The sequence below is a fragment of the Mytilus trossulus genome, chromosome 3, assembly GCF_036588685.1.
Source record: "Mytilus trossulus isolate FHL-02 chromosome 3, PNRI_Mtr1.1.1.hap1, whole genome shotgun sequence".
In the NCBI taxonomy this organism is placed as follows: domain Eukaryota; kingdom Metazoa; phylum Mollusca; class Bivalvia; order Mytilida; family Mytilidae; genus Mytilus; species Mytilus trossulus.
Window position 1 is genome coordinate 59,379,550 of NC_086375.1, and position 144,179 is coordinate 59,523,728.

A 144,179-nucleotide genomic window follows, 5' to 3' on the forward strand; every position below is an offset into this window, starting at 1 on the left:
AGTTTATGTACAGATTATTTGAAAACAATAATAAAAAATATAGGTCACCGATGAGTTGAAAAAGATATTTCAAATTGAAGGCCAAAAAATGGCATTTTTGCACCAAAGGGAGATAATTTGGAGCTTTTTCAATTTTTAAAGTCATCTGGGGCCAAACCAAATCAATTTTTTGGGGTTTTTTTTTGTACCATATCATAAAGTAACAACTAGTAGTGTAATAAATAGAATTTGTAATGAAAAAAATAAGGTTTAATTTTTTGCTAAAATTTTTGTACCCACGAGCCACCTTATAATAATGTTTTACCGTATAATATTATAAATACGTCAATACAGAATAAAGGTTTGGAGTTGTTATCTTAAAACTCAAAATCGTTGCATTTTATCCAAAATATTACATTTTGAAGTCTTAAGAATTGCAGTAAAAAAATAACTGTTTATTGTCTCAATATATAAATTCAATCTTTACTCTGCTCGATTCAAAATAGAAATGCCTGGCAAAGCCTCGCAATCTATTTTGTTTTTAAGACTAGTACAAATACAGTTTATAATTCAACCATGATTTTTTTTTTATTATACGATATGTTTTTCTTTGAAAAATATCAGATAGTTCACTTTGAGTAAATATAGTACGATAAATAGAAAAGGAGAAATGAAAATACACATCTTTATTAAAGGGAAGATTTTATATATAACCTAAGTTGTTTTGTTTCTTTTAAAAAAAAAATCGGTAAAAGAGAAGCAAACGATACCAAAATGAAATTCAAACTCAAATTCGAAAATAAACTTGAAACATCAGGCAAGAAACTAGAGGCTCTCAAGAGCCTGTATCGCTCACCTGACTCTATTTGGGTTTTTGAATTCATATAAAAAAAAAAAAATTTGGCTACAAAGTAACAACACTTGATCAGCACCAGATAAGAATCATTCATGCTATGTTTGGTTTCATTCCATTCAGTGGTTCTCTAAAAGAAGACATTTGTATGTATTTCCCATAGGGTCCAATGTTAAACTAAGTCCCTCGCTGGCGGCCATCTTGGATAATGGATCAGCTACAAAGTAACAACACTTGGTCAGCACCTCATAAGGAACATTCATGCCATGTTTAATTACATTCCATTCAGTGGTTCTCTAAAAGAAGTCATTTGTTTGCATTTCCCATAGGGTCCTATGTTAAACTAAGTCCCTGCTGGCGTCCATCTTGGATGATGGATCGGCTCCAAAGTAACAACACTTGGTCAGCACCTCATAAGGAACATTCCTGCCATGTTTGGTTTCATTCCGTTCAGTGGTTTTCTAAAAGAAGTCATTTGTATGCATTTCCCATAGGGTCCTATGTTAAACTAAGTCCCCCACTGGCGGCCATCTTGGATTATGGATTGGCTACAAAGTAACAACACTTAGTCAGCACCTCATAAGGAACATTCATGCTATGTTTGGTTTCATTCCATTTAGTGGTTCTCTAGAAGAAGTTCAAAATGTAAAATGTTGACGACGACGACGACGGACGACGACGGACGACGGACGCCAAGTGATGAGAAAAGCTCACTTGGCCCTTCGGGCCAGGTGAGCTAAAAAAGGAGAGACCAATTATCAATCAACATTACACACTTCAAAACCTAGAAAACTAGACTGAGCAAAATGTATCCCACTGTAAACTGGGGGTGGTCGCATGTGCTCTGGAAGGGTAAGCAGATGCATATGGTCTATCGTACTCACTGTTTACTACATCTAAAGAGTAAGTACTAGGTTATTTAAAGTAAGACTTAGAACAACGAAAGCCGACATGACGTAAAATCAAATAAAAATAATTTGATATAAAATGCTTGTTAAGAGCTGTAATCATTTACGATTACTAAGTATAAATTTGAAAACTACAAAACATTTTGAGATAACTGGTCCATCCATTGCTTAAATAAACGAGAGAGAAAAAAGATATCTGCCACTTTTAATCTTTGGTAACATGTCAAAATCTGTGAACTTGAATTAGATTTCAGCAAAAACACATCTTTTTCTTAATTCACCAGTCTGAACTGTCAGATTTTAGAATGTATTATCGCGCTAGCAACATATTAGAACATCTAGACAAATACAGAACACTAAACAAAATGACGGCACGTTTTTAGGACAAGAAGGATATGTGAAACAACTAATCACGATATGTCACGAACTTGCATAAACTAAATTGATTGTTGGTTGCTTTACGTCCTGTGGTAAATAGCTCATGCATATTCAGGACGCAATGCAGTAGGTAAGGCCATCCGGAATGAAGATCTTGAAAATTTCGACTGTCACTTGAAAATGAAGATATATTGGATATCGACATAAATGTGGCCTTGTAACGGACCACCCACATACCCCTTAAAGAGTAGTTTAGTCGTACCAAACAGGCCTATAGTGTAGATGTGGTTAACTGTAGGTTGGCGAGTCGGAACAGCCAATTCACAAGCGTATAAACTGCCATCGTAGAGACTATAAATGTAAGCTTCCTCTGAGTCGACATTTGAGGTCCCCTGACCACAGAAAGCCTGATCTCAATCGACTGACTATCACATTGCCTTGTGGTTTAGGGAGGAGAAAACTCACTCGGGAAATATTTTGGATAGGAAAATCAAAACAGTTGACACCGGCTGAAAGTAATGAAAAGGTGTAATTCAAATCACGCGTGCAGTTCTTGCCACTGCAGCAAGATTTGTTAATTTCATTTGGGTTACATAATTTCGCAGTTTCTTTTGTAAATAATAAATTTGCGTGGACGTCGAATTTTTTAATATTTGTATTACGTAAACGAATATTTGAGTAATACATTGTATCACAAAAAATGTTAAAATTCATTTAACATCATAATTATGAAGGATATCTAAAGTTTTTATTGATATTTGTATTTATTAAAATTGAGAATGGAAATTGGGAATGTGTCAAAGCGACACCAACCGACCATAGAGCAGACAACAACCGAAGGTCAACAATGGGTAAATACTGTTTAGCTTTAGCTTTGTAGCTTACTGGGGCCCGAATGGCCTAATGTGAGATTATGTCATCACTATGCGTCTGTCGTCTGTCGTCTTATACTATTTCAAAAATCATCTCCACTGAAACTACATGGCCAAATACCTTTAAACTTCAAATAAATGTTTCTTATGGTGTCTAGTTTATAAAATCTAAAGTTTTGATGCATCGACACACATGGGGTTAAATTGTTCAATTAAACAAGATCTGTCAATCCTGAAATTTTTCAGAGAATATAAAACCCCATTGTTGGGTTGCTGCCACTAAATTGGTAGTGTTAAGAAATTTTGCAGGTTTTTATTATTATCTTGACTATTATTATAGATAGATTTAAACACTAAACAGCAATAATGTTCAGCAACGTAAGATCTACAACAAATTTTTGCATTACCAAGATTGTCAATTGACCCCTTTATGGGTCATTGCCCTTTAAAACAATTTTACACAATTTGTTCATCAAGTTTGCTAATCTTCTCTGAAACTACTGCTCCAAATACCTTCAAACTTAAACCAAATGTTCTTTAGGGCATCTAGTTAATGAATTGTATCCGACGCGTTGATCCATCGACAAACATGGCGGCCATGGCTTAAAAAACAACAACTAAAGAACAAAATGCCGTTTTTGGTTTAAATCTCAGAACTAAAGTATTGAGAGCAAATCTGACATGAAATAAAAAATGTTTACGGGGATAAGATTTGTCAGCCCTGTAATTTTCGACATACCGAACAACCCATGGTTGGGTTGTTGCCACTAAATTTGTTATTTTAAGGACATTTTGCAGTTTTTGGCGATTATCTTGATTATTATTGAAGATAAAGATACACTGTAAACAGCAAAAATGTTCAGCATCTACAAAAAGTTAATATGACAAAAATTGTCAATTGACCCTTTAGGAGTTATTATCCTTTTAGAACAATTTAACACACATTGTTTATTTTTTTCACTTTAAAAATCTTTTCAAATGAATTTAGTATAATTTTTGTATTTATTTCCTTGTACGTCAAGAAGCATACACACTTTGACTAAAATAAAACATATTTGAAAAATGCATTTATTTGCTTTTTAAGAAAATATGACCGATACCAAGAACATATAAATGGCATGTTTAAGCCACTCATTAATATATATTGAAAAGTAAAAGTAATCATTGATGAAAGATTTAAGCCAAAAAATAACAGATGAGCGATTCAGGCTCTTGGGAGCCTCTTGTTTAATATTGGTATTGATTTGTACACCTTTTAGGCGTACATATGTATCCTCTAAACCGGTCTCTTGAAAGGGTTGTAATAACAAACGATGTGTTAATGTTTATTGCAACATTATCTTCTTCAGTGTAAATGTGACTAAAAGTAAAATCACAAGAATACTGAATTCAGAGGAAACTTCAAAACGGACAGTCCCTTATCAAATGGCGAAATCAAAAGCCCAAACGAATGGATAGCAACTGTCAAATTCCTGACTTGGTACAGGCATTTTCATGTGCAGAAAATAGGCCTGATTTATAGCCAGCTAGATTAGAATACACAAACTTACCATAGTACATTGACACAATGACGGGATGTGTAAATACAGAGCCACGTCATATATGTTACGCAGAGACATACACAGATTTATAGACAAAGCACATAGGAAAATGAAAGACTAGCAACGAACAAGTTTTAGAAGTATTCTAAATGGCATATAGACAATGCACATTGTCAAAACGAAAAACAAGGATACGAGAATATAATAAGAAACAATAATGACAGAATGTACAAGTACCACAAGTTTCTTTAAAATACCATTAAAACAAACATATATTTGACCAAGATGCACAAAAAGGCATATATAAAATGGAACAACCTCCTTCATTGGTTTCTCATTTTTGAATTTTATTTCTATAATGTAAGATCTACTGATATATAACGTCAGAATGTAAACGTCACACAGGTAGAGATATAAAACAATTCCGTTCAAAGTATGAAAATAATATAATTTATAGTTTTTAGGCGTATCCTCTGCAGAATGTAAATTAAAAGTTTAAATTTCCTTCTTGTCGCTTATCTATAGGTTAATTGTGTGTTCTTCTTAAAAGGAGAAAAGAGCCACAACATAGGGCATATAGGCAAAACATTAATGGCAATATGAAAGACCAGAATACAAAAATACAATAGTATACTAGCGAGTCAGAAAAACTATTTCACAAACGTATGTATGGTCACTGAGTAGTATCAACAAGGGCTAAAAAGCTATACTTCACTTTTGTCGACATTATTTATACTCTAAAGCAGATCTGAATCGACTAACCATTAATATCATTGACAACAGCATTTTATGGTCCAGGGAAAAGAGTCACACATATTTATAGTCTTTTTCCCTCCTGTGTATACTACTGTCATCCTTGTCAGTTTATTATCTCAATACTGTATGCCATATCCATTTAATGTAAATGTGTTTGTGCTAATAAATATTGTATATTGTTTAAAACGTGTGCATCCAATGGGATCAACAAAAAGATGTTGTTTAAATTAAGATGTGTTGCTTCATTTTTATATGCATACTACACACCCCAGTTGTAAACATGTAGTATGTATCTAGTTGAAAAGATTTCAATCTTGCGTTTTAACTTATTTGTATGAAATTCAGATTTCCATCTTACGTTTTAACTAATTTGTATGATTTCCATCTTACGTTTTAACTAATTTGTATAAAATTCAAGATTATTGAACTATTACTTAAAAGTAATGTTCGGTAAGTAATATGTATACAATAACTTCTCAGGATTGTTTTTACAAAGCATAGCTGGTGACGTCATTTTTAGCCAAGCTGCTGGTAGTGACGAATAAACTCATCATAGATACCAGGACTAAATTAATGATGTATGCTTTCTGAGGTGATTATTTTTTTTTTTTTTGAACTTATTATCTGTGAACAGTATCGCGCTCCCTAACGGACATTTTTTTCACTTGGGTTTACTATTGTTTAATACACGATGATCACTGCTGTACCTATAGTTGACTATACATAGTCATCAAAGGTAACAGGATTATAATTAAGTACGCCAGACGTGCGTTTCGTCTACATAAGACTCATCAGTGACGCTCATATCAAAATGTTTATAAAGCCAAACAAGTCCAAAGTTAAAGAGCATTGAGGGTCCAAAATTTTCAACAAAACTATATTATTTATTATGTCTGTTTAGTTCACGCATCATTGTAAATATAACGGAATTTGACGAAAATGTCAACAAAATTAGAGGTTTAGCGCTATAAAACCAGGTTTAATCCACCAGTTTCTACATTTGAAAATGCCTGTACCAAGTCAGGAATATGACAGTTCTTGTCACAGTCGTTTGAATTTCAGTGATAAATAAACAAAAAATAGAAAAAAAGTCGCTACACAGTCGTTTGAATTTTAGTGATAAATAAACAAAAAAATAGAAACGTTTGTGGTTCTTGTCCATTCGTTTTTGATGTGTTGTGTCATTTGAATTTGCCATGTGATTTTGGATTTTCCTCTGAGTTCAGGATTTTTGTGATTTACCCTGCCACGTCCACTCTGTGTTTTTTGTTAGATGTATTTCTGTTTTGAGTAACAATCTGACTATGCGATATGGGCTTTGCTCATTGTTGAAGGTCGTACGTTGATCTATAGTTGTTAATGTTTGTGTCATTTTGGTCTTTTGTGGATAGTTGTCTCATTGGCAACCATACCGCATCTTCTTTTTTGTATGATTAGTTAAGCCCTTTTCAACAAAATTTTCTAGCTTGTTCTCATGCTGTACTGTTAAACACGAGGTTATTGTCTTTTGTTTCTGATTTTTGTTTTTGTTAATAATTTTGTACTTAAATCAGGTCGCGATTATTTTTTTTCTCGTTTAAAATGTTTACATTATTCATTTCGGGGCCTTTTGATATAGCTTACTCTGTGGTATTGGTTTTACTTATTGTTGTATGGCATTACTCACGTAAATTGTTATCCCAAGGTTTTTTTAAGACGTCTTTACTTTAAATCCGTTGGCTATGTTCTGATTGTTACTTTTGTCTAGGAAAATGATTTTTTTAGTAGTTTCTTGTGGCTTTGAACAAGCTTTAAGAAACTGCTGACTCTTTGTTTCGAAGGTTGTGTCGTTAATTTTCTTTTTGATTTTTTTTATATGGTTCGATTTTATGAGTAGCAATTTACAACTGATTTTTACAGTTTGTTTTTATGCTCTTATGTTGTGCATTTGCACCATGGTCCGAGGTTTGGGTAGTGTTGAGCGCTCTCAAATGGTTTAAGCCGTTCACATTCTAAATGTATCTGTCCTTAGCCAGTATCCTGTAATATAGTGGTTGTCCTTTGCTGTTTGCTATTTTTTTTGTTTTTTTTTCTATTATTGCTTTGTCTTTAGGCTGATGGTTTTTCATTTTAAACTGTTTCATAATTGTTTTACTCATAATTGAAAGGCGTACGGTAATCTACAGTTGGTTTTTATTCAGTGCCATTCCTGTTCTAGTTTTTATGCACCTTTTGTTTGTCCATATGAAATTTTTAAAATACCACTGTTTAAAGACCTCCTATAAAACTGATTTAATCCTTCGGTAACTTGTGTCGTTGGGTTGCAGCTATCTCATTGGTTTATACAAACAAAACAAAAATATTCGTATGCATAAGTACTAAATCTGCCATTTATCTTGATTAATGAAAGAGATACCTTTTTTCTTTTCTTTTTTTTCTGATGGAAAACGCATAACCAATTACCAAAAACATAAGACAATACCAAAGCCTAACGAAACTTTAAACAATTAAAAAAAAGTCAGAAGCGACTCACTTCAAAAGAAAACCAACAATTAATACCACTTGATCTAGAAACTTCAAGCATGTCTTGGTACAAATATTTCCTTACAAGGACATTAATTGCATTCAACAACTTTTTTTTTAATTTTTTCCAACGTGATAATACTATTGGTTTCAATTGTCAGTCACAACAGCATTGTCTAGCCGAAGTTTCTGTATATAAAATAACAGTCTGGAATATTTTGTCTTGAAACTGTTTTATTTTCCTTGTTATTCCATATTTAATAAACAAATACATTTACAATATGCATGACATTTGTGTGAATGCAGATTTAAGAACATTTCTGACAATGACGAGTTCAAAAATACAAATTATATTATATTAATTATATGATAGATTTTACAAAACACAATAGAACTTAAACGTGTTCCAAGAATTCACAGAATTCAGTGTCTAAACTGATGCTTTCAGTTTCATTGTCGTATTGTTTACAATGTATCTGATCTTTCAAGTATTTTCATTGGTTGCTCCAGAACTTTTATAACTTTTGTAAAAAAAAATCCATTAAAGTTGCAAAATAAAAGGGAAAAAAAGACGACTCTGAAAACTTTATCAAAATAAATGCAACATATTTCAGGCATTTCAATACAGCCATTTGAGATGGTCGTCATGTTTATCTTCTAATGATCCTATGATCGACTTGTAAAAGTAGTGTTATTCCTGATACCCTTTGAAATACAGGATTTGCTACTTATCTTTTTTGAACATTCAAGATATATTTTGACATAAGTGACAGATACAGAAGAGAAAAGAAAAATGCTGTTTAGGTGGTCATTGCTTAATTAGACTTGAGTATGCTTTTTAATAAGTGGGTTGTATTTCGTATGTGTATGACATGCAAAGCATTAAATTGAGAAAATGCAAAGTTTGAAAAGAAACATAAGTGAAATGGATACAAGCTCGGTATCTAATAGTATTCGTATCGATAATGAAAGAATGTATGCAAAATATAATAAAATATGAACAGAACGAAACAAAAGTATAAATCAAAAGCCTCACATAGCTGCTAAATATTCCAGGCACATATAGCATTGAAAATAGTGTCCGGTCATTTGCTACTCAAATATATTCTACACAAAATACATACAGGTATTTTATTCTTACTTTGATTATTATCATAATTATTTCATTTTTAGCATATTTTGTCATGAATCATTATTTAATGTTTAAAAGATTTCACTTGCATATTCCGATTAAACTTATCTTGGCTAATAATTGTCTCATATTTTTTTTACAAATTTTATTGTTTTGAGATGTTCCTTCATATGTTTCATATATGTAGTTTTGTTTTTCTCCTTTTTACTGAAATTCAAAGGATACGATAGAAAATAAATACTGATAGTCGACGACTATAATGATTACACAAAAGCAGAAAATGGTCAACACCACAGCAATCATATGTCTTGTTTTAAATTTGCGTTTTTTTATTATTTGGTTCGCAGAATTCAAAATATGAAGGCCACAATTTGGGATAGTTTATTCTGAAACTGTTTTATTTGCTTTGATACTCCATATTCAAAAAACAATCCAAAATGTGTAACTCTCATATCAATAAAAGTAAACATAAACAGCATTAAAACAACTATTTTAACAATTCTGTAAAAGCTTACGAGGGCGATGAATTGAATTGTAAAATTAAGGACAAAGAGTACTTTTAGTACATATCACTTTATACTTTAGATGTAATATAAGCAATGCTTCTTTTAGTTTAAGGTTTGTAAATAATAGAATGGTCAAGCGTAATCTACTTATGTCTCCAAAATTAAACCAATAATACAAATACTAGTAATAATTAGTTACTTTAACACAAGATTAATGCTTGCACCTTATTGTATATCATACACGTCAGAATAGAAAATTTACAACACCAATGTGTTTAGGTCTTAGTTATTGTTTTTTGCAGTTTTTATCTCATTGACGTCCAATCTAAAATTCATATTAACTTAAACTTGGCTGTGAATTTTAAATTTGCGTAGCATCCATCTTTTTTATACTTATAATTTGACATACATATAGCCACTTACCATATTCTTGTTAATTTCATTTAATATTGTTTGTGGGTGGTTTGGGTGTTTCGTTTCGTAAATCATTAATAAAGATTAATGTTGACAATAATGATAGAACAATCTAGTATCCGTTGTATTAGTCTCCTTTTAGTAAAACAAATTGAAAATAAAACAGTCTCCATACATTAGTTTTGACTGCTTAACATATCTTATAAAACTTCTGAAATACAATACTTAACATAACAAAGGACACAGAATTAAATACACAAAAAATAGAACACATTTTTCAATTTTGATTAGTTATCACACCGATGAAATTGGATGATGCAGTCTATGCGGATGATCTAGAGGTGGTCCGCACAGAAAATGAGGCGGTACCATTGGTTCATTTTTTACTGGCGCCAATGTCATGTTGTGTCGGAAGTCATCTAGCATTTTCATTTCCATATTATGGTCATTTCTGTAATCGTTCATCATAATGTCCTGATGGTTGGTCCACATTGGTTGAGGGAGATGCTGATGGGGGTTAAAGTTCATTGGAATTTTGTGTGCCCTGCAGTCCTCCAATCCATCACTGCTGAAAGAAAACGAAAAGTGATTAAACAAAAACACTACAACAAACAGATATATTAACTAAAAATTTAAATTATGACAGACGACTTGTCAAAATTCAATAAAAGTAATTAGTAGTGTATATGGTACCCGAAAGATTATCTTTCTAATTATGTAATTTTATAACAGATTTAAAATGTACTTTCTTCCTTGAATGAACACATTGAATACTTTCAAAATATGAAATATACTGCAGACCGAAGGTCACCAAAAAAATTACTTAAGATTTTCTTAGGCAATGTATTACGATTTACTATTTCTGTATCCTACTTAGGGACGACATCAAAAGATCGATGTAGGATAAAAAAACTTAAATCAAATAGTTTGGGGGTGTGTGGGGGGGGGGGGGGGTCAACATTGCTGCAAGTTTTGTCAATTTAAAATCGATTTTACATATATCCCTATTGGTCATCAATTTTTTTCCAAATTAAGTTAAGAGGGGGGTGTGGGGGTCAGTGAAAAAACTATGTGAATTAAGTTTTTTATCCTTCATTGAACTTTTGATGTCGTCCCTTATGTCATTGACAATAGAAATACATATGTCGAGTATTGAATATGTTTCTTTTCGATGTCTTACAGTGGGAAATATTTATCTTCTATGTCTAGTTGGGTTAAACTATATTTGACATATACTTTTTATATCCTTTGGAATAATAAAAGGTGCAATTACAAATTTACAGTAAAACCTAATATATATGAAATGCTCTTGACTGGACAGATAATATTGATGTTACACCAATGTCATAAACAGTGCAGAACATTACTAGTTTATGTAACTCCGATAATAAAAAAAATAAAGGAAAACTTCGATCGTTCATTTTTAAAACTATAAATATAGGGAGTCAATATTCGTCGAAAATTTCTACTCGAAAAATAAATGATGATATATATATGTAACTATATTTAACTATGAAGACAATATACATGTATAGAAAGATGTCAAGGGCGATATTAAAGTTGCTTGCTTTTGAATGGCATAACGATTAAAAAGCTGTATTTGAGAACCATTTATAATGAAATTCAAGAAGTAAAATAATATTCCAAAATGTATTCGGCCCTAATTTGGTGCTAGAATTTAGAGGAAGTTTTAACCAATTTATGATATCTCATATATCCTTCTTCAAACTTTTTTGGTAATTGAATACGTGTATTACGTTCATTGAAATTAGAGACATCACTGCACACACACTTACATTGAACCAACTGATAAATAAAAAAATACATGTTGGGGTTTCGCATTAAGAGTACATACATTACAAATGTCGACATATATTACTGAAAATATAGCACCATGTATCAGACTTCGAAAATCTCAACACAATAATCCAGAACTTTATAAACATTATTTTGTCGCAAATATTTGAGATGAGTTCATTAACACGTGAGAGCACCATGCTAACAGTTTCATATCTAGATGAATATTCGTTGCACGAAGCTATCAAATCAAAACCAACGTAAAGAATCCAACACATTGTTCGAGTTGCAGTGTTAGCTTCAGTCTTTATTCAGATGTTCTCTTTCCCTTATTGTTTTGTAGAAAATATAAAAGTACAACAATCTCAGGTTTTCTTGGAACGGTGACTGTTTTGTTCGCTGCTTTGTCAGTCGATTCAGCATCAACATGTAACTAGTTTGCTTATAATATAATTCGTTTTATATCCTGTTTTGTCGTGGTTTTTAGATATTTAGGTATACTATTTTGTAGATTTCTAAATGTTAGATACTTTATATATAATAGACCAGATTCATTTTCGTAAGGAGGAATCCGTTGAGAGTCAAAGTCTTGTTCTAGTCGTTAGAAGTTTATACGAATCTAGTTTTGATTTGTGTAAACTTAAATGTTTGATTTGACATTTAACGTGAACCATTATTACTCATTCTATTAGTGTTTTTACTCCGTATTTGGTGTACAGGAATTGATTTGTAGGCGTTGCAAAACACTTGTTGTTGCGAAGCTATTTAGTTTATTGTTGCGTACGAATAAGTGTCGGGAAATGCGAAAATAGAAGCAGGTGAACTAGCTTAGATTCATTAGTGGCCTTGAATTGTGTTCTGCATTTTGGTTTGGTTGTTGTCTCTGTCTCTTTGACAGATCCCCTTTTTCAATTCTCTATTCTAGTTTACAAATGTCTAAGCTTAGAAAATTCTAGAACTGACTCGTCAAGGACGGGGAAGCCTTATATGTGTTTATCGTAATATATCAACAAAGCAAAATATACTCATTGTGGAATCAAATGCGATAGAAAAAAGCTGTTTGGTAAATGCCAATGAGGCAGCAACCCAACAACGCATATAAACTTTATAGACATATACTGATAAACGTGTGGTATGTTGTTATTATTTTATTACAATACAATATACATTATTAGAAATAGAGACAAAAGAAATCTACTTTAAAAACTATTCGCCTTTGTTGGTTTATTTTCAAAGTTTGTGATATGAATTACGGACAATTTGATACACTGATTGTGTTTGACTTTTTATAAAGAAAGGATGTGAAACATATAGTCTGATATTAAATTGATAAAGTCGGTATCGAACATATCTGATTACATTTAATCATGAACAATTTAGAAACAAGTTTGGATTACCATATGAAATTCACAGTGTAATTTGTTATGCGATCTACTCGACTCGTGTCATCCTTTGCGGCTGTTAATCCTTAATGTCCACGGAGAAGACATTTATTGCACATCCAGAATGCAATACATTGTATTTATTTGATGACAGATGTTCAACGCCAATACAATATTTAAGAAATGAATTAAATAGATATAGATTAAATCAAAACATATATATAATATGTTACTTATTTTTTTACAGTGCCAATGATATTAATTTCATTATATTCGTTAAAAAAAGACATGATAGTAGAATATCGGATACAAACTCAAAAATAAAAACAGTTGTAGAATAGACGAATACTTTGTTTTCTTTCCGAGGGTGCATGTATTTCAATCTAATTCAAATTCAAATGTTATAAAAGTATCATCAAATAACACGAATGATGAGTCTTCCTTCCATGAGCAACTCTTCAAAAGAGCTATTTTTTCGTATATCATCTTTAGAGATTCTAGTTTGAATGTTGTCTCACCCCACAATTACACAGTATGATTAACGTTTGTCCCGTTTGCTTGGTATGCTTTATTCCATTCCAAAAAAGCCTCAGTAAGGGTAAATTATCAGACATTATTAATACTGAAGAAAATCTACAGAAGGGCAGTTAGCAAACTGGGAACTTATATGCATTGTCTATCTTTAAGGATTGCGGTTACGTATTGACTTCCAACACCACACACTAGTCATGGCCACTACTGTTTCAAAAATATTAAAAATGTCGAACAAAGTCAAGTTGTTTTATAATTATGACCTTTACAGTCATTGAACTAGGATTGTTTTATAAGTTTTGAGAGATCATAAGTTTATTTAGTGCCAGATGATCTACATGTGACCTTACTGTGGACAGTATGTCCTTCTTTCATCTGCACACCTTTTCTTTGATATATAATTGAATAAGAAAGTGCTCTTCAACTTCGTAATTTATTTGGCCTTTTTAACTTTTTTGGATTGGAGCGTCACTGATGAGTCTTCTGTAGACGAAATGCGCGTCTGGCGTATATACTAAATTAAGTCCTGGTATCTATGATGAGCTAATTTACAGGGAATGTATAAATCTAGTTTCATTATAAAATAAGACTGTGGTTCTATTTTGAGTATAGTATTTTAAAAAAATAATTAATTCTATAACAGGAATATTAGGAACAATCATGGTGGGACTAAAACATAGGTAGTCTATGTTAACAGAATCCAGTTGTCGGCGACAATACAAATTTTCGAAAAAAGGTGAACGCATGCCTGTATGATGGACATACAAATTGCTACATGATTGTATGATAACACCAGACATTTCAGAGACCAAATGACATAGAAATAAACAACTGCAATGTATATGTCATCGTTAGGCCTTACACAATGAGCAAAACCCATACTGCATAGTCAGCTATAAAAGGCCCCGTAATGACAAATGCAAAACACTAGTACGACTTATTATTAATAATTTTAGTATCTACTACCGCAATTGTGACTTAAATAATGTACTTTGAAGTAAACCGGAGATCATACCTTAATTCTACTCAACAATATACTTATATCACGAGAAAATAGTGTCAATGGAATGTATATACTTCTCGTGACTGTTGTGAAAAATTACATAAGTTACAATTATAGAAGTGCAAGGACCATTAGGATGATATTCAATTTGACGTTTGTCAGTAGTTCATACTTATAATTAAAATCTTTTACAATAAAAATACGGAAGTGCATGTCAGCCAATAGCTGCCGACTTTTTTTTGGAATTCATCCTCGTTCACCAGTTTTTGCTTCAACCAAAAGAAAAATTAAATTCCCATGTCGAAATGTTTTGGATTCGAATCACAGGATGTTGCGGTCTATGTCAATTTGTATCGGAAATGGCTTTAAGAGGTTTCACAAGTCAGATCTCGAGACAATTGCTTCTTCCTTCTTCTTAAGACAGCGACTATTACTCGTACTTACATTAATTTGATAATACACGCCTACAATATTGAAAAAGACAAGGAGAAAATTGTACAAAAACAGGAAAACCTTCGCCAGAATTCAGGATGTCTTTTACATTAATTAGCCCTATTATTATAATCAAACGACTAGTACTAAATCATTATACAAATTGACAAAAACTCTTTTAACTTTGTCAAGCTGTCCTTAATGGCTTTAAGATAAAAACAAATTTTGTCTAATTCGAAGTAGCTATACTTGCAGTTATGATCAACATTTAAAATGTCATAATGATCCATTTATGAGACAATAATTTTATAATGATTACAGAAACAAACCGACCAGCGAAAACATAGTATCATTTAACGTTCATGTACCTCGCTGTAAAACGTATATGCTACAAATGATACCCCTAGATCGTTTTGTTTTTGAAAACTCAAATTATCCTCAAATTAAACGTGACTTAACTTTTGAATGTCAAAATATCAAATCCTTTTTTTTTTTATTTGATCTGAAAAATATTTTCCGTTATCAAGGTTTTGTTGATCATGTTATTTTTAGGTTACTCGCAATGTTATGAAAATGTTATACTTATGATCTTATTTTTTATATAAAAAAAAAGAGATGTGGTATGAATACCAATGAGACAACTCTCCACAAGAGACCAAATGACACAGACATTTTAAAACAACTAAAATAGGTCACCGTACGGCCTTCAACAACGAGCAAAGCCCATGCCGAATGTATTAAAGGCCCCGAAATGTAAGCAGACAAGTTGTATACTAGTAAACAAATTAATTCGATTTTGCTTTATAGACTTTTTGATAAGATATGATCACATTATTTAAACTTATGACTTTGAGTTTTACGAACTCTATCCTAAATATTGGATATTGGATATAAAAGAGGGACGAAAAATACCAGAAGGACAGTCAAACTCATAGATTAAAAATAAATTACATAATTAACAGCAAAAAAAACTTCTCATGTTCCAGTTACCCGATATAGAAAGTTTCAAAGAATACTTTCTTGCAAATTATAATACTGTCATGTTAACGTTTCTATCGTTCGGGTTGTTTTTTTTTGTTGCACAAACACAATGATCGCAGAACCTGATGACTTAGAACAGCAACAACAAAGGTGCTGTGTTTGAGCTGAGCCGACATCTGTTGCCATATGCTATTAGAGATTTTAGGGAAACAAATACGTAACAATACAAATAAAATATTATCAATTATAGCATTTTATCTTGGTCCTAAACCATTGAAAACTATCTGCATTAACGTAAAGTCCAACTCCGGGAGGGAAGTATATTTACCCGTTTAACAAATATATTAGAAAAAAATTCTCGATGCCTATTGTCAAAGCATGTTTGTATTTTTCTATCTATAATAAATAAAATTGAATAGCAATCTCTACATCTTAATAGATGGAAATTAATAAACGTTAATAGACAGAAATGATTACCATAAACTCATTTTTTCTAACCCACATTCCGTTTTGACATGTATTGTGTACTTTACTCCATTATGACAGCAAACCTGTGTGAGATAGACATTTATCAGCAAAACAATACCGCCTGTCATAACTGATGCAGAGATAGCAAAACCTAGAATGGAATCGTCAACATCTGACTTAACCATCACCAATCATAATCCCGGTCAGGACCATTACTGTTTACTTACTACTGTGAACTTATATTCTACCCATTCAAATCTATTATATTCTAATGTGTGGAAGATAAACAAATTATTTTTATGGCGGTTTTCATGACTGCAAGATTGATGAAACCTTTTATCTTATAAAAAATCTATTTTATGCTTCCTCTTTAATCGTTAATATATCATGACTCGCTTGGGTAGCTTTAAATGAGGCGAAACATACAAAATTCAACGTGCACAAGTTGGGGTTCGATCCTTCAGTTGTTGGATCGAAGTTACATGACTACGTTAACGACCAAAGGGAATTCTGTGAATTGATGTTTCTGCTGTTTTTACCTGTACAAGCAGTTATTTTTTTTTTCTATTTTCGTTTCGTAATTTAGGTAAAAAACTTGGACAATGAATATTAATCATTTTTCTAATTGAATAGAAAGTCGGTTTTTGGCATTTGTCAGATTGACTTGATTCCTGATTTTTATCGGATGAAATGTATACCGAGGGTAGATAGAATTTATTGCTAATATCTCTGAAAGAGTAACATCCGACATTTAAAATAATAAATGGCTCGTATCATTTTTCATCGCAATGTCAATAAAATGACTTGCAAATTCACATCCTTTATTCAGATCATGCATATTTTAACTATATATTTAATTTGTGTATGTATCAAATTATTTAATTTCTAAAGAAGAATAAATTGCAATTTCTTAAATCCGCATTCGATTTCTCCCCCCAAAATTCCAACAACAAAAGAATGAATTTTTCGTATAATTTCATGGTTAATGCATTATCAAAAGAATTAAGACTGAATATTTAAAGAGTATATGTAGCATAGAGAAATAAGAATAAAAATCACATACATGAAATATAATTACTTTAAACATTTGGATATTATTATTATTTTGAAAATATAATTAGCTTAAAGCATATCCTTTTGGAGAAAAGGTTGAAATTAATGTCAAGTGCGGTTTTAAAGCTTGATATAAAACTACACGTTCTATACGAATTATAAAATAATATTTAAACAGTATTACAAGAAATAGACTTATGAAAGTATAACATCAAGAAAAACCAAGCACTTCCTCCAGTGGACCTGTGATGCTGACTCTATGGATGAAAAATGTGTACTCAAACTGGAGGGTGCATTGCAGGAAACAAATTTAAACATCCTTTGATTTGCCCAATCGTATATGTGTCTAATGATCCGATAGTTTGCAATATTCACCGTTTTTACTTTTCACCGTTAAGAAGTAGGTATGAGGTCCCCTTTTGACACCTTGCATTAGAAGTAAAAGCCATTTTGAAACAATCAAATAACTCTTAGTTAGATAATAGTCTGTCCGACGTCAATAATTATTTGAATTGTTGTTCTGCATACTGCTTAAGACCTCGACCTTCAATATGAGATGGAAGTACAAGAACGACTCCAAATTTTCTGACTTTGATACCCACATGAGGAACAGCTTTGTCCAAAAAAAATGTATCATACACCGCAATATGTCGTATAACAATGTATAGAGAATATGTTGGTTTTTTTTAAATATATCGTGTAAGTTAAATATAAAAAAAACTTTGGAATTTCTAAGCAATTTACTAAACGGTACAAATATGTCCTTAGTTTTTAGTGGTACAAAATATGACAACATCAAAGTGTGATGATTGAAAAGATAAAAACTAATTACACAAATGTGAACTTTTAGTGCTAAAATTATACCGCAAAACACAACTTTAAATGCATGTCTGTGGTCTGTTGTTTAAGCAACGAGATTGTACTAAGACATTTTCCGAATGCTCAATCTATACAAATGATCGTGTGGATAAGACATTTATCATTCCATTATTCTTCCTTAAATTGCATGATCCCCGATATTTGGCCAGTGTTTTCCAGTAGGATTTTGAGAAAAAAAAACTTTCTTAAACATTTTTTTTACCATTACAAGTAAGGCTCTCGTGCAAACAACCGACATTGAATTTTCGAAATACTTTTAACTTTGACATTGATTGTTATATAAATGATAAAAACTATATAAATTTTACATAATCCGGTGTCCATTAATGTTGACACTAAAGCAAAAGTTGTCAGACTCTGACTTCTTCAAAATGTTCATCAATTTATATCCCTTGACTTCCGACGATTTGTTGTTAAGTTACCCGTGACTGAGCTGCAGACATATCATAAAATACTCTGAATTCACAACCTGTTACATTGCTTTCTTTTTTTAATCCAAAACTGTATATATTAATAGTGGATAATGTTCTTTCTGTTGGGAAGGGGTGGCTAGGGCTCGTACATAAAGTGTTCATCCTATTTAAGCATAGATGAATCGTCAGACTAGACAACAATAGCACGAACGTAAAGTACAAACACTATAAAGACTGTCATCCAGTCGCAGGATTACACGAATTTTTATAAGAACTGTTTTTCCTGCAGTTTCAAATTTGGTTTGTTTCTTCTTGACGAAGGCTGATTTGAAAAGTGCTTCTGACGCAAGAAATTCATGGTGTTGTTTGATACTGTTATTATGTACAAATGTAGCTCCCGACTTTCAAAATTTAGTGGTACAATGAATAAATGAATTCATTGTTTCACTAAATGTCCAAGCTTTTTTATAGAGAGCATGGGAATAAGTGTTGTTTTCTTCCATTAATTCTACATTTGATTTATAGTAAAATATCTACTTCTATAGCTATAAAACTGAAAACTAATGAATGTTCACTTTATTTTGAGATGATATACTGATTTGAATCATTTGTAAAAATTATCGGTACTAAATGGTAATGTGGTCTATTTTTATCATTTATAACCGTTTCACTAAAAGTATTAAATATTTATAAAATATTTGACGGGTATTTTGGGTCTATGTCCTGTACTGAAAATATTCATATATTTTAAATGATCCACTTTGCATTTTATCTTATATCCTATAAGGATGAAAATTTATATGGTTTTTCTCGCTTTCCTAGAGATGACGTCCTTGACGTTAAATCCGCCGTTTCCAGAAAATTGCCATCGGATAAGATTTTCCTATTTCTAAGTTCAAACTTATTGCCCACTTTCGTTCAAGTTTCAATTGGAAAACAAGTCATTACCTTTATTATATATTTTAGGACATATAGGTCATGCACAATCAACAGATTATAATATCATTTGTATCAGTATCATTTAATGAATACATAATGAATATAAGTGGCGGATCCAGGATGGCGAGGGGTTCCGGGAATTGAACTCCCCTATTTTAAAAATGTCTGTATCCGTTTCTGGATGTGGCGATAATCTATTATAGATTATATGTACATACTACTGTTGTACAGCAGATTATTCATATATCAAAGCAAAATTGAAATGTAAGTTTTCAATATGGTTTCTTACCATATCTAAAATATACGAATTTGTACATCCCTGATTATCTAATATTTGGGTTGGATCCATTCCTAGATTAGTGAGTTCAAAAATTGTTACTTCGGACGTACGCAATTTATAAAGTGTTTTATTTTTAACTCAAATCTTTTAAATGATTAAAAATATATCTTTAATACGTAAAACATCGATAAAACATGAAACTACAAGCATGCATGAAAAAGCAGCTATAAGATAAACACAAAATTGCACAAACAATATGACTTTTCTGATTATTATTTGTGTCAAATTTCATTGGACTTGAATCGTTTTACGTTTGTGTTTTATGGTCAAGTTCAAATTTCTGCGACATAAAACCAAGCAATGAAACAGTCTTAATCCCTGTTGCTTATAAAAAAAATATTCATTTATTTATTTGTTTTTAAAGAGGCTTTTAATAAACGACTTTGATTCATTAGCCGTTTTGCCATCTTAAAGCAGACACGTTATAAAATCCGTTAATTTAAATAAAATCTGACAACATTAGAATCGAATTGAAAATGGATACGTTCTATCCTTCACAAAAACAAGTATCCACTGGCGTAAGAAAATATCCAAGGTCTGTGGAGTTACAGAACAATAATGTATCATTACTTAAAATGTACAACCTTTAGCTATCTCACTAAAGAATTATGCAGCGTACATAATTAGAATTTCATATAAAACTTCTGATATATATGAATCGTTATATAATACACACTTTTTTCTATGCCTTTTTGTAATCTTATATTTATAGACGTGTGTGTTGTATTATAAAGACTGATATATAGAATACTCTAGAACAATGAGTATGAAGATAAAGTGTTGACAACATTACTCAGCATCTTTTTGCCTATTTCCCAATGAGAAATGTAAGCTCATTAAATAAATTGAAAAAAAGATATCTTACTGTACATAATTTATATATTACCATAAATTAGATTTCTTTGACAAAAGGAGACAATAACATTTGTTTTGGTATGCTAAACAAAAGACTCAATAAATAAAATTAGGAATGGAAATAGAGACAACCCGAAAAAAAGAACCACACATTCATAAAATTAGTATAAATATTTACGTTTTGTCAGATTTTTTTCGTCATTTCGTTTTCATTTTCTCTAAACCGATCTAAATAAAGACACTATAACTCTGGCTTTTTATTTCATTAAATGATGTTATTAAAACTGTTTCATTCATTGTCTATTAATAATCATGTAAATTTAAATACAAATACAGGGTGGCCTTCTGCATTTCCCCCGGTATTGTTATGAACAAAAGACACAGAACAGTCGAACTTTAACCTGACGATTACATTCCAAACAAACTTTAAATCGATTTTTTTCAGTCCAATTGTAGACAATATTTTGACGTGTGATATTAAAAATTCCAAAAGGAGTTGTCATCTTTAATGAGATCCACAAATTTTAATTTTTTTATTCTTTAAATACACCATAAATATTTTCAGAGCAGGACACTTGTAAATCCAAAATTTGTTTATTATAATATTCCGACATCATTTTGTTCGACGGTGAAAGGTACAATAAATTTAGAGGGCGGGAAGCCAAATAGATTAACAATTCCGAATATAAAAGATTTAAAAGGAAAGTAAAATGACAGTATATTATTTTAAATGACTAGTTAAGTGTCAATGCCTTTCTATAAACAGAAATATGAAAGAAATGTATAGGATTGTTCATAATAAAATTAATGTTTTGTGTACAATAATAAAAAAATTTCAACCATTTGACAGAATTATTTAATGCCATTTTATTTTTGAAAAAAAAACTTGTAGTATCCGGGACTAATACATGATTTATTGGTCCAAGTTTGAATAAAAGAACATTTTTAACTTGAAGAAAAAATATGAAACGATAAAAAAAAGTATTCGAATCACAAGTAACTACAGTGTTGGGAAATCTAGATTGTCTGTTCAAATATATGAAGAATTCGGCTTCTAGATTTACGTATTACGAGATATATACGAAAAATCTAATTTGTCAGGGTTTTGTCTGTTCAAATATATGAAGAATTCGGCTTCTAGATGTACGTATTACGAGAGATATACGGAAAGTCTAATTTCTCAGGGTTTTGTCAGTTCAAATATATTATAAAGAATTCGGCTTTTAGATGTACGTATTATGTGAGATATATTGACAATCTTAATGCTAGTGCTTAGGAATCTTGGGTTCAATAATGATAGTAGCAGGGATATATATATATATGTTAACAGTGCACAAAAAGGTTATCATTGGTTGACCTTGCGAGGGCTTTATAGCCATTGAAGGTCGTTAAAAACTCCGCTTATTAAGATCATTTGTCTAAATTGTATATTTACAATGAAACACACAAGTACATTTGTACTGCACATTTTCTACACAGTATAAAATGTCGTTTAGTTTCCGTAATAAAAACCTTAAAGTATATCATAGTGGAGATGTGTAAAGTCCAAGGAAAACATAAGTGTTAATATTGCTGACATTTCTATAGCAAGGTGAAAAGTTAAGTGAATTTAGACTTATAGAAGGGATGTCTTTGATTTGTTAGTGTTGGGTTGCTGTCTCAATGACACCCACGTCTTATTTTTTATCATTTATCAACAGTAAATGAATCCCAATGAAAATCAGTTGCTTATCTGGTTATTGTATATAGTATATACGCAATAGGTTTGCCTCTTAGTTGTGATGGCTAGTCTCACATTTTAGATCCCAGTTTAAACCTCGGACCACACATTTTCTTATGTATGTTTATAAAATTTTCAAAAATTCATTCAGATAGGAATTAATTCATCCGACTGGTACTAATCACACAAGACAACTACGAAAACAAACAACATGATATATAAGAAGATGTGATATGAGTGCCAATGAGACAACTATCCATCCAAGTCACAATTTGTAAAAAGTTACCCATTATGGGTCAAAGTACGACCTTTAACACAGAGCCTTGACTCTCACCGAAGAGTAAGCTATAACAGGGCCCCAAAAATTACTAGCGTAAAACCATTCAAACGGGAAAATCAACGGACTAATCTATATAAAAACGAGAAACACGTATGAAGTACATACATAGACGACAACTACTGTACATCAGATTTCTGAGTTGAGAGTTTGAATGTCCTCTGGTATCTTTCGCCTATCTTTTTTTTTTGACATACGAAGTAAAAATGGGGGGGGGAGCTGTATAGAGCCATGTTTAATCCCGCCACATTATTTATGTACATGTGCATGTGCCTGTCCCAAGTCAGGAGCCTGTAATTCAGTGGTTGTCGTTTGTTTATGTGTAACATATTTGTTGTTCGTTCATTTCTTTACATAAATAAGGCCCCTAGTTTTCTCGTTTGAATTGTTTTACCTTGTCTTATCGGGGCCTTTTATAGCTGACTATGCGGTATGGGCTTTGCTCATTGTTGAAGGCCGTACGGTGACCTGTAGTTGTTAACGTTTTTGTCATTTTGGTCTTTTGTGGATAGTTGTCTCATTGGCAATCATACCACATCTTCTTTTTTATAAGTTCTCAAAATAATGGAGAGAAAAAAACAACACACGATAACATGGAATACTATACAATTACTTTCATGGGCAAATCTCCATTAACGAATATCAATTATAGTCCAAACTTTCAAGAGTATTTTGGTTCGTCAATATTTATGGTATCGACAGAGAAAATAATAAATGGAGAACATATAACCCGCTATATAACACCGTCATTTACATATCCATCATGTATTGAAATACAATATTTCGTATGACAAAATAATTTGGCTTTGCAGAAAAATGCAAAAATGTGTGAGTACGCGAAATGTACGTAACGCAAAAAAAAAGAAAATTAATGGTAATTCGCATCAGCATATACTAATATTTTTAGTTGTTTTTATCATCGGTATATTCAAATATTGTTGGAAAGACGATTTGCATTCACGGAACATTTTATTTTAACTATTTGTTGCTATGAATGAAAAGAAAAGTTTGCGACTGGCATACTATCGGATTTATACAGTATTTATGTTAATATTGAGAGCCACAACAAAAATTGCTCTCGGGGTGGACAGTATCGTTGAAAATGTAGATAAAATTAATCATTTCTGATAATAACCAAGTTATTCGCTTGTTGATGTTAAAACAATGCATAGGATATATTGTCCAGATATAAAAAGTTATCTTAGGTTTCTCGGATTTATCTGGAATGCTATATTGTGAAATTACACCTATGCGGTGATCAGGTTTTGTGGTCTCTTATCTTGGCATGAAGGCGCCACCGTTAAATTTATAGCATCTTTAACTTAAATTATATTTTTATTCATTAACAGAAAAAAAATGTAGCTCTTTTCAATATTTTATGATAAATTCCTTTTTTCTCTAAATGTTTTCTCTCTATAGAATTTATTTCCTGTCGGATGGAAAAATACCATCAAATGTTGAGCACAAATATTGTAAAATACCCAAATTAAGGAAATAAAACGATGAACAATAACAAAAGATATTTTAATTAAGAATTCGATATATCTTTTGTAGTTTTAACAAACAAACACGAAATCGATTTTATTCTTCATATACATATTTCGATAATTCATTTCTCTGAGCAGTGGTGCTCGAAGTCAACTATTGGAAATTATCAAACAGAGGGTACTTTTGTTAGTGCGATGACAGTACCACATTTTGTTTTGTGTTTGATACTATAATGTGCAGCAGTCAACGCTTTAAAACAATACAAAATTGCAAGAAAAATGAATGGTATATTCTATGCTTTTATCAATTTTCATTAATAATTTGTTTTGAGAATATGCATGTGCATTGGATGTTAAAACCTATTTGAATCCGGTTTCAAAGTTTCGTTTAGACTATTGACTGAAGTAATTTTTACCATAAGCTTATTTTTTGTCTTCTTTTCTAATGGAGGTATTAATTCAAAATCTTAATGAACTAGTATCTTTATGTTCTTCTTTCGGTTAACATTTCGATTTCCAGACCCCCTTTTGGCTCCTGTATTTTTTATTCTCTCACCACGAAGAAACTTGAATACATGCTATTTAGCGATGAAGATGAATACAAAGATAGTTAAAATGATTTATTGCTGAGCACAAATTATTCAAAAGCCTAGAAAAACAGTTACTTAAAGGCTATATAAAAATGGAAATTTTTAAAAATGCTGATTTTTTTGTAACTGGTTTAATTATTATGATTTTTGTATGACACAAAATTAAGAAGTAAATTATTAATGTAAATTTTCGAAACTGAATATAAAGCAATCGGTTGTCACACATAGTTTTGAAATTGATTCGACGCGAAATCTGTCCATATTTGATGTCGAGCAAAATTGAATTGAAGTGCACTTTTCATGGAATCATGCAATTAAACGTTGAATGATGTCAATATTTGAAATGTTAAATTTTAACAAGTTTCTTGTCGGTAAATTAAAAAGACATTTCCCGTGGGAGGGAATGTTGTCAAATAAAATGATGATATTTTAAAAACAACGGGTGTCCTTTAGAATTATAAATAAAGAATATCAAGAAAAGGTAAATATTGTGTTAATTGTTATAGCTGGTGTAAATGGTTCGGTTCTTTATTACAATTGATAGGAAAACTAAAATGTATCATCTATGTTGCTAATGTTTCATGTTGAGTGTATTTCGTTACAATTATTCATTTTTTTTCATTACTGATTCCAAATCTTTTTTAAAGCTTAGAAGCGTTCGTTTTTTAAATATTAATCGTCGAATTAAAACAACGAAACATTAACACAGCACACTTAAGTCTCCATAAAATAACAAATTCCAACGATGCGGTCATTTCAAAATCATAATATAATTGTTAAAAGCCAAGCAATAATTAACATATTACATTGCAATGTCCTATTAAAGTTAAACCAATTCATGTAAGTGTTTGTAAAAATAGATATGTTGTTGATAGCACGATATAATATCTTGTATTTGTAACTGTTATGAGTATACTAAAGCTTGAACTAGAAGCGACAAAAATTAATTGATGGAGATTTATCTTCAAACAATATAACAAGTTCAGTAGTTTTTCGCACCCAGTATGCCTCAACAACCTCTTAGCCAGATGTTTTGTTAGGATAACATGTTAACTGCAATTATTAATTTTTCTAAATCAATCCTAGTGTCCAGACATTCTATAGAATCTACCTGATTAAATAAAATGGGCGTGTCCACACAGGTAACAGGTCTTTATGTTAATTGGTTGTATTGATTTTTGATATAAAGCAAAAATATTATATTGTTTGCTACCAACTACGTAGAGTCAGAAAATGAAGGCATTCTAAAAAAAATAATAATGATAAAACGCAGTCAATTAGTACAATAAGCCCATAAACGAACTTCAATAATATCAATAATTAATAAGTTACAGATTTTTAATAAAATTTAGGATAGTGCCCAAGACAAAAAAAGAGTAAAAGCGATTTTGAAGTTATTATCGACTATTGATTTCTGAAGATGTTCCATTTACATAATAAATAATTGAAAGTTTTTTTCTATCAAATGTATACCGTTTCAATTTTATCCATAAATTCCATGCAAGTCAATCAGCTAAAATGTTCAGTGCTAAACTGAGCAATTAAGAATTGAAAGCTTAAGTGACAACATTATAACCAAAGGCCGTCGGTAATGTAAATATATACATATACCGTATGACCCTTTACAACTGGTCAGTTAGGCACAGGGTTATCATAATATAAGATATTTACAATAAAACCAACAGAATTATTTCAGTCAATAACGTAAAAAAAAGCGAAACACAAAGACAAGGACAACGACACAATCATGTTGAACCACAAATACCAAAACGTTTTACAGGTTTTAGACTGGACACATTCACGAATCAGAGTCAAGTTTAGTTTGACAGAGAAATTTTTTCTTAAATCATCCAGAAAGCACTTGGTTCAAATTATAAAAAAGATGATAAATCTAAAACACATGTAGAATAAATAAAATTCAAAACAGCTATTTACAAAAGAGCTAAAATGAAAAACCCTAGCATATTTTTTTTTTTTTTTTGTTATTTTTTTTTTTTACCACACACAATTGCCGTGACCATTTGGTTATTAGAAGAGAGTGAGATTGTAAATAGTGGCGTACTTGACTAAGCGCTGGAGAAGGTATAATGCTAGAAACAGACTTTAATATTTCGTCGATCCCAATAGCTACTGCATCTAAACAAATGTTCTGGTTGTTTTTTTATAGGAGTCCATTCCTTTTATCTTCATTTGCGTAATATTACATTGAATTACAAGGATGAGATGATTCAGAGTAAAACTAATTTTATATATATAGAACTGACTACCATTTTATTTCACAAACCGACATGTAAGAGCTGGATTGTATACATTTGATTGAGTGAAAATTATGAGTAGGAATGTGATTGGAAAAAGGAATTTTCAAAACTCTTGGTATTTATTGGTGTTTCTATATTTGAAAAATCTGAAACATCCATACAGAAAAAAAATAGAAACAATTTCAACAATTAATATGCACCGTATTCCCACATGAAATGGAAATATTGCTTTAGCCTTCAGAACTTATAAATTATATATTTATATTTATTTGTGCCTTAGACTATCGAGTCTTCTTAATTCCAGAATTTAAAAGAGCCATAAAAAATTGGTCTATGAAGAAAATTTGAAGAAAAAACCCGAATACATTAAATATATCCATGTGTATAACGTAAAGCTCTGAAATGGTTTAAGTAAAGTCTCTATTGGAGTATCAATCGTCTTAGAGTGGCTCAGATTATTACTAGAAAATTAAAGAATTATCAGTTACTATATCAAAAACTACGATTTCTTACCGGCGACGACGACAACACTAGGACTTAAGTTATCAATTCTCTTGTACAACAGAGGGAAAAAAACATTGCTATCGCTTAAAAAAAACATTTTTACAATTATCCAGTTAATACAAATGCAGCTGTTGACCATAAGATATTGTTCCAATTTGTGAAAGTTCTATAGTCTTTGAATTATTCAGTTTTCGTTCAGATAGCCTAAGACGTTTTCGTTCAGATAGCCTAAGACGTTTTCGTTCAGATAGCCTAAGACGTTTTCGTTCTGATAGCCTAAGAAGTTTTCGTTCAGATAGCCTAAGACGTTTTCGAACTACAATAACATTAAAAATCGCATATCTCATATTCACGTTCATTTGTCACAAATTAAAAAAAAAAGTAAAATATCAAAGATGTTAAATATATGTGGTGCATACTTTTTGGTGGACTGTATATGTTCAAAACAACGTTAAAAGTGTTCTAATTTGGTTTAAGTTTGTGCAATAACTTCTATCTTGGACGGATAAAGATTTATATTTGGAAAATAAACAAAACTTCTGTATAGTTTTACATATATTCATTTTACATATACATGTATCATATATTGCTCGGTTTGTGGAATGATTGACAATCGTTTATACATTTTTGTAAAAGCAATTGGTTTTGGTTTCAAACAGAACAAAGTTGAATATTAGAATCCGACTTGAAGGATCAATATACACAAAAAAAATAAATACTGCATAACTAACTGGTTTACTGTAAAGTCTTACAAACATATCTTGATTAAATTTTCAATTAATACATTTACGCTCTACATAGCCTATTTGACATCTCGAGTTTTGACCCTGGTTGCCCTGTACTCCCATGTCCTTCGAGGAGTGCTATTATAACCGTTTTGTACGTTTGATGGTGATCATTTCCTGCATTTGTGAATTACCTCTTATTATTTCTCTCATAATAAACATCGTTACTACCACAGAGCTAATCACATGGTTTGTAGTTTGTGGAAGTATTGTTCCGCTGTATAATTAGGGAAAACTGACAAGTACAATTAAGTTTGTGTCCTCAAATGATCTGAGTGTCATTATCCCCATTTTAAGGTCAAGACACCACAACGAAAAGGTTCTGCTTAAGGCACCAACCCTTTCTAAGAAGTTTTGGCATTCTTCTATTTTTCCATACCTGCATTTATTATTTAGCCCTTTCGGCTTATGGCAGTTCATCGCTAAAGTTTTAATCATTTATACGGGTCAACTGCTCAGAAAAGGCTGAAAACGGGAGGTTTTACAGGTGCACTGGAGCGAATTCAATTATACGCAACAAGTTTGTGAATTAGAATTGATAATTAACTTACTGTGAACAATTTTAGATAAAGTTTGAAAAATCGTTTTTTTGTCGATTAAATGAGAACATTTCTAAGTTATTTTGTCGTCTTTAATATGATGCCTCATTATCATAACACATTCAGATGTGTTCAAACTTTTAAACCTTTAATCATAACCTGCGATGAATATGACAGCAAGCAGCTTCTACCTAAACACTGCTACTAGATTGAATATTTTCACAAGATGGAGACGATAATTTTTATGACAGTTCAAAATTTAACAATAGCTCATTCATATGTGTTAGCGTCAAAATTCTGCATATGCACTTTGTATTTGAAAAATGATGAAAATTGTCTGTTTAACGATGTATAGTAAAAATACTTAAACCATGCACAGATTTTCTATTTAATTTTAGATGAAACTTTACATATTAATAAATAAAAAATAGAAAAAGACCTTGAATGTTGAATATGAACAACTATTAAGTAGCTAAAACTAGTCATTAATTTTATTTCCTGATGGAAAATTGTCTTTTTGGCTGTCATTCCACATTTTAGTTTTTTCAACTATTATAATACGATTCCATCTTTCAATTCTATGATTTCAAAATAACAAAGAAGGAAGTTTTTGTTTATAGAATATGTATATTAAAATAGTTACATATAATAAATAAAACTGAAATGTTCCCAAAAATAGTTTTGAATCACATTATGTCATACATAATCACAATTCAGACACGTTTAAATACAACCGTGAAAATATTCCTGTATGATTTTTTTTTGCATAATTTAACTTTTGATATCGTTTATATTATTCATGATAAATGTGTTTTATGACACGAACGCAGAATGGATTTACTATCAGCGTTGATCAGTTTTAATATCAGCTATAAAAATTGCATAACTAATACTTTTCGTAAATTTTTCAGATGCTGTTAAATGACAGAAAATTGACTTATAATGAAAGAAGTGATACCCGGAACTGGGAAAGTAGCTGATGTACAATCTCTTGGAAAGTTAGGAAAGCTTTAAACTGGTAAATCAGAAAAAGGAGGATATCTACCAATGTACATCCCCATTATTTTTTAAACATTTTTTCAGTTATTTACACAGTGTTAATATTGTGAACATTTTATTAACACCAAAATTATTTCAATTTTATATATATTTTTAAATATAGATTTATTATGCCGATGCAACTCCATAAACAGGACCGCATAAACAAGTTTAAAAACAACGGTTGCCGTAGAAGTGCAAAAAGTGAAAGTCCCAGCCACGACCGGGGTCATATCTACGTAAACATTATAAATTTAATCTTTTCGACCAACATAAAATTAAGAATGGAAATGGGGAATGTGTCAAAGAGATAACAACCTGACCAAGAGCAGAAAACAGTGGAAGGACACCACTGGGTCTTCAAAAAAGCGAGAAAATCACGCACCCGGAGGCGTGCTTCAGTTGTATGGAACTGGTATAGGCTTATTCTGAACTTTCCATAATTTATTCATATTAAATATATATATATAATTAAAGTAGTAAAAAAACTTAATTTACCGAGTAATCTTTATGCTTAACGTAAGCTGTGGTAATTAATTGTACTGCTTTTGTTTCTTCATTTTTTCCACATAAATTTTTCGAAAATATATTTTCAAATACATGTAGTTACATTTTATATGTATATGCTATGAATATTTCTTAGTAAGGGACTAATGTGGCCGCAATATAAATCAATTGAAAAATGTAACTAATTATTTTTTTCTTCTAAATAATAGCAAATATTTTTCACGTAACTTATATTTTAAAACTTATTCATGATGTTGAACTCAATCTTTTGTTCATTTAGGACAATGCTATTTTTAGTTTAACAAATTGCAACCTCTTTTGACCTGTTCAACGTTTTTATACTGTCTGAATTGAAGTGGTTAAAAGTGGATGTACTTGTTGATTTTCAATTTTGTAGCTTTTCATGAGCAAATATTTCATACAATTTATTTACCCTCTGAGATTGACAATCGCATGTATACAATGTCTTTAAAAAATGACACATGAAAACAAGTTATTACCTCCAAATGTGCAGCTAGTAATTTACTCATCAATTTAAATATTTCTTAATTAAGCTAAATGGGTTGAATAGGGGTTTGAAAATTATTCCTAAAGCAAATAAAAATGTGTTTACAAAACTTCTTACATTACGAACATTTTTAAAATATAATAGTTGAAAAGAGGATCTTCGGATTGTATAGAGAAAAACACAAAGAATTATCTGTAAAGAGGAAGCATGTCGTTTACAATATAATGTTGATTCAAGTTAAGCAAATACAGAATTTTAAAAAATCAGAACATTTTCTATGGTTGATATGCTATAGTCGTGGATATTCATTGCAATCGTGTGCATATCTCCTAATTAATCGCTTTTTTCTAAATAATATTTCATAAGTTTTCTTTATCTAAAATAAAATTGAATTTGTAAAATGTATTGTTAAAATGCATATCAAATTTCTAAGCAATTTATTTCATTTTTTAAACAAGTATCTTTTTATCATCAGCTGTTATATTGACGCCAGTATTTTAGATTATGAAATTCAGATGTGGGGTGAAATGGAAAACGGGTAACATTAATGTGATTTTTATAGACATTTAAGTTTATCAAGTGATATCTTTTTGTCACATTTAAGATGGAGTATATTGTGTTGCTATATTATTTGAATACTAACCCGTGCATCGTCTGCTGGCTAGGTGTTCTGTCACGCTGCCGTCTGTTCTTGAACCAGTTACTCACTTGTGTTAATGTTAAACCGGTTTTTTTGGCTAAATTTCGTTTTTCGTCTGGTGTTGGGTATCTGTTATTTTTGTAACAATCCTTCAAAGCTTGCCTCGATTTTTCCTTGAAACAATACACTGTCTCTTCTCCATCCCAGATAGTTTTCGGTAGAGGATGTTTTCGTCTGAGTCTGTATTTGTCAACGGCACCAAGAGGTCTTCCACGGATTTTCTGTGCCTCCATATAGTGCGATTTGTACCACAAATCTTGCAGAAAACTGTGATTGCTTTCGTCAAATTTGTGACTTTCCACAATGACGTATAGTTCTCTGTAACTCCCTCTGTGAAATGCAACAAGAGCCCTAGCTTTAAGCACTGCCTCACTACCTCTCAATAACTCACTAGGTGGTAAGGACCACAGAAAACGGGCTAGTCTCTCAACGTCTCCTTTTTGTTGTAAAGCCTCGCAAACACATGCCACTTGTTCTGGAGAAAAGGTCAGTCTCTTGTCTGTTCCCTGTTCTGGTGATAAAGACAAACGTTTTTCTGGATCAAAATCACTTCCAGGCGTTGAATTTTCTCTGCTATCCTCTGAATCTTTATCCTCTGTTTTGGTGGTATCTGTTAAAGTTTGTACTGTACCATTCGTAGGCCCTACTGATACCGGTGTATTGACACAGTCCATAGGATCGGGTTCGTAAGTTGGATCTAAGTTAGCTGCTACAGTATCCATCATGCTAGATTTATTAAATTTAAGTGTGTTTTGATATTGAAGTTATATTAACACCATCTATATTTTTTAATTGAGAATAATCGAGAGACGATTGGACGATTACAATCAAGAGGACGTTCTAATGAATACGCGAGGGGCGTGTCACTTTACTTGATATCAGATGATGGGTTCGCACTATGCACAATAGTCTATTCAACGTTTGTGAATTTGTTGACATCTTTTATTCAAATGTAATGAGGTGGGTTTATATGATAACTTTTATGTGAAAATAAAATAGTCTTGACACATTATTTTTCTGGTATATTTAACGCGTCATTTCGCACTCTCGTATTGTATTTCCCAGTAATATTATTAAAAATTTTGTGGCCACATTCACTGTAGTGTTTCGATTAAATACAGAGATAAAAATACTAAATTATGTCTTATGATTATGTATTAATGCAAACCATGTCAATTGAGGAAAGATAATTATTAAATTCCTTTTCCGAAATTTTAAATATTGAAACATTAAATCGTTAAACTTTAATTATTGTGACATGAAGTATTTAATAAAACCAGATTTATCAAAGAAAATAGCGTTTCTAAATGTCCATACTTGGAGGTTAACCAAAAACCACAACTTCCGATTAACTCGAACCAGCCACAATTGACCAAATGCATTTTAAACCCGTTCATATACCAAGGATATGTAACACAGTAAAAACATTATATTTTTTTTCAAATTTATAACACTGATTATAGGTGATTATAAATATTGTCTTCATACCATCAATTGTTATTAGTTAAATAATTTATTTATTTGTGAAGCATTATGTTTCAAACTTAAACATGAAACATTTTTCTTCGAAAATATGAATAAACCACTAATTAAATAAAAAGATCAGGCCATGGCCAATAAAAACCATAAATCTTTTTTTTTTCTCAAAAAGTTCATGGATTTTCACCAACATTCAATGTATCGAAGCTATGTATGGGCTATCCAAAAATATATCATACCATTTTTTGGAACATTTGTTGCGTTGACGTACCAGGATCAGTTATTCTACTGATAGTATAAAGCTTGTCTTTCAAAAACTAAATAATTCATTTCTTTAAGAGTAAATTTCATTTTTTTTAATTTGTGTAACTGTAATAAAAGTTATATTCCTTATCCGGGATTGACTATCTATATAGGTTTTTCCCCTTTTCGGTTATTTTAACAAGCCAAAGTTTCAACTTTGCATTGGTTATATTTCATGAGGGAAAAAAATAGTCCTTCTGCCTGAACCAACTGTCCGTGGTAAAATGGCAGCTAACTGTTAAAAATCCTGAACATTATACACATTGAACGTTATACAGACGAAAGTCAATCTTTTCCAAAGGCATGCTTAACCTTAGTAAATTTAATATGATTTTTTTCTTTCGAATGCATGAGATATTGACGGTAATAGAAGACTAATGATATGACTATAGATATTGCACAAGTATTAAAGCTGAAGTAAAGGCAACAGTAGTTAACCGCTGTCCAAATCTCAAATCAAAGTAACAAACACAAACTTATGGAATCGGATAAACTCCAATAGGAGCAATGCCAGGAGCATCGACATGATAAGCGATTCCTGCTTTATAATTCAAACCGGCGTGTGAATATACTCGAAGTCTAAATCTCCATTCGGTAACAGGGCACAATCGGTAACAGGACAAATTCGGTAATAGGGCACAGTCGGTAACAGGACACAATGATTGATAACAGTACACATTCGGTAACAGGGCACAATCGGTAACAGTACACATTCGGTAACAGGGCACATTAGGTAACAGGACACATTCGGTAACGGGACACAATCGTTAACAGGACACAATCGGTAACAGGTTCAGTTTCTTGTATAGTCCTTCATTAATTGTGGAGCACTACCCAAAGGGTATAGGTTGAGCAACTATGTACACCTTAAAACATAAGGAAACAATTAGTTATATACAGATAAACAGGACACACTCGGTAACAGGACACATTCGGTTACAGGACACATTCGGTAACAGGACACATTCGGTAACAAGACACATTCAGTAACAGGGCACAATCGGTATCAGGGCACATTCGATAACAGGACACAATCGGTAACAGGACACAATCGGTTACTGGAAAAACTCGGTAACAGGTCACAATCGGCAACAGGACACAATCTCTAACAGAACACAATCGATAACAGGACACAATCGATATCAGACACATTCGGTAACAGGGCACAATCGGTAACAGGGCACATTCGATAACAGGACACATTCGGTAACAGAACACAATCGGTAACAGGACACATTCGGTAACAGGACACATTCGGTAACAGGACACACATTCGGTAACAGGACACAATCGGAAACAGGAAACTCTCGGTAACGGGACACAATCGGTAACAGGATACAATCGGTAACAGAACACATTCGGTAACAGGACACATTCGGTAACAGGACACATTCGGTAACAAGGAACAATCTGTAACAGGGCACATTCGGTAACAGGACACATTCGGTAACAGGACACATTCGGTAACAGGACACATTCCGTTACAGGACACATTCGGTAACATGATACATTCGATAACAGGACACATTCGGTAACAGGGTACAATCGGTAACAGGACACATTCGGTAACAGGGCACAATCGGTAACAGGACACATTCGGTAACAGGACACACTCGGTAGCAGGGCACAATCGGTAACAGGACACAATCGGTAACAGGACACAATCGATAACAGGGCACATTCGGTAACAGGACACAATCGGTAACAGGACACATTCGGTAACAGGACACATTCGGTAACAGGACACATTCGGTAACAGGGCACATTCGGTTACAGGACACATTCGGTAGCAGGACACATTCGGTAACAGGGCTCAATCGGTAACAGGACACATTCGGTAACAGGACACATTCGGTAGCAGTACACATTCGGTAACAGGACACAATCGGTAGCAGGGCACAATCGGAAGCAGGGCACAATCGATAACAGGACACATTTGGTAACAAGACACAATCGGAAACAGGACACAATCGATAACAGAACACATTCGGTCACAGAACACATTCGGTAACGTTCACATTCGATAACAAGACACATTCGGTAACAGGACACATTCGGTAACAGGACACAATCGGTAAACAGGACACATTCGGTAACAGGACACAATCGGTAAAAGGACACACTCGGTTACAGGGAACAATTTTGATTATTTGTCTTATTATTTGAATAAGTTATAAGATGTTTCCTAAACCGTGACTTGAAATGTATATCTACATTTTTTTCAGAGAAAAGGCACTGAGATGGTATCATATATCTTTCTATTTAGCAGGGGGAAACGTTAGTGTAGAAAGTAGAACTAGGGTCCCAATAAACCTGTGTCTCTCACCTGATATTTTTGTTTACAATTGATACATGAAAAAATGTAACCGTTAATTTTTTGCTTTAGTTTCAGAGATAAAAGTGCGTTTTACCCATATGCTCTATTTTCAGCCATGTCAGTTGGCAGGTGGGGTCATCGGACACATTTTTTTAAAAAGCTACCGTATAATGATCGTGGTCAAGTCTGGTTCAAATTTGCCTTTTTAATTTCAGAGGAGAAGATTTTTGTACAAGATTACAAAAATTTAGGAAAAAAATAAAGGGCAATAACTCCTAAAGGGGTAACATTTTCCTAACTAGTTTGGTTAAATTTGGCATATTTAAAAATAGTTTCAGAGGAGAAGATTTTTGTAAAAGTTAATGGATGACGACAACGGCCGACGGACGTCGGACGATGGACGACGGAAGATAGACGACGGACACCAAGTGGTGAGAAAAGCTCATTTGACCCTGAAGGGCCAGGTGAGCTAAAAAGCAAACTTAAATGCAGACCGATGTTTGGTTGTTATAACCACTAATACTTTTGAAAATAATCACGATTTGATACAAAAAAAGAAAACGATACAATGAGGAATTCAAAAACTAAATATGTAGAAGACAGCGGCAAGACGTTAGAACAAACACAAGTCCTAAAAAAAACCTCAAGATTGAGCATCGCCGACCAATAAAAAACAGGAGCGAACTCATGCCCTACTCCGGATGGGACAGTAAATCCCACTTTACCAGTGTAAACCACCATGTTGCTCATTGGAAGAAATAAAGACGTCACATTTCATCATTGTTAGAATTTGGGATTGTATGGCACGAATATAAATCTAGCCTAAAACTCCCCCTCCCCCCCCCCCCCCCCCCCCCCCCCCCCCCCAAAGAAAAAAAGTAATACCCAAACAAACAACAAAAAAAAGGTTAGTTTTTCTGTAGTTTTGTAGTTGGTTGCTGTTTTTCATTCTTGAATAGGTTTTTCGTTAATTGTTTCGTACTTTGTCATGTATGGTCCCTCTAAAGCATTCTATTGGATTGACATATACCGTACATTTATACTTTTATCATATAAATGGAAAATAAGTTGACAGTTTCTAAAAAAATACTAATAATTTTGGTTACCTCGTATATTATAACATCTCTTCTATAATAAAAAAAAAAAAAGCTGTTTTATCATAAATGCATAAATTTATAGGAGCTTAAACAGGCACTGACTGGTATTTCCTGACTCCTAAAATTTAAAAACTCATGATGAAAACTTCCCCGTTTAATCCACTTAATAATGCGACGAAGGGACGACAATATTTGAGTACGCTTCAATATAATCAAACGTACTAAAATTATTGACGAAATAGATAGAAAAATGGGGAAAAATCTTCTTCTTAATTATCTGGATATAATTTTATGTTAAATGTATTGATATATGAACTAAACTAGATATAAAAAGACCTCTGAAGTTCTTAATTGTACGTCATGCATGTATGTATATATATTTTAACGACTTTAGAAACGCAACACTCGATCATTTTGTTCATTCTTTTTACCAAATCTTGTTTGATTCTCTTACAACTACTTTTCATGCTTATCAGACTTCTTTCTCCTTACAAAAAAAAAATCTGACTTACCTGTGGTTATTGAACATAGCGAATTTTTAAAGTCGCACGAATTTCTTAAAGCGAAATTTTGGAATCATGAAAGATTGTTTCAGTATTTTCTGCTTTGCTAAACAGTTCTTTCAATCCTTTGCCTCAAGTTTAGTTAAAAAATGTTGCATCTTCATTTTGCCAAGACTGAGAAATAAAAAAAACTGAATTAGCCCTAAGAATACTGCAAACATGAAAATATAAACGTGCTGCAACCATACTGTATGACTTCAGAAACTCGTCTTACTGTCTTTCCGACAACGATACAAGTAGACAAGATTTGTTGCTGACCATCCAATGAACAGATCAACGTGTAGTGACAATGAAACGTCAACAGAATTTGATTACGCAGCGTTATGTTCCAGACATGTTTACGGCTGCAATGTCAACTGCTTATCAAATTGCCGAGTGCCATTGAGTTCAGATGTATGCCATAAATGTTTCCCATCAACTGAATTGCCAAAGAATCGACTGAAGGAAAACCTTTAAAGCTCTCAAGTTCCAATCGCATAATTGTCAAAACCAATTAATGGGCTGAACAAATGCAAAATCAGAAGGTGTAAAACAGGAACCATAACATGTTAGACAGAAATTCTTGACATTTCAGACAATCATTTTGGCGTTTGTAACAGTCAGTCATCGCTTTTGACGGCGACACATTCATTCAAAAATAACACAAAAATATTCTAGTGTTGCGTTTCTAAAGTCGTTCAGTATATATGGTGTGAAGTCATAAACATGTTATACCTGACGTGATTTTACCATTTAACTTACAACAAACTCAACTCAATACGGTTATTTGACTAGCACCAACTTCATAATTCGCTGAAAACATCTCGAGGAAGATGTCTATCTCTGAAAAGCCCTTGGTTAAATTTTGATTGTTGATGAAAATAATCATATTAAAAGAAAGAAGAGACTTTAAAAAATCACATTTGATATAATTTCTAGCATCCTAGATCTTTTAGCTACTATTGCAGACAAATTTAGAATAAAAAACATTCCTAATATCAGACAAGACTAATAAATGCCTTTCTGTAATCTGAAAGATGTTACATGTACTTGAAAGATTTGTTTGACAACTCCACTTTCCCTTTAGTGAAATAAATTTGGAGTGACTTAACAAAAAAGCACATGACCTTTTTTTATACCTATTATGCTACGTTGAATATCATTGATAAATGCCTGTAAATTCTACAAATTGGGGAACGATATAATGAATTACCTTTCAGACCTTTAAGCAATGAATTGGTTTGTTCTGATAACTTCCATGGGAAAAGGGACTATACTATAAATAGGTATGCAACCAATCGCTGAAAGTTGGATATAACTTGTTGAGCATGAACTTCAACCCTTTTCGGAGCAACTGCGTTCGACTGTAGATTTTGTCAAACGTCGTGGTGCTCATTCCTTTATAATCTCGCGAGCGACGAAAGTAGTAGAATTCGTAACACAGGCATTACAATCCGACGATTGTGTAAACTATTCGCATGAAGCCTGATATCATAAACATGTTATACCTGACGTGATTTTACCATTTAACTTACAACAAACTCAACTCAATACGGTTATTTGACTAGCACCAACTTCATAATTCGCTGAAAACATCTCGAGGAAGATGTCTATCTCTGAAAAGCCCTTGGTTAAATTTTGATTGTTGATGAAAATAATCATATTAAAAGAAAGAAGAGACTTTAAAAAATCACATTTGATATAATTTCTAGCATCCTAGATCTTTTAGCTACTATTGCAGACAAATTTAGAATAAAAAACATTCCTAATATCAGACAAGACTAATAAATGCCTTTCTGTAATCTGAAAGATGTTACATGTACTTGAAAGATTTGTTTGACAACTCCACTTTCCCTTTAGTGAAATAAATTTGGAGTGACTTAACAAAAAAGCACATGACCTTTTTTTATACCTATTATGCTACGTTGAATATCATTGATAAATGCCTGTAAATTCTACAAATTGGGGAACGATATAATGAATTACCTTTCAGACCTTTAAGCAATGAATTGGTTTGTTCTGATAACTTCCATGGGAAAAGGGACTATACTATAAATAGGTATGCAACCAATCGCTGAAAGTTGGATATAACTTGTTGAGCATGAACTTCAACCCTTTTCGGAGCAACTGCGTTCGACTGTAGATTTTGTCAAACGTCGTGGTGCTCATTCCTTTATAATCTCGCGAGCGACGAAAGTAGTAGAATTCGTAACACAGGCATTACAATCCGACGATTGTGTAAACTATTCGCATGAAGCCTGATATGTTTCACGGCATATATAGAAGACCTGCAGGGGTGGTGTTCTCGAAGCTATCTTAGGATTAGGCCGTGTCCTAAGTCTATCTTATGACAAGTCTTTGTCCTAAGTCGTGTTCTCGAAGCTCTCTTAACTTATGATATATCTCATTTTTCGTCCTAACTTTAGGACACCCAATAAGGTGTCTTAAGAGCATCATATCTTCATCCTAGTGTAATAAAGTTTGAATTTCGCTTTTTGCTCATTATTTTACGTGAAAATGAACATGAAATGAAACACACCATCGGTTATTAACTCGTATAGAAAGAAATTGTGCATGATTTAAAACTTTGAACTTCGTGTTTCACGATACGATTACACTACAAATTTAATTCTCATTTCAAAACAAATTATTTTTCAGTTTAAATAACAATCATTTTTGAAATAATTTCATTGGTATTATACATTTAATTCTGTAGATGTTATTATAAAATTCGTAAACAATTTTATCAAATAATTTCGTCATTAATAAATGTTTTATCAAAACGATTTAAAATTTCGACTTAGGATATGTTTAGGACGTCCTAACATAAGATTCGTCTGAGATAGCTTCGAGAAACAACTTAAGAGTGTCCTAAGTGGATCCGTAGTCCATCCTAAAATTGGTCTAAGATGTGTCTTAGGACGAATCTTAGGATACTTTCGAGAACACCACCCCATTATGCATATCGTTAATATAGATGAGTTGTGTTAAGACATATATGTCCGTATTTGGTCGCATATCAATTTTTTTACTTGTTATAACGACGGTTAAAAAAAATAGTAAAGTGGGTTTTTTTCTGTCATGTAAATTGTTCACTTATCATGAATATATATCTGTTCGTGAAATGGGATCCGTATAAGATCTACATACCCTGTATGTTTTTCAGTTTAAAATAAGTTGAAATCTCGACCCTTCTGATCCTAAATGAGCAAAATAAAACAATACATGCCACAAAGTTCCAATCTAACATGTAATAGTTACTTCTATTTAAATCAAAGTCTGTTTTACATATTAAAAAATTGTGTAACTACATAAAATCTGCGTGGTCAATCAGATCACATATTGTTACTTAATGTTATTTGCTTTCTTGTAATGATTTATATAGATATAGGAAGATGTGGTGTGAGTGCCAATGAGACAACTCTCCATCCAAATAACAATTTAAAAATTAAACCATTATAGGTTAAAGTAAAATAAATAAATAAATAAATAATCTTTATTTTAAGAGGATGATCCCATTAGTTAAAACTAATCTTCCTGAGAGTCCTCAAAATAATAATAACATAGTTATAAATACAAACAGTATAATAAAGTTATATTATACACAATATACAATTGTATTGAAATAATAATGAAAATGCATATTAATTTGCACAATTGATGAAAAATTTGTAACATTTTGTTTTAAAAGATACAAGTGTATCACTCATTTTGATTTCATTTGGTAAACTGTTCCATATTTGAGAACCTGAATATGTAAATGTTTTCTTTAAAAAATTTGTTTTTGGTTTTGGAAGATTTAATAGTTTTTCATCAGCTGAACGTAAGTTATAGTTTTGATTATTGGTAAAATGAAAATTTTCTTCTAAATAGTTAGGAACCATGCCATTAACTGATTTAAATACAAGTATTGCTTTTTGGTATTGAATTCGTTTTTCCACATTTAACCAGTGTAAACTTTTAAACAATAAACTGGATGATGTCATTATGTCAGCTTCTACTATAACCCTAGCAGATTTCTTTAATAATTTATTAAGTTTATTTATTTTACTTTCACAACAACTTCCCCATATATTGCAACAATAATCAAATAATGGCAGAATATAAGCATTAAAATAGATAATACGTATATGCATAGGTAAATATTTTCTTATCTTTTGTAATAAGTTGATTCTATTTGATATAGTAATTGACATTTTATCTATTTGCTGATTCCAATTTAAGTTTTTGTCAATATATAAACCAAGTAGTTTTTCACAATCTACATTTTCTATTTGTTCATTTGAAATATTTATATCTAAACTGTTTCCAGTTAAACAAAGCCTTTGTTTTGAACCAATAATCATTGATTTACACTTTTTGGCATTTAATTTCATACAATTTTGCAAACACCAGTTTTCAATAACATGAATATCATTTTGAAGGTTAGAAGCTATCTGAATTACATCATTACCTCTACAATGTAATGTAGAATCATCTGCATATAAATCTATTAATGAATGTTCTATATTAAGTGGTAAATCATTGATATATAAAATAAATAACAGAGGGCCCAGGATAGAACCTTGTGGTACACCAGTTTTTATGCATTTAGTATTAGACATGACGTTATTGACCTTAACTTGTTGGCTTCGGTCAGACAAGTATGACTTAAACCAGTCTAGTGTACTATTTGAAACATTATAATATTCAAGTTTTTTCAATAAAATTATATGATTAACCAGATCAAAAGCTTTCTTTAAATCTAAAAATATAACTCCGTTTCTCTCTCCATTATCTATATTTGCTAACCATTCATCTACTAATTTAGTAAGTGCAGTAGTACACGAATGCTTAGGTCTGAAACCTGACTGTGTAGTATTAAGAAGGTCATTGCTATTCAAAAATATATACAAACTATTAGCTATATGTCGTTCTATGATTTTAGAGAGACAAGGCAAAACTGCTATTGGTCTATAATTATCAGGATTACAGGCATCGCCACTTTTAAAAATTGGGCATACTCTTGCAGTTTTAAAAATACTTGGAAATTTACCACATTTGATACTTAGATTAAATATATATGTCAAAGCTGGTGCTATGACATCGCTGCACATACTCAAAATATTTGGTCCGACATCATCTAAACCAGTTGCTTTCGACTTGTCAAGTTTTTTTAAATACATATTTACATCTAAAATACTCATTTCTGGTATAATGAATTTTTCACTACCCCTTTGTAACTTTGATTTTACAAATTTATTGAGTGCATCAAAATTGGCACTATCATCACTATTACATAATTTGTTATCAACTAAATCTTCAGCAATACTTGTGAAATGCAAATTAAATGTATTTGCTATATCAACATCATTTTGAATTACATTATTTTTATATTCTAAATGCGTGATATTATTATGTATTTTTTTAGGATTAAGACTTTTGACATACTTCCAAATAGTTTTACTATCTTTACAATTTGAAATAGCATTTTGAAAATACTTTTTCTTTGCCTGTTCTACTAAAAATGTAACCTTATTACGCCAAATCTTATAATTACATATATCATTAATTCTGTGAAAATGATCTCTTTGGTGTCTAGCGCTATTTATATCAGAAGTCCACCACTCTGGTTGTTGGCCTTCAACACGGAGCCTTGGCTCACACCGAACAACAAGCTATAAAGGGCCCCAAAATTACTAGTGTAAAACCATTCAAACGGGAAAACCAACGGTCTAATCTATATAAACAAAACGAGAAACGAGAAACACGTATATATTACATAAACAAACGACAACTACTGTACATCAGATTCCTATATGTATTGTTCTCTGTTGTTTATCATTTGTCATGTTGTAAATATGTTTTTCGTTGCTATAGCATATATATGCTTTTTGCAATAAAGTATTCATACTTTAATATAACAAGTTTGAAGCCTTTTTACTTATTGAAGAAAACCTACCATTTATAGTAAGGCCCTATCAATTTTGCTAAAAAGTGACAATTCTGCATGTATGCTCGAGGTTAAAATAGAGAGTTCGTGAAAACTTAAATAAATTAAACACATTTCAAATTGGCAAAGGAGTGTTTTTCCAAAGTTTAGATATATATAGTTAAAATAAATTCAGTAACCGTAAATGCACTTTAATCGGGACATGATAATATAATTTAAAAATTAATGGGTGTGGCGCAGTTTCTTTGATTTGTATATTTTCAGATAAAAAATTATGAAAATAATAAATAAGCATGACATTAAGACTCTTAAAAAAATCGAATAGGTTTCAGCTGCTAATCATTTGTGATCCTTGAAATGCAACCCAAGTCCTATCTGATTTTGAATGTAGGAGTCCCATCATTTATTTAATTAAAGGAAAATGCACTAAACTCTCCTGCTAGTAATATAAATGATATAGTCGTTTTGTATTGATTATTTGATCACAATCATTTGGTCAGAGTAACTGGAGATTTTGAAACATTTTCAATTTTCCTAATCATGATATATTAAAATATCAAATTTTACGATACAGTTATTTTTCATTTGTCTATTATTTCAATATATTTCCTCTATGATATCAATATTTGTAAAGGGATAATTTATAACAATTTGATGCACCTATATAACCATTTTAATATATTGAATCTGGAAATGATATCCCTTTCAGTCATACTTTAGCAACCAAGCCAAGTTCCTCTAAAATTTATCTTTTCTTTTTTGTAACAGTAGAAATCTTTAGTTTTTATATCATGAAATATTGTTAATTTATTAATCAATACATGTATGCATATACATATATAAATTTATCATTTAGTTTTTTAATTTCAGTTTGAAGATTCCATCATAGGACTGATTTAACAGATTTGGTTTTAAACGTCTAGAACTTTTATGTAAAGTGATTCGGTTTTAGAATCTTAGGCTTAAATTACTAGAGGCTCTACAAATAGTCTTTGTCGCTCATTTAGAGCATATTGATTATTCATCTTCAGCAATGAACTCTCTTTAACATTGTAGACTATAGAATAAAATTCCTGAATCAGTTTTTTATTTTTACATTTTCAAGTTAGCTTACAGTTTTTGTATTTGGCCTTCAATTGGTATCATTCATTTATACATCAGGAACATGAATATGTTGTTCTATCAGAGACATATTCAAATTTCTGATATGTCTCTGGTTATAGGGACAACATGTGTTAAAGCAGTTTTTTTTTTAATATTTCCAATTTATCAATATTCAATTTAAGTCGTATCAAGGATTTTCCAGTCTATGAAATAATTTTGGAAAGACGTTATAATTTACCAAAAACGAATACAAGTGCTTGGATCTGGATGGTATTTATATTCGCGACTTTATTATTATTGCCTTTCAGTTAATCAGTTAAAAGATTTGATTTAGATTCGTGTGTATTTATTTCGCGATAATAAACCAACCGTGAAATTCATGAAAATAAATACAAAGCGAAAATAATTAAAGAATATAATTTTAAATTAGCAAATAATTAGGAAATATGATTGTGAACATTTGTAAACATTTAAAATAAAAACTTCGCAATGTTGAATGTAAGAAACTATTTCCCAATGCAAACCACCAATAGTTTATAGGTCGTGTAGGTAAAGTAGACATTGCAACTTAAAAGAAATACTGACGGTGACCAAACCTATAATAGAAAACTATGAAGGACCCCAGCTGAGAAGCACCAACCTGCATTTAAGCCACATTACACAGTGTTACATCATAAAGTTTGTCCTATTCTGAAATGCAGAACCACAATGTCCAGGATAATAGGTGTGCATGGCTCATGCTGTAAGGTACTTTCTGACATTCAACATTAGCATTTGCATAAATTATATCCATGTATTTGGCACCATCCTCAGACATGGTTCATTGAATTTCAAATATTTGCATATTTTATTTAAATGCTTATGTTTGCGTAAAAGAGTTCAAAGAGGCATTAATTAAGAAGTAAACAACAAATTACAATATGATTTTTTTGTTTCAAATATTAATAAAAGATTTACAAATGTGTGTAAACATAGGCGGATCCAGGGGGGGGGGGGCAGGCCCCCCCTTTCATGGGAAAAATTTGGTTGATTATATAGGGAATCATTGAAGCATGACTGGAGCGGGCCCCCTCTTAGGTCAGTCAGGGCCCCCCCCCCCCCTTATTCAATTTAAGTCGTATCAAGGATTTTCCAGTCTATGAAATAATTTTGGAAAGACGTTATAATTTACCAAAAACGAATACAAGTGCTTGGATCTGGGAACAGTATATTATCTAACGTTAATATATATATGTTCCTGCTTAGATGTAAACCATTGTTTCCATGTAATCCTGCATCTAGGAAGGCTATGTCATCGCATTTTCTTCTTGCTTTTGTGCCATTTTCATTAACTTGGTATTGTATAAATTTACTTCAAAATCATTTGATTGAATGATTCGATTCACAAAACCTCATTGGTTACATAGCACGTACATATAAAATCGAGTATTAAAATATGTTTTTAGGCTACGTATCATAAATCAAATCAAATATTTTATCGGGTGTAAATTTCTATACAGATATGATACCAGCCGACCTTTACAAAAACCCAAACAAACATATTTTCTCAATGATTATATGAAATAAAACGGACTTTTACAATCCAATTGTACGAGTTTGGTATCTATTTATATCTATATTTATGTTGATATGACTATCGGCAGTATTCGGGGTTAACTCGATAGTTAAGATTACTAAATTAGATGTCGTCTTGACTAAAATACACATGAAACGATGATGAGGCATATTGACGCCGGAGCCCATGCCTTAATTGTAAATTGTTTATTTTAGCAAATGTTTAATATGTTATATATTAAATATCAGAATTCCAGTCAAGTCGGTGAACATGAATTTGAGTTTGTGTCGTCACAATGTCCCTTTATGATCTTATTTGAATGATTGCCAAGTAGAGAAATTATCCGGAATTTTATTGTGTGTCGTCACCGGAATTGTATCTATATTTTTTGCGAATTTTTTTAAATCGAAGTTGTCTCCCTTACCAGCCATTGCGCGGCATATGAGCTGTCAAAGTTTTTAAAGAACAAACCATGGCATCATTCGTAACAGAAGTTCTATCATCAGCTGGTAATTCAGATAATCAAAAATAACAACATTTCCCATTTTATATTATCTTTAGCTTTGTTGAATTTTGAATGTCAGAAAGTATATTATAACAGCCACGTACGCCTACGATATTTTTCAGCTGGTTATGGGAATGTCGTCTTTCCATATATTCCTATGGATAGAAACAATTGCCTGTGCTTGGGGAGTACCCTTATAAATAGGAATTCAAGACACATCGCCTCCGTCTTCGAGACAAATCGGTGAAAGACCTAGTCCAAATAATTATGACGTCTGGCAAGGCTATTTTATTTTTTTCTGGGATTCAAAGGAAGGCGTCCCAGAAAAAAATAAAATAGCCTTGCCAGACGTCATAATTTTTTGGACTATGAAAGACCTAGCAACACCCAATATTGGCTATTGGTGTGTTGCCTTAGAAAGACTGAACATTTGATATAGACGATACATGTACACTATTCACTAAATACAGACAGCAAATTTGTTTACATTCCATTTGAATAAAAAATTGGGCGTGAATATGAAGGCCTACATGTAGAGCATGAATGTGTGAGATACAAAATTGTATTGGGCATGAATGGACCTTATACCGGTAGAACCAGACATCCCACTGGCAGAAACAGAAACAAATCCAAATGTTTTGGTTTTTTTCTTTTCCCTTTTTCACTGTAGCAGATCTACAGTTAAGAACAAATTGCAGATTTGTCCACCATTGAAATAGCATGAACAGTGTTCTCCCTAGGACGAAATGACATTCAGTGCCTTCATAATATTTTCGTAGATCCCACAGCATCTTAATTAAGACATATATTGTAACTGTAAATCTGCTCTCAAAATCAAACTATCTGATGAGTTTATCTGCTTTTGAACAAGAATCTGACCAGTCTATCCACTAGTATCTGTAACTGAATATCACTTTTCCTTATACTGTACTTGTATTTTTTTCTCAGGTACTTATTTTTCGTGAATTGTGTATTTCAAGCAAGTTTGATGGTATTTATATTCGCGACTTTATTATTATTGCCTTTCAGTTAATCAGTTAAAAGATTTGATTTAGATTCGTGTGTATTTATTTCGCGATAATAAACCAACCGTGAAATTCATGAAAATAAATACAAAGCGAAAATAATTAAAGAATATAATTTTAAATTAGCAAATAATTAGGAAATATGATTGTGAACATTTGTAAACATTTAAAATAAAAACTTCGCAATGTTGAATGTAAGAAACTATTTCCCAATGCAAACCACCAATAGTTTATAGGTCGTGTAGGTAAAGTAGATATTGCAACTTAAAAGAAATACTGACGGTGACCAAACCTATAATAGAAAACTATGAAGGACCCCAGCTGAGAAGCACCAACCTGCATTTAAGCCACATTACACAGTGTTACATCATAAAGTTTGTCCTATTCTGAAATGCAGAACCACAATGTCCAGGATAATAGGTGTGCATGGCTCATGCTGTAAGGTACTTTCTGACATTCAACATTAGCATTTGCATAAATTATATCCATGTATTTGGCACCATCCTCAGACATGGTTCATTGAATTTCAAATATTTGCATATTTTATTTAAATGCTTATGTTTGCGTAAAAGAGTTCAAAGAGGCATTAATTAAGAAGTAAACAACAAATTACAATATGATTTTTTTGTTTCAAATATTAATAAAAGATTTACAAATGTATGTAAACATAGGCGGATCCAGGGGGGGGGGGGGGGGCAGGCCCCCCCTTTCATGGGAAAAATTTGGTTGATTATATAGGGAATCATTGAAGCATGACTGGAGCGGGCCCCCTCTTAGGTCAGTCAGGGGGCCCCCCCTTAGGAAAAGTTCTGGATCTGCCACTGGTAAACATGGGGCAATAGGAAATCAGTTTATCTACACATCTTATGGCAGATCACTCGAAAAAAAGGAAAAATCTTGCCTGCTTTTTATTTAAAAATTATTAAAGAAACACCAAATCTTCGTATAATACAACATTTATCCACTATCGACAATTAATTTTTTAGATATATATTTAAAACTCCTACATGTCTTAGCAAGCCTCGCGTTTTAAATTTAAAAATGAAACTGTCTCGAGTGGATAAATATTGTATCACACTTGATGCAGTGGTAGAATCAAATATGTATATTTACATAATAATATTTAGTTCCCATCAGGTCATACATTGTCAAATGACCATCAAAACTATTATTGAAGATCTTATGATGATTGTGTCTGGTATAAAATACACACAAAATGCTGATACAATATAGCATTATGATGAGGCTATGTATTCTTTATTTATTTGAATTTATGTTTTAGTATGTTAGCAGTTATATCAAAATTAAATATGATTATTGGTCAAATCCATGAAATAAAATTGACAGCTATAAATGCTCTTTTATCATGTTTATAGGGAACTAAAGATAAATTATTATGAATAATATTTTAAATGTTGTTGTATTTGTATTTGCATTGGCATTTTTCATTTCCTCAGAGATGATAAATTGATTTGACCCATTACTTTTGGTCATGGTACATTGACTATGGACATGTTGGATGCATGTTATGCACAGTATGTTTCAAAGTCATGAAATGTTTTAATTTTCATCATTTGCATTATACTATCAAAATTACAGACAGACTCAACATACATTTTACATGTACAACAATGTACCTCTGTGTTAGCCATGTTAACAGTTTTGCTGTTTGTTTTTCTCTTTTTCTTGTAATATATAATAGATAGAGAATTGTGAACAGAGAAAGAATCTGCTGCATTTTACAAGATCTACATGATTTTTCCTGACTATATTTACCCGGTACATTGTGTATATGGTTTTAGTCCAGTCAATCTAGCATAAATTTGACCCTAACCCGAAAGTAATTGCAACAGAAGATTTTAAAGTTGTAATCTTTAGCATTATACCCCAAATGTACACAGAAAAAAGTCCCATAAAATCTAACTTGAGGAAAACTAAAAAAATCACCATTTAAAATTCCTATGGAGATTTGCATTGAAAAGGGAGATAACTCTTGCAAAAAAGGCAGAAATATCAATTAAAATTGATACAAAATTATATTTTTACCACTTCTGTTCATCAGAATGTATGTATTCTTGATTTTTTAGCGGTCTTTAGAGTATAACAAAAAACTCTAAAGGTGTTTTCATATCTTTTATCAAGCTATAATCTCGATTTCGTAATTCATTAGTTCACCATTTATTGAATTTTTCAACATGTCAAGGTAAAGAATCGCAAATTTAATCAAAATAAATAAGCATGTATTCTTCTTTTTGTGGGTTAAAGTTTCTTAAGATAGGTAAGTTGCTGAAAAAATATAATATGCAGGTATAAACAATACCAATTTTTCACATTTTTTTTCTCGAAATGGTCACAAAGCTTCAAATTTGCAATTTCTTGAATGAAAAATGCACGAAAAAAATAAAACTACCCATAACATTTCGGTTTTGTACATTTCATGAGTAGAAGATTATATAATTTAGTCAAATACAAACTTACAACCCCATCAAAGTATCATACTATACCTAAATTTCAAGAAAAACAACCAAAAACTTACCGAAAATGACTCATTTTTGTAAGAGTTATCTCCCCTTCCAATGTTAATTTCCATAGGAAATTAAAAATGTTGATTTTGATTTTTCCTCAAGTTAGATTTTATGGGACTTTTTTCTGTGTATATAAAGGGCATAATGCTATAGATTAGAACTAAAACATTTTCTGTTGCAATTAGTTTGAGGTAAAATCTTAGTTTGACTGGACTATTTGGAGCCTCTTTATATTTACATCTTTTTATCTTTATTTCTAAAGGTAAGCTGGAAACTCAGGAGATCCAGGGAAAAATAGAGGTGTTGAATAAAAAGTTGACAGACATGAAGATGCAAGTCCATGATTCTATCCATCAACAGTATGTCAACTTTCTACCACGTCTTAAAACAGCACAGACCCTATCTGATAATGTGGGTAGTTTATCAAAGGAGATGACAGAAGTGGCTGATAAGATTGAGAATGAGGTAAAGGGATTTATTTGAAGATATGTATTATGACTAAAAAGTTGTAGATAATCGATCTGGAGATATGAACTTCTTAAATTTGAAGATCCAAAGGCTTTAAGAATTTCATTGGCTTTGCAATAGTTCTTTTTTTTAAAGTAAATATAATTTAATGAAAAATTGACAACAGCATGACAAAAAAAACCCCAGACCAATAGACATATAAAATTACAAAAACAACATAAAAACTTGATCAAAAACTGAGCAAAAACTTAATACTACCATAAACCATGGCCAGGGTAAGCAGATTCTGCTCCACACTATGCACTCATCATGTTTAAATTATACTCATGTCAGACTAAGTTCAAACTAGGTCTTGATTATATTAATTAAACAGAACACAAAAATGAACAATGTTTGTAAATAAATCTAAAATCCAGGCAAATCACTTTAATGTCATAAATGTGATTGTGGACAAAAATTACATTTCACCTGTTTTAGAAGTATAGATTGTATAATCAAGACGATTGATATTTTATTTGCAGATTAAAAGTCAGCTGAATATGTCAACTGGAGTATTTCAGACATTGAACACACAGTATCAGGAAGCATCTGAAGTCCTTGTTGTTTTAGATAAAATTGTTCAGATCCAGAATACACTGGAAACTGCTACCTTAGCCAACAAGTCCAAAGATTTCGCAAAGGCTGCTGATGCTTTGCTTGAAATTCAGGTTTCTCTTAACAAGCCAATCACTGAAGATGATAGTGAAATTAAAATTTTATCAGCTCTTCATGAAGAAAGTTGTGTTCAGAAGGAAAAGTTTTTATTTGATTTAGGTGATCAGTGGAAAGAATTGATAGTTTGGGATGTTACAAAAGTTAGTGAAAAGACTGGGGAGATAATTTGTAAATTAAAATTAGAAAAAAATGCTGACAGCTTAGAAAGCCTCCGTGGAATTGTTATTGCCATGCATAAATTTGGAATTCTTGAATCCAAAATACAGCATTTTGGAAACCAGCTTTTGACCTATATTTTGAACCCTTTGATAACAGATTCAGATTGTCAGGTTGCTATAAGTCCTAATAGTAGTACTGTACAAGTACGGTACATTTCAGGAAACAAGCAAAGTACTTACCAGAACCCCAAAGAAGTATTCTCAAATTTTGGAAATATTTTACACCTATTAAATGATTGCTTTTTGAAATTGTTCAATGTAGAAAAAGATGGAGGCAAACAACGATATCCAAATCTTATGGAATTGTTAGGGAGAGCCATATCAAGTAAGGTGCTAGAACTTATCAAGGAATGTTTAAAGGCAGCCATTCCCACCAATAATAGTGAATTAGAGAGCTTCAAAGATATTGTCTTAATGACTGACACAGTGCACTGCAAATGGGTGGAAATACATTTCATACCACCTTCCAACAATGTTCTTGTTGATTTTATTCAAAATATTAATGTTTTATTTGCTAACAAGAAATGTCAGGCAATTTTAGAAAGAGCAAGAAAACTGATGACAACAGAAATTCATAATACTGTTAAAGTGTCCAGTGATAAACCCTTGGGAGAATTACCTCCGCTAGGTCCTGATGGTGGAGGGGGAAAGAAGAAAAGAAAACTGGACTTAGCTAATGAAGTACATCTGAGTTCTAACACTTTCCGTTTACCAGAATGCCATATTAGGTAAGCCATTGGTATATATATACATGTATCTTTTTAAGGTATTGTTTCTGCTAGGTCATGTTCACAGGGTGACTGCACTTTATCTACTGCCCAGCTATATAAAGGGCCCCAAAATGACCAGTTTTACAGGTCATTTTGGAGCCCTTTATAGCTTGCTGTTCAGTGAGAGCTGAGGCTTTGTGGCTATACATGTATGTATAATTAATAACTTTTTATACATATTGAGTTTGACTACATGTATGTTGGATTGAGAGTTGTCTCGTTTGCACTCATTCCACATCTTCTTGTTTATAAAGTAAATGTACTTAAAAAAGAATTGCAGTTTTAATTCATCAAAATAATTCTTTTCTTTATTAATACAGCCATGAGTTGGCAGTCAACTCAGTGAAATGATAAAATTACACTAACTTGCATGTACATTTTTGCATTTATCTTTGACAGACAAGAAATATATGTATTCTAATCTAATCTTTAATAAAAACCATGCCAAGATTTTGCTTTTTAAGATATAAAATATTCACCTCTCGGCTTTACTGTTATGATAATTACATGTATTGTGTCATTTTGCATGATTTGTGATAATTTTACTATTTTTATTTTTTTGTTATTTAGTGTATGTGTGCAGGAGTTGATGAATGTAGCCTACGATACCTTGACTGAAGCCACAGAAAGTTCTGAACAATGTGCCATACAACTCTTCTTTGCTGTCAGAAATATGTTTGAGCTATTTTGCAGTGTGATCCCAACATTTCACAGAGACAGTCTTTTGAAATTTCCTCAACTAAGTGGTAAAATTTTTTTTTTTTTTTTTTATCATTAAAACTAAGTTTTATTAACATATTTACATTTGTTAATATATACATCAAATACCGATACCTTATCCCGGCCTCGTTAACATTAGTATAATACATCTAAAATTATGGTTAATTATGTTAGTACACAAATTTTCTTAAATCCGGATATAATTCATGTCTTTGCCTGAATTATTTTCTAAACTAGTATCTTTGTTTACAAAGAAGGTAGATAACACGTGCAGTGCATATATATATGGAATATAAACTAATAAGTGCTTTTTATTCAAGGAAATGTTTCCAAAATATTTGTTTTGAAAGGATTATTGATATGCCGTTATCTTTTTCTGTTGTGAATATTCGATTGATATGCAAATTTATTTAATATAATATATACATCTTTATTCTCTAGTACATGTAACTGCTCCTTGTTTCAATACTAAATTTATGATGCCCTTTTGCAGTTGCTAATTTTCATAAGTTTAAATATTATATAAAGTTAACTAAATACAAATACATCAAACACAAGAAGAACAGGGAAAATATACCAAAACACATTGAAGAAGAAAAAACAAACACAGCAATTTATTTTTGATGTCATAAACCTATGTCAATGACATTGCCATGGATTATTGATATTTAGTTACATGGACACTGTTTCATATCTTATATTAACCCCTCCTGATTTTTGCTGCGACAAATTTAACATTTTATCAAAGAGGATTTCCTATGCTTTTAGCAAATGAGAAAACAGAAAATTTATAGTCATGTAATAAATACATATAAATGTAAGACTCTGAACTAAGAACCATCACACCATTCAGCGTCTCCATAACACTATTTAAGTTTGTGCTGTCTTATAAGGATATAAACCACAAGTTACAGTCAGTCCTACAACAATGGGCAAAACTAATAGCATAAAATATGCTACATAATCTTGCATATCTTAATACGTATAAATTGTTATTTTCAGCTATTTTTCATAACAACTGTATGTTTATTGCCCATCACCTGATGACATTAGGGCACCAGTTCAGTAAAAATCTACCAACCAACATAAGTTCAACCTTTGTTGATCTGGTTCCCAAAGTAAGAAAACTGGGTGCTGAACATTTTCTGCAGCAGCTAGCTCAACAGAAGAAGATAATGACTGTATATCTGGAAGGTGCTAAAGGTTAGTTTAAAAAAACATGACAAAAAGACCTGCTATTTGTTATTATAATGTTTATTTTGTGCAACATTTTTGTAGCTATATACATCAGTCAGGGGTACTACTTGTGCAAGTTATTTTTATTTACTTGAAGAAGTAAAAAAAAATATACTTATAAAAGTTAATTAAAGTGTTTGAATAATCTACCCTTAATTTTCTCAAAAATTTACTTATACAAGTAAAAAAAATAATATAATCTCACCAAAATTTTCAAGTTTTGAGATGTGAAATCATGCCTTTAATAATTTTTCTTAGGTTAGCTCATAATTTTTTTTATTAAAGTTCATTGTTTCATTTCATTAATTCAACAAAGAAACTGATTGCGTAAAGATCTTAAGTATTTGCACAAAGCCTTCAAAAATTGCTCCTTTGGGGCTTGTAAATGACCTGTGTTCTGAAGATAACAGACAAATGGGATTTTCATTGTATATGAAATTACACACAAATGATTAGTAAAGACATCTGCAATTGGCATACAAATTAAAATTCTATTAAAGCCAAGAAATTCTTGAAATTTAAGAAATGAAGATAAGATGACTTTTCACTTCTATAAGTAAAAAAATCTAAATGTCTAAGGGACATAACTAAGTCAATTTTTTACCTTTAAAAGTAAATAAAATTAACTTGTATAGGTATCCTACAAATTAACTTATGTAAATATGATTTTTTTTTACATCTTCAAGTAAATGAAAATTACTTGTACAAGTAGTGCCCCTGACTGTACATGTAGGACAATAAGGAAAAGTTAACCAAAGCAAGATTTATTATGAATATTGAATTAAACTTTGTAATAATAATGGAACGATTCATTGATTGATTTGTTTTATTTCCTTTCAATAGGTGTGCATGCTATTAAAATGATATATTTCATAATGATCAGTCAACAATTTAATTTTAACAACTTACTTTAATGTAGCTGTACATGTATCTTTAATCATTTATTTGTGCAGAATTGATTAAATCTGAGAAATTTATTTCATTTTGATTGATCATAATTTGATTAGATCTCAAATTTTGTCATGATTGTAAACTTAACATACTTATATTTTGAGAAAGGAGATCATTTTCAAAATATTTATAGTAACTTAACAAGGAATTGAAATTCAACACATTGTTTTCAAACATTGGAAAGAAATTACACAAAGGACAAGGTCATAAATACTTGATTGCTAAAAACCAATACAAGCAAGATGAATGATCTGATACAAAATCATTAGAGAATCATAACAAATGCAATTCCAGAAGTTCTTACTCCTGGATTTTGGGAACCCAGTTAAATCTATAAAAGAAATTAGTTCCAGGAAGTCAGAAATCATTTCATATTTTATGTTAGTTCATAAAAGGATTGCAGTACATGTATTTCAAACACTAAACCACAGTTTATTTACTTATTCGAAATAGCTTTATAAACACCACATTTTTTAGGAAACTTTTTGAACATGCATTTGAATGTCAAAAACAATTGTGGTGTTTGTACATGTTGTATGGTGTTTTTATACCCCTACTACGATAGTAAAGGGGCATTATGTTTTCTGGTCTGTGCCTCCGTTGGTTCGTTTGTCCGTGCGTCCATTCGCCCCATTTCAGGTTTAAGTTTTTGGTCAAGGTAGTTTTTGATGAAGCTGAAGTCCAATCAACTTGAAACTTAGTACGCTTGTTGCTTATGATATGATCTTTCTGATTTTAAAGCCAAATAAGTTTTTTACTTAATTTCACGGTCCATTAAACATGGAAAATGATAGTGCAAGTGGGGCATCCGTGTACTTAGGACACATTCTTGTTGTTTCTACTTTCTTTATAAGCTCATGACAGATTTAATTCCCCCTTCTTCTGATTTTACTGACATTCATTCTACTGTTTGTTACATGTACATGTATGCACAGAAACTGACCATTTATATTTTATAATAATTAACATGATTAAGTATATTTTACTTCCTGAGTTCCGTAAGGATTCCTGTCTAATTTTGGAAAGAGAAGAAGTGTTCTCTTTAAAATACAGAGTAAAGATCAATTTTGCTTGTATTTCTGATAAAATTATGTGAAATATTAAAGATAAAATATCACCTTTTATATTAAAATGTTTCAGGTTTTGTAAATGTTTCTGATGAGCAGGTTTACTTTGATGCAGAGAAGTCAATAAAACAGACATTATTCCAGTTCCAGCATCTTCAGAAAGTGTGGCAGGAAGTTCTTCCTGGGTCTATTTATAGAAAAGCTGTTGGTAAGATTGTTGACAATTGCAAGCACAAAAAGTTTGTCAATAGAAAAAATACATTGATATGCAAATAAAATTATGTTATCATATGACATGAATGAAAACATATTAGTGCCTAAGCTGGGACCACTCATCCTTGATGAAATAATGCTTTTAGTGAACTTACAGATGGGAAAATAGAAAAGTGTTAGTTTTACAAGTCAAGTTGTATTTACATGATTTATTAGTTTTTGACAGGTAGTTTTTACCACCAAAGTCTTTTTTGCCTCCCTGAGAAAAAATTTGTTTGATGTTTATACAGCAGCATTGGTGGCAATAACAAATTTTATAAGACTGTATATTTCTGATATATACTTGATAATTCTAATCTCATATATACCAAAAATGTACCAACGCATTTTGTGCAATTGTCTGTCTTCATGGTCTAGAATGTAACCATTGTCCCTGATCTCAACTTGACAAATTTCCTATTGTTCCTGTGGTTGTGCATCCATCTCTATCATGTTTTAATTAAGTATAAGGCAGTTTACCCATGATGTTGTAGTCACATGAACTCTTACCTTAAGCTTAGAACAGAGCCATTTTAATACCCTTTTTAGTTAAATGGTAAACATAGTGAAATAGAGTTTTAACCCAAATTTAAGGAGTCACTTAAATTGGAAATTTGAAAGTTTAAACTAAGAACTGAAGTTCTTGTTGCAAGGAGTAATTGGACAGCTATAATTGGTTCACCTCACTTTTCATGGTTGAATGATCAACATTAAGTATTTGGTGCATCGCCGCATGTCTTGGATACTTGAAGCAATAGGTCATCACAATGAGCTGTAGTGAAAGGTGTGCATGTCTGTCTGTCTCACATTTCACCAACCTATTCATCATTTTCATATTTTATTGATCAATTCTAAGTTTTTGTAATTTAGGGGATTTCACTGATGCTGTAAGCTTTTTGTGTGTGTTTACTGTACCCCTACCTAATTAAAAAATGTCAACCAGGAATCGCAAGAATACATCACAGTTATACAGATCAACCACCATGCCTAACTCATTTGTATTATTTGAATTTATGAAAAGAATATCTTAAAAATAGAAAAAAAGATACTGGTATGTAAAACATCTTTTGTAAATCCAATAATGAAGAAAATAATATAAATATATATATTATCATGTTATCATTTTTGTATAATTCCTACTTTATACAGTATATTATCAATATTTTAGGAACTCTAATGAATGGAGTGATATCAGACATTGTAGCAAGTATTGTGATATTGGAGGATATATCATCAGATGATGCTAAACATCTAGGTAGCCTCCTGACCTTGATACAGGATAAAGCTGGAGGTCTGTTCGAAGCATCAGATGAAGAAGGAATTAATGTGAAAGTAGAACTACAAAGAAACGTTCCAAAATGGCTAAGATTTGGTGAACTCATTTCAATACTCAATGCTAGCTTGTTAGAAATAGCAGATAGATGGGCTGATGGTAAAGGTCCTCTTGCCAATGAATTTTCAGCAACAGAAGTTAAGCAGATGATTAGAGCATTGTTTCAGAACACTGAAAGGAGAGCTAACATTCTAACTAAAATAAAATAAAGAATATATATTATATTTGGGAATTATTTTATTTTGTCTCATCTTCAGTGATGTCAGTGAAAGTCATACAATGCAAGACATTAGAATCCTTATGATATCTCAGTGTTTTCCCCATATGCTTTTTAGCAGCATGGTGCTGTGATGCTATATATATATTGCTTGTGTATGATGTAATCTTTTCTGAAATGATTTTCTTTCTGTGAAAATGTATAGATTGTATTAATATTAATGTGATGCTTTGATTTTTCAAACAAAGTTGTCATTTCGAAACTTGTTTTTTATCGAGCCTGCTACTTTTGTCGCAGAAAGCTGGACATAAGGATAGTAATCTGGGGGCGGAGTTAGCTAACTTCTTAAAAGCTTTATATTTTAGAAGGTAGAAGACCTGGATTCTTCAAACTTGGTATATAGATGCCTCATGTTGCAAAGTTTCTATCTGCTACATGTCCATTGTCCATTGTCCTTGACCTCATTTTCATTGTTCAGTGACTACTTGCCAAAATTTTTTTTTTAATTATTAATTTCTCTCCCATTATAAGTAAAAGGATAACTATATTTAGCATGTGCATACCTAGAGATGTCCTCATGCCAATCAGACCGTGTTCACTTGACCTCAACCTCATTTCATTGATCAGTGAACAAGGTTAAGTATTGGTGGTCAAGTCCATATCTAAGATATCATAAGCAATAGGTCTATTATTAGCTCACCTGGCCTAAAAGACCATGTGAGCTTTTCTCATCACTTGGCGTCCGTCGTCGTCGTTGTCTGTCGTCGTTAACAATTTTTCAAACATCTTCTCCTCTGAAACTACTGAATGGATTTTGATGAAACTTAGCATGATTGTTCCTTAGAGTATCCCGCACAAAGTGTGCTAGATTTTTGATCCGTCAAAAAACATGGCCGCCGTTACTTAAAATAGAACATAGGGGTCAAATGCAGTTTTTGGCTTATATCTCAAAAACGAAAGCATTTAGAGCAAATCTGACATGGGTAAAAATGTTCATTAGCTCAAGATCTATCAGCCCTGAAATTTTCAGATGAATCAAACAAACCATTGTTGGGTTGCTGCCACTTAATTGGTAATTTTAAGGAAATTTTGCAGTTTTTGGTCATTATCTTGAATATTATTAAAGATACAGATAAACTGTTAATAGCAAAAATGTTAAGCTAAGTAAGATCTACAAATAAGTTAATATGACCAAAATTGTCAATTGACCCCTTAAGGGGTTTAAATATTGTCCTTTAATGACAATTTTTCACAATTTGTTCCATCAGATTTGCTAACTTTAAAAAATCTTCTCCTCTGAAACTACTGAATGGATTTGGATGAAACTTAGCATGATTGTTCCTTAGATTATCCTGCACAAAGTGTGTGCTTCGCTTTTTGATCCGTCAAAAAACATGGCCGCCGTTACTTAAAATAGAACATAGGGGTCAAATGCAGTTTTTGGCTTATATCTCAAAAATGAAAGCATTTAGAGCAAATCTGACAAGGGGTAAAATGTTCATTAGGTCAAGATCTATAAGCCCTGAAATTTTCAGATGAATCAAACAACCCATTGTTGGGTTGCTGCCACTTAATTGGTAATTTTAAGGAAATTTTGCAGTTTTTGGTCATTATCTTGAATATTATTATAGATACAGATAAACTGTTATAGCAAAAATGTTAAGCAAAGTAAGATCTACAAATAAGTCAATTTGACCAAAATTGTCAATTGACCTCTTAAGGAGTTATTGCTCTTTAAAGACTTGTTTCACAATTTGTTCATCATGTTGACTTACTTTAAAAAATCTTCTCTTTTGAAACTGCTGTATCAATTTCAGCCAAACTTAGGCTAAATGAGTTTCAGAGTATCTAGTATAAATTTTATATTTCATTTCCTTGTATGTCAAGAAACATAGCTCCAATGGCTAAAATAGAACATAGGAGAAAATGATTTTTTTTTGCTTTTGAAGAAAATAGGACGATTCAAAGAACATTTAAATAAATTGAAAAGCCAAAATAATCATTGATGAGAGATTAAACCAAAAAAATTCAGGTGAGCGATTCAGGCTCTTGAGAGCCGCTTGTATTCTTTATGGGAGGACTGTAAGGTGTACATGTCTAACTGGCAGGTGTCATCTGACCTTGACCTCATTTTCATAGTTCAGTGGTTATAATTAATTTTCTGAGTTTTGGTATTATTTCTACACTACATGTATATGCAATAGGTCAATGATAGGTCAACTATATTTGGTGTATGGAAATATTTAAAGATGTACATGTCAGTCTCACCTGTTTTATTTGAACTTGACCTCATTTTCACGGTTCATTTCTCAGTGTTAAAATTTTGTGTTTTGATCTTGTTTTTCTTAATATATAAACAATAGGTCATTTATATTTATTGTATGGAAGATTTTTAAGCTGTACTATTTGCATGGCAAAGTTCACCAGGCCTTGACATCATTTTCCTTGGTCAATGGTTAGTTTTCTTTGTTAAGTCTGTTTCTTAGAATTTAGACATCTATATGTAGTGTATTGAATGATTGTATGGTGAACAGGTATTTCTTGTTTGGTTCATATGATGATGACTACCTTTCTTGGGTCTCATAATATGTGAATATGTGAAAGTTGAAGTAAAGATTTATATTTAGGACTATCAACATAATATAAATGATTAGTAAAGAAGGCGAGACATTTCAGCATGTGCACTCTTGTTGGGATTTTATATTATGTTTATTTGGAGAAAAATTTTATTTGGCAGAATGGTGTTAACTATTTAGTATTTTGGATGATTGTTGAGCTGAATAATACATATCCTTTTACGTATTATTAATGATCTGATTTATCTATCTTGAATTAAACCTTTGACCTAATTTCAACCCCTTCTCCCCCAATCCCGCCTGTAGGCGTGATGGTGACAACTATTCTTACCATTATTGATGGCCCGTATGACCCTCCAAACTTTGTTTGAACTGCCCCAGCTGAACTGTCATGATAGCAGGGACTGCAGCCCAGCAGTTCATGGTCCATGAACTCTTCTCAGATGTATGTTTATGAAAATATGGCAAGATGAAAACCGTTTAAGAGTTCAAAATCGGAAAAAAGTGAAAAGTAGCCAAAATCAGGTGGTGGTGGGCATTTTTTGATGGCCACAGCGTAACTGGTATGGATTGTAGGTATAAACTTTTATCACAAATGCATGCATAAGTGGAACGGGAACACAACGAGATGTAATATGGCCAATAGGAATCTAATCTAAAATCTAGGTCACCGTTTTGTAAAAAAATCCCTAAAAACGGACATTTAGGGAGACCTGACTTGACAATATTAATTCCACAGCAAGACACTTAAGTCCCATTTACTGATAGTAAGCACGAAAGGACTGCTGTAACTATAGGGTAATACATGAATGACAAAGAAACACAGTATGGTCAATGTCGTATTTAAATCGAAAAAAAAAACCAGGAAATTACAATTTTTCCGTAGAGGTGGTTGTTTGTATGTGTTTGCTCTTAACATTTCCTTGGAGTTTGATTTAATCTGAAATGAATTTTTGCATAGTAGACAGTACATAATTGCTACATAATCTTTCTGAAAACCACAAAACTCCTTCTTTATCTGTTGGATTTAAGCTTTTTTTTTTTAAACATTTCAAAGCTTCGTAACGAGCTATCATACGATACGGGTTTTTTCTTCTTCAGAAAACCCAATTTTCAAGAAGATCTTGAGTTGAATTTCTGTGAATATCTGTCCTTTTGGATTTTTCTACCAATAGGAATATATATCGTGAAACTATGTAACTATGATTGAACGAACTCTCATCCGTCGCTATCAACCTAATTGGTAATAAATATTTCGACATTTTGGATTGTTTTATGATTTTTTTGATAAGGAAATAATTTCTTTATAGTTTTTCTTGATCTTAAGGTGCTATTAGAATGTTTGTTTGCAAATTTTTGGTCCTCATTGTTCTTCTACAGTCGGACTGTATTTGACCTTTTAACATTTTTGATTCGATCGTCACTTACAATTCTGATATAGGCCTAATATTATGATGGTTTAACTTGTTATAGACTCTTTTAAATATATCACATTAATGTAATATTGTTACTTCATGATCGCATTTGTCGATTGAAAAAAAAACCTACAAGATGCACGTAGTATACGTCGGTGAAACGAAAGGAAGACTTAACAAACGTATGTGCTGTCATAGATCAGACATTTTAATCAGCCCGATCATTCCATTGTTTCTATGACAGTTCGCATTATCGGATAAAATATACCATAACAATCCTAATCTTGCAACGCCTCATCGCAGACAAAACGAGGACTACTGGATTAGACAATTGGGAACTGCGACAACATATGGTTGCAATGACAAAATTGATGGTATAGGTATTCTATCTAGTCCTTCGTGTAGCTCGGTGAATGTGACGAATATTTGCTCTTCAACTTTTTAATTGTTTGGCTTTATAAATATTTTGATATGAGCGTCACTGATGAGTCTTATGTAGACGAAACGCGCGTCTGGCGTACTAAATTATAATCCTAGTACCTTTGATAACTATTTACACCACTGGGTCGATGCCACTGCTGGTGGACGTTTCGTCCCCGAGGGTATCACCAGCCCAGTAGTCAACACTTCGGTGTTGACATGAATATCAATAATGTGGTCATTATAATAAATTTCCTGTTACAAAACTATGATTTTTTTCCAAAAACTAAGGATTTTCTTATCCCCTCATAGATTACCTTAGCCGTATTTGGCACAACTTTTCGGAAATTTTGATCTTCAATGCTCTTCAACTTTTTAATTGTTTGGCTTTATAAATTTTTTGATATGAGCGTCACTGATGAGTCTTATGTAGACGAAACGCGCGTCTGGCGTACTAAATTATAATCCTGGTACCTTTGATAACTATTTACACCACTGGGTCGATGCCACTGCTGGTGGACGTTTTGTCCCCGAGGGTATCACCAGCCCAGTAGTCAACACTTCGGTGTTGACATGAATATCAATAATGTGGTCATTTTAATAAATTTCCTGTTACAAAACTATGATTTTTTTCCAAAAACTAAGGATTTTCTTATCCAAGGCATAGATTACCTTAGCCGTATTTGGCACAACTTTTCGGAATTTTTGATCCTCAATGCTCTTCAACTTTTTAATTGTTTGGCTTTATAATTTTTTTATATGAGCGTCACTGATGAGTCTTATGTAGACGAAACGCGCGTCTGGCGTACTAAATTATAATCCTGGTACCTTTGATAACTATTTACACCACTGGGTCGATGCCACTGCTGGTGGACGTTTCGTCCCCGAGGGTATCACCAGCCCAGTAGTCAACACTTCGGTGTTGACATGAATATCAATAATGTGGTCATTTTAATAAATTTCCTGTTACAAAACTATGATTTTTTTCCAAAAACTAAGGATTTTCTTATCCCAATCATAGATTACCTTAGCCGTATTTGGCACAACTTTTCGGAATTTTTGAACCTCAATGCTCTTCAACTTTTTAATTGTTTGGCTTTATAAATTTTTTGATATGAGCGTCACTGATGAGTCTTATGTAGACGAAACGCGCGTCTGGCGTACTAAATTACAATCCTGGTACCTTTTATAACTATTTACACCACTGGGTCGATGCCACTGCTGGTGGACGTTTTGTCGCCGAGGGTATCACCAGCCCAGTAGTCAACACTTCGGTGTTGACATGAATATCAATAATGTGGTCATTTTAATAAATTTCCTGTTACAAAACTATGATTTTTTTCCAAAAACTAAGGATTTTCTTATCCAAGGCATAGATTACCTTAGTCGTATTTGGCACAACTTTTTGGAATTTTTGATCCTCAATGTTCTTCAACTTTTTAATTGTTTGGCTTTATAAATATTTTGATATAAGCGTCACTGATGAGTCTTATGTAGACGAAACGCGCGTCTGACGTACTAAATTATAATCCTGGTACCTTTGATAACTATTTACACCACTGGGTCGATGCCACTGCTGGTGGACGTTTCGTCCCCGAGGGTATCACCAGCCCAGTAGTCAACACTTCGGTGTTGACCTGAATTATCAATAATGTGGTCATTTTAATAAATTTCCTGTTACAAAACTATGATTTTTTTCCAAAAACTAAGGATTTTCTTATCCAAGGCATAGATTACTGTTTTGGACGTATCGATAATAGTAAACACAAAAGCGTCTTCAATGTTCGTAAGCTTTACTAGTCTAATATATACAAGAGAGACGTCGGCAAGTGACGACGTTGCGGGCCTATTGTTACGTAAAATGGCGGTAAAACGTTAAACAAATAAAAGAGTATAAAGTAACTATAACTAATTCACAACATTCTGGGGGCCGCAAAATGCAATTACTGTTCATGTATGATATTTTGTTCATAAAAAGGGTATTGAAAAAACACTTCTAACAATTAAAGTTCATATTTCCAGTGGCACCAGTTTCACAATTGGTCTCGTGTTAATCAGTCCATTTGGTGTACGTAGTTTGACTGCTCTTACGACTGCATCCTTCCCGGTGATCAAATCTTCTATAACAGCTAGTTTCCACATCATTCTCGGTGAATTGTCCATGATTTGTACGACGGAACCGATTTTCACATGTGCGCTTTGGTCTCCGGCGACGCGATGAAACTCTCGTAATCCGGTGAGGTATTCCATTCTCCATCGTTTTGTAAAGTGTTCAATCAAAGTTACTTTATGATTAAAACGTTTGTTTGCCTCTGGGAAATCTAAGTTAAAAATATTGTCCTCTGAATCAGAATTGTTGTCTTGCGATAATCTTCTTCCCTGCAGTAGATGTGACGGCGTTAGCGGCTCTGGATCTCGGATGTCGGACGACACATATGTAATCGGACGATCGTTGATTACACGTTCAATTTCTATCAAAGTTGTTCGTAATACGTCAGAATTTACTTGTGATTTTCCGAGCACTTTTTTCAATGTTGTTTTCGTAATTCCAACTAGTCTCTCCCACCATCCACCGTACCACGGTGCTGCTTTCGGGATAAATTTCCAATTAATTTGAATGTTCATTTCCTTCGGAATGTCATGTGAGGCGGAAACAAAGGTTGGTGCATTATCGGAATACACAGTACTTGGAATTCCTCTCCTACTAACGAATCGTCTAAACGCTAATTTGAATGATTCGATTGTCATATCTGTAACAAGTTCTAGGTGTACGGCACGAATACAAGCACATGTGAATAGGCAAATATATGATTTTGTAACAAGTCCATTATCTTTAACGAACAGTGGTCCAGCGAAATCAAGACCAGTTGTCGTAAACGGAATCATATCGGTAACTCTATCTATTGGTAGCGGAGGCGAAATTTGCTGTGGAAATGCTTTTCCGGTCACTTTTCGGCACTTCACACATTTCTGTACGATGTGGTTAACGCATTGTCTAATGGAAGGTATCCAATATGAATGGCGGATTTGCGTAATTGTCTGTCCAGCACCAGAATGTAACATCTGCAGGTGCGAGTTCAATATAACTAAGTCCGTAAATTGATTTTTCTTCGGTAGTAACACTGGAAACTTCGCGGAGTCGTCTAACTGTGAATTGTGTATGCGCCCGGCGCATCGAATGACACCTTCTATATCTATGAATAAGCGCAATTGTCTTACTAACGGTAGATTCTTGTCACGTGACGGGTTTACGAGTTGCTCCTTTTCACTACTGAATTTTACATTTTGAATATCTGTAATCCATGTACTAGTTGCGCGGTCGATTTCATCTTTCGTAATATCTTTTCCGTGTCTAGCATATTTCCTCAAGTTATACGGTCGCTTACTTTTACATATATTCACGAATTTAAACACGTAGCATGTAACTCGTAGTAACTTCTTTAATGACGAGAATCTCGATAGATAAATTATTTTCGAAATTCCATTTAATTCACACGGTTTTGTCTTTTCGCTGTCATCTGTTGTCGTTAACAAAAGAGTCTCTTGTTTAACTTGTGGGGTCCATGTGGGCCAACTGTTCTCATCTGATATCCACGACGGTCCTTGCATCCACAAAGTCGATTCTTTGAATTGCGTTGATGATATTCCTCTAGTTTGAAGGTCGGCTGGATTTGAGTCTGTTGGTACGTATTTCCAGTCGTAATTTTGTGTCGATTCTTTAATTTCTATCACACAATTCTGAACAAATCTTCCAAATGATTTAAAAGACGAAATCCAGTGCAGAACGATCTGACTGTCACTCCATAGTACTGTGCGTTGTGGTTTTAGGGTTTTCGTGAGGTTTTAGCCATTCGAGCTCCTATTACTGCAGCCATCAATTCTAGCTTTGGTAATGTCATTTTGGCGAGCGGAGCGATCCGTTTTTTTGCAATTACGAGAGAAGAAGTGTTTCCTTTACACAAGTAGGCACTGGCTCCATAAGCGCGTTGGCTGGCATCAACAAAGACATGTAATGTGATTTTCTCGTTGCTTTCGTTCTCATTTTGATCGTTGAAATAATGTCGTGCGATTTTCGTATTAACTGTTACATCTCGGATGTCATCTAAAATTTCATACCATGATTAAACTATGTTGCTAGGCAACACCTGGTCCCAATCGTATCCTTCTTTCCATAATGTTTGTACCAGTAGCTTAGCTCTTACGGTCACTGGTCCAAGAATTCCGAGTGGGTCGTAAATTGACAATGATTTACTCAATAGTTCTCTCTTTGTCGCTTGTGAATTATCAATATCTATACGATCTTCATTTAATTTCGCAAATGTCAATATGTCTGACTTCGCATCCCAACGCATCCCAAGACTTTTCGTCTCGCTATCCGTATCAAGTACGTTTGCCTTTGTAGCTTCGTTGCTAAGTTGCTTGCTATTTGATTTCCATGTTCTCAAATTAAATCCTGCATTTGTCATGAGTTCTCTAGATTCTTCAAAGAAATTTAAGGCGGCTTCTTCCGTATTAACACTTGTAAGTACGTTGTCTACATACAAATCTCGCTTGAGTATCTCAGCTGTAGCACTTGTAACCGTTGACAAATGTTTCAATAATGTAGCGTTTAGAATAAATGGCGAACATGTCGCTCCGAATAAAATTACCTTGAATCTGTAAGTCTAAAGCTCACTCTTGGGGTTGCTTGGATCTCTAAGCCAGAAAAATCGGGTGGAATCGCGGTCTTCTTCGTCTAGTCCAATTTGGAGGAATGCTTTCTCAATATCAGTTGTTAAGGCGTATTTCCCGTAGCGGAATCTTGTAAGAATATCTGTTAGCTTATTAAGCTGCGGCGGTGTAGAAGAAAGGCAATCATTTAAGCTGGGTGATTCTGAATCTTGACGACAACTGCAATCATATACTATACGTATCGGTGTAGTCGATGAATCTTTTTTCACTGGGTGGTGCGGAATATAATGTATTCGATTAGTAGTCACATCCGGGGTCTCAACCTTCTCTATAAAACCTCGAATTTCTTGGTCGTTGATTATGTTACCGTATATCTTAAGCATCTCTGGTTCTTTAGCAAGTCGGTTTATCACGTTATATGCTCTCTTTCTGGCTATCATCTCGTTGCTCGGCAACTCCGGATGTTCCTGTTTCCATGGGAACTTGGCGATGTACCTATTGTCTTTTAAATGAATGTTATTCTCTTGGTAAGTGGTCATTTCTTGTTAGTCTGTTTTCGCTTTCACTTCGCTGTCTGTTTCTGTTCCTATGGATTCGATTTCCCAAAATTTATGTATTTCACATTCTTCTAGTCTGTGTGGGGTCAAAATGTTCATAATAGATGACGTTGATTGATTATTACTGTTAGTGTTCAATTGAATAGGTCCTGATAGCAAGTATCCAACTTTGGACTGTACAGCGGTTGGTCCGAAACCTGTAATTACTCTGTCTCCAACTATATCCCAATAATAATCGGCGCCAACTAAGACTGATATATCAAAATCCTCGTCCTGTAAAGCTGGGTGGGCTAACTTCAATCCATTTAAATGCTGAAAACTCGACTGGTTCCTTGCGTAAGTATGTATCGGATAAGCAATCTGTGGTACTATAAGAACTTCAATAGGGATAAGTGTATTCGTTAGACCTTTTATACAGATAGTAGCAATTTGTAAATTTCTAACCTTCTTGTTGGATTCACCGAAACCGGATATCGTTATCGCTTCTTTCCTAGGCCTGTGTGGTCTCAGGTTCAATAAATCGGCCATCTCTTGAGTGATAAAGCTTCGCTGGGCTCCTTCGTCGAATAGTATATTGGCGGTGTTAAAATGTGTCTTGTCATACGTGATAGGCGCTATCGCGGTTTTCAACAATACCTGCGATCTAACTGATGATGTGGATGAATGCATACTTGCGACTGCGGCATCGGTATCTGGTTTTGATGTACTGCTATCTTTAGACTTGGTATACAGGTGTGATTCATTCTTTGAACAAATACTGGTATGGTGTCGTTTATTACAATTTTTACAAGTTTTATCGGATTTGCAATCGGCAACTCTGTGATTTCCTAAGCAATTGAAACATGCCTGTTTCTCCTTAACAATGCGTTTTCGAGCTTCAATTTCCGTAACAGTTTTACAAGCTTATAGGGCGTGAACTCCTTGACAAAAGATGCACGGCTTCTTTGTTATGTCTCTTTTCCCTTTCTGATTTACGTAGTTGCGATTTGTACCCGTAAAGAATGCTGATGTGGGTGTGTAATTTGGCTCTATATCATCACCGTTTACCGACTGACCCGCTTCCTTAATCGTTATCTCATGTTGAATAGCTTGCCGTAACGACGGCAAATTCCAGTGGTCGCCTCCGTGGGCACGTACCATGTTTTCTCGTATATTCCCAGGTAATTTATTTAATATTATGGGCACTAAAAGGCTTCCGAACGACTCGTGAGACTCCCCTATACTTTCAAGGCCACGGATGTAGTTTTCCATACTGTCGTAGAATTTTTTCAAATGTGTAATATTTGACGTTGGACTAGGAAGGCTGATTAAACTCTGCATGTATGTCTGTACTATCTTATGTGGTTGACCGAATCTTTGTTTCAGTACATGTAATGCTTGTAGGTAATTTGTGTTAGTTATTTGTAGACCTGCTATGCATTGGGTGGCTTCTCCGAACAGTTGAGATTTCAAGTAATTAAATTTCTGTACATCGTTTAAAGACAGGTTATCGTGTACGGCAGCACTAAACGAATCCCAAAAGGGTTGCCATTCTAACATATTCCCACCGAACGTTGGTAAATTTAATTTGGGAAGTTTGTGGTACATGCTGGAGTTTGAAAAAACGGACGCTGATGTATTTGCGTGCATGAAACTGGGCTGTGGCTGTCTTTCTTGATGATTTGTGTAATTAATAAACTCGTGTGCATTTGGGTTAAGCAATGACTTACTTGACTGTTTGACTGTGATTTCCGATTCCGTCATGATTTTGGATAGTTTAGTTACACTCATTTCTATGTCATATGTGTATCTGTCGGCTTCTTCTATTTCTTCGCTCACTTCCTCTTCCGATAGTTCCTCCACAATCTTCTCGTTCAGTTGATCGATCGTTTCCTGCTTCTTCACACCAAGTCCTCGAATGGTTGAAAGTTCACTAACGTCATATTCCTGTAAAAGTTCCTCGGAACTCGGTTCCACTTTCTTCAGTAACTTTGTAAGAACTCCCCGATGTCCAGCTCGTCTGGTCTTCATCTTCGCGGTACTAATCTTTCGTATTCTTCTGTTTTTGTCACGGCACCAATGTTTTGGACGTATCGATAATAGTAAACACAAAAGCGTCTTCAATGTTCGTAAGCTTTACTAGTCTAATATATACAAGAGAGACGTCGGCAATACAATTAACGGTACCAATTTTCTTGCACCAGATGCGCATTTCGACAATTCATGTCTCTTCAGTGATGCTCGAGGCCAAAATATTTGAAATCCAAACCTTATATAAAAGATGAAGAGCTATAATCCAAAAGGTCCAAAAAGTATAGCCAAATCCGTGAAAGGAATCAGAGCTTTGCATGAGGGAGATACATTCCTTAATTTATAATAATTTATAATATTTTGTAACAGCAAATTTTAATAACACAAAAAATCCGTATTTTCATGCCAGTACCGAAGTACTGGCTACTGGGCTGGTGATACCCTCGGGGACTAATAGTCCACCAGCAGAGGCATCGACCCAGTGGTAGTAATACAATTAACGGTACCAATTTTCTTGCACCAGATGCGCATTTCGACAATTCATGTCTCTTCAGTGATGCTCGAGGCCAAAATATTTGAAATCCAAACCTTATATAAAAGATGAAGAGCTATAATCCAAAAGGTCCAAAAAGTATAGCCAAATCCGTGAAAGGAATCAGAGCTTTGCATGAGGGAGATACATTCCTTAATTTATAATAATTTATAATATTTTGTAACAGCAAATTTTAATAACACAAAAAATCCGTATTTTCATGCCAGTACCGAAGTACTGGCTACTGGGCTGGTGATACCCTCGGGGACTAATAGTCCACCAGCAGAGGCATCGACCCAGTGGTAGTAATACAATTAACGGTACCAATTTTCTTGCACCAGATGCGCATTTCGACAATTCATGTCTCTTCAGTGATGCTCGAGGCCAAAATATTTGAAATCCAAACCTTATATAAAAGATGAAGAGCTATAATCCAAAAGGTCCAAAAAGTATAGCCAAATCCGTGAAAGGAATCAAAGCTTTGCATGAGGGAGATACATTCCTTAATTTATAATAATTTATAATATTTTGTAACAGCAAATTTTAATAACACAAAAAAATCCGTATTTTCATGCCAGTACCGAAGTACTGGCTACTGGGCTGGTGATACCCTCGGGGACTAATAGTCCACCAGCAGAGGCATCGACCCAGTGGTAGTAATACAATTAACGGTACCAATTTTCTTGCACCAGATGCGCATTTCGACAATTCATGTCTCTTCAGTGATGCTCGAGGCCAAAATATTTGAAATCCAAACCTTATATAAAAGATGAAGAGCTATAATCCAAAAGGTCCAAAAAGTATAGCCAAATCCGTGAAAGGAATCAGAGCTTTGCATGAGGGAGATACATTCCTTAATTTATAATAATTTATAATATTTTGTAACAGCAAATTTTAATAACACAAAAAATCCGTATTTTCATGCCAGTACCGAAGTACTGGCTACTGGGCTGGTGATACCCTCGGGGACTAATAGTCCACCAGCAGAGGCATCGACCCAGTGGTAGTAATACAATTAACGGTACCAATTTTCTTGCACCAGATGCGCATTTCGACAATTCATGTCTCTTCAGTGATGCTCGAGGCCAAAATATTTGAAATCCAAACCTTATATAAAAGATGAAGAGCTATAATCCAAAAGGTCCAAAAAGTATAGCCAAATCCGTGAAAGGAATCAGAGCTTTGCATGAGGGAGATACATTCCTTAATTTATAATAATTTATAATATTTTGTAACAGCAAATTTTAATAACACAAAAAATCCGTATTTTCATGCCAGTACCGAAGTACTGGCTACTGGGCTGGTGATACCCTCGGGGACTAATAGTCCACCAGCAGAGGCATCGACCCAGTGGTAGTAATACAATTAACGGTACCAATTTTCTTGCACCAGATGCGCATTTCGACAATTCATGTCTCTTCAGTGATGCTCGAGGCCAAAATATTTGAAATCCAAACCTTATATAAAAGATGAAGAGCTATAATCCAAAAGGTCCAAAAAGTATAGCCAAATCCGTGAAAGGAATCAGAGCTTTGCATGAGGGAGATACATTCCTTAATTTATAATAATTTATAATATTTTGTAACAGCAAATTTTAATAACACAAAAAATCCGTATTTTCATGCCAGTACCGAAGTACTGGCTACTGGGCTGGTGATACCCTCGGGGACTAATAGTCCACCAGCAGAGGCATCGACCCAGTGGTAGTAATACAATTAACGGTACCAATTTTCTTGCACCAGATGCGCATTTCGACAATTCATGTCTCTTCAGTGATGCTCGAGGCCAAAATATTTGAAATCCAAACCTTATATAAAAGATGAAGAGCTATAATCCAAAAGGTCCAAAAAGTATAGCCAAATCCGTGAAAGGAATCAGAGCTTTGCATGAGGGAGATACATTCCTTAATTTATAATAATTTATAATATTTTGTAACCGCAAATTTTAATAACACAAAAAATCCGTATTTTCATGCCAGTACCGAAGTACTGGCTACTGGGCTGGTGATACCCTCGGGGACTAATAGTCCACCAGCAGAGGCATCGACCCAGTGGTAGTAATACAATTAACGGTACCAATTTTCTTGCACCAGATGCGCATTTCGACAATTCATGTCTCTTCAGTGATGCTCGAGGCCAAAATATTTGAAATCCAAACCTTATATAAAAGATGAAGAGCTATAATCCAAAAGGTCCAAAAAGTATAGCCAAATCCGTGAAAGGAATCAGAGCTTTGCATGAGGGAGATACATTCCTTAATTTATAATAATTTATAATATTTTGTAACAGCAAATTTTAATAACACAAAAAATCCGTATTTTCATGCCAGTACCGAAGTACTGGCTACTGGGCTGGTGATACCCTCGGGGACTAATAGTCCACCAGCAGAGGCATCGACCCAGTGGTAGTAATACAATTAACGGTACCAATTTTCTTGCACCAGATGCGCATTTCGACAATTCATGTCTCTTCAGTGATGCTCGAGGCCAAAATATTTGAAATCCAAACCTTATATAAAAGATGAAGAGCTATAATCCAAAAGGTCCAAAAAGTGACGACGTTGCGGGCCTATTGTTACGTAAAATGGCGGTAAAACGTTAAACAAATAAAAGAGTATAAAGTAACTATAACTAATTCACAACAATTACCTTAGCCGTATTTGGCACAACTTTTCGGAAATTTGATCCTCAAAGCTCTTCAACTTTTTAATTGTTTGGCTTTATAATTTTTTCTATATGAGCGTCACTGATGAGTCTTATGTAGACGAAACGCGCGTCTGGCGTACTAAATTATAATCCTGGTACCTTTGATAACTATTTACACCACTGGGTCGATGCCACTGCTGGTGGACGTTTCGTCCCCGAGGGTATCACCAGCCCAGTAGTCAACACTTCGGTGTTGACATGAATATCAATAATGTGGTCATTTTAATAAATTTCCTGTTACAAAACTATGATTTTTTTCCAAAAACTAAGGATTTTCTTATCCCAGGCATAGATTACCTTAGCCGTATTTGGCACAACTTTTCGGAATTTTTGATCCTCAATGCTCTTCAACTTTTTAATTGTTTGGCTTTTTATTTTTTTTTATATGAGCGTCACTGATGAGTCTTATGTAGACGAAACGCGCGTCTGGCGAACTAAATTATAATCCTGGTACCTTTGATAACTATTTACACCACTGGGTCGATGCCACTGATGGTGGACGTTTCGTCCCCGAGGGTATCACCAGCCCAGTAGTCAACACTTCGGTGTTGACATGAATATCAATAATGTGGTCATTTTAATAAATTTCCTGTTACAAAACTATGATTTTTTTTCCAAAAACTACGGATTTTCTTATCCCAGGCATAGATTACCTTAGCCGTATTTGGCACAACTTTTCGGAATTTTTGATCCTCAATGCTCTTCAACTTTTTAATTGTTTGGCTTTATAATTTTTTTGATATGAGCGTCACTGATGAGTCTTATGTAGACGAAACGCGCGTCTGGCGTACTAAATTATAATCCTGGTACCTTTGATAACTATTTACACCACTGGGTCGATGCCACTGCTGGTGGACGTTTCGTCCCCGAGGGTATCACCAGCCCAGTAGTCAACACTTCGGTGTTGAAATGAATATCAATAATGTGGTCATTTTAATAAATTTCCTGTTACAAAACTATGATTTTTTTCCAAAAACTAAGGATTTTCTTATCCCAGGCATAGATTACCTTAGCCGTATTTGGCACAACTTTTCGGAATTTTTGATCCTCAATGCTCTTCAACTTTTTAATTGTTTGGCTTTATAAATATTTTGATATGAGCGTCACTGATGAGTCTTATGTAGACGAAACGCGCGTCTGGCGTACTAAATTATAATCCTGGTACCTTTGATAACTATATTCAACTCTACTCCTCAAAGCAGACGCAGTCATGGTCATCGTCATTATATATCACTTACTCTGCATGATGTCTCTATTAATGACTTGCTGCCATTTATATAAAAAGCCGTTAGATATTCATCACATTCGCACGAAATTTTATTCATTACCACTTTCTAAACTTCATTCTCTGTTCAATTTATGTTTGGAAACCACTTGCAAACCCCCATTCAAACCAATACAAACATGCATCTATAATTTCGGATATTGCAAGTCACAGACTTTTCAATCCAGTCCGCATTGGAAAAGATGAAAAAGAGAAAAGATCTTTCCTTAATCTTTCATTTGCAAACCGAGGTCCCGATGGAGTCAACTTGTGCAATATCCTTCAATGAATGACCTTCATCATAAATTAGTTCAATCGAAAATACCTCCTTATTTAAAAGATCAGTCTGTACCAATCATTTCGTATACCTATAGCAACTAAAATTTTCAATTACAAACAGGTTTTACAGGATCTCAATATTGACGACTTCAAGTCTACACCTCCCAGTTGCAAGTGTGCTAGTTCCCAATTCACATATAATCCGGCTGGCCACGTTATTACCGGTGACCTCAACATTGTTAATAACACTTCCTTACGAAATGTGTTATCAAAAGGTCCGAGGTTTCTGTATTGTTATGAGGCTGACATCATACAGAAATTTCTTAAGAAGTAAGCAATATACTTTAACTCTACTTTCCGCTATAAAGATGATGATATTTCACTAAACAATTCAAAATTTGGTGAAAATGTCGAGCGCATCTATCCCATCGAACTAGAGATGAAGGATACTACAGATACAGTTAAGTCGGCCTCATATCTTGACTAACATGTAGAAATTGACAATGAGGGTGGTTTGAAAACAAAATTTTACGACAAAATAGATGATTTCAGCTTTCCAATTGTTTAATTCCCATTTCTAAGTAGCAACATTCCAGCTTCACCTGCACACGGGGTATATATCTCCCAATTGATTCGATATTCCCATATTCCAGTGCTTGCATTGCCTATCATGATTTTTTTTTATAGAAGGTTGCTGCGCACAAGGAAGCTTTAAACAAAGAGTTCTAAATGCTGAAGTTGAAATCATCCCTTCGTAAGTTTTACGGACGCCATCACGAGTTGGTTAACCGTTATGGAATAACCGTTTCACAAATGATATCGGATATGTTCCTTACGTCACAACTACAATCCCCTTCCCTTTCATGAATGTGACCTCCTAAATTATACTATTACCTGATGTGTTATCACATAAACAACACGACGGGTGCCACATATGAAGCAGAATCTTCTTAACCTTCCGGAGCACCCGAGATCACCCCTAGTTTTTGGTGGGGTTCGTGTTGCTTATTCGTTAGTTTTCTATGTTGTGTCATGTGTACTATTGTTTGTCTGGTTGTATTTTTCATTTTTAGCCATGGCGTTGTCAGTTTTTTTGTCTATTTATGAGTTTGACTGTCCCTCTGGTATCTTTCGTCCTTCTTTTGTTGATCGTGTTCATCCTAATAATATCATTGACCTTTTTCCCATTGTTATGGAGCTAAGCGATTAATATAAAATTTCTGCAGTGCTTGAAGTAACACTTCAGTCGTTCAACATAAAAACTAACAAAGCAGGTGAATTTTTTCATGGTTTTCACTTCTGTTTTGTTTTGATTTGTGATGTTTTATACGACATGAAACAACTGAAAGTGACATGGACAATATATTTTATTCATATACCTTTGTTGAAAATACAATGTAAAAGTTCATTCTAAAAAGTTAATTGAAGATACTTTATTAGCTTTCTGGTTCATCATTGATGATATCTTCGTCTTCGCCCCATGGTCTAAAGTTTACATTTGACGTTTTGGCCACCAGTTCCGACTCTTCTCGCATTTTCTTGAAAAGCTTAACTCTATTTTCCCATCCGTACTTTCTTTCATTTTTCTCACTTTCTATGAGCAAGTCTATGTAATCAATGTCACTCAGTGGATTAGGTCTAAGTGCAATTTCGTTCAGTTTGTTGAGATAGCCACGTACATCATGTACCATTTTCATTACCTTGCTACCTAGAGAAGTAAATGCATTCTTAACTTTCCCCAAAACAGACCGGTGCTTCTGTTCCTCTTGTTGTGCTATTTCATATTTTCGTTTGAGTTCTTCATATGTTTTCTTGACTTTGATATTATAGGTTTCAATCCGAAAAGAGTTATTTTTATGGACGCTCCAGTGACATTCTTTGGGACATACTGTACACAAGCCTCTATGCATAGCACGACAGTTTCTTTTATTGTCATCATCTGGAATACGACAAGGGTAATGACATGTTCTGTTGCAATTTAGGCAATTGGTTACATAACGTCCTGGTTGCAAATCTATTTTTCTCATATGAATTTCATCGACTTCATAAATAAAATTTCTATTAGCTTCAATGTCTGTTTTGTGTCTCTTTAAAACTGCTCGTTCCTGTCGGATCGTATTTAGCTTGTTCATGCCTTCGGAAATCTGAGGCTGCAATCCTTGAACAGTAGCTTCTAAGTTTTTCCGCAGTTCCAGAACCTCAGTAGTCAGCTGTAAACTTTTGGACTCCACCAACTTAAGTTCGTCAAAAAATATTTTGAAACTCTGTTGACCCATTTTCCAAAACAGAGATCCAAATTTGGCCTCATCTGAGTTTTGACTAGAAGCAAAGAGTGCAGAATTATTAAATTTAAAAGAACCTTGAAAGGGGACACATGCAGCATTCAGCGCATCTCTTACTGGTGGTGCATTTCCATCTGCAAACGTAATTAATACATATATATTATTAGCTATGTCTTGACCAAATACAGACAAAATAGCATCAAAGATATAACGCTGTGGAGGTGTGAGTCTAGCGAGAGGCGCTTGTGTAACAAAACAGACTGCATCCAAAAATCTGATTCCCTGATCCCCTGGAGATGTAAAGAATTCTCGAATTTGGTCGACGATAGCTTTATCCCGGACGATACCACGAGTATCTCCAAATCCAGGTGTGTCAATTATGTTAAGATTGTAATCAATTTTACTGCCGTCCATTGTATGCACTGCATAGCATGTTATCCATTCGGTTTGGGAATCAGCCTGCAAAATTAAGTAAATAATCAAAAATTGAAATGAATAAGAGTGAATACAACTCTTTTTTTCTTCCATTTGATCTCACATTTCTACGAACAGCAAAAAAAAAGATTTTGTCTGATTGAAGCCCTTAATTTCAAATAAAAGTAATGGCGTTCTGATTATTCCACTTATATATCAGTAACATATGTCATGCATATTCACGAAGAAGAAGAAAATAATATTTGACAATTTCAAATTGAAATTAAAGCAAGAGGCTTTAAAAAAAAACAAATTGAACGACATTTAGTCGGAAAGAAAAGGATTAGTATTTAAGATACACTAAGAGGTAAATGACTTGTTAATCTGAGACTTTAATAAAGGTTTTTAGACCAGAAATCTTTATAACGTTTACCATGTTGCTTGATTTTTAAGCAAAAAAAGTCATGTAATTACGGAGGAGATACATGTTGTAATAAGAAAGAAACATTTTAGAACCAATTCTGAACATATTCCTTCTTCAACAATAAATAAAATGTCTATAGACTAAATTCAATTGGTTATTGATTGTGTAAAGTTCATGCAATAATGATTTAAGCCTGGTCAATTCACATAAGAAAAAAATGTAAATTGGACGGAATTTCATTCCTAAATTCATATTTGTATTTCGTTCATGTTTTTTTTTACAGAAACCAGGCAGTTCGTTTGAATATGTTTTACACATGTCATTTAGGGACTATTTATAATTAACTATGCGGTATGTGTTTTGCGCATTCTTGTAGGGCAAAGGTATTGTTGTCAACTTCTATATAGTTTGGAGAGTTGTCTCATTTACAAATATACCACATCTTAATATGTTTATATCTATGATGTTTTATACTTGTGGTTTACCTGATTTTTAAGTCTTTTCTTCTCTTCATCGGTTAAATCAACTAAAGTAAAACGGAAATCGTCATCCCACGATACGTCAGTAATATAGTTTATCATGCCATCTATCAATGTGCTCTTCCCAGATCCGGTGGCACCCACTAACATTATCGTTTTTTCAACACTTCTAACCCTTTTTCGTCCTACAAGACAAAATCATCTCAAGCTTAAACCACATAGAAAGTATACGTTGTTCGCAATAGCACGTCTAAATGAAAAACTGAAAAAGTATATGAAAGTTCATATATAGTGCGTTATATTTACATTGTGCATATGATTATAGACACCAATGCTACTGTATTATCATCAACAATTTGGGACACTTTATTTTGAACCACGTAAATGTATTAGTTTTTTTTTTAGAGAGTTTGAAAATAACGTCAGAAGTCTTATCAATAAAACACTATATTTTAAATCAGCAATTGAACGAATTCGGCGGTTCCTTTCGTAAAACTTCCAATTACTCGAGTACTTTATTCTAATAAAACTTCTTGTGAATCTCTCATGCAAAAGTGACCTCTTATTCAATATTGACTTCTTATCCAATATGTTGACCTTATAAAAAGGAGATGTGGTAACATTGCCAGTGAGACATTTATCCAACAAAGACCAAAGCATAAGGATATAAACAACTTTTTAAAAAATAAATCAAACAAGGGGATTTTCGGTATATGAACAACTTTATGTTACCATACGGTATAAAACAATACACAAAAACCAATACCGTTTAGTAAGCTAAATAAGGCCCGGCTTAAAAAAATGTATAACGATTTAAAAGGAGAAGACCAACATCATAATTTATGCCTAAACAATTAAGTCAATAATTATTGATATCAAGGGAAATCCTATTTTCACTCTTTTTTTAAAGAATAATTCTAAGATCAATATAGAACATGTATGAAAATCAAAATTCACTTGAATTACAATGATACTTACCAAATGTACATTTTCGTGTTTTGGCAGCGTGATTGGTTGAACTTTTTGGTTGATGAAGTGGAAGTTTGAAAATTGTTGGATTTCCATCTTTAATCTTTTTAGCGCAAGTCTGAATAGATTTGCCTAACGATATATTGGTAGAGAATTTGACCGGTTTACTAAATGGACCCTCTTCACCATCCTGATTCACCGCTCGTATCTTAAAATCATATTCCGTTCCACATTTTAAGTCTGGAACTGTAGTTGTTCGCCTTTTTGTTTCTGTGACTACTGGTATCCATCTAGCAGTTTCTGTGTTGCGTTCCTTGTATTTGATTTCATAATTATCGATGCTATTTGAACCATTTAGTGGTTCACTCCAAGCTAAAGTAATGCTACTCGAAGTGGATTCAACTTCAATTGGTTCACCTGGTTCACTTGGTATCTCAGAATAGTCGGATCCAGTTTCTTTCTCTTCGTCCGCACCAGAAGCTGCATAAACATATAAAGTAATATGATTAAGCACAAATGACCAAATGAAAAGTCAGTAGGAAATATTCACATAGCGTTTTATGATGAATTATCAGTATTTATTCATATTTTAATCCTGCTAACTCTGAGTACTTTTGGTGACGATTTAAACAAAAAAAGTAGCTCCACCAATTCGACTTTAATACACATCAATTGTTCATTTTGAACGCCAAACAAGGAGAATTTTTGACTGTCATTGAACAATGAGGGTAAATTTGACAGGACAACATATGTTGCTCTTAGAACTAAGCTTTAAATAGTCCAGGTTGCATCATTTTTTCAAATTAAGTCTAAATTTCTTAAAATTTCTAAAGATGACAACTGAACATCTTAGAAATACACCTTGAAGTGCTATGCAATAATAACAAATAAAAGAAGGTTGCCTATAATTGCTTACATGTACTTCATGTGGGGCTAACTCAATTCGGTTTAGCAAATTGGTTTTCAAACCCTAGAGTTATATATAATTCTTATCTTTATAAGCCTAAGTTTCTCAAATTTGTTTTTAAACAAACATAAAATTATCAAATACAGCAGGATTTATATTAATTACATTAGACATGTTAGATGCGCTTTATTTATAGATAAGACTCAGTGGTGGCGTTTCAATCAAAATAGTTTGAAGGCAAATTATATCACAAGGTTAAACAGCATCGAAAACATTATATTGCCATACCTTGTTCAAAGTTTGGCTGATGCCATCGAAACATAGGCATTGGAAAAGAATGCCCTCAATATTTTGAATGAATCTTTTCATCACCGGGAATTGTTATAAACAGTTAGTTTATAGAAAATGACGAACTCAATGAAAGTTCAAATTAGAACATTTAATCTTTTTATACTGACCTTCTTAGCAACTTGCCATAGCAGACTTGCCGTAGCAGACTTGCTTGATATCTTTGCTGATAAACATTATTCCTTAAGTATGTGACACTTTTTATACTAGTTTAAACTCCCCGGACAAAGATGACATTTATTTCTTTTGGTCTGTTATGTTCGTGCTATCCATCGCTTTATATATTTTGATAACCAATTATTTGGTCTCGAACGTGCGTATATTTATATGCTATTTAAAGTCAGTTCATTAGTGTAAATTTCATCCGTATATTTAGATAACTTTTATTATTTAACGAAAAGACATTATCAAGGTGTAGGCGCGATTGCATCTTTTATTTTTATGTAATTCAGAATGAACTTTACTTAGTTTGGGCACATAACAAAACTGAAAAGAAAGGGTTGTTTTAAAAGAGGTGCAATTAAAATACCTCCAACATGTCGATACACTTTATTGCAGAAACTATATAAATATTGTCTCGTCACACTTCTAGTAAGTATATCCAGCTAATTGACCCTATTGAAATAAAATGTATTCATGTTTGAAAATATTTACTTACTGCCTTCATTTTCGTCTTTTTTACCATAAGCAACATAATATAAGTCTTTCCCTCCACTTGTGTCATTGTTCACTGCTGACTCTATATTTTCATTTGATGTAACATGACCCTGGACGTCATCTGTTATCAGCGGGGTTTTAAGAAGTTTTGTGATGTCATCGAGGCTTTCAAAAGACTGACAGACTGGAAAAGAAAATGAATGGTGTGTATATGTCGTGTACAAAAATAGTGTACACTTTATAACCTGTACAAAATATTGCATAAATGGTTTTAACTTTTACAAATTTGAAAAATAAAGATATGTTTCTTTTATTGCAACCTGGGACTATTACACTAATAGTTAATATAATAGTCCAAGTGGCAACAGATGTTATTAGCCTAAATAATATGTTCACCCTTTTTTATAATTCATTCATGTTGGTGTGTTTTGTTCTTCTTTGGTACAGTTCATGCCCAGGGGTCGGTATTACGAAGCATCCATAAGACCTGTCATAAGATTAAGCTGAGGACATGTCTTATGATCCTCTTATAACTACCCATGGGCATATCTCATACGTCGTCTCAAATCTGTCTTTAGATGATCTTAGCCAAGATATACTAAAAGTTGTCACTGTATCGGTTATGGTAAGGTTCTAAGATAAAATGGTGCATCCTTGCTTACAATCAATACATTGAAGGTTGATTGTTGGCAACCCATAATAATCTTTCAACCTACAAAGATTTAGCAGGAAAATTAAAATTGATGATAAGATAAGAAAAGATAATAAATAAGTGTAATCTATATAAATAAATTTATGACTATCTTAAGACAGCTCTCGTGTAGTCCTAACTTTATGATCAACTTTAAGAGATATTCTAAATAAGGAGTACTTTGCGAAACCCACTTATGACCATCTTAAGACATGTCTAAGTCCTTCGACAGCTTTGTGAAACTAGCCCCAGATGCGTAGTTTTTATAATTTCATTATACCTTTTAAAAACACATGTAGTCAAGAGCTCTCTCTTGCTTTTAAAGAGTAAGCATATGAGACATTGCTTTAGTTTTTGCATGCTATAAAACGAGGGGAAGAGTGTTGTGCAAAAATTTAAGGCATTGTTCTGAAATATATCAGATGAATTTAGTTACTAGTATCTAATGCATTGTCTTTACGGAGATTTATACAGAGTCACACTGATGTAAGCTATGATTGACTGCATAAAACATACAATTACATGCAAATAGTTATCAAAGTTACCAGGATTATAATTAAGTACGCCGACGCGCGTTTCGTCTACATAAGACTCATCAATGACGCTCATATCAAAATATTCATAAAACCAAAAAAGTTCAAAGTTATATTTTATGCGTTTCCCTCGGTTTTAGTTTGTTACCCCGATTTTTTTTTGTCAATGGATTTATGAGTCTTGAACAGCGGTATACGACTGTTGCCTTTATTTATTGATGTCATTTGTTATACATTTAAAATTACATAATCATGTTTATTTTTCGTATGTCCTGTTAAATATCAAAGCCTCATATACTGTATAGTAAGCCAAGTATGTCATCTTATTATTTTAGTTCATTTTGTTTCGGTGTATATTAATTCGATGTTACTCGCTACACGAAATATAAATTTTTGTAGCTGCTATTGTATGGAAATATGCTGTTATTGCTACAAATTCATAATTTGAAGAGTTATTTGTCAAAATGTGAACAACAAGTAAAAAATATGTTTCTTTTCGATTGTTTGCGATGGATACGACAACAAAATAAATGCGCCAGGAAAACTGTTTTGATGTTATAATAAATCAAATGGCTTACGTTTTAAAAAAGTTTCTTTTTATTTCATATTCCTGACTTTTTACAAGACATTTTAAGACAAAATAGTGGTTGAACCTGGTGTTATGGCTAGCCACACATCCCGCTTTTATGACATTCGCAAAGATGACAACACTACATGACAAAACTACAACACAAACACACGCAAGAACATTCATCACAGAGAAACGCACAAACAAATAATATAAAAGTCGACAGAACATGTAAACCGCAGAACGGCAACAAACATATTCCATCAACGACAGACACCATAGAATGTTACAAATAGTAACGCACGTACGTAACTAACATGCAATCTCGAACTATAGATAAAAAAATATACTAATAAAATATTCAAAGAACAAAGACAATAAGTATGCATTTTATTAATCAAGACATGCTTGAACTATGTGAGCAACTCGGACTTAAGATGGTGCGAAAATTCAATAATGAATTTAAAAACCATTTTAATTACCTACTGCATACCTTGGCATATCACTTGAACTTGTATTAAAAAAAAGGTCAACAGCTGATTTAAGATATGCATACAGTTCCTTTGTAATTCAAAATCTATAGTAGACTACTATTGATCATTTAAATCGAAAAATATATTACATGTATACCAAGTTAAAGTAGAGCTGTATTATAAGCTGTGTAAGTATTTGAATGAAATCTAAAATGAGATGTGTATTGAAATTACAGTTGATTGCAACACTTTTTTCAAATGCTTTCAAAAGACGGATAATTGTACTGATTGATACAATGCCAGTATGGTTGACAATTGTGATGATTTACATCAATTACACTAAAAGTTTTCATTGGAATTAACTCCACTTCAACGCAATCTTAAATGAATATGTTTAATATAATAGACCACTTTCGAGTTCACCCGTCACCGGAAAAAACTCGTCAATTATACGCGCCTTTATGACGTCATTTACCAGATAAAGGGGTTCGCCTGTATCCCTGCACTATTTACGTTCAGCAAGCGTCTTAGTGATCGTCATTGTGCAGGATAAACTAGAAATAATGGTTGTTCTGTAGGTACTTAATGACAATTCCCTTATGACAGAAATGGTGATTGTCAATTTTGAGAATTCAATTTGTCGAATAATTCGTACAATATAGAAAATTAGTTTTCCAACCACTCGCTTAACATTTGAATGGAAGTGACGACGCCCCTAAACTCACAAAGACGTTAACTAAAACCAGAGGTTTTGACGGAAATGCATCGAACTCGAAAATTGTCTATTCAATAGACATTATATTTCACTGCTTACTTAGTACACAAGTTTCGATCTCAATAGTGAACTCATAATTGTTTTGATTTATATTACATAACATTCTTTTGTAAATTATTATGTGATTTATAAGGATTAATTAAACAGTTATTGAAAGAAAAGAAAACAATAAGAGATGTATAAAATCACATGTTAAATCCGTGTCACAATCATTTGATTTAGTATAAGTCAATACTTGTGGTAAATTAAATTCAAACGGTTATACTAAGTCAGGAATATGACATTTGTTTTCCACTCGTTCGATGTGCATGGGCTTTGATTTTACCATTTAAAAAAGGATTTTTCGTTTTGAATTTTATGTATTATCATTTTTTTCTTTTCAAGTGCCAATTATACTTAATTTACTCATTTAATTGCTTGAGCTAATGTGAGCAATTTCTGCAATTAAAATGTATTTACTAATTCTGAATTAAACAAATTTTCAATGGTATTTGTGCATGTACATATGAATATTTGCTAGTACGAAATGCATTTATTACTCATTGAAGAATGAACATACGTTCTTATTATTATAAGGCATTTAATTTCTGTTTTTGTTAAGAAATATCCGGTAAAGATTTTCCTTATCATTCTTCTCAAAATCATACCTTTGAAATTCTAATATATCAGTCGGTCCTTCTAAAATTCAAATATTTGAACAGAGGGGAAATGTAATAAGGGGACATTCAAACTCATAAGTAAAATTTAAGCTGATAACGCACCAAAACAACAAACGAAAAAGACCAAAAGACAAACAATAGTTAACATAACACAGCATTCAAAACTGAAGACTGAGCAACAAATAAAATATAATTCATTCAATTTTGAAAAATCAAATAAAAATAATCGAAAAAAATATATAGCTACATTTTTTACTGGATAACGGCAATGACGATGCTTTGAATACTATGGAGTTGCAATAGGTGTAACACACACCTTTTAAGTTTTAACCAATATTCTTGAGTCGTGTTGAAATTGACAAACATCGAAAACGACGCTTAATTAGTTTTCGCTTATATTCAATTCGTGTAGGATGCATAACTTCTGGGAAAATAATTGTGTCGCATTACCATTTCAACTACAAGCCATTGGTATAATTCGTTCACGTTCCAGTGAAGATAACGAAGAATTGATGGACAACTGATGGCATATGGTGGCCATTGCCCTGTTGCCAAGATAAGCAAATTTGAGGTGAATATTCAAAATTAGTTATCGGATGATTTAGTCTTTAATATCATCAAAAGTGTATTTTGACCCTATTTTTGTGAGTTTATAGAACAAAGTATGTATGTTGTCATGATAAGCATGCAAGTTTTTATTGAAACTCGGTTTATAAAACACTTTTCTTCACAGACAACACAAGTGTTATGTTGCCTACGTTTGGCTATCATTTTAATACCATTTTATGGTAAAAAAAGTCTGATTTTCTAAGGCGGCTGTTTAAAATTTTTGATGTCACATTTAAGATTATGCATGCACCAACTTCTGTAAAGAAATATATTGAATTCGTATATCATTGCTTCTTGGCCCTTTTGCATGGTTTTCTTTCAGATTACCCCTTAAAAATCTAATAATTTCTAAGCTGAAGTTATTTTTTTTTATGGTTTATGATAAACTTTAGTATAGTGTACCCGTTTCCTTAGAGCTGACCATTAATATTGTACCAACAGGATTTCCAACAGCTTCTTCCAAGACTGATATTTCTTCAATCATTTTCTGGTCATTAGGTAGAGGTTCAATTTCTGTTGGTAAGGCGATCATTGTTTGGCAGATCTCAGAATGCCCTATACCATCATCGCTTATTTCATCAAGATACTCTATCTGATTTTCTTTTATATCTTGTTCTAAATTATATTATAAAGCAGACTCTATAAAATTTTGAATATGTATTTGAACAATAGTCCTTTCACGTATCGTGCAAAATCCATATTTTGTGAAACTCTTCATTAAAGGCTATACATATTTAATTTTGTTACATCAGTTACAAAGGGTGCAGATTAAAGAATAATGTTAATTAAACACAACACGTCGAAGGAAATAGGACAACACTATTACCATAAGATTAAAGGACCAATAACACCCCACAAAATGCCCCACAAAATGCCCCAAAGCAATATAAAGACAGAGCAAAAAAAACAACTCCAAAATCCGTGGTTCTGAACGGAAAGGCAGTTTCTCTAGCTTGTGGTGGAGGAAATATACATGAACAGTTAGTGATAAGGGCAGGAGAATCTAACTGGAAATGACAGTGTCAGATTTAAATACAATGTACCCTTTTTTTTTAAACCTATTTAAAGGGAGATATCAGAATAAAATGTGTGTCTTGTCAAGAAAGTCTTACAATTCTATACTAAAACTTGACAATTAATACTTTCCTTTAAAGGAAATACAATCATCATAAAAAAGTGTTATTTCTGAGTTAAATTCAGCATTTTTAAGGTTTAAAGTTTTACTTGTACAATACACTTTTAAATTAATGTGACCTTTAAAGTACAATTTACAAGTTTCATGAGAGTTTGATATTAATATACCAATATGATTTTCAACAGCTTCTTCCAGGACTGAAATTGCATCAATCATATTCTGGTCAATTGGTATAGGTTCACTTTCTGCAGGTAAGGCGACCATTGTTTGAATCTCTGAATGTTCTATGCCATCATCGCTTATTTCATCCAGATACTCTGTCTTGTTTTCTTCTTTATCTTTTACTAAATTATAAATGAAATCAGATTATACATTATTAAGGATATCATTAAAGAAACAGTTCATACACATTTAATGCAAAATCAATATTTTGTGATACACGTAACGAAAGGGAACAACTTATACTTTTTGTCAATTTGTTACAATGGGTGTAGATGAAAGAAATGAGTTATGTTTTGTATTTACTACCTAACCATAACAGATAATTGACGTACATTTTACATTCCATAATTAAGTCTCCCTAACAAAGTTATAGACTAATTGTTTTTGCTCAGTTCTTATTATTTTTCTTCTTCGTCTTTTCTTTTTCTTCCGCCACTTTAAAAATGAACCTGTCCGCAGCGGTTCTCCAAAACTGCTTGTCAGATTTACTTAGGATTTCATAAAATGTTAGACTAATATGTCTAAGGGAGCTATCAATCTTTCGTTTGTGCATTTCGGTCTATTAAGGTGTATTATTGGGGGGGGGGGGGATAAAGAGAGGAGGGGTTTACTGTAGAACCTATGGGACTTTATTTATTAAATTTTTCAAATGACTATAACTTGAAAACTGTAAGTGATAGACACACCCAGTTTTCAGAAATGAGCACCGGACAATAGAGCAAATAATCTGAAATATATGGTGAGTCCCCCTCTTCAAGTTAATAATATACTATTATCTTGTAAACGGTCAAGATCCCCACCCAAATACCATATATATCCTTGCACGGGACAAGTAAACAAATTAAATGAAATAAAGGGGAAGTTCTTTGGGGTCATCCTACCACTTTCAATTTGAGAATGTGCTATTTTCTTGTAAACGGTCGAGATCCCCACCCCTAAACCATATATATTCTTGTATGGGACAATAAAACAAATCAAATGAATCAAAAGGGTAGGCCATTAGGGGTCACCCCACCCCTTTTGTTTGAAAACTTTCAAACGGTCAAGATCCCCACCATAAACCATATAAATTTTTGAATGGAACAATAAAACACATTAAATGAAATATATGGAGATTTTATGGGGTCATCCCTATCCCCTCATGCTCGATAAAATATAAACGGTCAAGATACCCACCCCTAAACCATATACGTTCTTGTATGCGACAAGTAAACACATCTAATGAAATATAGGAGAAGTCCCTGGGGGTCACATCCACCCCGTTTAATTTAAGAATATGCTATTATCTTGTAAACAGTCGAGTTCCCCAACCCTAAACCATATATATTCTTGAATGGGAAAATAAAACAAATCAAATGAGATATAGGTAAAGTCCATGGGGTCACGCCCGCCCCCTCAAATTTTCTAAATTGTATAAATTGTATACGGTCAAGATCCCCACCCCTAAACCATATGTATTATTGTATGGAACAATTAAACAAATCAAACGAATAATGGACAATGGGAGCTTTGTTTGGGAGACTTTGTTGGCATCCTGTTACAATTATTTCTTATAACATTTATCTCTTAAATATAAATTGTATAATGCATTCTATACTGTCCGTTTGTTTACATGTTTGTTGAGCTAGAAATATAGGAGAGGGTGTTGTGATCTCACAAAATACGCTAAAGAACGCCGCATTTTTTTGCGTCTGTCCCAATCCAGTACCATGTGGTCTTTGTAAGTCTTGTATGTTTTTTCTTTCTTTGTCTTGATTAATTTATATGTTTTGGAGTGTAGTGTCATGTCCATTTTTACCCCCCAAAACGAGATATTTAAAATTCTCGGTTAGGGTAAGCAGATTCTGTTGCACTTTTGACACATGTCGTTCACATTCCATGATAATTTTCATTCGACGTGGTCAAATGTGCAAATTGGGCAACAAAAATAAAACAAATTTGTAATTAACATGATGATTTTTTTCTCTCTAATTGTCAACATTTGGAAAGAATGTGTCAATTTTACAACTGGGGTTCCTCGGTTCAAAAGTTTTTCGTAAAAGTATAAACAAACTAGAGGCTATACAAAGCATGTGTCGCTCACCTTGGTCTATGTGTGCACATTAAATAAAGGACACCGATAGATGCATGACAAAATTGTGTGTTTGGTGATGCTGATGTGTTTATAGATCTTACTTGACTGAACATTCCTCCTACCTACAATTATCTCTATCTATAATGAATTTGGCCCAGTAGTTGCAGTGTAAAATATTTTGTAAAAATTTACATCTATGATAATTGTTAAACATTGTTAAAAACTGACTATATAGGGCAAAAACTCCTGAAGGGGTCAACTGACTATTTTGGTCATGTTTACCATTATTTGTAGATCTTACTTCACTGAACAGTATTGCAGTTTCCAGTTTATCTCTATCTATAAAAATATATCAGTTAACAAAATTGTTAAAACCTTTAGTTATTTACTGGAAAGTAGAATACTTCTGCTACATAAATATGGGCTGTTTTTGACAATACAGTACACATATATCGGGTACTATCATCACTAAGTCATATTAAATTACTAAAATCTTCACAATTTTATCAATTTAGTTAAATTTAAGACGGTTTACGTCTTAAATGAAAGTGGCCGCATTTGTGTTCATTTTTAATATTGCAATGTAAGTTGTATTTAATGATAATACATAATATATAAACAAGTTGAGGATGAATACGGATGCAACCACTTTCATTTTTGACAAAAAACATATGAAAAATAACATTTTTTTGCATATTTGATAGATTTTTTATATTTAAGCTTGAGCGTTTTTAATGAGTTGAAACCTTTCGCATAAACCATTTCAATCAAATTAAATAGACACCTGAGTGTTTAAAAAGTGTTTTTCGTCAGATGGATCTCAATAGTTTCAGAGGAGAAGATATTGTAAGAGATTACAAAAAATTGTTAAAAATCTACTATAAAGGGTAATTACCCATTAAGGGATCAAATGGTAATTATGACTTAGACCCGCAAGCCCCCTTAAATGGATGAATAGTTTCACCGTTGTCAGATTTTGGTCTAGATGCTTTTGGTTTAGAGATATAAGCCAAAATCTGCATTTTATCCCTATGTTCTCATTTAAGCCATGTTAGACATGTTTGTTGGCAGGCGGGATCATCGAACATATTCTTTAAACTTACTATCCTAATTATGATTGTGGTCAAGTTTGGTTAAACTTGGTTATATAGTTTCAGTGGAGAAACTTGTCTAAACGTTAAGGGACGACGGACGCCAAGTGATGAAAAAAGCTCACTTGGCAAATTTGGCCAGGTGATCGAAAAAGTGAGTACCTTGGTCTTCCTCCTCAATTAAAACATCAGGACACAAGCCTGTGATTTCAATAGCATGTTCACCACCGCTGATGTTAGCAGTTGAAAGGAAGTTTGTAGTCATTTCTGTGCTAAGCATAGATAAATGCTCATTGCTGTTTACATTTTCATTTTCCACATCTGGCTTGTCACATGCAGTGTCCATTATATTTTAGCTATCTACAAAATTATTATTAGGCAATTGAATACAATGAAGTGCTTATAAATGGAATTAATTCACTAATTAATACTAAACAAAAGGCTTACTGTAATTCGGGTTTGTTTTATAAATATGTTTCCCTCATGAATGTCCATTAATTTTTTTCCAAATATTATCGTTAGAAAATATATTTTCTGGCATACTGGTCATGCCATTTATATTTTTAGACGCCAACGTAATGTGGAAGTCAATATGCTAACCTGCCGGTTTCTTTGAATGAACAAATCGCTAAATTGCTTTGTACAGAAATATACAGAATCTGGTAGGGTTAATCATGTAATGGGGCACCACAACCCTCCATAACCTGGAACAGTTGTGCAACAGCACAACACTAAAACAAACGTTAAGAAAGAATAAACAAAAATCTACAATAAAGGTCAATAAGCTAAATACAGGCTCCGAACATGCGACGACCACATACATAATGTTGCAGGTTTACAAATATTGTCGAGCACCCAAACCACCTTACGCTAACTTTGGGACAGCTGAATGACAGTGCAACATAAGAACTAACTATAAAAGTAAGCTGAAAAGGGTTAGACAAATCAGATCGGAACAAGGCATACAAAAACAACTAGGTAAAAAACTTACGAGACATAAAGAACAGATTCGAATGTAATTGCAATTACTAAACGCTAGTTCAAAGCCAATTACAACTGAAACAGTCATGTATCTAAAACAGCATCTAGATCTGTTATATTTATAGTACACAGTTCAGATGTCATCTGTTGCTAACGTCATATACAGTCAGAGAAAAACAGGATTTTCTGCAGTGCTCAAATATTGAAAGAATGTAGAACCGTATATAATCATACCTTCTTAGCAATAGTATTCATTTTCAAATATGCAATGCATTGATTACTTACAACATTATTATTCAAAGATCCTTTTATAATGTTAAGGTTCATCACAACTTTTTGGCTAATATGGCTGTATTTACACTACAAAATTTACTCACGAGTACAAACAAACATAATGTACCTGCAAAAGTTTTAAAGAATAACATGAACTAGACAATTAGATTTTAAATGCATTTTCACAAAATTATAAATTTTACTAGATTTTGCTGTTCATCGAGTTTGTTCCGTTCCTTTAGAAGGTGCCAAAATAAACAAAGTTGCGAAAGAGGTTTGAGAATCTCCCCTCATATAACACATGTTGTGAGTAGTATTGATTTAAAAGAAACGACACATCTGCAAACCAAGGGTCAACTGTGTAACATAGTGGACCGTATCAAATGAAACTCGGGTGTTTGTTTGTTTTTCTATCTTCTGCACACTGGAAAAACTGCACATCAAAATCCAAATAAGTTTTTACTACATGTCGTTATTTTCTAAAACGTAGACTACATATAACTTTTATGTCTAGTTCTTTTCATGCCTTAAAACTTTCCTAGATATATCAGGTTGTCTGTAATCATAGTAAATTGTGAGGTGTAAACACGGCTATATGTTAATTCCTTATGATGAACCTTAAAATGACCTCTATGAAAAACTTTATTTATATAAATGTACCAAGTTGTTATAAGTATTACCACCAATAGAATATGCACAATGATTATACAGATATGACAGATAATACGACGACACATTATAATTATCTTAATTACATCTCATCGTGAAACATAAAAGAATTAAATCTAACAATCATATTTCTGTATGACTAAATATGCTTACGCTTTCTGTATTAAATATTCCCTTCTCAATCTGACTATCCACATGTTCCAACCGGTTTTTTTATTAGCGGCCAGTCAACGAAACTCAAGGTCTATTGATTTGTCGTAGCCTAACAACTGGAAATTACCGAAGAGTTACTCCAGTCTGCTGAATGGAAATTTTCAATGTACGCTTATAAATAGCAAATGGAAGTTTTCAAGACTTAAAGATTGATTATAGACTATTTCATAATTTCCTGAAAGTTCTCTTGTTTACAGAGCGACAAAGCAACCAAGAAAATAGTACGTGTCTTGTTTGATAAAATATATTTGTGACAGATGAGATGACATCTAGTATTAGGTTAAGAAACATATGATGAGCACTAATTTGATTTCCAAACCAATGTTCTAATCAGAAAGCATCAGGTAAAATATATTTTGATAGCGATAATTTGTTTTCAAAATAATTCTTATTTTCACTTTCATTCGTGATTTTCAGAAAATAATTGTCATGTACAAAAAACTGATAGTCAAAATTTATAAATATATTATCATTAGGCCACAGCAATATACCGTTCAATTGTCTATCTTGTATCTTTATTCATGCAGATTTCAATGGTATTTTAAAGTAGAAGCTAGTATTAGTATTCGTATAGAACTATATTTAGTGTGAGTTATATTGATAAATACCTTTGACAGCTGTTCCATTCTATCTTTGGTTTCCAGAAATCAATTTCCATATGATAGTTTATTTTAGGCATGAAATTTTCCAAGTGATATTTTAAACCTTCTTTCAATATTTCTTTACATGGATTGTTACCAGTGACTACTTTTGATATAAGAATACCTGTGACATACCCCATACTACGCATGATGTTGAAATAAAAGGAAAAGCAAATGTGTTCTGAATAAGTGGTAAGTCATACTTACAAACGTGATTGTTTTAAAATAATTCAGCATAATGATATTTGAATTATTGATGAATATTAAAGAATGAAATTTTCGTATCCGCACGAAATCATAATGCAGATGAGAAAAGTATTTTTAGACTGCAGTGACAAACTGTATGATTTTAAATGAGTAATGCTAATCTACATAGTAAAATTGGTAAATTAAGAAACAAATTTCGACATCATGATATCAAAGTTATAACAAGACACTTATCGTGTTTATCTAATAGTAAAGGGTATCATTACGAATTGCAAAGAATTTTACCAATCAAATCTAGTAGTCGCATTTGATTTGGTACAAACAGGGTGAAACAACAGGTGACCATCATAAATATTAAGTACGACAGATTGAAGAAGCACTACAACACTATAAAACTTTATCTTATATATGTGTGGATAGGAACTTTTGACCTACCGATTCTTATCGTAAAAATCGACATATCAGTCTACGTGCATATGACTCTTCCTCGATAAATAAAAAAGTGAATATTTTCAGGCAAATTTATGCACTTGTCGCTTCTTCTAAAACAGTTGAATTGGTTTTTTTTTTTAGAAATACCTGTTGTTTTCATAGTACAAGAAGGTTTTTTCAAACTTGCTTAATGAGCGATAAGTTCTCTCTCAAGTTGGGACATTGGTGTAGCAGCACAACATAAGAACAAACTATAAACATCAGTTTTAAAAGTTTTAACTCATCAGGTCGATTCAAAGCAGATTTAAATCAACCATTAACACATACCGGACGTGGCAAGTATTTATCCATCCCTTGTCCCTTACAACAAAAATGACAATAAGTACATATGATAGAACAAAACAGTTACTTACGGCTGGTTCGACGGCAACAACAACTTATCAAATCAATCTTATTTCTAAGACGAAAGTATTAATCAACAAACATCCAACATCCAAGAGAAAAACATGACCTCGTACAATGCAAAAATAAAGGTATTGACAGATTGTAGTGTAAAGGTGACTGTATAACAAAACTATTCAGTCTGATTTTAATGTATTACTACCTAGTATATAAATATTTATATCCCAAAACTATATTCAAAGATCTAATTATAGTGTTGAATAAGTAACCTTTTAGCATAGGTTTATTTAAAGGATTGATATACTAGTCAACAAAAGAAACGATACAAGACTTTTTTCAAATTAAAGATACAGTTTTCATTTCATTGGACCAATATTGAAGGTAGAGTAATACTTAATCACTATGAAAATAAAAATCCATCCGATTAAACAAATATTTTTTTTTTGCTTTCGTGACGTTTTTTTGCGTTTTTTTTTTTTTTTTACAAAATTTACATTAAACGACAATTTTAAAAACAGAAGTTCCAACTAATAATGTCAACCTCTCATTTGAAGGTCGAGACAGTGTTTACCATCAATTTGTTTTTTTTTTAAATCATACAGTTTCTTCGTTTATTTTTCATGCAAAGTTCGGTTCCACGAGAAATCGTTAAAATGTATACATTATCAACTGGTTTACCGTAGACAGTATGTGTAAAGTAATATTCGAAAAGCGGAAACAATTTAAAAACTAATCCGAAAGGTTCCAAATTTTGTACTGTGTGTTATTTTCACATCTAAACCATTGATTTGAGAAGAAAATAAAATTATTTTTTTTAGCATTTTTTGAGATTTCCTTTTTATTCCCTTTTATACCAAAAAATTGAAAAAACAATCTGAACATAACTTGATAAGCTTATTAAATATTTTTTATCAATTTTGAATTTTTTTCAGTACTTAGAAAATTATTTGTCGATTTTTTATCTAACTTTCCGCAAAACTAATTTGCACCCTATGATCGTTTACACGGAATTTAGATTCTTTCCGACAAGTTTTGATTTTCATAATCACATGTGTATACATTGCAAATGAAAGCCTATCAAAATAATGTATCTCATTTTGTTTTATATTGAATACTTTTTGATAAATTTTATTTCAAAGTCGTATATCGTTTCTTTTGTTGACTAGTACATGTTAACATTGTTTACACGGATTGGGCTTTGAAAAAAACCATCACTGAAATATTTAAGACGAACGATTCCGTCTGAAATTATGGTTTCACTGGTACATCCAAACTTGCAAACCAAATCTTTGTATTAGGAAGGATTTAGTAAAGCTATCAAGTAATTTGAGGTAACGAAATCCATGACTTAATCATTTACCCGTAATACATATATTACGCTCATTGAAATCCAAAACGCCACTACACAAACGAGCATAACATCCGAGTTTGGGATGACATACACAAGATAAGATGGTACAAGAGGAAAAACAACTTCCAAAAAAATAAATTAACAAGAGTGAAAGACAAACCATCCCTTTTGTCATAAATCAATGTTAAGAGTTTCTGGTGTGAAAAATGACACTTACTGCTGTTAATATTTGATTATATTTAAAATAAGTTGCGGTAGGTAATTAAGATGAGTCTTTACTGAGCTTGACATAAACGATGATTCATTTTGTTTGGGGATTGTATCAGTCAACGGAATGGTTCACCCTTGTTTCACTGTCAATGTTGACATTGTTTCCTTTTAATGACTGAATACGCATAAAACACGCGTAATCAATCTCTAACTAAGAAATTAAATAAAATACTACATGGAACGGATTCAATGATGTCTAACTATTCCCTTGCAAGTGAATACATCGTAAACGACGTTTCATAGGGTATTCAGACAAAATTGAACCACATTGGCTGTTTTAAAGCCAATGTGGCTATTATTATTTTCATAATATCACTTTCATAAATGATCAAAGAAATCAATCATATCTTTTTTTTTATATATATATATCTCGTAGCTAATGCTTCTTGACTATTATACCTGTTTTAAATGTCACAGGTCGTTCTCAAATTGAAACATCAGATCACAAGGACTACTAAAAAACAAATCGGATTAATTCTAGAAGCACTGGTAAAAAGTATACAACTAGAAATACAGTATACTATATCGCTTGTACTAAATGATCTATTTGCGCTTAAGTTATATTTAGTATTGTTTACATGCTGTTTTCTTTTATGCTGTTTTCTTTTATGCTGTTTTCTTTTATGCATACAGATTATTTTATGGACAAAAAAATACCATGCTAAAAGGGTAGTTTTAAGAATAGAGAACATATTTTATATATATTGGTAGAGTCTACAGAGAATAGATAGTGCATAATTGACAAGATGGCAGATGGCAGGTAACACTTAAATTTGGAAAAGTATCATATATATACCTGTATGTTATCGACCCAGATCATTACATCTAAAATCCTTCTTAAGGTAAAACACATATGACAAGCCTACACATACTTTTTTTTTTACATTTCTTTTAAAATGCAAAAGGGTGGCGAAGGATATCAAAGGGACATTCAAACTCACAAATCGAATATAAACTGAAATGGCTAAAAAGAAAACAATCAGTTCACAAAATCAAATAGAAACCCAAAGACTGAGTGGCACGAACCTAACAAAAAATTCGAGATGATCTCTGGTGTTCTCGTCGTGTTGTTCGTGTAAGTACAAAACCGGTGATATGTCTAATTAGGTTGAAGGGGACGATATTGAAATAATATCGATAATTCATATCCGTCGTCATCTTTAAACAGACTTTCCAACAATATACTAGTATGGCAAGAAAAAATACATTAAGCTGCCTGATTGTTTTTACCCAGCATCGTCAACGGCAAAAGTATGTTTCCTCTCAGTTTCTATCGATCCTTCAATTATTGAAGATTAATCGCCGTTAACCGTGCACTTACCCACGTCCGTACGCCGTCAACACTTTGGACACGATCTTCAAAACACTTTCACTAATTTTTATTAAACGTTAGTGACCGGTTTATATCTATCGACGTAAGATCCCTATAGATTTTCATCAAATCTAGATTTTATGTCTCCGAGTTCAGGGATTTTATTTATTAAAAGGGTACGAAAAATTTCTCTGTATACAAGAAATAGATAATAGGGCAAACTCATATGATAATAAATGTTACAAAACTCACAGTACGAGGAAAATGTGCGTCATTTTTTGTTTGGATTCCACGAAAGGTAATTATTTTATTTTCCTCTGTAGCTTAATAATTTTGATTTGTGAGCAATTTTTACATTTACCCTCTGGTCACTTTCTCTTTATCGAAAGTTTATTTAAATACATAAAAATTATTAGATTTCCTGCTCTTATTTCAGCATTAAAACTTATTTCTCTGATTCTCAATATAGATACATTATAAACCACTGAATACGACTGTGTTTCATCACTAATGTTTTGTTCATTATCTAAAAAAAATTACATTACTGTACATGTACCAATATGAAGGTACAAAGGAAGAATTATATGCTGGTGTTTGTACAGTAATGTAGTTTTTGTAGACAATGAACAAGAGAACTAGGCCAAGGTATCTATATCCGGTGGTGACGACTTGAAACTATACGATGTAAATGTATTGACTGGTTTTAATGAAATAATTATGTAAATTCCTGTAGGTATTTTTATTACGAAAGAGGGAACGAAATAGATGATCGACAAAATCATAACAGACACACCAGGGAAAATACGTATTCCCGTGAAGACAGATATCACGAAAGAGAATATAGAAATCAGCGTGTACGACCAAGATATGATAGAGGAGAATGGGATGAATATGTATATCCCCGACATCCAAGAGGGAGAGGAGATTATTATCTACAGGATGTATATAGAAATGATTTCAACTACGGAGATCGTAGAAATCAACGGGGATATTATCATAATCGGAATCCAAATTATACAAATTGTGACAGGCGTTATTCATCAGGAAACTCTCGGGAAAACCAGAATAGACAAGATAGAGGACATACTACTACTAGAAACTCTCGGAAAAACCAGCATAGACAAGATAGAGGACATGCCACTACCGGGAACTGGGGAGGTTATCCTGATGAATTAGGCTGGGGAAACTACCCGAAAGAATATTCATGGGAAAAGAAGCCTTTTGGCCGTAAAAGAAATACCAATTCCTCACATGACCTGGCTGGGCCAGCTGATGGATGTACGCAATTAATTGGATGCAAAGGTATAACTGAATTTGGTGTTTGGAATAATTCAATATTTTATAAATAGTTGAAGTAAACTGTTTTTCATACCAATGCAGGAGCACTAACTATTGGGATGGTGATATTTTCGATCGGCCTCCCTTCATCAATGTCATTGACGAAGTGGTCGTAAAAACTAGTGAAAAATTGTTATGTCTCGCTCGCATTAAAATATCATTGCCAGTTTAATTTATTTTCGTTCATATCTGAACCAGTAGAATTTAAAAATTAACTTGTTTACGTTTAGAAATTATATATCAATTTAACAGTCTTTTGAAGTGTACATTGAATTTGTGCATTGAATGTGTACATTGAATTTTTACTAGATAACTTTTTTGTTCGCTTTGAGGATTTCCTATATCGTCAGATTATCGGAATTCCAATGGGGACTACCTGTGCACCACTTATTGGGGGTATATATCTGCATACGGGGTATATATCTCCCAACTGATACGATATTCCCGTGCTGTCATTTCCTATCATGATTTTCTTGATATAGGGTTACTGCTCACAAGGAAGCTATTAAACCAAGAGTTCCAAATGGTGAAGTTGAAATCATCCCTTCGTAAATTTTACGGATGTTCATATGATAAAATCATAATCTTTCATTTAGTTTAATTGAAGTCTGGAGCTGGCATGTCAGTTAACTGCTAGTAGTCTGTTATTATTTATGTATTATTGTCATTTTGTTTATTTTCTTTGGTTACATCTTCTGACATCAGACTCGGACTTCTCTTGAACTGAATTTTAATGTGCTTATTGTTATGCGTTTACTTTTCTACATTGGTTAGATGTATAGACGGAGGGTTGAGATCTCACAAACATGTTTAACCCCGCCGCATTTTTGCGCCTGTCCCAAGTCAGGAGCCTCTAGCCTTTATTAGTCTTGTATTATTTTAATTTTAGTTTCTTGTGTACAATTTGGAAATTAGTATGGCGTTCATTATCACTGTACTAGTATATATTTGTTTAGGGGCCAGCTGAAGGACGCCTCCGGGTGCGCGAATTTCTCGCTACATTGAAGACCTGTTGGTGAACTTCTGTTGTTGTTTTTTTCATTTGGTCGGGTTGTTGTCTCTTTGACACATTCCACATTTCCATTCTCAATTTTATTTATTTTTTATATATTTCTCATTCTAAAAGTAGTTAAAAACAATTAAAAGCAAACGTTGCTGTACATAATCAAAATACTCTACAACTTTAGGTGCTCTTGTTTAATTTTAATTACTTGAGAAAAACACAAGAAAAGAAAGCGAAAATGAGGTTATCTAAAAAAGGTATCTTTTATGTTATTTGTTTAGATTTTTGCTTGTTTGTTTTTTTGTGTTTTTTTGACAATCAATAGTAGTTGTATTCAATTAAAATATAAAGCTAATGATACACTGCTTCACTTGACCAGAAGGAACTAATATCAAACATAAAACATTGCAGTTGACAGTCAAGAAGAAAGCAAAGACAAATACAAAGACACCATACCAGGCAACATTGATACTAAAACCGATACCATAGGTGAAGCGTCTGCACAAGTTTGTAAAACAATCCAAGCAACTGAGTGTGACAATTCCCATTCTGCTGCTGCTACCAAAACATGTTATATTGATGATAGTGTTCCAGAGACCGGTAGGTTGATTATTCATCTACTTCTTTAGAAAAGAAAATGGTGTTATAATGTGTCTTTTTGGTAGTTTCAATTCGAAAATTAGAAGGTGTTGTAGGTTTTTTTTTCAAATCATGTCCTTCATCCCCATCGTCTTATGTTCACAATACATCAGTCTTGTCAGATATAAGTATTATATTTTTTAACTTTGTCTCCTATATTTGCCTAAGGGCAGAAAGGTTCATGCTGCAAAATCGATCAAAACGGTCTCTTTTTATAGTTTCTAGTTTTGAATACACAAAGATTTTACACAAAAAGATATTTTGCTTAAAAAAATGTCATGTACAAACATGAATCTGTTGGTGAAACATCGTTTGTCTGTTGTCTACTATTTGGTCTGGTTGTTGTCTCTTTGACACATCCCCATTTCCATTCTCAACTGTACAAGGTCTGGACGCATAACTTATCGTTCCAAAACATGTATAAATGAAAACAAATACTTCAGTTTTGACATGTTTATGGTGTTGAAGTGACGCAACAAACGACTATTCTGAACCTAAGAGTCAAAATCAATTGATTTTTTTTTATATTGCAGGGTTCAATTGTTGGCTCCTATCGTTCTTCCTAAAATAAACAAAAAAAAAACAAAAAACAAAAAACTGTGTAACACGATTCATAACCTGATGAATAGAGTTAAGTGATGTTTTGCTAATACTTTTTATGTTCAAAGTCTTACCTTTTGTACGAATCCTTTCTTCGTAAGGTTTTGGCTTACAGCTAATCATTCGAAAACATATAAATATATGTTAATTGATAAAAAAAATCGGTAAAATGTTTTTCACGGTATTAGTTAGAAAATTTACTTGTACCCATGTTTTGTTCTTATACCGGTATAATAGAATGTAGAATAATTATATAGTTATGTTTATTTGTTTTTTTAAGATATATGTGATTGTAACTTTATAATGTAAATGGTTTCAACTAACTGATCGAATTGAAAGTTTTTTAAGTACGAAACACATTCATTTCTTTAGTCAAAGGAAAATAGGAAGACTTAATTAGATTAATTTTTCTTAAGCTAGGCGATTATTAAATGTTTTATTTAACACCTAATGCTTTCTTGATTTCCTGAAAAAAGAGTCTTCAGTTACCAATAATTTCTTAAAATTAAATCGCAAGTTACGTTGTACGAGGTAAATACAATGGTCTGAGGATAATATGGTGTTATGTATTAGCACTATTTACATGCAGTGAAAAAAACATGAACTGTTACATGCCTAGTTGTGCAATAGAGTGAAATTAAAAGTGCACATATCATACTTGTTTAACCATTTCCCTTAAGCGTTTGATTATTTCTGTATTTTAGAAGTAATAGAGGGGCTGATGAGTACACTTGAAGTGTTTTCAAATTCTTCGGATGAACTATCAAAATCTGATACAGCAGTGGAAGTAGATGTTGGAGTGCTGATTAAGTTAGGTTCAACGTCATCTTCTATTTCCTTAGCATGGAGTTTTCAAAAACAAAACATAGCAGATTTGAGTTCATATGAAATAAAATACAGAGAATGCAACACTAAAAATTTAAAATGGATTTCTGCAATCACAAACGATGATACCTGTAAGTGGACCATACAAGATTTACTTGGAGGTACTGATTATGAATTAAAGATCCGACCTCTGAATGAAAACGGTGACGAAGGTCCATTCAGCCGCCCACCTGTGAAAATGTCAACATCGTTATCACTTGCAAGCCAAATGATTCTAGATGCTGAAAAGATATCTGACGGATCACCTATGGTATACAAACTGCCACTGACTATACCACAAAAAGCAGAAAACTTTGCAGTTAAAACAAGAAAATGCATCCTTGGTATGTAATTTAGCACACATACACAGACATACACTAATATATTTTTTTATTTTGTTATGTGTCTGCTAAATCTTACCTTCCAGTTAGCTCTATTGAAAATGTCTAACGATGCGACTGTTGACAAGGTTTCTTGTTATATATTGCACTGATTTTAGATACAAATTTATCAACAGTTCAAATTTAACAAGATGTTTTAATCATTGCACTAATGTTACTTAATTCTGAATATGTATGAATGCAAAGAAACCTTTAATTTGTTCTCTCATCTTCTATATCATGACCATTTATGATATATTATATATATTTACTAAATGATGATCACAAAATGAAATCCTAAGGTAATGGTTTATTTTGTTCGTACTAGTACTAAGTATGAGGTTTTTAAAATTAAATGTCATCAGTGATTTTCAGATTTTCAGCAGTTTGCGCGTTTATTAATACATATTTTGTATACCCTAAATTCATATCTGTGTCCGTCTATTACAGGCAAATAATTTTTGTATTAAGTCATTTCGAATAAACGCCTACACATTTTAAGTCAACACAGTCTCTACTTTAAAGACGTTGGTATACTTTCCAAAACATTCAATAATGGTTATCAGCATATTATCAATAAATGTAATGATTCCTTAAAGATCATAATATTTGATAATATTTCGTATCTTACCTTCTGTCGTAATTCGTAATCAAAAATAGAACATGTTAACGTTTTACATCTATCAACAGAACGGACTACAGGCGATATGAAACTCCGAAGTCTTATAGTATAGGACTACAGGCGATCATATACTAATTAAGTCAGTTTTGATTCTTTTCCGATGCACACAATTGCTGTTCACTCACAAATACTACTATTTTCAATTTGATTTATGTGGATATTTCTTGAAACCTGATAGTGTTAGTACCTATTATCACAAAACCACAAAACACAAATCAAGTTTGAAAATGGATGGCGTCACTTTTATCGTTTTTGAGTTATGTCCCTGTATTATAAATTATAGATGATAAAAATGCTAATATGTCGTTTCCGTTTGCATCAACCAAAAGTAATTAACCTTATATATAATGCTTATAATTACAAAACAGTCTACGTGAATCCTACATCTGAATGTGGAAGTTGAATGAGAGATAATCACCAGTGGGGCATATATTGCCTAGCTATAGACACAGTCTTTATTTATATATGAATTATTTTCATTGTAATCATTTCAAAAGATATTTTTTCATATCTGTATTTTTTTTACTGTAAATGTTACCCCCCCCCCCCCCAAAAAAAAAAAAAAAATATCACACAGATTTAATTTAGTCATTTTGAATAAATTTCGAACACCAAATTTTAACTGTGACATATTAAAAACCTTTTCATCAAAGGAGGATTTTTGATAAGATAGAATCGCATCTTTTAAAATCCGAATGTTCTGTATGACAGCTTTTGGTTAAATGTGTTGTTCAATCACGCTTAATGTCATAAATTACTACGGTCGTACCCTTTTCCGATTTATATATATAAAAAAAGGTTTTGTGTGCGATTCTTGATGAAAAAAAGTATATATTACATAGACTTTATTTTGCATATTTAAGGACAAAGAACAGCCAGTTTCAGTCAAGAGAAAACCATATTACTTGTCGGGGCTACAGGATCTGGTAAAACGACTCTTGTCAATGCTATGGTGAACTACATCACAAATGTCGCATGGGATGATACATTTAGATTCACTGTTATAGATTTGACAGACGATGAAAAATTGAAAGAAGACAAACAGGTAAGTAGTTGGGAGAGCTGCCATTCTAAGCTTAAAAAAGATAAAAATATCAAGCTATGGCAATACAAACTATAATTCGAAGACAACCTACATCTTAATATTTATATTAATTTAATGTCATTCACTATGAGTGTTTTAACAACCGTAGTCGTTGTAAAAATACTCTATTCATTATAATATTCATCTGCTAATGGACGTTTCATCAAATAAAGTAACAACATTATTGAACTTTCTAGTGTTAACGCGAAATATCAATAGTGTGAGTATTTTTCTGTAGATGTTCTGTTCCTAATATGATTATCATAATGATATCAAAGATAGCTTCAAGCTTCATGCAGGTTTTACTAAACTTTTAAGAATATTTCGTTTACCATGCCCTTCAACCTCTCATCAGATTAAGCTTTCCAACTGTTCTCATTCGAGAGTCACTATTGGATCTTACGTAAACAAACGTCACGGCTGGTGCGACAATTTATGAGCCTGATATAAAAACCCATCATAGAATACAGGCTAAAATTTTGTACACCAGTACGAGTTGATAAGACTCATCAGTGACGTTCTACTGAAAATAAATATGAAACAAATTTTAAAGCATGATAACACATGTAATTAATATGAAACCAATTAAAAAGCTACTTCGTTCAGGTTTTGAAGGTTCTTCTTATGTCTTTTTTATGTTTATGCTCAAAATTTGATATTTTTGCTATTTAAATATTTGATTTCGTGCATACCTGGTGAACATTTATTTACTTGTATTAACACGTGTTGTGCGTATATAAATTATATCATTAAATTTAGCACAGCGCATGTTTAAATATCGAAATGTTTCAGAAAAAGTAGTTTATGTTTCAATTAGAGACAACGCCCAGTCTTTCATACCAGTTTAATTGTTTTGCTAACTATCTTCATCTTTCACAGGACCAGTCTCAAACAGAATGGATTTCATGCTATACTGTTCATCAAATGAATGGCAGCAATATCAACTACAGTATCAATATTATTGACACCCCTGGATTTGGCGATACTCGTGGAATTACAAGAGATAAAGCAATCGTCGATCAAATGCGAACTTTTTTCACCACCCCAGGAGAATTGGGAATATCTGTCATTGACGCAGTGTGCTTTGTCACCCAAGCACCACTGGCACGATTAACGCCTCCACAAAAATATATATTTCACTCCATTCTTTCGATTTTTGGTCAAGATATTGCGAGTAATATTTTTGTTCTTGTAACATTCGCTGATGGCAAAGCACCCCCAGTTCTTGCTGCGTTAGAAGCTGCTAATGTACCATATAATAAATACTTCATGTTTAACAACTCTGCTTTGTTTTCGAATCCTCAAAATGACAAAGAAGCTGTCTTTGGAAAACTTTTTTGGAAAATGGGACAAGAGAACTTGCGTGTTTTTTTCGAGGAATTACTTACGGTTGATCCAAGAAGTTTGCAACTCACAGCGGAAGTTTTAGATACTAGACAAAGACTTCAAGCAACCGTACAAGGTTTGCAAGTACGACTTGACGAAGGAATGAATAAACTTAACACTATTCGTCAAGAAGAAGAAATATTGGAAAAACACAAAACGGATATTGAAAATAATAGAAATTTCACCTACACTGTGGATGAGATCCGAATGAAGAAAGAATATTTGCCTCCGAGGCAATATGTAACTAACTGTTTAACATGCAATAGTACATGTCATTTTCCATGTCATGTCCGTGATGATGAAAAGAAATATAAATGCAGCGTTATGTTTGACAACTACTGTACTGTGTGTTCTAACCGGTGCCATTGGAAAATGCATGTAAATAATGATTTTCGCATCATTTCATATAGTGTTCAAGTTGAAAAAACGTATGAAAATCTAAAGGAAAAGTATGAACTTGCAAAAGAACAAGAAAAAAAGCAGAGGTCAACATTAGATACAGTTAAATGCGCATTCTCATTTCTCAGAAAATTGGTTATGGACATGATCAATGACGTTCGTATTCATTACAATAAACTAAGCAAGATCGCGTTGCGACAGGATCCTTTAAGCGACGTTGAGTATATTGATATACTGATCGAGAATGAAAAAATTGAGAGGAAGAATGGTTGGCAAAATAGATGTAAACTGTTTTGTAAACTTCGAGATGAAGCTGAACTTATGGCCAAAACCTCAGATAAAAATTTCATGCCATTTGGAGAAAACCTAAATCCTTGATCGTAACATGACGAGCCTTTTAAGGACGATTTGTGCGTCTGGCGTACAACATTTATTTCGGTTCATATGATGAGTTAACTTCACATAGATGATATACCTATAATAAATTGTAATCTACATGTACCCTGCATAGAATAATTCAGTAAATATTGTGTCAAATATGATTGATGTTTCTATAAGGACAAGGTTATGGTTCATGGTTGAGACTGGCCCATACATATATTGTCACTGGGTTGAAATTTTGTTTTGAGATCTCGACCCTCCACCCTTTTCTAGCTTGCCTAAGCTTAAAGGCCACGTGAAATTTTTCATCACTTGGTGTCCGTTACTGTTGTTTGTCGTCACTGTAAACTTTTAAATAAACTTCTTCTCTGAAACGTCTGAGAAAATTATACAAAATTTAGCCACAAACATCAAATGGTATATAGATTAAGAAATGTGTTCAAGATTGTCGACATGGCTACAAAAAGTACAGCAGGATAAAATGCAAAAACCGCTATAAACTCATAACGACAATCTTACAGGGACACAACGGAGTAATTGTTCTTAAATGATGACGTTTGTTTCCATTTTATGCCTATTATCTTAAAGAATATAATATAAAGACAGAAAGTTTGAATAACATAAATGATCAACAAAAACATATCTTTAAATCAGTAAACATGGCCGAAACCTTATACGAGTTATTGCATTTTAATTACAATTTTTATCATTCTGCATTAATTCCTTACATTTAAAAAATAGTATTAGGTAGAAAGAAACTTTTAACCGACAACAGGATCAGCTAGACATGATCTAAAAAAAATCAACATGACCGAAATTGCTAGTCTACTACTTTTTGAAGAAACTGACTTTTAACTTTAATGAAAATTTGAATGAACTTTTTTTGACAATATTTGCCTTTTGAAAACTTTAACAGATGAATAGAAAATGCAAAAGGAAAAAAAATATCAGATGTATAAGATCTACAAATATGTCAACAGGAATAAAAAAATGGTTTAGAATAGTATCATGTATGCACTGTTTTACCAGAAACGGTTTTTATGTCAACTTACACCTAAACATATCGGTTCGTATAACTTTTCAAACAAGCAATGTCATAACAACACTTCCACTCTGCAATTTCAGTAGAGGAAAACAAAGACAAATGTTTCTATTGCTTTCAAACTATATATTTAGTGAATTGAGTTCATCTCAAAAATACCAGAATTAAACTATGACATAATCTTTAAAAACATATTGTATTGAAATTACTGATTTTCTGAAATAACTTTTTCTACATGTACTACTGCTATAGTGTTTTGCTGGATATTTTATCAATCTGCCAAAAATTCGAGTTCTTTAACTTTCTGTCAAGTTATTTGCATGATCCAAATGCATCTTTTGGTTGTTTGATTTTATTTATATTGATTCCATTTTACGATAGAATTCGGACACTGATTGGTTTCATTGACCGTATTTATAAGTATAACTAGTCTACTAATGCCTTTTTGGTATCACATTGAAACATTTTTTTAAATACACGGATGTAGCACATATTGCCAAAAAATAGCAGGTCATGTGAACATTGCAGTAAGGTGTGAGCTTTTTCTACGTTTTGAAGGTCTCATTTTTACATTCGTATGAAGAATTATAAATACATCGTTGTCCTTTTGTTTTGGTTTTGTATGAGACATATTTATATTGTATCCGGAGTCGGTCCCGGTGTTGGCATCGTCAACAATGTTTTAGTCTGTGATTTGTTGAGTTCATGGAGAACTAATGGGGATATGTCATTGATAGTTGGTATGCTATTAAATTAGCATTTGAATCTATCTCATTTCCATGTTGATTTTTTTATAACACCCCTCAGTCATCGTCTTTTGATTCTGAAACTTTTGCCTGTTTTTTTTTATTTGTTTGTGATGATGTCAATCTTTGAGGAACAAATAGTGGTATTAACATTGGCATAACTCATTTCAATGGAGATCATTTGACAACCCCCCCCCCCCCCCCAGTCATGGACGGGTTTCTGGTAACGACCAAACTGTTGCATTTGGGGAGATTCTTTGGTAGAAAAACACTCTGATAATGCTGCCATCGTCAATATTCGCAAACACAAAGTACAAATGCAAAGTGTTTTGCAAAATGTTATAATGTCCCGATTATTACTGATATGTTGCTGAGTATAAGCATCACTATCATACGACTTAATGGGCACTTAAGCAAACTCAAAATTCATTAAAATGGCGAGAACAATTTCATATGTAAGTTATATATACATTTGCGGTAATTTGAGATATAGAAATGGCCGAATATGTAAGACATTTCATTCTTAGACATATTGGACTTTCAACTACAACCTCCAAATTGCATCATATTTTGCATAGACGTTAAGTCATTATACCATAAGTGTATCCCAAAACAAAAGAAGCACGAACATCGGTATAATATGCTCTTTAAAACATTAGAACATCTCAATATTAAAAGCCGAACAAATATAACAGGTTTGTTTATAAAATTTATGTCAAGTTATAAAGATCTTAGCTAATAACACAAATTGGTACAATCTTTTGAATCTGTGCCTGACAAAAGATCACTAGTTTCGAAAGTCAGGGAAATATTCCAAAAAATTCAAACATTTTAGTAGGTGCATATTTGCAATATGTGTGCAATTTTTCTTCGATGTACATACATTTTGGGAGACAACAGTACAAATGGTACTGTATTTTTTTGGCATTTGGTTAGAGACTTTCCGTTTAGGCCTTTTCGAGGCGTTCGGTATTTTTGTAATTTTAACTTTATGAAAAGACAGATAACATGACATTTAAAGGAAGAAAATATCTTTATCTGTGTGTTTTGACATTGTGATATGGAACAATTTTATAGATAGAAAATAAGGAAGTGGACTAGTTTAAATCTCGGTCTATTTCTGTAATTTGTTCTTACATACTTTTGAATTTTTAACTCTGTATGCTTACATTGCCTATGTAAATTTTAAAACTGTTTGTATGCACATTGAACGACATATTTATGTGACGTATACAAATTTCAGACGTCAGACACTCAAGTCAATCCATGTGTTCGGAGATAGATGTTTTTTGTGTTCTGTTAAATTGTCCCTTTTAAAATTGTTATGCGATGATGACTGATGTACCCATATTTTGACTATTTTATTAATTGTGACTGTTTATTTAACCAATCGTGTAAATATAACGGAATTTGATGAGACTGTTATTAAAGAGAGAGGGATTAGCGCTATAGAACCAGGTTTAATCCACCATTTTCTACATTTGAAAATGCTTGTACCAAGTCAGAAATATGACAGTTCTTGTCTATACGTTTTTGATGCGTTTTGTTGTTTGATTTTTGCCATGTGATTATGGACTTTCCGTATTGATTTTCCTCTGAGTTCAGTATTTTTGTGATTTGACTTTTTCTCTTACTGATAGCGACATCAAGTAAGCTAAGACTCTAACATGTCTAATTACCTGTTGTTGTTTCACTATTGAATGTCTATATTTACAATTAGATATTGTGTATTTTTGTTTCTGTCTAAAAATACACGTTACGAAACAGGATATTGCTGGTACGCTATGTCGAAAAGGACATCTAAGGAAATCAAAATCAAAATAAAACCTTTCTTTCTAATAATTACTTTAACCCCAAATGTTGTAACTATTTGTTTAATTAATGCATGGGTTTATCCAATGGACTTAAAAACGAAAAAGGAGCTATGACCCTTTGTATCTAAACCAATTTTACATTTTATCAATCGGAGTGACAGTAGTAAAAATTAAAAAAAAGCATTAACAATCATATAATCATAAATAGATTGTTCTGTAAACAGTTCTCATTGGTTTTCTACAGGCGAAATAAGCAAAGAGATGGAGTAACAAAATGACAATATAATTAAAAAAAGAGTAGAATATGTATCAAGAGCGCAATCAAAATTCATAAGTTGACTATAAACAGAGACCTCAACGGACAAAAAGAAAGAAAACAAAAATAGACCGCACAGAAAACACTACATAGCCGATTTCAACAAAACAGCTCCCACTAAAAATCCGTGAATGAAATCATATGCCCTGATAGGGTAGACATGCCCTGTGTAACCAGTGGCACCGGTCAACGTAAGGGGAAAGGATAACTTCAGTTTTACCATTGGAACCCTTGGCTCAAGTGCTTCTGTGTAGGCATATTAAATTCCTATGAGGGAAATCATGATAGAAAACAAAGCTAGCCTTTAGATTTTATATATACTGAGTGGCATATACCCTATAAACAGGCGCTACTGAAATGTTGCTACACAGAGAATTGGAGTTTCAAAATTGAAATTATCTTTTTTGTTGCAAATCTTAGTTTTCAACCAAACCCTCTTCATCTATTTCTAGAACCTAATAACGATATGAGAAACATATCTGTATCTGTTTTATACAATCTTTTTTACATTGTTTCTCTTGCATGTTAAGATCTAAAAGATAAATGTTTTTCGTTACATTATTCTAGGTATGGTGATTATGTTGATTTCAGCTATGTCATTGATACTTCTAAGAGGGACGAAAGATACCAAAGGGACAGTCAAACTCATAAATCTAAAACAAACTGACAACGCCATGGCTAAAAATGAAAAAGACAAAAAGACAAATAATATCACACATGACACAACATAGAAAACTAAAGAATAAACATCACGAACCCCACAAAAAACTAGGGGTGATCTCGGGTGCTCCGGAAGGGTAAGCAGATCCTGCTCCACATGTGGCACCCGTCGTGTTGCTTATGTGATAACAAATCCGGTAAATAGTCTGCTTCGGTAGGTAACATTCATGAAAGGGAAGGGGATTGTAGTTACGACGTAAGGAACATATCCGATATAATTTTTGAAACGGTTATTCCATAATGGTCAACCAACTCGTGATGGCGTCCGTAAAATTTACGAAGGGATGATTTCAACTTCACCATTTGGAACACTTGGTTTAATAGCTTAACCCTCTATCAAGAAAATCATGATAGGAAATGCAAGCACGGATATATCGTATCAATTGGGAGATGTATACCCCGTATGCAGGTGCTGCTGGAATGTTGCTACTTAGAAATAGAAAGTTTACAATTGGAAAGCTGAAATCATCTCTTTTGTCGTTAAGTTTTGTTTTCAATCGACCCTTATTGTCAATTTCTAGATGTAAGTCAAGATATGAAGCTGAATTGACTGTATCTGTAGTATCCTTTATCTCTAGTTCAATGGGATAGATGCGTTCCACATAGTCACCAACTTTTGAATTATTTAGTGAAAGAACATCATCATTATAGCGGAAAGTAGAGTTAACGGATATTGCTAACTTCTTATCTTTCTTCCTAAGAAGTTCCTGCATGAAGTCAGCCTCATCTTGATAATATAAGTTTCAGAGAATTTTTTTTTGAATCAGAGTGGTCCTTTACAAAGTAGGATTTATTCCTCCCTAATACAAGATACTTGTATCTACGTCGGCCATTCTTTTTTATGAAGCAAAGCAATACCAACTCTTTCAATTTGTCTTTTAGTTTGGAATGTGGAATACTTGTGTAAAGAGTAGAAAAGTCAAATGTTTTAATACTGTTACAAGATGAAAGAGAGTTAGATTGTATGTACTCTAAAAGATCTTTGGAATTTTTAAGTATACACATCTGATTCACGCCACCTAAGCATGCATCATAGCCATCGAATTCTACACTATGGGCAGATTTCAAGTTATGTCAAAGCTTTTTATATGAACACCATAAGATCACTTTGCCGTAATATTTGATTGTAAATTATCCAGTAGTTTTATGCAGCAAAATTCTTTTAAGGTGGTACCCAACACTTTCACTAAAATTAATTTGGCTCGTTTAATTTTCATAAAATTTTGACAAAGTATTTACTTTGACCATTTCACAAAAATATAAAAATTTTGAAAATTTTGAACCAACCGTTTTGTCAGAAAAATTACACTGGTTATATAGCAGTTTGACAAACACCAATTTTGATCATTGAGAAGCTTAATATTCCCGTTGCAACACAACGTAATTAAAACGTTAAGCTGACTTTACAGAGTTATCTCCCTGCAGTGTTAGGTACCACCTTAAATGCATATGGAGTTTATATTTTTAAAGTATATCATACAGCAGTGCTTGCGTTTTCTTTTTATAATTGGTTGATAGGGGATTGCTAGTCACAAGATAGCTCTCGAATCAAGGGCTATAACAATAAAGTTGAAGGGATCTTCGAATGTTTTACGGAAGCGTTCACGACTTAATTGATTGTTATATAATTTCTGTCACCGGTGACTATGGCATTTTTACATTTGTCGTACCTAAATTGAAAGCCATGTGACTCGTCGGTTTATTGCATCTTCTTCAGAACTACTGAGCATATGATGATAGCAAACATACTTTCAGGTTTGTGTCTTTTCGTTTGAACATACTTTAAATTTTGAATAGATAATTCGTTAATCAATTGAATGATTTAACAATGTAGTATTGTGCTCATAAAAACAACACTACTGTTCACACACATGTACTTTAATAATGAACAATATTTACCCCCTCTCAATATCTAAATATTGTCAAATTAAACCAAGATTTAACTGTCATCGATTTTTGAATTGTCATAGTATTATCCACGTCCATTAACAAAGCAATTGGGGAACGTGATTGCCTATCATATTTCAAAACTTTAAAGCCACTAAGATCACCAAAAGGATGAAATGGTACATTTTTTTTTGTAATGATTTTTGCCTTCTTTCTTATTCAACGATGCGTTTTATTCTTTCCTGCCAACCATTCTCTTTTCATCCTTTACGCTAACCATAAGAAGATTAACATAATTTTGACGAATATTCGTCATTGTGCATTGCTGTCCAGTTCATGTCATTTCTATCGTCAGGTATGAAATATCATCCGGATATGGAAAGGAATATGATATGTTAAAAGTATACAGTTGGTTAAATATATTTTTCTCAATGAAATTGTTGTTATCTTTGATGTCTGTTTCATGTCGTCTCATCATTTTTTTTATTGTTTAAAAGTGTCCAGCTTCTGCAGTCATTAAAGATATATTAAAACATAGTTCGTTATTATTTTTTTTGCTTTGTCTTACGTTTAGTCTGTGCAAATTGAAGATCATCAAAAAATAAGCGAAAGCTTTCCATCCCCATTTTCCAGTAGAGACTGCCAAATTCTGACTCTTGTGAATCTTGGGTTGAAATGAAAAGTGCGGAATTATTAAACTTATAAAACTTTTTGAATTGCACTTTTGCACCCCGTAACGCATCGAGAACAAGTGGTTCGTTTCCATCTGCGAATGTTACAAAGACGTAGATATTGTTCACACAATCTTGATGAAATAAGGATAAAATTGCATCAAAGCAACTGATCTGCGGAGATGTCAATCGAACCAGTGGTGCCTGTACAACAAAACAAATCCCATCTAAATGCATGTTTCCTTGACTTGTGTTAATGAACTCCCTGATTTTATCTACGATGTCTATATCTGTAACTAAATCACTAGTATTTCCAAAGCCTGGGGTGTCTACTATTTGTAAATCATAATCCAGATTACTATCACTCATTGAGCTGATGGTATAACTGGTGATCCATTCAGTTTGTGACTGAGTCTGAAATGAAGAAACAATTGATCTGTAAGAAATTAGCCTTGTCATCTTCTTTATTTAATGTCAGTTAATGAATTGGCATATTCATTTTTCAATTCCGTGATTTGGTGGAATTTACCTGTGTTTCCCCCAAGTTTTGCTGATATCTAGTGCAAACATAGCTTACAAACATGTGTACCACCACACAAACTGTTCTTTACGGAGACTACTGAAATTTACTTCCAAATAGTTTTGAAAACTATGTGTTCCAACTGGCTAACAGAAATTGTTTGTAAAGATGTTTTTGGGGCGGAATAAGCATATAGAATGCAGAGGTTAAGTAACATAATATAGCAAATTGTCATCAGTTACATCTAATGATAATTTTGTGCTTTTAGGCATATATTAAAGAAACAAATAATTTATATCATATAAGACATTTCTTAAGACACAACTATCTTAACATCTCCTAAGACAGTAGTAATAATTTGCTATAAATATTTTTTTTCACCTGATCAGTGTATCTTGTTTTTTCAGCATCCGACAATTCGACCATCGTTAATCTGAAGTTATCGTCCCAGGAAACACCGAAAATGTAATTAATCATTCCATCAAGTAGTTTACTTTTTCCTGATCCTGTAGCTCCGAGAAGCATTATAGTTTTCCCAGTTATGCCTGGTTTCTCTTTTCCTGTTAAAAATACAAACTGCAAAATTGTCAGGTCTTATGTCTTCTAAACTATCTACTTGACAACTGTTGTAAACAGTACTAGTATATTGTAGAACATATATCGTTGTGAATATTATTTTTGAGTGACAATGAAAACATCCCAAACATGTTGATAAAATGTTATTTATCTTTTTTACAATTGATTATTTAGACTTTTATATCGACAATATCAAACGTAATTTACAGCACGTACACTTTTTTCTGTTTCCACCGGTCTTAGAATAATAATGTCTTGTCGTGAATGGTTCTTTCTTTAATTTTATAAAACTATAGATATTAAGGTTTTTATCTTTTTCGTACAATAAGAAGAATCCTAGTAGCTTAACAAAAATACTAAATACCAAGGCAAATATTTCAAAAAAGTCCATAAAAAGCTGAAAAAACAAACTCAATGAAACAATTGAACAAGTGAAAAACAACTACTAGCTAGTTAAAACCTCTCTGTTGTATAACATTTGTCTAAAGTTTCGTTATATTAACAAAATTGGATGAGCAAACGGACATAATTTGTTTATATGACAATAATTGAGATTCAGCAGTCCAAAATGTGTAAAATATAAACAAACAGTACGGAATATCAATTGTTTTCTTGATTTTATTAGAGGTAATTAAGGTTCTATGTTCCCTATTTAAGCCAGTCGCGGCATCATTTAATGTTGATATTTCTTTTAAAATGTTCTAGTCCGAATTCCTTCTGGTGAGCATTTCTTATTAAAAATGAAAATAGATGAATTTTTATCATAAAATTTACTATTCACAAAATATGAATGTAAACCAACCTTCTGATCGAAAAGCATTCACAAACAAGAAATCCACTACGAATTCTCAAGCTTATTTAACCATTTGCACAATTTTAAAACCAGAAATGTATATTTAAGACTGTATAATATTTCCTCCTGTGCGACAATACTATAATTGTGATGAATTAATCACGTCTAATAACAACAACCAGGAAAGACAGTTATCTGTTATATAAACACTGATTATTTGTTATAAAATGGAATTTATCTTCCTATTGAGCTTGTTAATAAAAATGCACACAAATACAGAAGTCTTTTCAAAAATATTACGACGCATTTCAAAATTTTGATTGCTATCATTACACACTGCAGTTATTCATAAAGTTAATTATTTATATCTTCCTTCACAGTGCTTCAAAGTTCCATCATCTGAGTAGGATACACAAAATGTCAGCCTGATGTCAGGATACAAAGTATTACTTTTTCAGATAGAATTTGTAATTGCATATTACTAAAAGGAAACGTCTTAATGTTTAGTCGTTCGGTCGAAATCTTCGATGAAAGATTATTTACTTACCAAAATGGTATTTCTGTGTTTTTGCTGCATTATTTGTACCACCTTTAGTTTTTTGGAATGGAATTTTATAACGTTCTGGATCTGAATAACCTAATCTCTTTGCTGAAGCTTTAACATGGTGTGCTAGGGATGGCTTAGTCTTGAATTCGACTGCTGGGTGGCTAAATGATCCCTCCTCTCCATCTCTGTCAACAGTACAAATCTTGAACTCGTATTGGGTATCACCTTTCAGGTCCTTTACTGTATAAACTGTTTGCTTACTTTTAGTTTTGACAGATTTCCATCTTGAACTTCCTATATTGCATTCTCTGTAGACAATTTTATACCCATTAATATAACCATTTATTTCATCTGGTTCTGTCCACGAGAACATAATACTGTTACTATAACAAATCAAACAAATAAGGTCACTCGGTGACGTCGAAGGTTCCCAAAAATCCGAACCATTTTCAACTGATGCCATTGCATGGGTAGCTGTCAATAGAAAATAATTTACTTATGCACATGTATTGAGGATTTGTAACTTTAAATGATCTTATTAGCTGATGAAAAATTTAATGTTTTATTTTCAATTATAATGAATATTGCTTTTTATGTTGACAAAAATAACCCACAAAAACACCACAAAGGTCTGTTGATATCGAATCATATTGCAGAAAGTCAAATAATATATATACATAGTAACCTACCGGATAATGTATCTTCATACTTATACCGAGTGGTTGGATCAGGCTTGGAGTGTTTAAAGGGACAGCCTGGTCGTGAACAACCGGATGGTTGGGTTTCATGATAGCAGGGTATAAGTTCCCGTTTTTTCTGTAAAAGAAATGATCACTGAGACAGAGGTAGTCATACTTAAATTCAAGTTGGATGTTTCATTGGCTATTTATAATAAAGGAAACATACATTACAAGAATGTTAGACTGTATTCTTTTTACAAGATGCGTTTAGTGTGTGGTTTCTTTTTATGTAACAAAATAAGATAATGAACCAACGGCAGAACAGTTGGAATGCGTCACAGTTCAATATGGACATTTTAGCGAAATATAGCTGACGTTTAAGTCATTTTATGCAAAAGTGAAATATCAAAACCATCCAAGCTTCATATTTTTTATCAATTTTTACAAAAATTGAAATAATCAATGCCAGTTTTAGCGACGGAAATTATAAATAATGAATGATAAATTTTAAAAGAATCAGGACAGCCACGATATAGAAAATATTGTATTCATTTAAATACAGCATGAAAAGTCTATAAAGTTAATTCAAATATTTTAAAGTAAATGTGTGTACCATTGAACGTACAGGATGGGCCCCTGATATACCCTTTGTTCAAGGTTGTTCGGGTAATTCCGATAGAAACTGTTCCTTCTCTTTGTCTTCATTAGACTAAAGAGTAGATTCATCGGTACTTAGAATATATTTTTGTTTTTAATTTGATAGTTTCCAGAAGAAATAAAAATAGATAGATGAAGTTAGCTCTCACATTTTTTTCTTTCGCATTTTAATCTTTCACATTGTTGTATATTAGACTGCCTTAACATTATATTATGTGTGAGTTGACTGAATACCAATTGATCAATCCTTTTTTTATATACTTTTATATATGGACCTTATGGAAATTATATATATCGTATGTGTAATGCCATTCCTCTGTCAACTAAATTAACAGGAAAAAAACAGATAACATGACATTAAAATTTAGGAAGTATCTTTATCTGTGTATTTTTAAATTGTGCTATAACTTCAGTCATATCTTAGCTTCCTGGACCGATTTTATAGATAGAAAATAAGTTTCCCTTACTGATAGCGATATCAAGTAGTCTACGACTCTGTTTACCTGTTGTTGTTTAACTACTGAATGTCGATATCTACAATTAGATTTAGTGCATCTCCCTTTCTGCCAAAAGTTACACGTAACGAAACAGGATATTGCTGGTTCGCTATGTCTGAAAGGACATCTATCTCTCTAAAATAAAATCAAAATTTAAACAACACTACAGAAGAGTGAACAGCTATACATTCTTCTGGAGTACCTGCAATCATTGTGTAATAGCCTTCGACTTACGTAATATAAATCAATATTAAACTGTTATCACTTATGGACTAGGTTAGTCTTTTTTTTTTATTATTGTTTTACGTTTACTAACGTTATGTGTTTGATCCTTTCCATATATTTTTTTTATAGAAAAATAAGATGCTCGGTGTTTTATTAGGGACTAAATTAAATCATTACCATACCTTAAATGGAGAAATTTTACGAATTTGTATCTAAGTAAACAGTTTGCCTATTGGGACATTCACTGTGATTGTCATATATTTCATGTAGAACAACATCTCTAATATATAAATACGGGACTTCGAGAAAATCAAGCAATCACCAATTAACGAATTACACGCATAATATATAAAAAAAAACAATAACATACGATGTTAAGTGATTTCCTTTATGATGAAATATAGCAGTACCTTTTCACATCCTGAAATAGTGTTGTAGTAAAAATGACAATCATTTCCAATAGCAGACATCACTCCTTATGTATTAAATAATAGCATTCGAATACATACGCATATATATACAAACGTAACTAGTGAGACAGATGAACACATAAACCCTTATAAATTCGTACACGAAACTGTGCCGATCTAAAACAAAATATGTGATTGTGGTTGTGGTCACGCGTAACACCATACGTTTTTGAAACAATAAGAATTCAAGTTTCGGTTTCAATTAAAATGAAACTTGAAATTTTTTTCAAAACGGGTCATCTTGTTACCGTCATATTGATACTGCCAACGGAAATCTGAATTTGGTCCAATCACCTTATGGGTAATATAATGTAATGAATATTATTTCAATATAATATTATTAGAACTATATCGGATATTTAGGGATCATCGTTGACCAAGTGGTCTAAGTAGTCGAACTATTGTACCATGTGTACGAATAGTCAGTCAACACTGATGTTGTTAGTTCAAATCCCGCACGGGGCAGATACATTGAACTCCAATATAAATTTGCAAGAATCGTCAGGTTACTTACTGAAGATAGATTGTTCCCACTGGGCACTCCGGTTACCTCCACCAATAAACACTGAATATTGCTTTAAACACCAATCAATCAATCAGGTGATATGCGTCATTATATCCAAATGTTATACATTTTCTGACGAATTCGATGGTGTCGAAAGTCCTTATAAGGGCAATATCCAATGAACAAATAATTTACCTCTTCACCTTACCTTTTCACTTTTGTTCACGCATCATTATCAATATTATTAAATTTGATGCGACTGTCGTACAAGTGAGAGGTTTAGCGCTATAAAATCAGATTCAATCAATCATTTTCTACATTTGAAAGTGCCTATACCAAGTCAGAAATATAACAGTTGTTGTCCATTGTAAAATAATGTAAAAATCATTTTGTTAAACTGTTTATCTTGCTTTTATCTTTGATGACATTTCAAATGAAATTGGTTTCTTTACGATGTCAACATAAGATATTTGTTGTTGAAAGGTTCAGAACATGGGAATTCCCTGATTAAAAATAAACTAAATGTACATGTAATTGTAACTTTTCGCTTAGTTAATATTTTTTTCATAAATAAATTCTATTTTATTTAGACATAAGTCAGGATATGAAACAATAAATATGTGTCTGTATAATTATTTGGTTCTGGATGCAGTCAACATAGTCACCAAACTTTTAATTGACCAATTAAAACACAACACCGTAATATCGTGTGGTGAGATTAAAGGTTAAATTATTTGTCAGCTTCAATTTGTTTTCTAAAAGAAGTTCTATTGTGAACAATAACGTTCCCTTGGCGTCAAGACCTACAAGAGACCATATTATACATACAAAAGCTACATAAGAAATGCGCAAAACTGAAAGAAATACACATCTGAGGCTTATCTGCAGCTATGGTTTGCTGGTCTTAATGTGCATTTTCCCCAAAATTATAAAACAACGGAAGGTAGCTTAGAGTTAGATGGATAATACTGCTGTTTATGAAACAATGTTGCGCCTTTCAGTCGTCGATGTTTAGTTAATAAACGGATATAATTATACATATTCACTAAAAATATACCTATAAATATACTCTTGTAATTGGTTGCTTGCTATCCTATCCAATTAAGAAAGACAAAATAAAAACAAACTGTAAGTTCTCAAAAGAACTTCTCTACACTTTACGTCACAATTTCCATGATAGTCTAAACTCAAAATAATAAATTGTTAGCATTAGTTCAACTTTGTTTCATTAAGATAACCGCATGGACAGGGAAGTTTAAAATATTAACCTTAATTTGAACAAATCATAGTTTATTAAAACAAAACACGTTATTTGTTTTTGATATTTTGATACTTTATTACGTTTCACCAAAACTTATTCCTTTTGGCAATTTAATATGCGGAAGGTGTCATATATTTCCTCCCTGTAAGAAATACAGGTAGAACACACATAGAAAGCAACAGAAGGCTTCATTGAGATCTAAACTTGACTACAAAAAAATAATGACTTGGATTGTTCCATTTTATGACCTGGCTATCACCCAAATAATACAACATACCAGGATATATGTTTCTTATCAGAATTTCCTTTATAGAGTGTAGCTACTTTACTTATATTTTTATTCGTTATGTTTATTAGTCACCATCAGCTTCTTATTGACATCTAGATTCATCTAAATATATATGTCGTTCATCTCTAATTTATTTTTATGTTCATGACTTTTCGGCGGATAAGACTTTTTCAAATGTTAATTGTTATCATAGACAACACTATTGAAGAGGGAACAACTAACCATTCTTCTAGTGTACGTGCATTAAACTCATGTTTATCATCAGGATCTTACGTAATATAAAAAACAATAATATCAAACTGTTATCACTTACGGAGTCGTCATATTGCTTTTCTTTTGGTCTTCGTGTTGTCTTTCCTTTACGAATAACATGACGTGATAGGTCCGTTCATCTTTTATTTTTAAGGGAATATGTGAGAATCAGTCTATCTTAATAAATATTATCACTGGTAAAGGACTTTCCTTTTTGAATTTTCATCGGAGTTCAGTATTTTTGTGATTATACTGTCAACTGTTATTGTCAGATATTCAGTTCGGAAAAACAAATCTAAACGGGCTTTGGGAACATCAAACAATCACCAATTAACGCCTCAAACCCATAGTATATTACAATAACAATAACTACGATATTATTAAAAATTACTTCCTTTTATGATAGAAATAAAAAATATGGCTATACCTTTTCGCATCCTGAACTATTGTTGTAATAATGATGACAATCATTTCCAAAAGCAGACATCTAATGGTCAGACAGATGAACAAATAAACGCTTGTAAATTCTTAAACGAAACCGTTCCAATCTATAAGTCGTACTTTAAATACCCGGATATAAAAAAGAATGTAAGTGTGTATATTTTTGTCACTATCAACAATATACTTTTTGGAAACAATAAGAATTCAAGTTTCGTTTTCAATTCAAAAATCAATTTAATTTAAACTTGAAAATTGTATTGAAAAGGTTCGTCTCATTTTCGAGAGATTGATGCTGCTAATTCATACGAATTTGGTCTACCCTGGGACTTTTACACTATAATATATAATATCCTCGGTCAACCTTATGGCTTCGATCCAAATTTAAAAGATTATTTTAAAACAGAACACATGTGATTATTTCAGATATTATGCGTTTTTATGAAATGATAAAATAGAAACCACGAGGACAGTTTCTGGAGAATCAAATGGTGTCAAAAATCTTCGAAAAGGCCATCTCTAATGTACAAATGGCCTTATTTATTCGCACAAATACCAGGATATGACTGTGATTTCGAAAAATTATAGGTGCGGATCCAAGTTTTCATTAAGAGCGCATAATTGCAGAAAACTAAAAGTATGTTTTATATAAACAAAACCTATCACCCCCCTTTTTTTTCTTAAAAAAAGACAACTTCACTACAAAATGTTATTTTAGAATTGTATTCCTATATTTTTATCGGAGGTTGTGTACAGGGGTAAGATTTACTTGTAAATTGAGTTCTAAACAATGAAAATATTAAGTATTGTATTACTATGATAATATTGATAGCAATTATTTAAGAGCAAAAATAACTGAAAAAATTGGAGATAAAACGCTATAAAAATGTTTGTTTGTAAACTATAAGATAAATAAACCAATGGGATAGTGGAATGCAGAGATAAACTATTCTCGATCTGTGAAGTATAGACCTCAGTGCAAATTTGCTGTAGTGCTATTTTGTACTTAAATTTGATAATTGACTAAAATAAAATATACAATAAACTTAAAGAAAATGTGTATGAATTGTGAGCCTATAACTGTTACATTGTCTCAGAATATGTTTCAACATTGATGACTAAAAATGAGTTATATGGCACTGAATTTAACAAGAGGCTATCAAGAGCCCGACTTGCTCATCTGTAATATTTTGCTCAAATCTTTCATCAATGATTATTTTTGCATTACAACATATATCTGTCATATTTTCAAAGAATGTATTTTACCCCACCCCTATCTTCTATTTTTAGCAAACGTGGCTACATATGTTTCTTGATGTACAAGGATATAAAATACAAAATCTATACTAGATTCCCTGTTTGGCTGAGAATAATTCATCAGTTTTAAAGTAGGACAAAGCTGGAGGTCTGTTCGAATCATCAGGCGAAGAAGGAATTAATGTGAAAGTAGAACTACAGAGAAACGTACCAAAATGGCTTAGATTTGGTGAAATCATTTCAATACTCAATGCTAGCTTGTTAGAAATAGCAGATAGATGGGCTGATGGTAAAGGTCCTCTTGCCAATGAATTTTTCGCAACAGAACGAAGTAAAGCAAATGATTCGTGCAATGTTTCAGAACACTGAGAGAAGAGCTAATATTCTTACTAAAATAAAGTAATATATTTATTCTATAATTTTGATTTCTTAGTAGTATTTTAAGATGCTATGACCACAGATGTTGCTTCATACATATGATTTTATGATTATTCTGTTTAATATAAGAACATATGTTATTCATGATATGAATGTCTGGGTTGTTTGTCACCAGTTCACTATTTTGATATATTCTAAAGTTACCCAAGGAACAACACCAAAAGATCAATGCAGGATAAAAACTTAAATCAAATAGTTTTTTGGGGGAGGTAAAATTGCTTTTAGTTTTGTTTATCCAAAATAGATTTTACATATATCCATATTTGTCAAACGTTTTTCCCAAATTAAGTTCAGAGGGGAGAGGGGGAAGGTGGGTCAGTGAAAAAACTATGTGAATTTATTTTTTTATCCTACATTGAACTTTTGATATCGTCCCTTACATCAGTTTCATGTTCCCTTGAAAACAAGACAGGATGGCATACTGACCTCAGCATCTCTTATACTCCAACACAGATCAGAAGCCGCTAGGTTAACAGAAAACATGTAATAAAAGTAAAAAGTAATCATGTATGATGTGGTGTATATATACATCCATGAGACAACAACAAAATTTATTTAAAAAGTTGCGGAGGTCAACCTACATTTATCAGCAATAGAATTGTTTTTTTATTCCTTTCCACAAAGCTTAAGTTAATTACAGGTTTGCAGTCAGTTCATCTGTTCATAAGTCTGTCAGTGTGTTCATCCAGTAAACAATCCAAGTATGGCTCAATTGACCTGAGTAATTTCCGAAAGAAAATAAAAGTATATTATTTATTGATGTTTAAATAGATCTGTGTATCTACAATTTCGTTTTGTTTTGTCACAAAATAAACAAGGAAATTGATAAAGCCCACGTAGGTGGCCATATGGTTAAAACAGAATGCCTTGGGAAAATTGTTTATCAGAATCAATTATTCGAATGCAGCATTATAAAGAATACAAAAATGAATAATGAAAATGTAGATTATTTGATGTCTTTATGTCGTAAAAACATCCATTGGGTTGATTGATTTATACAAATTTCCAATAGCAAGTAGTTATTTTCATATAAGAATGATAACATTTTTCTGTGACAGTAATTAATGTCTTTTCACTATATCCATTGGATGCTTGATGGAAACTGATTGATATTTTTATCTGAGATGCTTTATTATTATATTTTATTTATTGAATTGGCTGTGGACTGACTAGCTTTTAGTAAATTCGAGTTCTCTCAGATATGTTCATTGTGTTTTGTTAGTTGATTTTTTGTACTTTGCATCATAATCCTACCATTAACATCATAATCTAAAGTTGCTACACATGGCAGTAAAATTTACTGTAATATAGATAATCCCTAGTCAGCTTTCATCTGAACAAAAAACTTAAAGTTATTTTACAAGTAACCATTCAAATGTTAAGTCATATCATGTATATCACTCATTTCATGTATGTCACACACCTGATGAACAGTATTTTTACATGTAGATATGTGCATGGTCCCATTGGAAGACTGCAACTGTTATCAAACAAAGTTACATTTTTCCATATAATTTTTTTATGCTATATGAAGAAATAATAAACAAATTAATAGGAAAACACTCACCTACTATACTACATATTCCATAGCCAAGTGTCTCAATCTAGTCTAATAGACATCACTAAAGAATTCAGCAATTATAAGTGAATAGTTTTACCTCCTTGGATCCGTTTTTGTGTCACCTTTAATTTAAACCGTTAGCTACAGTTGGGTAACGCTTGAGTTAGACGAGTTCAGTTATTATAAAAAAAAGAATGTCAACATTGAAGGTGAAACAAGAGTAAACCATTTGTTTGACTGATTTGATCCACAAATGCTCACTTTTATACAGGTAAACATGATTATATTAATCTAAAATGAAAAACATCTAGAAAAAAATCAAATTGCATGTTTTTGTTTTATATTTATACTCATATTATTATTTGTGTTTATATTATATTATATGACTGTCAGATCTCTCTGGAGGTCAGACTAAACAAATGAATCTTTCAGGCAGTTTAAAAGTTTAAAACAATTTCAACCATTCACTGATTATACATCATAAGCAAACACAATTAAAAACTAAATCTAGTATAAAAAAGATCAGTTGAATATTCAATGACATCAAAATCTCCAGTCTATTTCCCTCTAAGATGAAACTTGAAATTTTGGTTTCAAATGCATTTATATAATTTAAATGCACTAAAGTCTATGAAACAATTCATGTTTGCAAGCTATTTTTTGGTGGAAGAAGACAAAGTCTTCTGAAGGCCAATGGTGCCAACTTTAAAATCATTGAACCTCAGTATGCCGCATTCGTTTCTGTGTAATACATTTTCATAACAACTTCCGATTGCTGACACCGATTTTAACATATGATTTAGCATCTGAATCATTTAATTTGTAAATTAGGATTGAAAAACAATCACTATCGTAAATATGTACCCATTTATTTATGTAAATTACAAGATTTCATCTCATCCACATGAACGTCATTTGTTTACTTGTAACCAGATGTTTTTACTGTAGATATGTGTAGTACGCATGCGTGAATTTGGTATCGGGACAACTGGCCCTGTTTACATGTTCGCCCTTGCTCTGTTCGTCCTGAGTTCTTTCGACCGTATAGTACAGTCGCCATGTGTTCATTCTCTTTACTCTTATCAAGGACGTTTTTATAATACGTCCTTGCATTTTTAAATGGTGAAGTTGAAATCATCCCTTCGTAAATTTTACGGACGCCATCACGAGTTGGTTGACCGTTATGGAATAACCGTTTCACAAATGATATCGGATATGTTCCTTACGTCGTAACTACAATCCCCTTCCCTTTCATGAATTTGACCTACCGAATTAGACTATTTACCGGATTTGTAATCACATAAGCAACACGACGGGTGCCGCATGTGGAGCAGGATCTGCTTACCCTTCCGGAGCACCTGAGATCACCCCTAGTTTTTGGTGGGGTTCGTGTTGTTCATTCTTTGGTTTTCTATGTTGTGTCATGTGTACTATTGTTTTTCTGTTTGTCTTTTCATTTTTAGCCATGGCGTTGTCAGTTTGTTTGAGATTTACGAGTTTGACTGTCCCTTTGGTGTCTTTCGTCCCTCTTTTAAAGAATATTTATATTAAGGGTATTGTTAAAAAAACCTCTAAAACACGATTTAGTGAAAATCATCTGTTCCTTGTCAGACAATCATGTTCAGCCAATCAAATCGGCTGTGTTTCTCATGATCAATTAATAATATAAAAAAGAAGATGTGGTATGATTGCCAATGAGACAACTATCCACAAAAGACCAAAATGACACAGACATTAACAACTATAGGTCACCGTACGGCCTTCTACAATGAGCAAAGCCCATACCGCAAAGTCAGCCTTAAAAGACCCCGATAAGACAATGTAAAACAATTCAAACAAGAAAACTAACGGCCTTATTTATGTAAAAAAAATAATGAACGAAAAAGAAATATGTAAAACATAAACAAACGAAAACTACTGAATTTACAGGCTCCTGACTTGGGACAGGCAAATACATAAATAATGTGGCGGGGTTTAACATTTTAGCGGAATCCCAACCCTCCCCTTAACCTGCAGGGACAGTGGTATAACAGTACAACATAAGAACGAACTTTAAAAATCAGTTGGAAAAGGCTTAACTCATCAGATGGACAAAAATACAAGTGGACGTGGCCGGGTACTTATACATCCCCACACAAAAAGACACAATGAACAACTCTGAGAGTACTCACAGTTATCTGACAGCTAGTTCAAAGCCTCTAACAACTAATAAAAAAATCATGCATCTAAGACTAAACTATCAATCCGTACACATCCAACGTTCAATTGATTTTGTGAAAAGACGTCATAAACAGCCAGAGAAAAACATGACCTTGTGCCAATCAAAAACGTTTTCTCTGAAGATTATTCTAAAATGCTAGATTTTGAACTTGTGTTGTTTTTTTCTATATATCTCCTTAGTAGCTATTTAGAATGTCTGTAGGTCAATACTATACATTAAAAAGATCAACATCATTTTGTGTTTGAACTTATCATACATGCTATTGCTGCAGTTGCTGCATTTTATTTGTCCATTGACATAGCTTTAGAGGCAGGGTGAAAGATACAAAAGGAACATTTAAACTTATAAATCGAAAATAAACTGTCAACGCCACGGCTAAAAAAGACATACAAACAACAGTACACAAAACATTAAGAAAAATTAAGACTAAGCAACATAAATCCGATAAATAAAAACTGGGGATAATCTCAGGTGCTCTGGAAGGGTAAGCAGGTCCTGCTCCACACGTGGCACCAGTCGTGTTACTCATGTTAGAAAAAAATACACGAATATAAGTATAATTCGTTAGTTCACATTTGTGAAAAGGGAACGGGATTGAAGATACGAGATAAGGAAATCAACTGTGAAACGAATATTCCATAACGGCCAACCAACTTGTGATGACGTCCGTAAAATTTACGAATTGATGATTTCAACTTCATTATTTGGAACTCTTGGTTTCATAGCTTCCTTGTGAGCAGCACCTCTATCAAGGAAATGTTAGGAAATACAAGCCCGGTAATATTGTATCACTTAGGAAATATATACTCAGTATGCAGGTGCTGCTGGAATGTTGCTACATAAAAATGGAAAGTTTACCATTGAAGAGATGAAATCATCATTTGTTTTCAAACCATCTTCACTGTCAACTTCAAGATAAGAGGCACACTTAACTGTATATTTTGTATCCTTTATATCAAGTTCGACGGGACATATGCGTTTGACATACTAGTAGTCACCAAATTTTGAATTACTATGTGAGAGAGAACATCATCTATATACATATATTGCGGAAAGTTAAGTTAAAGGATACTACTATTTTTCTTTCTTCTTAAAAAGTTCCTGTATGAAGTTTGCCACATAAGAATAAAGAAACACGTCGGAAATAAGAGGAACACAGTTGGTTTCTATGGGAGGGCCGATAGTTTATTGAAAAATACGTTCTCCAAACCTTACAAATATGTTGTCAATCAATAAATCAAGCATCATGATAATGTCAGTTTAACAATAACTTTAAAGTCCGGCTTTGATTGCTGATAAAATTGATGTTTATTATTTCGAAAGAGGTTTTGTAGAGCAATTTATATGTATTACAGAAGGAAAAACACTCGATTTAGCGGCCCGTTTTTATTACTAGTAAAATAGAATATAATCATTCTAGCTACATAACACTATATATAACTTTGAAAAATATATACAATACAGCAAACGTATCTATATGAAAATGTTTATCTGTGTTAATCATCTATCTCGTTGATAATGTCGGCATCTGTACCCCATGGTTTGTAATTTGCTTTTGATGTTTTTGAAACAAGCTCAGCCTCTTCCCTCATTTTATAGAAAAGTTTTAGTCGTTGGTCCCATCCATGCTTTTTCTCGTTCTTCTCACTCTCTATAAGCAGATCAATGTAATCAATATCGCTCAGAGGGTTTGGCCGGAGTGCAATTTCATTTAATTTATTAATGTAGCCACGAACATCATGTACCATGGTCATAACATTTCTACCGAGAGCTGAGAACGCAGTTCGGACCTTTCCCAAAACAGACCGTTGTTTTTTTTCTTCTTGTTGGGCAATTTCATATTTCTTTTTCAGTTCGTCATAAGTCTTCTTCATTTTCACATTATATGTTTCGAAACGGAACGAGTTGTTTTTGTGTATAATCCAGTTACATCTTTTGGGACAAATTCTGCAATCTCCGTCTGACATTGCCCAGCAGCCATGTTTTCCGTGATCGTCTGGTATGCCGCATGGAAAATGGCAAGTTCTATTGCATGTCAAGCAATTGGTAACGTAGGTTCCTGGTTCCAAATCAATCTTCCTCATATGTATCTCGTCGACCTCATAGGTAAAGTTTCTGTTTGCTGCTATATCAGTTTTATGTCGCTTTAAAACATCTTGTTCTTGTCGAATCGTATTGAGTTTGTTTATCCCCTCCGTAATTTGAGGTTGTAAGCCTTGAATAGTGACCTCCAGGTTCTTTCTTAGTTGCAACACTTCTGTTGTTAACTGCAGACTTTTGGGATCAACTTTGTCAAGTTCATTAAAGAAGATGAGAAAACTTTCTTGTCCCATTTTCCAAAACAGATTGCCGAATTTTGCTTCCTCTGCTTTACCAGTGTTTGCAAACAATGCGGAATTGTTGAATTTAAAGGATTTCTGGAAAGGCACATTTGCTGCTTTCAATGCATCTCGTACTGGTGGCTCGTTTCCATCCGCAAATGTAATCAGCACAAATATATTATTAGCTACATCTTGTCCAAAGATTGACAAAATAGAGTCAAATATGTATCTCTGGGGAGGTGTCAATCTAGCCATTGGTGCCTGTGTAACAAAACAAATTGCATCTAGAAAAGCAACTCCCTGGTCTCCTGGTGTTGTAAAAAACTCGCGGATTTGATCGACAATCGCCTTATCTCTAATTATACCACGAGTGTCACCAAACCCAGGTGTGTCGATGATGTTGAGATCAAAATTAATTTTACTTCCGTCCATTTTGTGAATTGTGTAACATGTTATCCATTCAGTTTGAGATTCAGCCTGAATGACAAAAAAAAAGGATGACTTTAAAGTCTAGACTAGATTAAACATACAGATATGAAAATTTTAATCAAGAGCAGGAAAAATACAAATAATACATTTGAACTTTGGTGGATAGTTGTGTGATTGGTAATTATACCACATCTCCATATCTTTTAAATTTATGTATGCATATTGAAATAGTACCAAAATATATGTCTTTTTGTGGTGTTTTTTTTAGAATTATTTTTGTCTTTAAAACATTTAAGTACCTGGTTTTTATGCTTTTTCTTTTCATCATCAGTTAAATCCACCAATGAAAATCTGAAATCATCATCCCAGGATACATCAGTAATATAGTTTATCATACCATCTATCAATGTGCTCTTTCCAGAACCGGTAGCACCAACTAACATAATAGTCTTTTCAGCACATACCCCTTTTTTGTTACCTACAATTCAGTTTGAACTTAAAGTTATATTATTCCACATATTCTCCAGAAAATAACAGTCCGATACCAGTGGTACTCTTTCTGACTACTTTCAGGGGACAAGGACCTCGTTTTTTTCAATCTCAATATTAACGACTAACTTCCTGTAGTAAAAGAATAGCGAAAGACACCAAAAGTAATATAAAAAAACACAACAAAGAATACTAAAGATTAAAAAACACGAACCTCACCAAAGTCAAAGGGTGATCACAGGCTTTAAAAGGGAAGGATTAAAAAGTGTGACAATCGCAGTATTAGTCTCCTAAAATATTGTGTAGTAAGATGTTTAAATTTGTTTTTTTAGCTGAATCGAATATATTTCTCTAGTAATTTCTATTCACTCATCTTTTGTCACTTTGATACATTCAAATCGTCTCCGTCATAGTGAGTTTTATTCTAATATATTTTACGCTTTGTTTTACCATTATTAATAAGAACTACTTTACCACTTAGACTATTAAACGTATTAGTGAAAAAATTACCATTATTAAATAAATAACGTATTACCGAAGATGCATTTTCTTGTTCTTGCTCTCATGTTTATCGAATTTTTTAGTTGGTACAAAGGAAGTTTATAGATACTAGGATTTCCATCTTTTATTTTTGTGGCTCCTATTTGTACAGATTTGGCTAATGACAATCTGGTTGAAAACTTAGCTGTTGTGCCATAGGGACCTTCATCACTATCTTCGTTGACAGCTCGTATTCTGAATTCATAATCTGTGCCACATTTCAAATCTGTAACCGTAACTGTTCGTCTGCTTGTTTCCGTAACTACTGGTATCCATTTTACACCCCGTTTGTTGCATATTTTGTATTTAATTTCATAATAATCAACGTTATTTGAACTCTGTTTAGGTGCATTCCAAGCTAATGAAATGCTGTTTGAAGAGGATTCTATTTCGATCAGATCTCCTGGTGCTGATGGAAGCTCAGAATAGTCGGATCCCGTTTCTAGTTCTTCATTGATATCTACAAATTCAATTAAATATTCAGGAAACAGAGTCCGTCTTATCAAATTATTTAGAAATTTAAAAAATATAAACATTCTCATTTCATATGAATTGAACGCAATTCTGATATTTGCATTATATATAACTGATAATTATTATATCGACAGATTCGGTACACTTATTAGTTGGTATGATTACCAATGAGAAAATGAGCAAACTTTTATCAAATGATGTGGCTATAGTAAAATATAGGTTCCTAAACTCCCTCCAACAATGAACGGAACGTATAGTTTATACAGACAAAGTATTCAAATGATGATCAAATCTGATAAAAAGTTTAAGGAGACAAATCAATACTAAGGGAGCTGAATAAATTTCAAACACATGCCTTATCCGCCATGCGAATCTTCACCTAGTCGAAATGTTACCAAAGGTATCGACATGACAAAATTCAAAATAATTCAAAAGAGAAATCAAACCGTCGGATATGTGTACAAAACAATTTAAAAAATGTATATGAACTGCGTCGGATAGAAATCGGCCTTAGTGCAAGTTCATGCATACATGTAAATGTCAAAAAAATAAAAGAATTTGATTGATTTTAGAACGTTAAAATTCGAAATAAAAGAAGTTAGTCATATTTGTATGGTTCTTATTACAATTCAATATTCAAACAGTAAGAGACTTTCCGTCGTAATATTTTCAACCCAAAATAGATTATCAGATGATGTGTTGATATATTTATTTGCATTAGGTCAATTTCTATACCTATATATATTTATATCTCAAACGTAGACAGTAACCAATTACAAGCACTGAATTGCTTTGCCCAACATGTTCTCCTATTTATTTGTAATGTAGTCCTGTAATGTTGTGTTGTCATTTAATGTTATATTGAACATGGAAATTAAAACTGGAGGTTCTGCATGCCACAAAACCAGGCTTAACCCAAAAAAGATTTTTTTCTTTAAAAATGTCCTGTACCAAGTAAGGAATATGGTCATTGTTATATTATAGTTCGTTTCTGTGTGTGTTACTTTTTAACGTTGTGTTTTTGTTGTGTCGTTTGATTCCTCTTATTTTTGAGTGTGAATTCACATTATTATAAGACGTGTCAAGGTACTTTTCTATCCAAAAGTCATGTATTTAGTTTAGATGTTATTTTTGTTATTCTTATCGGATTTTGAATAATGCTTATTTCGTTTCTGTGTGTGTTACATTTTAATGTATGGCGTTGTTCTCTTCTTATTTTTAATGCGTTTCCCTCGGTTTTGGTTTGTGACCCGGATTTGTTTTTTTCTATTTATTTATGAGCTGAACATCGGTATGCTACTGTTGCCTTTATTTCCCTGCTCCTGGCGAGAAAAGTATCAATAGCATGTTACGAGATCAAATGTTTGCAGGCGCTCAACGTCTGAACGGCAAATTAAAGATAAAAAACACTTTCAAAATCAAAATTGTAAGATGTCTTAAAACAATCAATACTTACCGGTTTTAACGCCTTCAGTTATCAATGAATCTGGATGTTGCTTATTTGTCTCAGAGTTCAAAACGCCAGGTTTTGTATGAACAACCTGCACACTAATTTCTCCTGTTTATAAAAACATCATTTCCTTGTTTATGTTGTTATTTCACTATATTGATACATTTGTTTTAGGCTTAACGTAGCATTAACAATTTTAATTTCTAAGTACCTGGAATATTATGAAATATATTAACCAGTGTTTCTCCGAGAAACCATACGTTGTTGAAGACTGCAGCATATATCCAGCACATTTATCTCACGCTCTTTTTTTATTTACAAAACTTTTATAAAACTAAAGAAAAAAAAACAAAGAATGTCAAACCGAATGAATAAAAAAATAGGAAGTTGAAATAAGTAGGCTTATATTTTCAAATTGGAAATCCCAAGTGAAATAATATGAAGTTGGATAAAAGAATTTTCCTTACACATTCAATATGTTTAAATGACAATCAATGTAAAACGAACACATTTAAATACTAACCACTTGTATCCCCATCGTCAACAGTTGTAGTTACATTTTGCGTCGTTACCTCAGTTGTCTCATCATTGATATTTTCAATTTGTGTTTGAATAACCTGTACATCGGGTTTCACTGTAAAAAGAGAACTATATTTGCTTGTGATATTTTTTAAGTATATGTAAACCAAGTTTTGGTTAAACACAAAACTGGTCATTGTTACTCTCAGAATCAAATTAAGACTACTTTAAACACACAATATTCGAGCGCATCATATCGAAATTTTAGAAGTCATACATATAGAAAGATTAAAAGACGCTATATTTTTCATGGTTTTCTCAAAACTATATCTAAGATCAGATTCTAACGCGTTTGCTTTTGCTAAATGTATTGATGAAATATGAATAATGATTAAAGATACAAAGAAAGCAAGATGATACAAATAAAACACAGAAATCTAATGGTTAATTGAATAAAAAATTTAGTGTTTATCCTGAAAGATTAATAATAATATCTAATAATTAAAAAATATATAAAAATAATATTAGAACAATTTGGACATTCTATTTATTGCATATTAACAATAAAATCCTAAAAAATAGACAAAAATGGAATGATCTTGTAAAAGATACCAAATGAACATTCAAATTCAGAAAAAAAACCTCGACAAGGTCATGGTAAATAACGACAAAAATACAAACAACTTTACAGAAAAAACAAAATAGACAATTAAAGCCGGTTAGGATGACGATGAATGCAAAGAAACAAAACATACATAAGTGCAACAGTTAAATCTTAATTCGCGTATATATGAAGGAAACAAATTGGAAAAAAAACCAAATCATTAATAATCCAAATAGTATATGTTTCATGTAGAAGATGAAAAAATGAACATTTGCTTTGGAATTTTGAGATGCCACATATGTTTTTAAATGAACTGAACATTGAGTGTTTTCAAAAGGTAAATGTATCTCTTTTAAAATGCAAAATTGTTTGTTTGGCGTTGCGTCACAATCATCTTGTGGAATGTGATCAATCAGATACTTTTGCATATCAGACATTAGATTTTAAATGTTAAAATTTTGCAACGGTTGTCATAACGTGCTGTGAAAATGAAAAGAGATGCCTTGTATTTCATGGACAAATACATTGCTGTTAAAAACCAAAACAAATTATATTGTTTTATAATATTTGTCGTACAATCGATTCACTATTGTTTGATAAAGGAAATCATTTATGTACAAGACAGAAATGGGATAGTATGGTGGAATAAAATATTTTATTACATTATCTAGAATAATATTAAATAGACAGATTCCTACTAATATGAATTTTTCTCATTTGTAAGAATGATATTGTATGTTATTTGTCAATTACAATTATATTTTTGCATCAATCCTACACTTATGCAGTGTTTCTGCGGTATTTTTTATTATATGATGATATTTTTTTTCCATTGGTATTTATTTTAAAATTTTGGTTAATGTAAGAATATCTGATAGATGTCTGTACGTTTTATATCACCAGCCCAGTAGTCAACATTTCGGTGTTGACATGAATATCAATAATGTGGTCATTTTTATAAATTTCCTGTTAACAAAACTTTGATTTTATTGAAAAACTAAAGATTTCCTCATCCCAGGCATAGATAACCTTAGCCGTATTTGGCACAACTTTTTGGAATTTTGGATCCTCAATGCTCTTCAAATTTGTATTTGTTTGGCTTTAAAAATATTTTGATATGAGCGTCACTGATGAGTCTTATGTAGACGAAACGCGCGTCTGGCGTACTAAATTATAATCCTGGTAGCTTTGTTAACTATTTACAGCACTGGGTCCATGCAACTGCTGGTAAACGTTTCAAACCCACCATTTTTTTCCTTTAAAAATGTCCTGCACCAAGTCAGGAAGATGGCGATTGTTATATTATTGTTCGTTTCTGTGTGTGTTACATTTTAATGTTGCGTCGTTTGTTTTCTCTTATTTTTGAGTGTAAATTCACATTGCGATAAGACGTGTCAAGGTACTTGTCTATCCCAAATTCATGTATTTGTTTTTGATGTTATATTTGTTATTCTCGTGGGATTTTGTCTGATGCTTGGTCCGTTTCTGTGTGTGTTACATTTCAGTGTTGTGTCGTTGTTCTCCTCTTATATTTAATTCGTTTCCCTCGGTTTAAGTTTGTTACCTCGATTTAGTTTTTTGTCCATATATTTATGAGTTTTGAACAGCGGTATACTACTGTTGCCTTTATTTTCCATCCCCGAGGGTATCACCAGCCCAATAGTCAACATTTTGGTGTTGACATGAATATCAATAATGTGGTAATTTTTATAAATTTCCTGTTAACAAAACTTTGAATTTGTCGAAAAACTAAGGATTTTCTACTCCCAGGCATAGATTTATAGATTATCGTTGATCATCTCAATGAGATTGATTTTCTCGCTTGAGCCTGGCCGGCGATAGCGAGAAAGGCAATCGAGTTGAGATGAACAATGATAATCTTTTTATCGCTATTTTACCTATGAAGACGTGGTCAATTTCATGTCAATTTCGTGTCAATTTCGTTAGCAACGCCACATGCATGCTTAGTTTCAAGTGATAATTTTCCTTATCATATACTGAGACTAAATAACATATTATTTTTACCGTACGATAATAGCATTAAATTAAAGTATTTTCCATATTTTTCGAATTGGTGCTTAGCGGGCTGATATGAAAAGTTTATCACATGCTTCGATTGTTATCACATGCCTTTCCGTAACGTTATCACATGGCATTTCGGTGATACTCGGCAAATTCCGGAAAATACACCTCAATGCTACGTTTTCAGTGAAAAACATTACAAAGTAGTGTACAAAACAATTATTTGAATACTGGAAAGTATATTGTGTAAAATAATTAAATTGAATTAAAAAAAAGATAATAATTATTAAATAAATACATTTTTTCTGAAACATAAATTAAAAAGTTGACTTTTCAAAACAATGTTCATTATGTATATTGTTGAATTATTTTCTTTGTCGATTCGTCCATATAAAAATGTGTTTTTTTTCTCTGTTGAGGCATATGATAGAAAGATTTCATATTGAATGTATCAAATCATTTTGGGTCCGACGTCAGTGAACTTTTTACTCTTTCAACTTCTTTTCGGGAACCAAGTAAAAGGATCAATATATGAATCTGTTACTTTTCGCTACTGTTGAAGCATATGATAAAAAGATCATAACATGTCATTTTTCATATGGCATGTATTATCAGCCCTCGAGCCATGCGGCTCTTGGGCTGACATTTTGATAATATCAAGCGAATAGCATAATATGAAAATTAACACAAAAAAAGATCAAAGGAAAAATGCACAAAATAGCGATAAAACCTATTTATTATGTGCCTGTCTCAAGTCAGGAGCCTGTAATTCAGTGGTTTTCGTTTGTTTATGTGTTACATATTTGTTTTTCGTTTATTTTTTGACATAAATTAGGCCGTTAGTTTTCTCTTTTGAATTGTTTTACATTGTCTTATCGGGGCCTTTAATAGCAGACTATGCTATATGGGCTTTGCTCATTGTTGAAGGCCGTACGGTGAACTATAGTTGTTAAGGTTTGTGTCATTTTGGTCTTTTGTGGATAGCTGTCTCATTGGCAATCATATCTTTTTTTTTTTTTATATTAGCCGTATTTGGCACAACTTTTTGGAATGTTCGATCCTCAATGCTCTTCAACTTAGTACTTGTTTGACTTTATAAATATTTTGATATGAGCGTCACTGATGAGTCTTATGTAGACGAAACGTGCGTCTGGCGTACTAAATTATAATCCTGGTACCTTTGATAACTATTATAAACAATCAGACGCATTCGCTGTTTTTGTGAATACTTGATTGCAAACTATAATATCCTGTATGAGATGCCAGTGATTCAAAAGTTCAAGGTCAAAGTTCAAAAGATCATTATATTAAAAAGCTTAACTTTGTTAATACATATGACAAAACCCGATTGTTACGATCTTATTTACGCATTTTTAAGTACTAACCACTTTTATCAGCATCACCACCCGTTGTCAATTCATTTGTCTCATCATTCATATCTCCTATTTGTGTTTGCACTACCTCGACACCAGTTATCACTGTAATCATATGTTATTGTGATTTTATTGCTTGCATGTCAACCAAGTTGCAATGAAACAAACAAAAAGATGATTGTATCTTACAGAACCAATTTATATACAACATTTTTTGACAGCATCATATTGACATCGAAATAGTCACAAGGATTATTTTGAATGTGCTGAAGGATTATTCAACACTTTATGTGCCATGTTTCTTCCATTAAAACACAATGTTGATTGCTGATCCCCTATTTTTGGCCATTTTGGTCTATTATGTCTGGGTTTTTTTCACACATTTTTGTCAATATACTAGTAATGGAATTGTATGTAACTTTTATACAAGTGAGAGGGTTAGCTAGCATAAAACCAGGTTTAGTCCATCATTATCTATATAAGGAAATGCCAGTACCAAGTCAGGAATATAACGGGTTTTTGATGTCGTTTAAGCTAATAACGGACTTTCCGATCTGTATTTTCCTTGGAGCTCGCTAATTTTGTTGTGAACCAACGATTAAAATACAAAGAAGGCAAGATCGTACAAATAAAACACCCAAATCTGATGCCCAAGCAATTAGATGTATTCAAAGAAAAAAAGAAGATGTGGTATGAGTTGCAATGAGGCAACTATCCATCCAAGTTTTCTGTGAAAATTTAAATTCGTATGTTTTTATATCTAATCTTTCGATATGTACATTTGTAAAAGTGGAAGTATCAGAAACTAAAACGGGGGATTATTCCTTCCTACAGACACATTCCCTACAAAAATGAGACTTATATCGTTGTTTTATGATGTAATATAAATTGAAACAGAAGTCTATTTCTGAAATTAATTCTTACATACTTTTGATTTCTTAACCCTGTATGCTAACATTGCCTATGTGAAGTTTTAAATTGTTTGTATATACATTGAACGACATACATTGAACGACATATATAAGTGACGTATAAAATTTTCTGACGTCAGACACGCGAATGAATGTGTTTGTAGATAGATTTTTTGCGTTCTATTAAATTGTTCCTTTTAAAATTGTTACACGATGATGACTGCTGTACCCATATTTTGACTATTTTATTTATTATGTCTGTTTAGTTCACGCATCAGAATGTCATCAGAGTGAGAGAGGGTTAGTGCTATAACACCAGGTTTAATCCACCATTTTCTACATTTGAAAATGCCTGTACCAATTCAGGAATATGACTGTTCTTGTCCATTCGTTTTTGATGTGTTTTGTTATTTGATTGTGCCTTGTGATTATGGACTGTCCGATTAGATTTTCGTATTTTTGTGATTTAACTTTTCCCAGTAGATTTAAAAAACATTTTAATAATAACTAACTGATTCTTATCATACTGGATTTAATAGTGAATGTTATCACTAGGAATGATGATGTACGAACGATTTTGACAATTTGCTATAAACTAAAAAAATAAATAACATAAACGGTATCTTTTCTTCTGCACCAGATATGCATTTCGAAAATACATGTCTCTCCAGTGATGATTTGGCTAATATATTTGAAAGTCCGAAGCTTACTTAAAAGAGAAAGTTATGAAAGTATTGCAAAAGCTGGGAAAGGAATCTACAACCTCTTTTGCACATGATTGATTTGAAAAATCGCATTTGAAACTAAATCTTTTCATTTTCTTTTATAGTATTTGATTTGTTTATTTGGGGAATGTACCAATGGTTATCAAAGGTATCAGGATTATAATTTAATACGCGCGTTTCGTCTACATAAGACTCAACAGTGACGCTCAGATCAAAATAGTTAAAAAGACAAATAAGTACAAAGTTGGAGAGCATTGGGGACCCAAATTTCCAAATGGTTGTACCATATACGGCTAAGGTGATCTATTCCTGGAATAAGAAAATACCAGAACTGGGTTAAATTTTTATACACAATATTTCACTTGTGATTATTCTAGGAAATATCTATCCAATTGTTTTAAGGTTGGATTGGTTGTCTACAGGGCCTTTACCACCTCATCCTTATATTCACACAATTTTTTAGCGATATGATAAGAAAACTGTACATGGGCAGTTTTTAATTAAATTCATTGTGAGGATGATTAATCTGATGTATCACAATTGGTGTTGTCATATAGTTGAAATTGTGTCTGAACATGAAAAACTTTTTTCTGTATTTGGTTTTTTAAACAAATTTTCAGTACAGAGTCTTTAAGAAATGCTTTAAAATATTACACTATGATTTTTGCTGTAAAACAACCAGGAAAAGACTGTGCTTAGTGTAAACAATATTTTATATGAAAAACACATTCACAATAAGGATCCAGAAAAAAGCAACAACTGCTTATATTAATCTGTCTCCTTGACATGCTATGCTTATAAGTTATTTTTTCACACGTCACCTACTTGTTATTTATATTGACAAACTGAAGTGGATCACAAGATATTTATTGATTGCTTATTAAAAATAAAATCATATCAAATGGAAACCAAATGAACATTTAAAGTCGAAAACAAATTCACAATGCCATATTAAATAACGTATAACAACGACAAAAAGAAAAAAAACACAAAATACAAAATAGAATAAAATAAGTTTAGATGACACTGAATGCAAAGAAACGTTAAAACAAAACATACCAAATTACCATAGTTAAGATACAGATATAGTTACATATGTAAGCAGAAACAAATTTTATGTGAAAAATAAAAGTTATTGATTATCTAAATTGTACTTTTTTTTAAAGCAAAAAAAAGTGTTTTTTTAAATAGACATTTGGTGTTTTCACATGAATCCCCTTTGACACGCGTTTTGTTTTGTTTGATTTGTCGATTCACCAAAGTCATCTTTTGAAAAGGTGACCAATCAGATACTTTTGAAAATTATACGTTATATTTTAAGTGTAAATACTGTGAGGAGTATATCATTCCGTGCCGTGCAAAAGAAAAAAAACCAGGCCCTTTATTTGATGGATAAACAAATTGCAAGGATTGATAATTGAAATCCTTTATGTACAAGACAGAATTAGAATAGCATGGTGAAATTCGTCTAGGCAACATTTAAAATATCAGTTTTCTTTTACGTACTATACTACCGAATTGAATGTCTAATTTCGACTTTGAGAAAAAAAACATTAATATAGAATTGCTATATATTAGATCAAAGAGCTTAGTTTTGTTTCCTAATTAAACAATGAAGTAGATAATAAGTATGGTATACCTACCGCTTTTTTCACAATCACTTATTGATGCAATTGAAAGGTTCGCAGTTACTTCATTTGTAGTATCACTCAATACTCCAGCTCCTGTTTCAACAAGCTGCGCATGGGACATCCCTAGAATAAGAATACTTCAGATTTATAACTGTATTGATTTTCATTATTGTTGTGATCACGGCTTTACAAACTGGAATTATAGTCTTTTAACTGTTTGACCTTGTTTGATATAAACCATACTCAGTGGTCGCTACTTTTATACAGTCCATTTCGTTTGCCAGGAAATTCGACAGCGTGACGTCTCTGATGTCATTTGCCCAATTTGACGACAGATGACGTCCCATCCTAATTACAGTAGATACAAATTGAATAATCATATTACACTGTTTATATGAATCTTCAATATTTTATTTGAAAGATATACAGTAATGAAAAGATACTTGCATACGTTTGACGTATGGGCATAAAAGTTTCCCTAAGGCAGCAAGAGGATTGAATGTGTACAACTTTCGTACATTGCGAAACCGTATGTAAAGAGCTTTAAAACAGGGCGAAAGGCAAGACTCTTCTTACGAGTTACGCTGAAGGTCCGGTAAATTCCAATTTTGGCCTAAAATTTGAAGTATATCTGATGAAAGAATTTAGACATATTCCAAACACTAGTCGATCCAATTAGTTCATGTTAAAAGATATGAACTGCGTTGGTCATTAAAGGTGCTCATATTCAATCTTAAATTTGAAAAAGCAATGATATGTGCCACAAAACGTCACTTTTCCGATGGTGTTTGTCTAGAATGTACGTGGCCACATTCGTGTTTTTTCTAAACCTTTAAATATCATATATATTATTGTGAAAAATAACATATTTTTAAATTTAAAGACTAAACATAAGTGCACTACCATTTTATGCAACAACCATCTAGAATTAGCACAAATGCTACAATTGAGAAGATTTCAGTAGTTTTGCATGAAATAATGATGATATTACCTGATGTATGTGCATTGTTTTATATAAAACAGAAATATGTATTTGTATATCTCGATATAACTGAACATGCGTTTCCTATCATGATTCCTTGATAGAATTTCAGCTTGCAGGAAAGCTAATTGAGCAAGGGTTAAAGTGGTATGTTGAAATTCTCCCGTTAAGAATTTTTACTGACCTGATCACAAGTTGATTGACCATTTTGAAATATCAGTATCATAAATGTTCCAATTGTCAATACAACAATCCTATATTAATTTCCTAGACTATGACATAACCGAATGATACTTATCATAGAGTAAACACCACACATATTTTTGGATCACGACAGGTATTTCATGTGGGTCATGTAAGGTTACCCTTCATACCCTTCAGGAGAACCTGAGATCATCTCTGTTAAGGGACATGACACAATAATGCATATACATGTATTTTTACAACCATAGAGTATCTGCTGTAAAAAAAATTTTTTTTAATTTTGACATAGTGAAAAGTAGAAGAGGGACGAAAGATACAAGAGAGATAGTCAAACTCATAGATTGAAAATAAACTGACAACGCCATGGCTTAAAATAAAAGACAAACAGAAAAAAAATAGTATAGAGGACACAACATTGAAAACCAAAGACTAAGCAACACGATCCTGCTCCACATGTGGCACCAATCGTGTTGCGTATTTTATAACAAATCCGGTAAATATTCTTATCCGGTAGGTAATATTCTAGGGGAGGCTATTGTAGTTACGACATAAGGAACAAATCCGATATCATCTGTGAAACGGTTATTCTACAACGGTCAACCAACTCGTGATGGCGTCCGTAAAATTTACGAAGGGATGGTATCAAATTCACCGTTTGGAACTCTTGATTTAATTAGTCCATCAGCTGGTCGGGCAAAAGTTCAGTTCTGTGGGTATTTAAGGGTATATCAAAAATTTTGTTTTGTACATATTTACAGAAAAATGTAAAAATAACCAAGTATTCAGTGCTATTCTTTTTATTAAATGGAACGCATCATATTTATTAAAACGCAGGCTAAATTTTAATTAATTTTTAAATCGTAGAGGACCAATAAAAAAAGGGGGAGGGTAATTTCCAAAAGTCATGATTTTGAATGAAAAGAAGGATACGTTCTAATTTTCTTGATAAAATGTATTTTCTCACATTGAAACATAGAGCATAAAGTATATAAAGGCTGTTGAAAAAAAAATTAAATTAAGAAACAAAAACATAGAATCATTAGAAACACAAACATAAGCAACCAGAAATGCACGATTCTGCCAGAAATTTATACACCACATTCAGGAAATAACTCACATATTAAAACACATAAAACTGTCAGGGTTTCTAGATTTCGATTTTTTTTAAATTAACAACCGAATTACGACATTTTAAGGTCACGCAGAAGGTCAATCCATAGAATCATCATCAGTTTGGTCATCTGCATCTACCGAATTATCATTATTATCATCTTCGTAGACATCGTTAGCAATATCAACGATTGGAACATGCTTATATCTACAAGCTTTCAAGCATTAACATACAGCTATCTGTTCAGGATAAACCTTGTTGAACACATGAACATCTTTTTTGGTACAACCAGCTTTACATGAACAGCACATCAAAATTATCAAAGCATCTAAGGCTGATGGTTGGTCTAGCAAATTGATACTGATCAAAGCGCTCTAAACAATCCAACCATAGTTGTTTGGCAACAGACCAGTGTTGTGATTAAGAGCAAATTTCCAAATATTCGTCTGAAAGTTGTTTAATGTGCTTTAACATTGCATCTTTTGCATTTCAAAACGTTCTGATCTTTATTCATCGATATTTTTAATTTCGTAGCCATATATAGAACACAAAAACCTCTCGAGTGTTTTGACAACTCTTCGCCAACCTCACCAAGATGGAATAGACCTTCTGAAAACTCCACAAAACGTGTCAAATAGCCGAAAGCTTTGCTTTTTTTCGTTACTAGACAGAACACTTACTGAATCACAACCTGTATTGGCACGAAATCCTGGCAGTTTTCTACAAACATTCTCACCAAATTTCGCTCACATTGATTGCACATTCAATACTTTGCATTTGGAAGATGTATCTGTCAGAATTACAATGTTAGAATTGATATGCAAATGTGAAAATAGTAAGCCAATACTTCCACATCAGTGTCAGAAGGTTTTTTAACAATAGAGTCGTTAACTTTGTCAGCTGCATGTTTTTGCATTAAGAAACATTTTTTATCGGCTTCTTCCTGTTTGATTTTAAGCTATAACCATTCTACACTATTTCATTTTCAACATATATTTTGTGGCACATACTTCCATGTGATACAAATAAATCAATACATTTAAGTGTAAATCTCTAGGATTGTTAACTCTTTTCAAAACCAAAGAATTCAAAAAAAGCAACTTTGTTTCCCCCAACTAACAAACATTTCTTCCATTCCAAAAGAACACGATTGTGATGATTTAGAACTTATCGTAATGATTTGACCTTCCAAAGACCTGCCGTTCTAATTTCTTTGTGAATATTGTGGGATACTAGTGAATGACAAAATCAATGCGGGACCACTTTTCGAAACTAAAAGGATGGTTTTTAAAATAATAATTGCCAAATCGAAAAAAGTGTTTGGTATCCTAGTAATGGTTTGAATAACTGCCATGTTATCAAATATCTACATGCTTTCCTAAGGAATGAGCCTTTTGTTAAAGACCAGGACAGATGTTAATTGTTCATGTGTACCATCAAAGTTTGCAAGAGACATTGGAGAGTACCTAATTCAAACTGGAGAACCTATCGCATAACCAACTATCTTGTCTGTGCTATGACAAGCAGGCGACATTTGTTTTCATCTGCTCTCAATGTTTTGATGTTCTTATCAGTCATTAACTTTTATTTCATTTTTTAAAAAAGTAAGCAATGGTTATCTTTTGAGTGTTTTGAAGGTATCGTTTGACTTTTGAATAAGTCGTTCCGTAATGAAAATTTCTGACGCAAATTTTCCTTTTTCATACGCGTTAAGAAGGTCGCACATTAATTCCGAAGAAGCAACAGAACCCAAGAACAAGCCACATATACTGCTCCGATGTTATAATGGAATTTGCCAGCTTTGCAGTGTCTAAAACAATTTTAAAACATCAGTTTCGTCTCGCTTCATTCGAGTTTTTCTGAGTTCTTTTTGGGCGGATGTTTCAGGGTAAACCATTCCTACCAAATCTCGATATTTTAAGGATATTGCAGCTCTTTCATGTGCATTTAGCAACTAAAGTTTATCAGAATCTTTATTTAAACTGAAACCAACAAAGCCATTTTTTTGTATCTCTAAGAAACATAAGAAAGTAAAAAGTATTGTCAAATCCCACAACTGTCTATTTGACGACACAAAATGTAATCAAGCACACCTTTATTGAGTTCGATAGAGTGCACCTTTTCTGAATGCCAAAAAATCACCTTAATTTGTATTTTTTTCATAAATATTTCATTACACATTCACTTTATAAAATAATTTGTCTCACAAAAACATCATAAATCGACAATTAAAATTTTATTTTCAGTTGCGATTTGATAATGCTATTGTGTGAATACATTGTACATGTTGTATACTGAATGAATGACGGTAATTTGATAATTTCCGGTATTTTTACGACTATTTGCACGTACATATATTTTAATAAATAATTTATATTTTAAACGATATATACATACTGCTAATGATTTAAACATTGCATAATGATTAATTCTCAAGTTTAATCAACTAAAACGGGTAATTGTATAACGAATTTCTTTATTAGAGGAGAAAATATGCCTTAATTTGAACCCAAAAAATCGGATTGTTTGTAATGTAAAAATCATTTTTT

At 32.5% G+C, this 144,179-nt stretch overlaps 9 protein-coding genes across 11 annotated transcripts; 2 read left to right on the forward strand and 7 right to left on the reverse strand.

Annotated features, from left to right (window-relative positions):
• Positions 1-8,003: 8,003 nt before the first annotated feature.
• LOC134711986 (homeobox protein SIX2-like) lies at positions 8,004-32,650 on the reverse strand. Of its 2 annotated transcripts, none has more exons than XM_063573058.1 (2): positions 31,831-32,650; positions 8,004-10,409 (listed from the first exon to the last, which is right to left on the reverse strand). In XM_063573058.1, the coding sequence occupies exons 1-2, from the start codon at positions 32,610-32,612 to the stop codon at positions 10,136-10,138; spliced, it is 1,056 nt and encodes a 351-aa protein (XP_063429128.1). In that variant the 5' UTR covers positions 32,613-32,650; the 3' UTR covers positions 8,004-10,135. The 2 variants fall into 2 exon arrangements, with proteins under 2 accessions (XP_063429128.1, XP_063429129.1); XM_063573059.1 differs by having other exon boundaries at positions 8,004-10,406; positions 31,831-32,649.
• Positions 32,651-46,614: 13,964 nt separating this feature from the next.
• On the forward strand, positions 46,615-58,224 carry LOC134711987 (centromere/kinetochore protein zw10 homolog). Its single transcript, XM_063573060.1, has 7 exons — positions 46,615-46,725; positions 50,534-50,736; positions 51,261-52,399; positions 53,012-53,187; positions 54,164-54,364; positions 56,489-56,623; positions 57,836-58,224. The coding sequence occupies exons 1-7, from the start codon at positions 46,689-46,691 to the stop codon at positions 58,207-58,209; spliced, it is 2,265 nt and encodes a 754-aa protein (XP_063429130.1). The 5' UTR covers positions 46,615-46,688; the 3' UTR covers positions 58,210-58,224.
• A 6,414-nt stretch (positions 58,225-64,638) lies between these two features.
• Positions 64,639-65,514, reverse strand: LOC134710909 (uncharacterized). The gene has a single exon (XM_063571326.1). It carries the CDS (start codon positions 65,512-65,514, stop codon positions 64,639-64,641), a length of 876 nt encoding a protein of 291 aa, XP_063427396.1.
• Positions 65,515-67,292: 1,778 nt separating this feature from the next.
• Positions 67,293-67,838, reverse strand: LOC134710910 (uncharacterized). Its single transcript, XM_063571327.1, has one exon. The coding sequence runs from the start codon at positions 67,836-67,838 to the stop codon at positions 67,293-67,295; it is 546 nt and encodes a 181-aa protein (XP_063427397.1).
• A 921-nt stretch (positions 67,839-68,759) lies between these two features.
• LOC134710911 (uncharacterized) lies at positions 68,760-69,866 on the reverse strand. Its single transcript, XM_063571329.1, has one exon. It carries the CDS (start codon positions 69,864-69,866, stop codon positions 68,760-68,762), a length of 1,107 nt encoding a protein of 368 aa, XP_063427399.1.
• Positions 69,867-76,064: 6,198 nt separating this feature from the next.
• LOC134710912 (uncharacterized) lies at positions 76,065-92,150 on the reverse strand. The gene is made up of 9 exons (XM_063571330.1): positions 92,032-92,150; positions 90,556-90,686; positions 90,118-90,315; positions 86,658-86,912; positions 85,836-86,048; positions 81,127-81,309; positions 79,223-79,693; positions 78,251-78,429; positions 76,065-77,386 (listed from the first exon to the last, which is right to left on the reverse strand). The coding sequence occupies exons 3-9, from the start codon at positions 90,299-90,301 to the stop codon at positions 76,082-76,084; spliced, it is 2,790 nt and encodes a 929-aa protein (XP_063427400.1). The 5' UTR covers positions 90,302-90,315; positions 90,556-90,686; positions 92,032-92,150; the 3' UTR covers positions 76,065-76,081.
• A 149-nt stretch (positions 92,151-92,299) lies between these two features.
• LOC134710913 (uncharacterized) lies at positions 92,300-105,571 on the forward strand. Its single transcript, XM_063571331.1, has 8 exons — positions 92,300-92,435; positions 92,833-92,924; positions 96,028-96,154; positions 97,440-98,008; positions 99,459-99,647; positions 100,991-101,494; positions 103,076-103,257; positions 104,176-105,571. Exons 3-8 carry the CDS (start codon positions 96,141-96,143, stop codon positions 105,457-105,459), a joined length of 2,742 nt encoding a protein of 913 aa, XP_063427401.1. The 5' UTR covers positions 92,300-92,435; positions 92,833-92,924; positions 96,028-96,140; the 3' UTR covers positions 105,460-105,571.
• A 6,615-nt stretch (positions 105,572-112,186) lies between these two features.
• LOC134709592 (uncharacterized) lies at positions 112,187-120,514 on the reverse strand. 2 transcript variants are annotated; one of them, XM_063569752.1, is made up of 6 exons: positions 117,564-117,753; positions 116,935-117,063; positions 115,784-115,910; positions 115,095-115,568; positions 113,560-113,738; positions 112,187-113,072 (listed from the first exon to the last, which is right to left on the reverse strand). In XM_063569752.1, exons 1-6 carry the CDS (start codon positions 117,621-117,623, stop codon positions 112,533-112,535), a joined length of 1,509 nt encoding a protein of 502 aa, XP_063425822.1. In that variant the 5' UTR covers positions 117,624-117,753; the 3' UTR covers positions 112,187-112,532. The 2 variants fall into 2 exon arrangements, with proteins under 2 accessions (XP_063425822.1, XP_063425821.1); XM_063569751.1 differs by lacking the exon at positions 117,564-117,753 and adding an exon at positions 120,358-120,514 and having other exon boundaries at positions 112,188-113,072.
• A 6,717-nt stretch (positions 120,515-127,231) lies between these two features.
• Positions 127,232-133,920, reverse strand: LOC134710914 (uncharacterized). The gene is made up of 6 exons (XM_063571332.1): positions 133,875-133,920; positions 132,072-132,182; positions 131,555-131,656; positions 129,620-130,084; positions 128,895-129,073; positions 127,232-128,643 (listed from the first exon to the last, which is right to left on the reverse strand). The coding sequence occupies exons 1-6, from the start codon at positions 133,918-133,920 to the stop codon at positions 127,342-127,344; spliced, it is 2,205 nt and encodes a 734-aa protein (XP_063427402.1). The 3' UTR covers positions 127,232-127,341.
• Positions 133,921-144,179: the final 10,259 nt, after the last annotated feature.

Bases quoted from the DNA above. Each gene is read 5' to 3' on its own strand.
- LOC134711986 (XM_063573058.1), bottom strand. From the start codon at position 32,612: ATGATGGATACTGTAGCAGCTAACTTAGATCCAACTTACGAACCCGAT. The intron at 10,410-31,830 runs GTTAGTATTCAA...GTTTTCTTTCAG, and splicing joins AGCCAGCAGACGATGCACGG to CAGTGATGGATTGGAGGACT.
- LOC134711987 (XM_063573060.1), top strand. From the start codon at position 46,689: ATGGCATCATTCGTAACAGAAGTTCTATCATCAGCTG. The intron at 46,726-50,533 runs GTAATTCAGATA...TTATTTCTAAAG, and splicing joins AGAAGTTCTATCATCAGCTG to GTAAGCTGGAAACTCAGGAG. The intron at 53,188-54,163 runs GTAAAATTTTTT...TGTTATTTTCAG, and splicing joins GAAATTTCCTCAACTAAGTG to CTATTTTTCATAACAACTGT.
- LOC134710909 (XM_063571326.1), bottom strand. From the start codon at position 65,514: ATGATTCCGTTTACGACAACTGGTCTTGATTTCGCTGGACCACTGTTC.
- LOC134710910 (XM_063571327.1), bottom strand. From the start codon at position 67,838: ATGACCACTTACCAAGAGAATAACATTCATTTAAAAGACAATAGGTAC.
- LOC134710911 (XM_063571329.1), bottom strand. From the start codon at position 69,866: ATGAAGACCAGACGAGCTGGACATCGGGGAGTTCTTACAAAGTTACTG.
- LOC134710912 (XM_063571330.1), bottom strand. From the start codon at position 90,301: ATGGACACTGCATGTGACAAGCCAGATGTGGAAAATGAAAATGTAAAC. The intron at 86,913-90,117 runs GTACTCACTTTT...TTTATAATTTAG, and splicing joins AATTGAGGAGGAAGACCAAG to TAAAAGATAAAGAAGAAAAC. The intron at 86,049-86,657 runs GTAAAACTTTAA...AATATAATTTAG, and splicing joins TTTAAAAGTGTATTGTACAA to AACAAGATATAAAAGAAAAT.
- LOC134710913 (XM_063571331.1), top strand. The intron at 99,648-100,990 runs GTAGGTTGATTA...TCTGTATTTTAG, and splicing joins TGATAGTGTTCCAGAGACCG to AAGTAATAGAGGGGCTGATG. The intron at 103,258-104,175 runs GTAAGTAGTTGG...CATCTTTCACAG, and splicing joins AATTGAAAGAAGACAAACAG to GACCAGTCTCAAACAGAATG.
- LOC134709592 (XM_063569752.1), bottom strand. From the start codon at position 117,623: ATGTCTGCTATTGGAAATGATTGTCATTTTTACTACAACACTATTTCA. The intron at 117,064-117,563 runs GTACTGCTATAT...ATTTTATTTTAG, and splicing joins CTATTTCAGGATGTGAAAAG to AGAGATAGATGTCCTTTCAG. The intron at 115,911-116,934 runs GTAAACAGAGTC...TTTCTTTTACAG, and splicing joins CAGTAGTTAAACAACAACAG to AAAAAACGGGAACTTATACC.
- LOC134710914 (XM_063571332.1), bottom strand. From the start codon at position 133,920: ATGGTGGGTTTGAAACGTTTACCAGCAGTTGCATGGACCCAGTGCT. The intron at 129,074-129,619 runs GTAATACGTTAT...ACTGAATTGTAG, and splicing joins AACAAGAAAATGCATCTTCG to GTAACAAAAAAGGGGTATGT. The intron at 128,644-128,894 runs GTACTTAAATGT...TTTGTCATTCAG, and splicing joins AGAAAAAGCATAAAAACCAG to GCTGAATCTCAAACTGAATG.